General features: G+C 39.9%; 5 protein-coding genes and 1 long non-coding RNA gene across 18 annotated transcripts; 4 read left to right on the plus strand and 2 right to left on the minus strand.

The window, feature by feature from the left end:
* The first annotated feature begins 4,231 nt into the window (after nucleotides 1-4,231).
* LOC121912791 lies at nucleotides 4,232-15,507 on the plus strand. Its single transcript, XR_006100148.1, has 2 exons — nucleotides 4,232-4,543; nucleotides 14,410-15,507. It is a non-coding gene; the product is annotated as an uncharacterized LOC121912791 (long non-coding RNA).
* zgc:91944 (uncharacterized protein LOC436941 homolog) lies at nucleotides 14,368-31,790 on the minus strand. 6 transcript variants are annotated; one of them, XM_042435210.1, is made up of 12 exons: nucleotides 31,559-31,790; nucleotides 29,948-30,059; nucleotides 28,181-28,610; nucleotides 27,814-27,899; nucleotides 24,474-24,584; nucleotides 23,914-23,973; nucleotides 22,895-23,119; nucleotides 21,734-21,890; nucleotides 19,131-19,213; nucleotides 17,786-17,881; nucleotides 17,538-17,653; nucleotides 14,368-16,323 (listed from the first exon to the last, which is right to left on the minus strand). In XM_042435210.1, exons 2-12 carry the CDS (start codon nucleotides 30,027-30,029, stop codon nucleotides 16,177-16,179), a joined length of 1,593 nt encoding a protein of 530 aa, XP_042291144.1. In that variant the 5' UTR covers nucleotides 30,030-30,059; nucleotides 31,559-31,790; the 3' UTR covers nucleotides 14,368-16,176. The 6 variants fall into 6 exon arrangements, with proteins under 6 accessions (XP_042291144.1, XP_042291143.1, XP_042291142.1 ...); XM_042435209.1 differs by having other exon boundaries at nucleotides 17,538-17,656; nucleotides 29,948-30,127; nucleotides 31,559-31,786; XM_042435208.1 differs by having other exon boundaries at nucleotides 17,538-17,656; nucleotides 31,559-31,785.
* LOC121912790 (gap junction beta-4 protein-like) lies at nucleotides 30,947-35,692 on the plus strand. 2 transcript variants are annotated; one of them, XM_042435215.1, is made up of 3 exons: nucleotides 30,947-31,459; nucleotides 34,332-34,775; nucleotides 34,977-35,692. In XM_042435215.1, exons 1-3 carry the CDS (start codon nucleotides 31,440-31,442, stop codon nucleotides 35,269-35,271), a joined length of 759 nt encoding a protein of 252 aa, XP_042291149.1. In that variant the 5' UTR covers nucleotides 30,947-31,439; the 3' UTR covers nucleotides 35,272-35,692. The 2 variants fall into 2 exon arrangements, with proteins under 2 accessions (XP_042291149.1, XP_042291148.1); XM_042435214.1 differs by lacking the exon at nucleotides 30,947-31,459 and having other exon boundaries at nucleotides 32,021-34,775.
* Nucleotides 35,693-37,578: 1,886 nt separating this feature from the next.
* LOC121913326 (gap junction beta-3 protein-like) lies at nucleotides 37,579-38,302 on the plus strand. Its single transcript, XM_042436014.1, has one exon. It carries the CDS (start codon nucleotides 37,579-37,581, stop codon nucleotides 38,299-38,301), a length of 723 nt encoding a protein of 240 aa, XP_042291948.1. The 3' UTR covers nucleotide 38,302.
* Nucleotides 38,303-39,498: 1,196 nt separating this feature from the next.
* tmem54b (transmembrane protein 54b) lies at nucleotides 39,499-48,012 on the plus strand. 2 transcript variants are annotated; one of them, XM_042434483.1, is made up of 6 exons: nucleotides 39,505-39,642; nucleotides 40,940-41,136; nucleotides 42,143-42,202; nucleotides 44,580-44,771; nucleotides 46,633-46,779; nucleotides 46,935-48,012. In XM_042434483.1, the coding sequence occupies exons 1-6, from the start codon at nucleotides 39,630-39,632 to the stop codon at nucleotides 47,283-47,285; spliced, it is 960 nt and encodes a 319-aa protein (XP_042290417.1). In that variant the 5' UTR covers nucleotides 39,505-39,629; the 3' UTR covers nucleotides 47,286-48,012. The 2 variants fall into 2 exon arrangements, with proteins under 2 accessions (XP_042290418.1, XP_042290417.1); XM_042434484.1 differs by lacking the exons at nucleotides 46,633-46,779; nucleotides 46,935-48,012 and adding an exon at nucleotides 44,953-46,626 and having other exon boundaries at nucleotides 39,499-39,642.
* Nucleotides 48,013-51,224: 3,212 nt separating this feature from the next.
* LOC121913669 (hippocalcin-like protein 1) lies at nucleotides 51,225-93,527 on the minus strand. Of its 6 annotated transcripts, XM_042436404.1 has the most exons (6): nucleotides 69,753-69,808; nucleotides 69,102-69,161; nucleotides 60,559-60,727; nucleotides 56,882-57,163; nucleotides 53,111-53,216; nucleotides 51,225-51,885 (listed from the first exon to the last, which is right to left on the minus strand). In XM_042436404.1, the coding sequence occupies exons 3-6, from the start codon at nucleotides 60,652-60,654 to the stop codon at nucleotides 51,788-51,790; spliced, it is 582 nt and encodes a 193-aa protein (XP_042292338.1). In that variant the 5' UTR covers nucleotides 60,655-60,727; nucleotides 69,102-69,161; nucleotides 69,753-69,808; the 3' UTR covers nucleotides 51,225-51,787. The 6 variants fall into 6 exon arrangements, with proteins under 6 accessions (XP_042292338.1, XP_042292337.1, XP_042292342.1 ...); XM_042436403.1 differs by lacking the exons at nucleotides 69,102-69,161; nucleotides 69,753-69,808 and adding an exon at nucleotides 93,123-93,527; XM_042436408.1 differs by lacking the exons at nucleotides 69,102-69,161; nucleotides 69,753-69,808 and adding an exon at nucleotides 76,404-76,431.
* Nucleotides 93,528-133,621: the final 40,094 nt, after the last annotated feature.

Here is a 133,621-nt window from a genome sequence, read left to right on the forward strand (position 1 = left end):
CGGAATATTACAACTACAAATGGCTATATTTTCCTTATATGATTTGGGCTGCAAAATTTTCTGGACATTTTCTGCTCTATCTTCACTCTCATATAAACTATAAGATCTAGTTTGGCCTCACTTATAGTTTAAGATATGGCAACTGCACACACTTCGCCATACCCAATTGACCTCCATGCATATACCTGTCAGAAACACAGCACACTCAATCAAACGATTCAGTGATTCAGTCACCTCTAAACTTAAAGTACTTTTTTCCCCTCTACTATCAGGCTCAACCCTGCAAGTCAAAGCTGTGTGAATTCCATTAAGATATTCCACCCCCACCACTCTCTTCTCGTGGTTTTGATTATGATATGAGCTGAGGAGTTAATAAGCGTATTAATTACCTGTGTAGGAGACAAACCAGCTCCCAGAGCGAGCCCACAAACCCCCTCCCCTCCTCCCACACACCAACCAAGGACCATCACTGTTGTGTTTAAATGAGCCATCATCGCCTGACTGTCTCCAAGGTCAGCCAAGGCTCTGCTGTTAGCGCACTACCTGCTGTAAATCTCTAAAGTCACACAGTAATGAGAAGAATTAGAATAATACAAGGTCAAGCAGGACGACAGAGAAAACGACAGAGGGATATGGAAAGAGAGGGGGAATGGAGAACAGAATAAAGTAGAGAATGAGGAAATTGTAATCCTCCTGGAGACTGGATGAAATCACAGCTAGATACTTAAGTTTCTAATTATCTCTCTTTGTCAGAACATAAAGTTTTCTGTTAGGCATAAGCCCACATACACACACACATTAACAGACGGCACACACAGCATGACAAGTCCGGACGTTTCTGAAAAAAAAGAGTCAAATCTCATAGATTCGCTTGATATGACTGTACAGTATGTCCGTCGCTCTCACCCACATCATCGAACACACTGCACAATAACGCGATATCTTCTGCGAATTTCAATGTGGATGCGTCTGGCGCTTTGGGCATGCCAGGGCATAGGTGCCTTTTCACAGTAAGCTCCAGTGGAAAGAGCCAAAAGCAGAGCCAGAGAAGAAGAGCATCAGCTCAGCGTGTACAGCATGTACAGCCAGAGGTCAGTACAGGTCAGCACACTGGAGTTGCCCACAGCCCAAATAACAAGCAGAACAAACAGCAGGATTTCATTTCTCAGCTGCAGAGTTTCTCCTCTGAATGCTTATAGGATTTGGTATACACCAGTGCTGTCGGGATAGCAGAATTGTAACTTTCATAAGTTGCAACAGTCAATGTTTAACCTTTTTTGTCTATAAAAAGAGAAGTGCATCCATTATATTGTAGTTAAATTAACCTACAACACACAGTAGATTCCCTTCACTTCTCAGGCTGTGCTGAGACAATTAGTTGGTTGACAGAAAAATGTCACTTTTGATAAATGATTAATCATTTAAGTCATTTAGCGAGCAACAATGCCAAATATTCTATGTTTACAGCTCTCAAAAGTTGAAAAGATTTGCTGCTTTTTATTTGCTTTCGACCATTATAAACTGAATATCTTTAAGATTTGTACTGTTGGTCAGATAAAACAAGCAACTTGGAGAGGCCTTTTCTATTTGTTGATTAGTCAATTATGAAAATGATCATTAGATGCGTTCAGCTGTCGCAGTTAAAACATAAGAATATAATCTTTTCATGTCTGACCAGACTGAAAATATGTTTTCTTGTGATTTGAATTTATATTTGTCTTGGGGAGAAAGACTGGACTCATTTGCATTTCTTGCCAGATTTTTTAACTAGGTGAACTTTCTGAACAGTCGCAGGTGATGGTAGAAACAGCCAATGTCGTTTCTGAATCCCTCAACCTTTACTTTACATTTCATTCACCTTCTATCCACATCCATATTCACATATCCGGTGTATTTTTCTCTAAAAGTTGGGTGGTGAAGAGCTTAAATGTTAATTTTATAAAAACATGTAGGCCCCGGATGCAATCAGATTACAGGGGTTAGGGTTAGCTCATGTTTACATTTCTAATGCTCCTCATCTTTTTTAATAGCTGTTGCATTAACTCTCTTTCAGCTGTAGAAAAGAGCTGTAGGTAATCTCCATCTGACTCTTCAGAGGAGAATCTGTATCATCAATAACATGGTGCTTTGGCTCTGAAACATCATCCATCTACATTGCTGTTGTAATACAGAATTAAACACAATGTTTACTGCCTGATGTCTCCTTTTCCCAAATGCCTCATACAGACTCCTGTGGACCACTGCAGGGACAACTACACCTGCATCTCAATCTTCACAGATTTTTTTTTTTTTTTTTCACATACAGAGAATCACACGTCTGCCAACAGGTACAGACATCTCCCAAGAGGTAATGTCAGTCTGAGTTGTCATACACCCACTTAGATGAGAATTTAACCTGATTCTGACCCACTATTTACACTTCACTTTCACCTGACACCTGGTGTATACTCACAGGCATTCAATATGTATAAAACCAATCAATACAAGTCTACAGGTCAAAATGACCCTTAACAGCATCTAAACATGCACAATCTGCACTGTGTCAAAAGGTTACTTATAAGTACAGGGCACCAAACAAGGAAAAGTCATTACATTTCAGGACGTAAAGATGAAGGTAAAAATGTGTTTGTTCAACTCAAAAAGCTCAAATAGGTCAAACTAACCTTCAAAACAATAGGTTTGTTAAAGGAATGGTTTGAAATTTGGGCAAATACACTTATTCACTTTCTTGCCGCGAGTTACATGAAAAGATCGACACCGCTATCATTTCTGAACACTGAATATAAAGCTACAATCAGTCGCCGGGTAGCTTAGCTTAGCATAAAACAGCTAAATTAAAAAAAACAACATATAATGTATCAGTCAGTGAGCTTTAGAGGTTCTGATAGGCAGTTTCTTGAATCCTTTGAACATAGTGAGGCTAGCTATTTCCCCCTGCTTCTGGTCTTTATGCTAAGCTAAGCTAACCGGCTGCTGCCTGTAGCTTTATACTTATATGAGATACTTATCTTCATACAGATATGAGAGCAGTATCAATTTTCTTGTCTAAGTCTTGGCAAGGAAGCTAATAAGCATAAATACACTTATCTTGTAAACCTAAATCACACAGTGAATTAATTTCTGGTGGTCACTGGGTGGGTGCTTCCAAGCTGGATTGTGGCTAAGACGAGTGTGAAGTGTTCTGATAAATACTTTCAAGTAATTACCGGGAAACTAAGTTTTTCAACCCTTTGAAAACACAGATTGCCCAAAACTAGTTGTTATCACTCAAGTGCAAATTTGCCAAAACCCCATAAGATAAACATCATTTTGCACAGAGAATTTGATGTCAGTTGGGTTTTAATATTCCTCACCCCTGTGAGCAAAATACCTCCAGATTCCAGCCTCCTCTCCAGTTTAGTCCATCAGTTTTATTTGGACTGGGATTCAGCTGAGGACATGCTGGACTGTTTGGTGCTGAGTTTATGTTTTCAGTTGTTTGACCCTGACTGCTGCAGTCCTCTGTCAACATCCAGAATGCAGCTCTGTGTATTCCAATCCTCTTCCTCTTCTTTTCCAATTGATCCGTTTATGGCCTCCTGTGACGATGTGGAATTTGCTGCTTGCAGAAAACATTCAGTGCAAACACAGAGAAGCCGATTCAATCCCTTACAACAGCCCAGAACTGCTGAACTACTGTTTTATTTCAACTTCATCAAGCAAACAATAATGTAAGTGTGGAATTAGCGGCGGAAATAAGAATCAGCTCATGTACACCGGCTTTAGCACAGACAGCTACGAGCTCTTATCCTCAGGTTGTTGGTTTTTCGTGCGTCTGCTGTGTGTCTGGATGCTCTCAGTCTCATTTGCATTCATATGACAGAGCAGCGGCCATAAAAGTGACATAGGCGGGAGCGTAATGTAATGGCCTTTTTTAAAGTAATAATGTACTGAGTGGGTATATTTATATGAATGTCACACAAGTGTGTGATGGTAAAAGGGCAGGAATTACAGTGCAAGTGGTGTGTGTGTGTGTGTGTGTGTGTGTGTGTGTGTGTATGTGAGGGGAGGTTTACTTTCCTGCTTCATGTGGTTGCTGCACATCATCAGTGAAGTGAAAGACAGCATTCTGGCATCTTTTACACTCCAATACACAAGAGAATAAATTCCCTCACAAGACCACCCTTCCCTTCTCACACACAGACGCACACACACACACACACACACGCACACACACACAGGCATCGCATCCTTCTAAAAAAAGCATAAACATTAGGCACGAGGAAGTTGCTGAGAAGTGAAAAGCCTTCTAAGCTGTTGATCCTGTTTGCTGCTTTGAAATTTTCCAGGAAATCTTCCTTTTCAATCTTTTTCACTGAGGGATGAGCGCATGGCGTAGGAGGCTGGCGGAGACGGAGTCTTATCTATCGCGGGGCAGAGCAGCACTCTCTGAAGCTCAGCACACTCAGGTGCTTCATCTCGTGTGTCCTCTGCCAGTAAGCCTAAACCCTTATGAAACAGCGGGACGGCTTGAACAGGAGATCATATGGGGAAGTGGTGTCTGGTAAGCCAGTATCCATGGGCAACACACTAACACAATATAAAGTGTCTAAATGGTAAGAGATGTCCAGCGAGTCCTCCAAACCTAAAGGACAAAATAGTAGACAAAATGACCCATGACTGTTACAAAAATTATGAGTGATCATATGAGTGTTTTCTGATCTGGTTTGGCAACTTAAACTACTTGGTCAGGTTTAGAGAAGACTGCTGACTGCAGGTAGGAGACGAAATATGAAAAGCGACCTCCAGTGTCAGAGTCAGTCAAGCAGAAACCATCGTGTTATTGTGTTATTTGCCTTTATTTCACTGCTAGTGTGTTTTCACAAAGAATCATGTTACCAGAGTGCTAAATGGATTTGCCTTAATACATACTAGAGAAAACACAGTAATTGCTGAGTGGATTATGTCCACTGGCACAATTTTCCAGTCCTACTCCTTCTGTACAATCGCTGAAAATAGTCCCCAACAAATACACTATTTACTCCTGTTTGAGTAATGTTTGCTAAAAACTACAGTGCTCAGCTGTTTCAGGACATTGTTTAGCCTTGTATATTGCATGAGCCATTTTTGAAGATTCACTGCTTCAGTTGGAATTGCTTACAATAACCAAATTAAAGGATTTTTCCAGCCTTTTCCTTCAACCAAGTGATTTGCCTAAACATAAACATAAAAATGTTAATCATGCGTTAGTTGCCATAAGCAGATATTGTAGTAAAACAAATGGAATACATTATCAGTGAATGTTTTGCTGAGAATGGAAGTTCAGTATTAACATTTTATGACTTCGCCCCTTTGTTAATTTAAAATGTAATCCAGGCTGCTGCAAATTTTAGGAAACAGGGTTTGGTTTTTCTGTCCGACTTTATTTGATGCAAACAGTTCTGTTACTTTCCTTTCCTTTTCCCTTTTGTCTTTGAATTTTATAAAGTCATACAGCCTCCGGATAAAAGCAGATTTTTAGTGCAAACACATTTTTGCCTCCGTTCATGATGTCTTTGTAGAGATTTTGCATGTAATTACACTGACTCTAAAATTCACTTCATTGTCAGTCTGAACACACCTTAAGAGATTTTTGCAGCGTAAGAATGTTGCACCTTCACCACTTTTCACCTTTGTTTCTCAAAGACAGCAGTAATTCCGCACAGCCGCAAGAAAACGCTTGTCATCACAACTTAAAACTACTGTACATTACATGTTTGAACAGATGACGGTCCTGTCCCAGGTCCCCTTAGTCCCTGACTGAAAGAGAACATTTGGTTTAGGAAAGTGAATGAATAAAAAAAGTCCTGAGGCAAGGTATACCCTGCAGTGGATCTGTTCAGCGGCCAGCAGCTAGTGAAATGAGGATCCCGCTGTGAATATGTGTGACTTTGTGAAAATGAAACAGGGAATTGTTCGCAAAGAGCACACACGCTCAGCAAAAACCCCTTCCCTTGATAAAATAAAGAAGGTTAAAAATATATGTGCAACCGTCGCTTGTGTCTTATGAACATTTGATGGCTGATGGTTCGGTATTTCAGTAACCAGAGGTTGGGTTTCTTTCAACATGAAAAGCTTTTTTTTTTGCAGTCTGCAGCCCTTCTGAGCGGGGATGACGATGGGAAAAGCAAAGTAAAGAGAAAAAGTTAGGGAGGCCAGAGAGAAGAGAGAGGGGGGTAGAGAGAATGAGAAAGAAAACACATATCTAGCTCAGAGGAGAAGCCTCTGAGGAGAGACGAGTTTTGCTCATTTTATTTGAACTTGTTCGTGTTCATTTGAGAAGTTGCTGCTGCTGAGAGATGCTCTGAATTAAGGGAAGAATAAGTTGGCAAGGGGTAAAAAAAAAAAAAAAAAAAAGCATGGTGAGATTGCGACAAGTCCTTTGTGGAAATGCTTATCTGACTAAAGGAAGGGGGGACGAAGGCCCTGACAGATTCAGGGCAAAGCCTGTATGTGTGTGTGTGCGTGTGTGTGTGTGTGTGTGTGTGTGTGTGTATTTCTTCCTCTTATTTGTCCTGCGAAATAGGACATGGTAAAAAGGTTCATGCTCATCTACTCTCGTGTCATTCTTTCAAGGGCAAACAACCTATGTGGCTGGTTCTGATGTCTTATTAAAACACAAATAAAAACACACACACACACACACTGACAGTGTACGTACACATTCTGTAAGAGGAATCAGAGCAAGGGAATAGATGGAATTTTCTCTCGCGCTCGCAGAAAATCCCCAGTATGCTGCCAGTCTGAAGGTAACCTTTCCCTTCCTCCCTTTATCTTCGTCTGTGTAACACCCTCTCCTCACTTCGTTTCTCACCTCCTTTCTCTCATCGCACAAAAGGACACCTCGCTTAAAGGTGAGCCTGCGATGAGATGAAATTTAATCAGACAAGAGGGCACATTCAATAGATCGCCAAAGGGGAGAAATAAACACTTTCTCTGCTTTTAAAAACAGTCCAAGAGACAGCCAGCTCGACAGAAAATGCCCGTAATCAAAACATAACTGTAACTGCCCTCGCTACAAAGTAATAACCACTGACAAATTGAATTGCATACTTTTCATGCCACTTGTGTCATCAAGTGTTTTGTGAGGCAACGAAAATAGCTGGGAAATCGTTTACCAAGGCAGCGGATGGCCTGTGCAGTCAGCAAAAAAGGTGACGGGTCATGAATTCTGTTTTCCACAGGGAAAAAGAGGATGAAAAACACTTCTGAGGGAATGAATGATAGAAGAGCCACGTTGGTCTCAAAGCCTGACGCTGCCAAAACACACCGCTGCGTGCTTGTGTGCAGGTGTGTGTGCGCGAGCAAAGTGCACAGCGCTGCCTCTATGTGTATGTAGGTGTTTGAGTCTGTATGTTTGCGTGCCTGAAAAGGGACTGAATTCATGTTTGTGTGTGTGAACATGTTAAGGTTTGAATGTCAGTTTGTGGGTAGTGTGTGTGTGTGTGTGTGAGAAAGGTCATGGTGCCATTAAATAAAAGAAATATATTCAAAAGTCATACCTTAAAAGAATAGTTAAGCTTTTGTTTCTCAAGAGTTAAAAGAGAAGATTAATAGAGTTGAACAGTGTGAAGGGCCGCTGGTTCCAGATGTGTTTTTTGTGGGTCTGTATCCCATTTCAAAATGTTCCTAGATGTTTCTTAACATAGAAGCTCAGAACTCTCTCGAATAAAAAATGATCCTATAGGATTATGTTATGACCACCGGTTTCAATGAGAAATCATGTTTTGTCTGTCATTTTGGCATGTCGGACGGCTAAAAATATTATAAATCCCCTGGTCACTCAGCCACCGTTGCTATGGAGAAGAAACCAGTCAGGCACGAATCAGAGCGGTAATGAATTCAAAACGCTTCGACGTTGCAGCTGTAAACAAAACGTGGCGCCATAGTTACTGAATTCGCTCAGAGGTGACCCAGAAATAAAAAGGGAACTGATTTGCACTGGGGATTGTAAAAAAATGTTTTCTCACCACTGTGATCTTTAGCTTCCACTCACAGTTAGCAGTGTATGTCACAGAAATTTTAAGCTTGGCAATTGGCTGTTTACACTTTGGGAGTTGTGGTTAACTTCTACCCTGAAATTGTTATGTACAGTCTTTAGAGTCTTGCAAATTAAAAGGGATGATTACTTCTGGAACCAGGGGTACCCAGAATAGTTCCTCTCACTTCCCAACTCTGTTCCCCTCTCATATGTTTCTGTGCAGAGCTGGAGCAGGGTGGTAATAATAATAACTTTATTTGTATAGCACATAAATGAAAATACAATACATAGAATGCATACTTCAGTGGTGGTAATTTGAGACTTAATCAGCAAAAAACTCTAAGCCACTATCATCCCTGTACCTAAAAAGTCTGCGTCTGTGTCTAGTCTAAACGACTACCGCCCTGTGGCACTCACTCCCATTCTGATGAAGTGCTTTGAAAAACTAGTTCTCAAGCACATCAAAGACAACATCCCAGACAGGCTGGACCCTCACCAGTTTGCATACAGAACCAACAGATCAACAGACGATGCCATCTCCACTGTCTTCCACTCAGTCTTCACACAGATTGAAAATAATGACATCTGTATCAGAATGCTGTTTGTTGATTTCAGCTCAGCATTCAATACAGTCTCCCCCATGAAACTTTGTACTCTGGGCTTGAGTACCACACTCTGCAACTGGATATTGGACTTCCTCACAAACAGATCCCAGACAGTCCGGATTGGTGGTCACACTTCCTCCACTCTAAAGTTTAACACTGGAGCCCCCCAGGGTTGTGTGCTCAGCCCCCTCCTATTCACGCTGTACACCCATGACTGCAACCCCCGACATGGAGAAGACTCTGTTGTGAAGTTTGCGGACGACAAAGCCATCATCGTCTGGATTTCAAACAACGAGAGTTCATATTGGGAGGAAATCAACAATCTTGCAGAATGGTGCACAGAGAACAACCTACTGCTCAATGTCAACAAAACCAAGGAGCTGATTGTTGATTTTAGAAAAAAGGAGGTTAAGACACACACCCTTGTACACATCAGTGGAGCTGAGGTGGAGCAGGTGACCAGTTTTAAGTTCCTGGGTATCAGCATCACAGAGAACCTGTCATGGACATCACACATCTCCACCCTAGTAAAAAAAAAAAGCTCAGAAACGACTGTACTTCTTAAGGAAACTTATGAAGGAAAATTCCCATCCCGACTTCTTGTTAACTTTTACAGAGGAGCAATAGGAAGCATTCTGACTGGAAAACATCACAAATTGGCATGAGATGTGCACGGCCCAAGACAGGAAGGCCCTGCAGCCGGTAATTAAAACCGCCCAGAACATCATCAGTACCCATTTACCAAGCATCAGTGATATCGGTGAGGTGAGGTGTCTGCAACAACACCCACCCCAGCCACAGCCTGTTCACCCTGCTGCCGTCTGGCAAGAGATACAGAAGTATCTGCTGTTGTACCACCAGACTACAGAGCTGCTTCTCTCTTCAGGCTGTGAGACTCCTCAATTCATCCTCTGCACTCCAATCTAAAAAATAGTTTTATTTTTATGACTTATTATTTATTAATCCATTTATATAATTTCTGGGTCAACAAACTACATTTCATTATACAATCTTGTGTTGTAGAATAATAATAAATCAATCTTGAATCTGTAAATCGGCACCTAGGTCTCTGAAGCCATAAGCAAACAGAACCTTCCTTTTCTCAACAGACAGACTCACCACCGGCCTTGATTAACCAAAATAAGCCTCTTTCAGCTTACCCCTGAGCATCTTCCCACAGGTTGAACCTCACTGTGGGTCTTATCTGTGTCAGGCACAACCTAAAGCTGCCCCGGAAAGAAACCAACCTCAGTGATGCTTTGGGAGTTAAAAATACACATCACAGTCTTTTCTCAAACTTACCAACCACTGACCTCAGCAACTATGTAACATAAGATGTAAAATGAAACCCACTTGGTAATAATAATAAAAATAAAATAAAATAAAGTGAACATACAATACATAGAATGTGTACTTCAGTGGTGGTAGTTTGAGACTTAATAAGCAAAAACTCAAAGTATTTCGCCACGTGTACACAATCTGTAAATCGGCGCCTAGGTCTCTGAAGCCATAAGCATAACAGAACCTCCCTTTTCCCAACAGACACACACTCACCACTGGTCCTGACTGGTAGTTAGCCCAGCTCGGCTAGCTAGCATAAGACTGGAGGTAGGAGGAAACAGCTAGCCCTCGACATCTCCAAAGTTCAAAAATACACCTGCGAGCACCTTTAAAGCCGTTAATTAGCAACCCACTGTGACCCACTGCTTTTGTTTGTGTGCAAATAGTTTCAGCACGTTAACTCCACTTAAAACCCCAAATTGTTGTTGTACATTTCTATTTGTGTACAGACATACAATGTGTTTGTAACTTTATGATGGTAAGTTACACTTCTCACTTTTTCCATAACCAGGCTCATTGTTTTCCCATTTCCATGCTACGCTAGGCTAATTGCCTCTTGGCTCCAGCTCTGTCCTTAAACGCACAGACATGTTCTCCCCTAACTCTAAGAAATAAAGTGAATGAGAGTAGTTCCATAAATGTTAAAACTATTAATTTGAACAAAATCAGTTAGTTGACTTCTGTCATAAATTATTAATTTAGACTGATTTCATTTGCTTTCAGTTATTACACTTCTCAGTTCTAACATTACAATTGATACCTCAACTACCTTCAACTGCTGTAACTGTTTCAATTTGAATTGCAACTCCCATACAATATTTCCCAAGGAAAAATACCAACATTTGAGGATATCTTAACTTCTTCCGAGCTTCAAATAAACTCTGGAATCAGAACTTATCAAGCCCCACATAGATCTTTACACAAGGCATGACAAGGCAGATCACAACTAATGACAGCTTTAAACCCTCTTGGCCCAACAACAAATTCAAATAAACTTGAGAATCTGGATTTATAGTATGCAGGATGTACTCCCTTTTATCATCAAACTACGCTGTTAAAATTTGGATTCATCTCCCTGCACTGATAAACCGGCTTTCTAATTTAAATGAGATCTTACACAATAATGACACCAAAAAACAAGCTGACATCAACATTTTTACACTACAGAAATTAGCAACCAAAAGCACATTCAAATGCAGTTGGTCTTTAGGATACCAAGTTTGCTTTAGGCTATTAAATGTACCAGATGGTTGGGGTTTTACTGCAACACAGTGATTCATGGAATGCCAGACAACAAGACAAACACAGTGCTGTCCTAATTTGACTTGCAAATATGTGATTGCTGACACCCATCATATTGTCTTATCCAGTAAAGCAGTCCATGTAGAAAAGAAATGAGGACTTCTCTGTAAAAACATTGTCATTGTAGTTTTGTCTTCCTGTGTCAGTTTAAGACATTTGAGAACATAAGCGATGTCAGGTTTTCTTTACAAAATGTGTCTAACAAAGTGAGATTAAAATTAGGAGCATCAGTTCAACACTTTATTTCCAACTAGACACAGCAGGAAGGACTCCACCTGATTCCAATGCTTAACAGTAAACAATGACTCCCTCTTGTGGTTTAGGGAAGGACTAACAAGTGAAGAGAAATACTATATTTCACCCATGTATTTTGCATTCCATAGGGATTCAACCTGTAAAGGGCATGATTAAGCCTGCAAGCATGCATACATATGAACACACACCCATCTCTGCTTAGACACACGCAGACAATCTCACACACTGATAAACTCATTTAATTAATGGATTAAAAACATTTGGAGTAGCTCAAGACTTCAGCCTCAAGGCCAAACTTTCATCACATAACAGCTTTCTGAGGGATTTGGGGCAAATTGTTATCCTGTTGATATTACATTACATCAGTCAATGTGTCTATGGGCAATAAAGCACCAATGTTTTTCTAAATGCCAATTTCCAGACAAGTTAATTTCACCATTTTACATTCTGCCAAGTCCTTTGCTCCATGCACACAGCTCAAATGGAAATCAATTAACAAGTTGGAAAACATGAATATAAGAGTATATAATCATTTTCTGAGTCCATTTCAGTGAATCTTCTCTGTGGGTGTGAGAAATGCTTATGTTACACACTGCATGTATAATACATTAACAAAGGTTATGAAAATTTCACTGTTCAAGCCGTGATCAGAATGTTGTAAAGCTCCTTTTTTAAAATCTGGCATCACACAGATATGAAGTCTAAATTGCCAAACTCCATTAAAATGAATCTTGCTATCTTCTATCACCGTAAGAAATTTATTTTAAAAATTGTCTTAGATAAACATCATTCAGGTTTCATTTTGCAGGAACATCTCTCTAATGGCTTCAGTCTTGATTGATGGGGACAACTTCCTTTATTTCATCTGATGGCTAATGGTTATACAACATAGCCTGGCGGGGAGTCAGCTCTTAACATGTCCTTACTTAACCTGCAGACTTCACTTTTAGAGCACAAGGCAAACAACTTAGTGGCTGACATGCCCGTGAATAGCCCACAAACATCTCACAGGAGGAAATGTGGAGAAGAGCCTAAGACACATAAATCAACATACAGTATTATGTTGAGACATTCTGGTTTGTCATGTAGGGGGAGGGGGAAAAATGGAGAAAAGTTTCTTCCAGAGAATTACATGGCATCATATGGCAAACAATTCTGATATATATTAATCATTTTATTTTCTCATGTTCACATGAAACATATTGAAATAAACTGAAATGACACAAAAGCTTTATTTGATAGAGTGACCTGCCCCTTGACTATCCTGCATTTTGTGGTGTTGCGCCCTGAATTAACATTGAAGTAAGTTAGGGTACTGTATCTAAATGAAAAACATATTAATTCCTTTAAATTACTTCAACCTGTCAAATTAGTCATCCACATGACAGCGTGTGTCAGAGGAGAAACTCTACCATGAAGTCCAGGGAACTGTATAATGAATTCAGTAACAGTTGTGAGGGGCCGGGAATATGTATAACAGTTTCTATAGTCATCAGTCACTGGGAAACAAAATGTCTACCAGCCGTACCCACAGTGTTAAACCACACTGGATGCCTGCAAGAAAAACCTTATTCAGAGAGACACCTGGAACCAAACAAACACTGGCACAACTATAGAGGTCACTGGATATACTGCGTGGTGGTGGAAACCGGGAACAGTTTAGCACTCATCTTACACCACATCACTCAATAAGAGGGGTCAAGTGTCATGTTGGGAGTTACTTTTTGGCAGTAGAAAATGTAAAAAGTGAATACATTTTGAATTCAGGCTGCAACACCAAAGAGGTCAAGGGCTGAATAGCTCCCAGAAGGTACTATTCTTTTCAGGAACATTTCAATTATTTCTATACTTGGTAGTTTCTTAAAGAATATATATACATTTCTGCCTTCAGCAAAGCATCTTTTTAAAATTCAGCCTGGAACACTGCAGGCCTGAATATTACAGTACCTTCTATACACTCGTAGTCAAACAAGCTGAATTCACAGCCTCCATTATAACTTCAGATTTTCAGACTGCATTACCTTATCCTTGCCTTAGCAACCGCATTTCTTTGATTTATAGACGAGTAACAATGGTGCCATCTTGTGGTGAGAAGTAGGACACTACCACTTAGTGAAAATACAGAACTTTAGTTTCAGTATGGCCAAAAATCAATTTTATCCCCTGATTTATGCAATTTTACATATCTTTGATGTTCAAAGACAACTTGCTACAAGTGTAAATGAGTAGTAGTTATGATAGAAAAAAGTAATAGAAAGAGCATATACAGTATAATGAAATAAGACATGACAACATATATATCACATCAGGTAGAAATTAATTACAATGGTCCCTATAAACTGATGGTATTGTGATTAATATCCAATATAACACACACCAATATTGTATTAGTCACTTCACTTTTTATCCAGTCTTTTAGTCTTTAAAAACAGTTTCAATGTGTCAAATTGATTTTAGCTGGAGAAATGTTCCCATACTTCAAAGTTACTGATCTGTTCACTCTGTTGTTTATTTACCTCACAGTTTGCTGCCAGTACCATCAGTGACCCTGAGCTTCAGCTCTACCAGATATGATCACAACACACTGGCACTATTCCCAAGATCAGAAGTGAATGCATTAGTAAACACAAAATTTTTCACTACTAAATAATTATGACAAGGTAATTTAGTATAGCATTAAAATAAATAGGTTCTGATTAATCTTTCAGAAATAATAAAATAACTGAATAATTTAAGTAGTTCTTATTAACATTTGCTGAAAGGGCAAGGCACTGACTTTCATTTTTCAAGCAAGTTTCTTCTTGATACTAGATGAGTGTTCCTATCCCAAACCTTAAAAACACAATAAATGGAGACATATCACAGTCATTGTTAACAATTTTATTGTTATTGTTTTCTCGTTGTCAGATAAAAGCAGATAGGGAGGAGCATAATAATCAGAAACAGCGTGCAGCTTTGGGGTTCCTGTCCAAAGCCGGACGAGAGAACTGTCTGAGGTGAGTATACATTAACAACACAGGGCAAACCCCACTGTCATAAATGCTACATAACACTGTCCGCATCATTAACAGTCACAACAACGGCTGCTGTCAGTTTATATGACAGTTAGCTTGTGACACATTGATGACACAGAGTTATTCTGAGGTAAGCTAGAGTTGGCTAGTGTTGTACTGAGCAAATAAAACATCTATACATACTGTATATCTATAGTGTTGTGACTGAGTCATGTCCTGTCCTGTAAGCACAGTTTAGTCTGTAGCTCATCTCTACCTTGGCATAGCTTTGGCATTAGGAGGTAACATGGTAGCGCCCTGTTAGGGGCCATTTGAAAACAAGCGTCTTTGTTCATTTTATGAACATTAGGGAGTATTTCCCGAGGCCTTGGGCCAGTGAATATAGGGGACTAACTAATACAGAGTTTAAGTCAGCTATTCATATTTCAAGTTTGACAAATAACAGTTTTTTTATATACTGCTAGTGTAATTTGAAGAAAAGCACCCATAGATGTGTATATTTTCTGGGTTATGTACATGTCTAGGCCCAAACGCAGGTACGCTCCCCTCTTTCAATTATAGTGAGATCCACTTTGAAGTGCAGCTTTGCAGTCGTACAAACTTACATGAGCTAAAGCTTTAGCTTATTCCAATACGAGAGAAGGTGCTTGTAGCATGTAGGCCGACGCATTATGGTTTTTCCATCACATTTTGTTTTAGCGTTTTTTCAAACGTTAAAAAAAAAAAAAGAAAACTGAGTAGACTTATTCACTAGTCTAGCTTCACAGGCTGAGTTCAGGTTTGAGACAGACTTTGAAATGAGGGTAGACTACAAAAATGACCAAACAGCAGCATTCAGTTTAACAAAGAAGACGAATGACAAAGATAATTATGATATATTGTCCTAGGCTTGTTCTGCTAATATAAAAAGGTATAAATAACACGTCCTGTTTTGGTTAAACACAGTTAAGATGAAGAAAGTCATTTGAAGATAAAGCAAAAAAAATATATATCAATTCTTCACCGTCTTTATCCACCATTTTTGGGATTACCTGAGATTCCAGTTGTCCCTCAGGGCTTTACGGATTTAATAGCAACAGCACTCGTTGATTGATCGACTGATTTGATCAATCGACTGATTGAGGTTAGAGTCTTACAAACCAGATTGGGTCAAAGACATTCAAGCAAGCAGAGGGCACTCGTATCACCACAAACTAGACCCTTGATACCACACTTTATCCCCACACCAAACTCTCGTTACCCAAAACACACCTGACCTGCAGGCTCAGCACATTCATGTCACCAAGGTCCGTCAAATGACCACTCTGAGAAAGCTAAAAGGCGGCATGTAGCGAAGAAAAGAAGGCTTAGCTTAAAATGGGTGAGGTATCCTTTACATAATTCTCCCTCTAAGGAATTTAGGCTTTTTAATACCATCTTGGAATGCACTATATATTTATATATATTCATATATATACTGTATATTGCCGTTAATATAAGCAGGATAACTTTCGATAAATACAGTTGCCTCCTTACCATCAGAGGCACCTCAGCGAGCTTCAGCACCCTTTCTCCCTTTGATTTATGGGTGTCTTAGGCCCTACATGGGTGCAGGAGACACTTCTTGTTTTTCCTATTTCATCTGATTCAAATGTGATATTCCGAACTCCACCGGCTTTGGTCACTCTTCATCCACAGTCTCCGTTTTTGAATCCTCCTCTTTCTGTTCTAGGACCTGCGGGGTGGGACTCGGCAGGGCCGTGACCTCAGAAGCAGCCAATGCAGAGGGGTCTTGTTGGTCAACAATCCTCTGGGTAGATGACTCTTCCTGTGGAAAAGCGTGGATGTGTGAACACAACATTTGGATTAGCATTTAGATGCACTTGATTAGATGCACCTTTTTTGGTATCCACCTTATTCCTGCTCCATGAATTCATGCAAAAATCGACCTGTCCAACCCTGGTCATAAAGAGAGTTGGCTGACACGGATTGGCCCATACAGATAGACCTCCGCGTCACTGTGTCAGTCTAAATGGGGTATAAGTGATGTGGTTCTATGTCTGCTTTGAGATGACAAGTTTCTCTTCCACCTCTTTAAACAAAACACACCCGACTTTATTACTACGGAAGTACTGATGAGCCTCAGAGCTTTTCAGATTGTTTACTGCTGCAGGCTACTGGTCGCATCAGAATCAATAACTGGTTGTTATACATGGCCACTCCTTCACGTCCTCCTATCGCTCAGTAGTAGAAGGTGGGGGTATGATCATATTATTCCGTTTAAGGCTGTGTTCCCACATGATGTATTTTCCTCAGAAAGAAAATAAAAGACATCTGTAGCATACTGCTAACTCTCAGACACAGCTTCAATGAAAGGAATAACCGGAAGTCACACCCATTATTTTACGCAAGGTATCATGGGACTAGTAGTAAGGTGAATAAAGTTGGCCCCTTCTTGGATGCTTTGAGGTCTCAGAGGGCTCCCTTCAGTCTTTGTAGTCCACACGAGCAGTTTCTGGCCAGTTCTGCTTGTTTAAGTCCTCCAGATCTGCTGTGACCAAATATTGACCATCCCTGTAATATCTCAAAATGTACTCTGGCTCTTACAACCACCTACCTCTGACTTGACTGCAACATAATGTGTGTAGAGAGGCTATGATGCCAGTAACATGTTTGGCAAACAGTTTTCAGTTTTCAGTGTTGCTGCTAACAGAGCTTTCCCATGGTAGACATTCCCACCTATTGAACACAAGCCTAATTAAATTCGTCATGGCTGTGTTCCACTTAGGTTTGCCAGTACTGTGCATGCTGTGTGACGGGCACAGCTACATGGAATTGAGCCATCGTTATTATACCTGTGCTTTTCCTGCAATGACAAATCAAAATTAAATTTCTGTTTGAATTCTAGACACTGGACAAATTGCAGGAGAAGAGTGGTTTCTGAGATACCAAAGCCATCTAAAAGTATATAAACTGAATTAGCTACAACCATCATGAGCCATGAGTCTTATTGATAGTGGTGTGTTTAGAATACTGACTTACTTGCTCTGAGAATCGATGATTCACCTGATCAGCAAACTCTTGCATCTCTCCCTCCTCACCATTTGAATGGCAGCTTGGACTTGGCACCTCAATACCATGGCTTTCCAAAATGGCAGCTTCTGGTTGTGTCAGACATGAAAGCGGAGGTTGTAGAGATATAAATGTGCATGTACTGCACACAGAGACAAAAGCCTCCTCCTGTAATTTCTATAATTACAGATATGAAAAGTTACGCATCATGTTCTTACCTATATTTGCTCTTCTCTTCATCTCCTTCCGACGGTTGGCGAACCAGTTGTACACCTTCAATGCCGTCACACGCTCAAACTCAGACAGCTTACAACCTGAGTGGTGAAACAACAAAACCTTGTATTTGTCATTAAGCCGAAAAAACTAATTAAATTTTACATGGACCTCTGTTAGAAATTTTGCATTATGATTTACACACATTTTACTGCTGCCTGTCACAGTGTCCTTGTGATACGACCACTGGAAACACTGAATATTTCAGATTCTACACATGGTGACTTTAAGATAAGACAATTCAGATAAAATCAAAACAGGACACACAGTACATACACCACTCACTCTACTTAACAAGAATTATGGCTCATGAGCTCCTCTGTAGTGCTTACATTTTTAATTAATGCAATTCCAAAAAAAAACAAACTATCATTCAACAATCAATCATTTTTATGTTTTTGTGTTAAACCTGCTGCACTGGAAACCTGTGACCCCTAAACTACAGTAGTGTACTACTGAGATATATATATGTGTGTGTTTGTGTGTGTGTGTATATTCAATTGTGATCACACTAAATCTCAATAATATTTATATATTAGGGCTTCTAAAACAGCCTGTTTCAGACAGAGGCCAATTAAAGAGCCAGTATAAGATGTACATACATATATACAGTACCAGTCAAAAGTTTCCCATTCACTTGAATCAGACAGTGTGTCCAAACTTTTGCCTGGTACTGTATATTCATTTTGACATGTAAATCATACAAAGATATTCCAGCAGAGCCCCAGAATAAAAAAAAAAAAATATAGACCTGGAAATGTGCATGATATGTCCTCTTTAAACTTCTCTGTGTTCTACATGATAGTAAATTGTATATCTTTGGATTTTGGACTGTTGATCAGATAAAAGTAGACTTTTGAATATATTTCATTGGGTCGTGGGGAATCATGACAGCCATTTTTTTTTTAAACAATTATCTGACATTTCATACACTAAACAATTAATCGAGAAAATAATTAGCAGATTAATCCATAATGAAAATAATCGTTAGTTGTCGCCCTAAAGTAAAGAAAAGCAGTGAAAAATGTAATTTATATGCTGGAAACGGCAAATGTTTTGTATTATCACTTGATAAATGACTGAAATTATTCATCAATTATCAAAACAGTTATACATTAATCATCAATTAATCAAAGTATTTCTCACTGAGCTCATTTTGATCGAGCACGCAGAATGCCTTTTTCATTTAAAGAGGGATGACAGGCTTTATCTGAGCTATTCTGAACAGTTGCCTGAGGACAGTTTTAACAGGAACATGCCTCAGTTCAGCTGGTAACTGCCTTGTAGTACCTGGTTTCTGGATAACTGAGTTGCAGGTGTTGGCAATCTCCTCCCGCTTTGCCTCATCTGGGTACTGGTTCTCCATGAAGAAACTGTGAGAGATAAAAAAAAAACATCCACAGTGTTTGAAAACAGTTAAATTATATTGCTCTGCATTCTTCAGGAGGATGGCAGCGGTCTGAGCAGCGCTGGTTACGCCCTCATTTTACACCTCATCAGCTTTTAGTCTCAGGAAAATATTTATACAGTTAAAGAGCATCTTGACGGGTCCTCGCAGTAAAAGAACAGATTAATGGATGCATTAAGTGGATTCATTTCTGCAATTAAAAGCTTAAATCTCTTCCTAGGCATAGAAAACATTCTTGAGTAAAAGGGAAAAATATGTCCAGGTAAAGATCAACCATTTTTCTCTCCTTACTTTCCCAGTTTTCCTTACTCATGTCTTGGCTTTTTTATATCCCTCTAAGGCTGGAAAAGAATCTCACATTTCAAAACACGTAGGGATCAATTTCTTCTAGCCCTCTCATCCTCTCACCCTCCCGGTTTGCCCTATCCTGTCCACTCTGTCACACACACACACACACACACACACACACACTCCACATCATCTTAACCTCTACTGTATCGTCCTTGGGTCTAAACTAGCTCATAAGGATCAGCACTGCGGTAGTATTGCGTAATCCGGGGCCCACTGCTGGTGAGTGTTGTCTGAGGGCCTGTGTGGTCTTATTACTGTGAGTGCCCTGACTGCACCCTATACTTACAGCAAGCGTGTAAAGAGAGAAATCAATGGCACACAGTGGGTTGGGACTGTAGAGGGATGCCTACTCTTCTTTCTCAGCATCCTTCTGAGAAAGACTGTCTGGGACAAATGTGTTACAGAGAAGCAGAGACACAATACCCCTAATAAAAAAACTGCTTAATACACTGAATGGTAATGCCAAGAGCCAAAAGCAGGATGTCAACGGTGAGCCAGTAAAGGACATTCACCCTGGGAAGGTTATTAAATTCCACATTTATCTCGAGCAATGCTGCATTCACATCATGTGGGAATAACGGTGCATGACTTGATTGCTGAACTTGCGAGTACTGATCTGAAGCCATCAAATACAAAAGATGTCTTCTGCAGACTTAAGTTGTTCATGATTAGCTTTTCATATTGAGACACTGGAGTTTGCCTTTTCCAGCAAACCAAACACTGAGACGCAAAATTAAAAACAAATAAAATCTTGTAATTACAATTTTATCACAAAACGACTCTTTATTTAACATAAAATCTTCACTTGACGTTTAATTAGTGATGATGCTTGAATAAAGAAAGGCAAACCTTGAGTTCCTGAGTAGTGTTTATTACCTCTTCAAATTCGAGTGAGATGGTATTTTCAAGGAAACTCCCATCATTCCTACATGAGATGAACGCAGCTCATACTCCTTTTACATCACGTAAGACCGGTCTAACACAGAGGGTGTCTTCCTTTCTACTAATCGTGCTTCATCCCGTCCTCGCTCCTACGTCCTCTAGCCCATGACCCGGAAGGCTGGATGGCATCGAGGATGCTTCAATCCCTTAAATGTGTCTTGGAAGTGACGAGGAAGGAGGAGGCTGATTAACTGATCTAATGGGTCACTGTGGCTCAGCAGGTGGAGCGGTTCGTCCGCTAATCGGAAGATCGGTGGTTCGGTCCCTGGCTCCTCCAGTCCGCGTGTCAAAGTGTCCTTGGGCAAGATACTGAACCCCAAATTGCTCGTGAAGGCTGTACCATCGGTGTGTGAGTGTGTGTGAATATCCTGATGAGGAGGTTGGCAGCTTGCATGGCAGCTTCTGCCATCAGTATATGAATGTGTGAGTGTTGACATGCAGTGTAAAGCCATATGAGTGATTGGAAGACTAGGAAGGCGCTATATAAATGCAGTCCATTTACCATAAATGAGATTGACATAAATGAAACGGACGGGCTGCTGTGGAATTATTGCATGAATGTAATCCTGTAAATTAAGCAAATGACCCATGGAAACAGCAACAGCAGCTTTAATGTTATTTATGTTTATTCATAAAGTAAACATTTGTAGATGTGTGTATAATCTGAGTCACAATGTTTTCTCCATCAGTCCAAATGCTTTTCTTTTCTTATGATGTGCATCTTAACTTATACAGAAAAAAGGAGGTCCGAATATTATTCCTATACAGCTGCACAATAGTGATTATCACTAGTCCTGTGATATCCAGTCTGAGTCTGAACAACCTTCAGCCTTTGACAAACAACTTACAGACTGTATTTTGAGCGTTTATATCAGATTTTATTGCTCCTGCATGTCCACTCTGTCCTTTCAGTAATAAATTTATTTCTTTTTTAGTGTTACTATCAGTGTTCACACACAGTTATTACTATGAGGCCCTGGTGCTACAGATCAGTATTAGTATTAATAGTTAAAACTGCTACTTGATTATTTGTTGAGATGCTGTGCTTTATGAGTAATTACCATCATCTCTAAATGATGCAGGAATGAGCCAGAGTTTCCCATGAGGTACATACAATCCCACCATCTTTGCATCTTTATTCTCGCATCTCTCTAACTCGTCCCTGTTGGGAGGAGCTGAGACGTTCACTCACCTCTCCATGATTGATTGGCACTCCTTCCTCCAGGTGAACCTGCTTCCTCTACGCAACCTCAGAGGCCCGCTCACTATCCCCGCCCTGTCGCCAGCCATGATCCCCGTCCTCCAGTCAGGTTCCTCCTTCACCAAAGAACGCATTGATAAGGTGGCACCTGAGGAAGAGAGCACATGTGACGATTTAACTGTGGAGAAGTTACATGAAAAGAGAGGATTCCAGCTGCCTGTTGCACCACCTGTATGGAAGTTTGATTAGGATAGCTGAATCACATATAAACATGGTCGTTAATAATAAAACATTAATGAAAGTCTCTGAAAAACTCCCTTCTTGGCAAAAAGTCTACTAAAGTAAACACATCAACGGTTATAATTCCCATCTCCAGTGAAGAGTAACTGTACAACACAATACAGAGTGTTAATGTATGTACATTTTAAGTTATATCTCAAAGGGAAACTTCTGTATTTTTCAACCTGGACCCTATTTCCCAAATTGGTCCAGTAATAAGAGAGCACTTCAACTGGCGACCGCTAAATGGTCTGCAGTGCAATCTGACGGAGCAACAGCACCCCGTCAATGTATGTCCACTAAAAGTACTTGTTTTGCCACTGACAGGCTCAGATTATTATTATTATTATAGGTGTCTGACAACATTATGGACAGGACCATACAGAGAAATAAAATGTTTTCCTTTACCTTTCGCTTGATCCGGTCTGATGCCAGCTGAAGCACTCTCGCTCAATACTGGACCAGTTAAAAAACTGTTGTCCCCATTAATCACTTAGACGCAAAAAGATGGGAAAGTAGGGTCCAGGTTGAAAAATACTGAAGTTTTCCTTTAATTATACGTAGAACTAACTTGACTTACAACGAAGACTTAACTCCATGGCAACGCCAAGTAGCTCAGTTACTAGTTTCAACACATAGGTAGTGCAACAGCCTGCTGGTAGTTTGGCAAAGTCAAGAGAATTTCAATAGTATGGAGCTGCTGCATTATTAGCATTAGGGGTACAATCTGATAATTTATCTCTGCCAAGCAAAGAAAAGCGATTTGAGACAGCTGAAACGCTTCCCCAGACAGCAGAGAGGCTAAGGGGTGAGTGGCATGCAGGCGTCTCCTGTGGCGAGCTGCTGAGGCCAGGGCAGGGAGGACGTGGTTACCTGGCTGGGCCTGGGCGGCTGTGGCGGCAGCAGTGTACCACGGCAGCAAGTGCATCAGCAGCTCTCTCTGCCTGCTCCACACTGGGTTGGGGTTGAGGTTGGTGTTGGGGTTGGGGAGGATGTTGGGGAGGCTGCCACTTGCCCCTGCTAGCGTGCCGTCTCTGTCCCCTCCCCTGGCCCTGGGCATGGGACTCACGCTGTGCTGGCTTTCACTCCACCTCAGCCCTTCAGTCGGGACAAAACCAATGGTCAGGCAGGCCGAGGCCTTAGATTAAGATTAGAGACACCAGTTTGGGCAAACGGAATTGGAGATTGAGAGTTTCAGTATTAATCATGACACTCGTGTAGACCTGCCTGGCAGTTTTCAGTCGTTGTCAATTCAAAAATAAATATCTGCCAATTAGAAGTCAATGTGACTGATGACATCGCTTCTTTTGTGACTCGAGATTGGCAGGTCAATAGAAGCCTAAATCAGAAGCAAAGCATTGTGGCCACTTTGGATTGGAACCATTGCAGAGAGAAGTAGTTCTTGTTAGTTTGTTAGCCATGTAGGAATGAAAACCAGCACCAGAGTACCTCCAGCATCAGGGCTGAGAACTACACAGGAGCTACGGCAAAGCTTGGGTGGGTGGGGGGGAGTAGAAATAAAATATTCAAAAAACAGAAAGATTAAGATGAAGGGGGGCAGCAGATGGTCCGTCAGAGGCTTTGTTCATAACATAGAACTGTTCATGTAAAAATGTGACTTTTTGACATGATGTATTGCATGCTACCTGAAACAAACCAATAAAAAGCTGTGAGCATCTTTAGCCGTACGTATGCTGTCGCCGTTTAAAAATCATACGGATTTTTTTTTTCCCAAGTAGCCCCCATTCCTGTATCCTAGGACATGGAGAGGTCAGCGCCGACCCAAGCTGTTACTCTACCCTGTACAGACAAACCACATTCACCCACTACTGTTTCATTTCCAAACCAGAAGCCTTAACAGTATTGATTAGCATCTCTTGTGACAGGACTACCTTTATCATTTGTCTTTCCTCTGAAATTATAGATTTGTCTCGTGTCCTTCCGGGGCCTCGCTGCCCTCGAGGACCAGGATGGAGTTAGTGATGTGGGGGTTTACCATGCAGGAGGATAAGGGGAGGGGTTGGGGGTGGGGAGGGGTTGGGGTGGAGGTAGATGGAAGGGGAGGGTTAGCAGGCAGCAGCTCACACAACACAAAAAATAAGATCCCTTTTTCATACAAGCCTTAATTCCATCCATAAGTAACACAATGACAGAATGTTTTGGTCATGGGTTTCATGCAGTTTCTGTAATAAAACATCTAAAAGCAAAAATATTATCAGATGGGGGAACCTGGGACAAAATCTATTCAAATGAGGGTCTAATTTGTGTCAGTTTAGGGGTCCTTGATGTGAAAAAGTTAAAGAACAACTGATCTAATCTATTATCATTAACGTTCAGCCGTAGGACCACGATCTGCGCTCAATCTCATAATTAGCCTTTGTGTGCCTGACATCCATCATCCCTGTGATGATCTATAATCCCATCCTCTGCTCCGTAATAGTCCAACCCTCACCTGGGTTATTCCTCTCCAGCAGGTACCAGCGGTAGAAAGCTCTGCGCTTAGAGTCGCTCATCTCCAGGCCTTGCTGCAGCAACCACTGGGAGATGTAACTCTGGCTGATGCCTGTGTGAGAGAAGTAATGTAATGTTGTCTTAACACATAAAAGACATTTGTTTTATCTCGCGGTGTGCATCTGTAGTATCGAGAACGGCTGTGAGCCAGCTCTGAAATGCTCCTGTTAAGCTGATGAAGCCATCCTAATATCAATACTTTCATTAAGAACTTGTGATTGGTGCAATACTTTTCCAGAGGAGGATGGGGAAAAAAAGTTGACTTATGTGAACATGCTGCAGCTTGTGATTGAGAATAATGCAGTAGGTTAATGCTGCAATCTATTAACATACTAAGTAACTCATCTTCAAAAGTCCATTAAAGGCTGTACTATGACTGTAGTCAGCAAAATTCACGTCATTTTTGTTGAAAATATTCAACTTGAGCGAAAAATGTGTATATGGCAGAGCTGGACTGGGGGATTCAGCTGCGGCTTGCTGACAGACAGCTGTTGAGAGCCGGCCAGCTCTGGAGGACAGAACCGGGGAGCATGTTGGTGCTGCTGATGATTTCTGGAGGAATAAACACACACCAGACCACCACACCAGTCACACTGGATTCTGCTCTAATCTGGAGGCATTTAGCAGCAGCAGGAGTTTATTTTTTAAACTTTTGGGATAAAAAAAAAATTGATTTATCTTCACTTTCGCTTCTAACTTAGTCAGAGCTAACACCAGAGTCACACCCCCCCTCTCAGCTGCTGTCATCAGTTTATATAGTTTTAAAGTGATGCTGTATGTAGATATCAACGTGTATAAACATGTTGCTGTGATATTCATGCTGTTATGTTGAGTGTAGACGGAGCAGCTGATGTTTACAGCTCTGATCGATCTGAACTCCACTCAGAAAACAAGCATTTTAAAATTTGTTTGCTGGTTGTCTTGCAGACAGACGGTCGGCATCATAATGTCGTTATTTTGGCATCCTTTTGATTCATTTATTGCAATTAAATCACAGCAAAAATCTGAGTTTATTTTGGGCTCGTAGCACTTTAAAGTCTGTAGTTGCTGTCTGGGAAGTGCAGTAAATCAGCAGAGTTTTGGGGGGAGTGTTGTGAGACAGGTTAAAGCAGTCTATCACAGCAGAACAAACAGAGAGGAGCTGATAATGTATCTCTCAGTGTTTACACATATGTGTCGGTATGACTGTTGTTAGCAGGAAGCCATCATGATGGGAGGGAGGCTGAGATTCAGTAACATCACCGTGATGGCACCTCATTGTCCGGGTGGGGACTGGTCGGTTCCTGCAGATGCTTGCTGGTTGTTTGGGGCGAATAAACACAAATGATCCCGCGGTGGAACTCACGTGAGTAACTGCAAGGTGAAAATTCGGCGGCGCAACATGCAAAAGGGCTGAGTGACGGTGGATATAGATCAGCGGGTGTGGTGATTATTAACATCACTGCTCTCATAGCTGTGAAAACAGTTAGGCTAAACGTGATAACGACAGCTCAACAAATGGAAAGCTTTTCTTTTGCAGCCAAAGTCACATGGAGCAGTTTTTACTATAATGATGATCATAAATAATAAAGAAATTGATTTGGTGAAGCTGTTTATATCATTATATGGGATCAAAGCTATTTCAGCAATAATTCTAATTTATCACATCTTGTACAAAGTCACATAATTTTGTAATTAATGTTACACAACAGCGTTTACAATGCAATGTGTTTCAAGGATAAAACACTACTTTTGCTAAAAAGAAAGTTGGAGAAGAAGCCTTCATCTTCATAAAAAGCAGAATATGGAGTAATAACCAACCAGTGTGATGTGTGTAGAGGTGTGTGTGTGTGTGTTTATACTGTAGCAGCCTGGTGTCATTCAGGTGATTTAATGAAGGTAAACACACACACACAGGTTGAACAGTCGTGCGTAACGGCACTGCGCTCTGGCGCGGCGCTTCTCAGAGGCTGAGGGGTTTATCAATACATCAGTCCTGCTGCATCCAGACGCTGCAGGGATTTAATGAAGTGAAAGAGAAGTTTTTCATACAGTATAAACAGCAGTGGACAATAGATACTGTACTGAGCATTCATTTATAGATCAATGCAGACTGACTTTCCTGCTTTGACCACACTAAACTTCTGTGCTGAGTGTTTAATTGAAACTAATTATATTTCAAGCATTAATCTGTTGTTGCAGAGCGTCTGCGGTGAGTATATAGTTTGAGACACGGGTGGCTGAGATTTTATAAGGATGTTGTATGACTGCAGTGTTCTGCTACAGTCATACATCATAGTTTTGTTTTAGCAACAGCTTTAACAACAACAACAGCAGCTTTGTCAAAAAATATTTGCTGAACAGTGCGGCTGATCAAAATTGTCCGGAAACAGCTCAGAAAAAATATGAAACATCTTAAAAATGCCAAAACACACCAGAGGGGATTTAAAGGAGTCTGGTGACGTGTAGCTTACTGCTCTGTATCATAGAGCCTCATTGTTGTCCAAATGTTATTTAAAAACCCCCATCAATGAGCCCCACTGTCACACTGACATGTTCCTTCATAATGATCAACATGGGTACTGTAGTTTATTTCAAGTTGATCCAACGTTCATCGTCATGGAGCCATAAATATTTGTTAGACCAGCGTATCCGCAGTTGAAAACAGTCCTCCACAAACGCACGACTTATTCCTGTTTAAGTAACGTTTGCTAGAACTACAGCGCCCGCCTGTTTTAGGAAATTATTTAACCTTTTAAAAAAAGAAGAAGAAGAGAGTGTACATTTGTGAGCCATTTTTGAAGATTTACATTTTCAGTAGGTACCAATGGGCTTAGTGTCACAGACAGGAGAAGAAAATGCAGAGTAGTTCAAGGGATTTGTTGACAATATGAAAAATATGAATTATCAACAACCTTTATCCTATTATTATTATTATTATTATTATGTAATATTATAATTATTGTGTATTTTATCACATTTTTTCTATTTAATTAATAAAGGATTGCTGTACCATCTATAATGTCATAATTTAAGCTAAAATTACACCTAATAATTATTTTCATTATCAGTCAATCTACTCATTATTTGGTGAGTCCGATGTGAGCCAACAAACCGCAGAATTTTACAAGTTACAACAATCAAATCCTCACATTTGAGAAGCTGGAACCAGTGATGATTAATTGTCTATCTGTTAATCTACTGGTCATTTCAGCGCTAGTTCTAACTAGCCACTAGAGATATTTGACATGTATCCTTGCAGCTGTCCAGTAAGGTGTTCAGACTTTGTAAAAGCAGAGTACCTGTGACTTGTCCTACGATTGCCTGAGAGATCCTGCGATTGTTGAGGAAAGTTTTGATCTCTTCTTTCACCAGGTTGCTGTCTCTCCTGTAAAAAGCAACAAAAATCCCATCATTACACGGTGGTTAAAAACACCAGCCTTTGCTCTGACTAACCTTATTCACTGAAGCCTCTCTTTTTTCAGCTATCCCCAAACACCTGACCTGAATTAACTCAACTAAATTCTGGAGAAGAAGCCTGCAGCTCCAGGGACAGTAGCTGTCATTATCTGATGTTATAACAGTCTCTCTTTGTCTGTACTATTCTTTTAGTCTTTCCAACTCGTCCTCACCCAGCACTAATTCATCTCTAGCTCTCTCCCCGCTCACCTCATGTACTCCTCCACCTTCTCCTCCAGGTCCCACTCCTCTTCTCCCATCATGTCGTAGCTGAACGACCGCTGGACAGCCACGCTGGGAGGGTAGAGGGGAGGAGGGGAGGCCTCGTAGCTATGGCTGGGGGACAGCGCGGCGCCGTCCAGGCCGGAGGTCTGCGTGGTGGCAGAGGCGAGGGACAGCGAGGAGGAGGAGGATGAAGAAGATGAGGACGGGGCCGGGGCGGCTGTGGTGGGCGTGTTGTTGGATGGGGCCGGGTGAGAGTCACAGTGCGACGGGCGGTGGTCCGGGTCCAGCCTCTCCAGGGACTCCAGAGCGTGGATGATCTGAGGTTTGGTCATACCTGATAGGCGCAGGCGCTGCAGGAGGTCAATCTGTTCGATGGTGTAGCGTGGCTCCACCTCATAACACTCCATTCTGGCATCTGCAAACATAATGTGGGGGGGGGGGGGGGTGTAAGTTTTGTCAAAGTGAATATGAGACTGGCCTTTTGAGTGCTGATTAGAATGAAATACAACACCAATTTTGTAAGTGAATATGAACCAACTGTAGCCCTATTAATACACCAAAGGTTCTGATTGGCTGAGTTGATTTCTCACCAGATAAACAGCACGCCAAGACTTCACAAAGTGTTACCAAGACATATACTGCTATATTTATCTCTATTCAGCTCCTTTTATAGACCTGGAATTTGGATAATACAGTATTTTGACTTTTTCAGAACCCGCACACACACTGATAAATGATGAAAGGATTATTAATAGATTAAAAAACGCAAATAAAAAAGGACATGTAAGGCTGAATTCAAACACTACACTTCCTTTGTCAGGGTGAATACACATTGAATGCAATGTGACAACCGTTTTTGATTGTATCATTACAATAAAAAAAAACAAAAACTTCAGAGCTATGCACGTACCAGAGTGGTTAATAAAACTGAACTTAGGACAAAAACAGACTGCATTCTCTCCTCTCAAGAACCCTTGGGTCATTCAAAATTTTGGCACCCTTTCAAACACTTGGCACAGACTCTTGGGGCTAACCTTGCTCCATTTGTCCAGGGTGGAATTAAAGTAAGATCACCTTGGCATACATAACCTAACTTCAAGTCCAGTCGGCCTAGTCATATCCATCCATCCATCCATTTTCTGTACCTGTCTACCCTGTGCAGGGTTGCGGGGGGGGGGGGGGGGGGGGGTCAGCCCTGATATTCTCTGTTTGTTTTACTGAGGGATCATTCAGAAAAACCTGGCAATTGGACACGACCTTGCTTACTTGAAAAGGTACACATCTGGAACAACATAACTTATAATACAAATGTGTTGAAACCGGTCTTTAGCTCAGCATAGTGTGATTTCATGTTTTTACACACCCACATGTCCACTAAAACAAAGAGCGGTGAGCTACAATAACAGATTCAACTGTCTTTAAAAAGTTGATCTTGTTTTGAGGATGTATGCCGGATTTACCAGAATGATACAAGGATTTAAAAGATGCTTCAGATCCAGTACTGTCACATGTGTATCTTTGTTAATAAGCAAGAAAAAGTTAACTTGCCAGATTTTTTTTTATAAAGATCTCAGTTTCACCTTTGTGTGTTTACAGGTCATATCTTGGCACCTATCAGGGATAACTTGAAGAAACAGTCAGCCAGTTTAATCACATTGGGAGTTCTTTCTGTGCAAAACAAGAAGATTAAGCAACTAAGCAGCAAGCTGGCTTTGACTTAAAAAAAAGTAAACCGGTGTCCCGTCACCTTACCTGATGGAGGGGGCGACACGGACAGGCACCCCGGGAGTGGTTCAGTGCGTGGGGTCGCAGCGGGGACACACCACTGTCGCATGGCTCAGCGGAGCTCGGCTCGGCTGGACCTCTACGGAGACAGGAGACCTGCTGCAGTGGGTTGCGGTTTAAGCTGCCTCTATCAGCATGCTGGCAAACCTACAACAGCAGATGACTCGCTAGCAGGCTATCTTGGCTAAGCTATCACAGTCAACTCTGGTTGGTTCCCCTGAGCACCAGCCTGGATAGCTGCTGGCTGCCATAACGTTGTGTCAAGTCAGACAGTACTACACACACGGAAACAACCTTTATATTCAGAATAAAAGCACGTTTGTGGCATCTTTGTGTAAGCAAGTTTTTGAAAGTTTCTTGAAAGTTTACCAGAAAAACATAATAAACTAGAACAACTATTTCCCTCAAATTATATTCTCAGGAGCTTTCACTTAAAACAAAGAATAAGTAATAAATAAATACATTACCAGTCAAAAGTCTGGCCAAACTTTCCCATTCACCTGAATGACAAAGTCTGTCCTGGCACTGTCAGTTAACATATATATAAGCATGCTATAGGAGCACAAATTAACTATTATTTTCATTACTTTTTAACCTAACATTTATCTAATCACTCTATCTTTACTGTGTAAAATGGATAAAAGTGCAATATCCCATTCAGAAGTTCACAGCATCCCTGGAGGTGCTGTTAAATTGCTTACACCAACTACATGACAATTGAAGGACCAGTGTGTAAGATTTAGTAGCATCTAGCAGTGAGGTTGCAGATTGCAACCAACTGACTAAACCTCCTCTCACCCTCCCCTTTCAAGTGTGTAGGAGAACCTACTTTGGCAGAGAAACTTGGGAAAAATGTGACAGGCCCTCTCTAGAGTCAGAGTTTGGTTTGTCCATTCTAGGCTACTGTAGAAACGTGATGCAACATGGCGGGCTCCATGGAAGAGCGCCCGCTCCCTTTGTAGATATAAAGGGCTCATTTTAAAGTAACAAAAACAAAATGATTCTTGTTTTTAGGTGATTATACAATAGTTAAAACTTACTTATGAATATTGTATTGAATTTCTGCCAATATATCCCCCTAAATCTTACACACTGATCCTTTACCAGTCCACATCCTAAGATGATACAGAACAGAGAAAAGCAGCTTTCACATTTGTCCTTGGTGAATGATTTCAATAGTGAATGATCAAAATTGTAGAAAATGTTTCTATCAATTGACTCATCAGTTATTGGCCATTAAATATGATCAATGAACGAAATGTTTGGGGACAGAAATGACACACTTATTTTGAAGGACACAGGAAGCTCTGCCGTTCGGTCTGACTACGTTGACGCTGTCTATCTTGTATCAGCTAACAACTTAACTAAAACTTGCACCTTGGAGGCTACAGTGACAGTACTTCAAATTGGCCACTATGTACGAAACATATACGGTTATACGTGACTGCAGTTAAACATTATGGATATTTCGTCGAGAAGGTGGGTTACAGCCAGCTGCTTGAGAGTTAGCTCGCTAGCTAGCTTCGTTAGCTGATAGCTAGCAGCGGAGTGTCCCACCGCGGAGCAGCTCTCTCTTACCTCCCGTAGCCGTGGAGAGACAGCTGCAGCCGGCTGGACGGAGAGGAGGGGACCGTAAAAGAACTGTAAAGAAAGTGGGTGTCCGCCAAATCCCGCTACGGAAAGTAACTCCTCGGTCCGGGGCTGGATGCTCACTAACGAGCAAAGGGGGGACGGTGCAGGGTCATATTGTCTTTCAGCTATGCAGTGGGGAAACAGTGTATGCAAATGTGAGGAGTCTGTCTCAATTTATGACCCCTCACCGACACCACTGTCAAGGCGGCAAGAATTATGTTCATGACTTCCGGTTGTGATCCAGCTACTGAAACATTTTTGTCCACCACATGGTGCCAGAATAAAAGAAAAGGCTACATTTTAGTGACATGATTTCGAAATAATAAAAGAATGAAAACAATGCGCATACAGTACATTTACAGTAAACAGACTATTCAGTAGCGTTTTTCTACTTTTCAACAGTTACATTTACCCTTTTATTTTGACTGTTGCTAAAGGAAACATTTGCACTAAATCTGATTGTCTTGACGCAGCACCACCCAACACATATAAACTGGTTTTCTCATCTGCAAGCATTGATTGAGCAAGTAGTTATATGAAAGGGAAGTAAACAACTTCAGTAATATAATAATAATAATAATGCTCATAACAATAATAATAATAATGCATGATAATGATGATAATAACAATATGCCAAAATTCAGTTTAGTCCTAACAACTTTCCAAATCCCATACACACTGGTAAGGATTTATAGGCTATTGCTCAAGGTTTCCTTGCACTTGTCACAAGGAAAAAATATTTAACCTGTCCTGTAATGGATTCAGTCGCTATTTGTATGTAACATAGCCAATCATCACTGATGAAGCCAAGTGAAGGTAACTGTCTAAAACCAGAAATTCTCATCATAAATCATTGAAATATTAGCGGCTGATACCTTGCAGTGTGGAAAGGTTGTTAGTACTGCTAAGAATCAACATTAACAGCTCTGTATTGCTTTCAGCTGCTTTGAACATATTGTTTGGTTCACTTGTCCCATCATACCTTTCCTCGGGGTGAATTTTGCTGATGTAGCTCACACAAACTAGTTTATACTACCTGTGCAGAGCCAATTTGAAGGTTGATGGTGAAGTAGCCAAGTGGCTACACTTTCAAAAAAAGACACAAGAATTGTACATTTTGGAGAAAAACAGCTCACAGCCATTCTTGGCAAGGTTTTTATTTGTACCTTTACCATTTGAACCAAAAGTGCATCTGTGCAACCCAACTTAATCATTTATATTCACCTTTAAACAAAACATTCCTCTTATAACACAGTGCTGCAGTGCACATAGACAGAATTGTGTTTAATAGAGCTGAGCTGAATGCTGCTGGGGCTTGATCCCAGTTACCTCCGATTATTGTAGGGTGTTTTCAAGCAAGGGGTCAGACTGACAGTGCATTTTAGCATCGTGATAATTTGAATTCCAAACAAAAAAGTTTCTGCACTATTATGTACCAGCCCTGAATATTAAGCTCCTGCATTCTGATATCAAGCTGGACAATATCACGGTTGTTTAACCCTCCCTGTTAGCCCTTCAAGGTGAAATAAATTGATTTTGCCACTGAAGTCTTCAGTGAGATAGGCATTCAGCCTCTTTCTAAAAGGTGGGTTCAGTGGTCAACCTGAACTTGTGTTTGCAGCCTTGTGTTTCTGCTAAGTAATGTGGTAGTGCTTGGCTACCACTCCCCTCAGCCCTAGATATGAAGGGGCCTCAGCTGCATCCTTGCATTTTTATACCTTGCTGACAGCCTACGTATTTGCTGGAAAGACTGAATATGAACTGATGAGTAATCTAATAATATATGCTAAATAGTAAATGGACTGCACTTATATAGCGCTTTTCTACCTTAATGGACAAAGTGCTTTACAGTTTTTGCCTCTCATTCATCCATTCAAACACACACTCACACACTGATGGTGGCAGAGCTGCCATGCAAGGTGCTGGCCTGACCACTGGCAGCAACTTCTTGCTCAAAGACACTCCGACACATGGACAGGAAGAGCCAGGGATCAAACCTGCCCGGAAGCTTGAAGATAATGTAATGGTGTTCTGCTTCACCCCATCTTGAAAATGTATTTTCTGATTGCAAAAGCTCTTTTAAATGATTATATTTAACTACTAGTGCATTTTCTGTCCCTTAGGAATTTTCATATTATGAAGCAGTTATTGGTTTTCTTATTAGTTTTTTTTTTTTGGAGATAATTGTATTTGAAGTGGCATTACAACACCCTTAAATGTCTATTTTAATCCTTAAATAACCTGTAGTACCCTGAACAGCAATGGACTTGTGAATTAGTGTTTATAGCAATCTCTCTGCCTCCCTCCCTCCCTCTCTCTCTCTCTCTCTCTCTCTCTCTCTCTCTCCCTTTCCAGCCTGTTAGTCAAGGCGTTTGCTATCATCAAGTCCAACAGTGACTGTAGCAGAAGAATGAGTCTATGTTTGCTTTTCCTGATATTCTTCCCTCCCCTTCAGCCTGTGCCAAAACAGCAGTAGTAATAAGCACTATATTAAAGAACCTTTGTGCTTGACGTGCTCAGTTCACTTTGTGTCCAAGCCATCTGTATTCGAGCACTCAGCAGATTGTGTGCCACATCTTTGGGGTGTTTGGTGCTTGTTTTTTTGCATCCTCTGAAACAGCACCATGAACTGGGCCTTCCTTGAGGGCCTCCTGAATGGGGTGAACAAGTACTCCACAGCGTTTGGTCGCATCTGGCTCGCCATCGTTTTCATTTTCAGGCTCCTGGTCTTCCTGGTGGCCTGTGAGAAGGTCTGGGGTGACGAGCAGAAGAACTTTGACTGCGACACCCGCCAGCCCGGTTGTCAAAATGTCTGCTATGACCACTACTTCCCCATCGCCTACACCCGACTCTGGGCTCTCCAGCTGATCTTTGTCACCTGCCCGTCCCTTCTTGTGACACTCCATGTGGGCTACCGAGAAGAACGGGAGCGCAAACACCAGCTGAAGTACGGCAAGGGTTGCACCCCTCTCTACGATGGAAACACTGGAAAGAAGCGAGGGGGGCTTTGGTGGACCTACTTCCTTAGCTTGATTTTCAAGATAACGGTGGACGCTGTGTTTGTCTTCCTTCTTTTCTACATTTATGAGGCCACCTTCTTCCCACCTTTGGTGAAATGCAGCGAGCTGCCATGTCCCAATGTGGTGAACTGCTACATTGCTAGGTAAGGGTACCTCTTAGTCTTAAATGAAATCTATCTATCTATCTGTCAAAAAACATGTGTCCTCAAGTAAGACTCTAATTTACTTGAGGTCCTCAATGGCTAAACTTGGCCTCTGGCCTGCACTAGCAAACCACATTTTCTAAAGGAATCAATAAATCTTAATAAGGTACTATCTCTCATCTTTGATTATGTGTTCCTCAGGCCCACAGAGAAGAAACTATTCACCATCTTCATGGTGGTGACCAGCTTCGTGTGCATCTTCCTCACCTTCTGCGAGATCCTCTATCTGTGCGGGAAGAGGGTCGTGGAGCGCTGTGGAGGAGGACCCCGTTCCGTGAGAGAAAATTCCTTCATGATGACCAGAACTCCTCTGACTGGGAAGGAGAATTCAGCATACAAGGAGCCTGTCCCGGAGAAGGCCAAGATGATGGACAACAGCAATGGAGACACAGGCAAAGACGGTCCAGCCCCAGTGTACAGCATAGCAGTCTCCTGAGAGACATGATGAGACATGAGAGAACAAAATAAACTCTTTGGTAGCTTTTCTACTGTCAGCCAGAATTATCTGTAAAAGGTTAGCAGTTTAAAGGAAATTTTGTTTACAAAGGTCATTTTTAAAAACAATTTTACATTAAAACCATGTAATGTTTTTATCCCTTAATTTTGTTAAGCTGAACATGTATGTAATGCTTTTTGTAAGCTTCTGATCTGACATGCAATGCCTGATGTGCAGAAGATTATTTGCTGTACTTTGACTATTTATGTTATTATTTGTTACATTTTTTGTTGCCTGTTTCTTGAATATCATAGCCACAAAACAAAATTGTTCGATTTGTGTGAACATAAATCAGACTGGAAATTATGCAGAGCTGTATATGAGCACATATAATGTCCTGAACCTGTCCCATTATCAAAGAGAGATGGAAATTATATTTTCTAAAAGAAAAATAAAACATCCTGTCAAATCTACTTTTGTACATATCTTTCTTTTATTTCCGTAGGAAACATTTTGGAAACCTTACTTATTAATTGATAACCTTTGCATCATTCAGGTGATTTTTCAAATCTGTAAAATGTCTTTTCTGGAACCTGTAGTGACTCTGCAACATGCGGGGCAGATAAAATGGTTGCAAAGGAAATTGAACCAATAGAGATCCAGATTGTGGATTAAAACATGTGCAAAAGAAATCTGAAAAATCACAATGTGATTTAAGAAAACTTGGTTAGATTATGATCTACATGTGGTTGGTGATGGGAGGAGCATTATTGACAAAAGTTGATAAAACCACCACTCCTAAGTTTCAGACCACTTCTTTGACAATTAACCACATCCTTCATTCCTCCATAACAAAACAACAGACAGAGAGTACACATGTGTAGGACGGTATCGTAAAACTGAGTGTACTAATAAGGCAGAGACTGTGGTACATTATCGCCTGAGAAAATGAACAAGCAAACGTTGGCTATATCTGGTTTTGCGATATTGGCTCTCCATATCTCAGGTGTATGTGAGTGCCTGTTCTTCCAGAGTGCTTGCTCAAACAAATGTTAGGTGGTGGCCCTTTTTAATCCTGCTTAATCAAAAGCTACAAAAGGCATATCTTCAAATTCCAGTTGCCTAATGGAACTGATACCAAATCACCTGTTAAGAAACGTGGGGATCAGTCACCATTAGAGTACAGTGACACACCTAAATGGGTTTTACTAAGGTCTGTTTGTTGTGTATTATATGGTATCACCTTAAGTAATTTGCACAAAATCACACTCTGCAACCAAAGTCCTAGTTCGGTCAAACCACTGATGTGTACATTTTGCTGTTTTCTTTGACCAATTTCGGTAAAGGTACCCTGTCCCCAGTGAGTTTAAGGTTCATTGTTCTTGGAGCTCTTGTCTTACCTGAAAGTCAGTTAAATTGATAAATTGATGCTGATGAGGAGCAGGAAAGGGGTACGTCATGAGTTGGATTTTTAAAGGGATGTTCTGGGTGGATGCCAAAAGTGGCCACACCTCCAAACTATGGCCAAGAGTTGATTCTTCAACCCAGTCAATATCAGAGACCCACTGTAGGAGGGAGGTTGCACAAAGCTACCTGTTGAACTTATTACTATAGTCGGTCTATTTCTCAGACAGGGGAACACTATGGACTGTGTAGACAACCTGTACTCTTAAGGTAAGCTATATGAAATTTTAGTATTTATTTTGTAACTGGATATTTTGAGTCAGTTGTATTCAGTTTTAAGACTCATTGCAAAACAAAATACATGAGATTTAAGGGTAGAATTCAGTGTGGACTAATTTATTCAGAGAGAGTGTAAGAGAGCTCTACCGTCGAGCTTCAGCCTAAACTTTCCTATACGTATACAAATATTCCTCTACACTGTGGAGGGTTTTATGTGTTGAACAACCAAGTATTTCATTAATTATTCAAGGAACATTTCTTCAAAGTGCTAAACTTTGTGAGTGAAAGCACTTTTAACTGTGAGAAATGGGAGATGGGATTCAGCTGTCAGAGCTACCAAAAAAAGGTTTGATCAGAAAAGGGAACATTTGTCTAAAATAGGCAATGAAATATTTGGAACAGATAACAGAGTTACAGTATGATATTTTGGCAAATCAAAGATTGATTTTATCTCATTTTGCTCCTTAAGTTTCTTGTAATTCTCTGGATAATTGCGTAACTCTGCCTTTGTGTTTGTCTTTTTATCGTGTTCTAGCTCACTCTTGAAAAAGTTTACTTTCTGCAACATTCGAAGCAGACTTCTAAAGAGACACAAGTCAAAAGAAGTGAATCAAAGCTGAACTCATGGATTGGAAGTTTCTCCAGGGTCTTCTTAGTGGAGTCAACAAGTACTCCACTGCCTTCGGACGCATTTGGCTGTCAGTGGTTTTCGTCTTCAGGGTGTTGGTCTATGTGGTGGCTGCTGAGCGTGTCTGGAGCGATGACCAGGGACACTTTGACTGCAACATCCGCCAACCAGGTTGCACCAACATCTGCTATGATTACTTTTTCCCCATTTCCCACATTCGCTTGTGGGCCCTCCAGCTCATCTTCGTCACTTGCCCTTCCTTCATGGTGGTGCTGCACGTGGCCTACCGAGAAGAGCGGGAACGCAAGTACCGAGCAAAGCACGGTGAGAACGCTCGGCTGTATGACAACCCAGGCCAAAAGCATGGCGGTCTGTGGTGGACTTATCTGATAAGTCTCTTCATGAAGACTGCCTTTGAGATCACGTTCCTCTACTTGCTCCACTACATCTATGACAGCTTCAAGCTGCCCAGGAAGGTCCAATGTGATATCTCGCCCTGTCCCAATTTAGTGGACTGCTATGTATCCCGGCCCACTGAGAAGACCATTTTCACCTACTTCATGGTGGGGGCATCCCTCATGTGTGTGGTGCTCAACATCTGCGAGATTTTCTATCTAATCGCTGCCCGGGTGGTTAATCTCAAACACAGAGGCACCGTTCACACCTCATCTAGAATGGTCCATGCTGACATGGATGGCCGCAAGTCTCTTACATCATAGATGGAGTAACTGTTCAACTATAGGGCCATATTTTTTCTTCATTGAGGGTATTTTAATTTTCAAAGTAATTTTATATACAATTTTATATGATATATAATGATATTATAGTGTAATAAATATTTCTTCACTAGAAGAGATTTGAATGATTTAGTCTACTGTACATCGTGAACCAATTGATCAATGTTAAATGAAGGACTAAAGGAATGTTCATATTTGTGACCATTGTCATTGATGACAATGGCATTATTTGTTTATTGTATTCTCTTACAAAGTTTATCAAAGCACTGAGAATAAAGTTTCTTGAACTTGGAAACCAGAGAAAATGCACATTCATGGGAAAGATCTGTTTTCTTCTTCTTTCATAGCACCATTTCTCCACCTGGTGGCACTAAAGGCCTACTACATTATCATGTGAGGGCTGTGAAGCCTTCAGAAAACAAAATCCCATAGATCAATTGTTTTGTATATAAGTTGCTAAAAAGGCAACTTTGCAATTTCGACAAGATTCATACACTATAGCTTCTGTGGTACTCTTTAGTAACTTAATTAAAAGGAATCTTAATATTCTAAAATGTATCACAGAATAATCAAATGGTAAGGCCATTTGTCATGTTTTTCCAGGCTTTGATCCAGGTGTTGACATCAGAACTAGCATTGAAGGTTAACGCACCACATTTAACCAAAGTGCACTTTAGTGTAAAAAAAACTTGTTGAATAAAGTAAGTTAACTTTAGTGTAGTGTTTTTTTTTTTACCTATCACAAAATAAAGAGGGAGGTGCTAATAGGTGCACCTGCGCTCGTTTGCAATAGGTGTATCTGCGGACTCACTATCTACATGTCATGCCAACTTTGGCTTCAAAATAAAAGCATAAAATGCAACCCGTAAAGGACAATTGAAAGCTGGAGTGAAGGAACATTTTGAAAGATAAAAACGTGTTTAAAGTATTAATTTACCGCAAATTATGTCTTAAACATAACCTTCACATTAGTTAATTTCATTCACTTGCTTAAAAAAATTAAATTGGGCTATATAGTTTTGACTTTTTCGTGTCATTTTCTAACTTTCACACCAAAGCTGCATAAAATATTATTTGTTAGCATATCAAATTCAATCTTCAAAAATCATGCCATGCTCATCACGCTTCATACATACATTCTGAGGTCAAATTTTATTTTGAAATGATTTAGCAGAAGCGTCACTGTCTGCGTGCTTTGCTGAGTGACACTTTGATGTGTGGTGTTTAATTTGAAGAGGGGAAAAGGACACGCTGGTAACATCAACACACGAGACTCACCGTCAATTTTAAGGAATGGTGACCAGGCCGAGATGGCCGGTTCAGGTAAAACATCACCTGTGAAGATGATTTAAATATATGTAAGGTGCAGACAGTGTTTGTTAAAAAAGTTTCGGTGTTTGTTTGGGTGCGGTAGTGGCGTGACACACCAGTCTGGAGATGATGAACTCTGCAGTGTCTCGTGGAAAAAACCTTTGAAATTGTACTATCATACTAATATATTTTATAATTTGTCTAAACCACTTCTAAGAATCTTTTGTGTGTATGATTTCAGCACATTGAAACAATTTTAACAACAATGCTTGCATCAAATAGTGTTGATAATCCTGATATTAACACTAGAAATATAACACCCCTTATACCAAAATGTCATAAAAACTGTTTTGAGCCCACATCCTTTGACGTGTTTTAATGTCAGAGGTTGAACAGTCTTCATGTGAAATGCAAATAGACTCATATGCAGGTGGGTTGTCTCAAACAGTGCAGGGATGTATTTTGTGGAGAAATGGACTTATCTTGTCAAAATAGGAGTTATGATGGAAATATCCAATGTTACACACACACAAACAAATAAATATAGAGGTGTAGGACAACCAAAAATTGTCTTTTTTATTAAGTCTAACTCTAACGGAGCACTTAATATTTGATGTCTAAAGTGAGGCAGTTTTCATTATTCCATATGGAATATTAATCACCTGCAACATTATATGAAAGCATCACCAAATGTAGAATGGGCTGTTGGATGACATGCAAAACTTACAGATCAACTTCATGAACCAAATTTAACAAATTGTTCGGATTTATTACGCATCAGGATAGAAAATGCATCATGTTGTCTTCATTGCTTGGTTTCTATAATTCTAAAAAGTTAGGTCTAGATTTAGTTTAAAATTTGATATTTTCACTCCATGAACAAGCACAGTGTGTCCAACATTGCTTTTCATGTGCACTGTATAAGAACGTACTGGATTTATTTGCTATATTTTCATCTTCACTCCAGCTCTGACTTTTTTCAGTTACTGTAAATGTAATTTTCAGTCCACTCTAATACCCTTGTTAGGGACATGTCAGTCTGTACTGCCTGTACTGTAGTTATGTGCTCAGCAGCTAATCATTAATACAAGTGACATCCCTGCTGTGGTTTTGACCTGGCATTTGTCTCTGATCAATACAACAGGGATTATAGCACTGGGACATTGAACCTGGGCAACATGGATGATGTAACATTATCCAAAACCACTGCAACTCTCTCTGTTTTGTATCACGCGTCTTTGTATTTCACTGCCTGGAGCGTCTCTTCTTCTCTTATCCCCCGTCCTCCTTCCTTCCTTCCTCTCTTCAGGAGTGTGTTGTGCCAGCTTGGAGCAGCCTCAGGCCCTGATGAAGATGGGGTTGAGCATGGTCCTAATTGGTCATGTTAACTTCTTGCTGGGAGCGCTGGTTCACGGTGTGGTGCTCAGACACATCAACCTCCACCAGCAGGCCAGGGCCATGGAGTACGCCATCTCTAATGTGGTGGCTCTCACATCTGGCCTGGTGGTGAGTGCTTATACACAGGCTGCACTGTGGCATTTCTGCAATATCAAGGAGTGAATTCATCTCTGCGGGCATTATGGAGTATAAGGGAACTTGTTTTACACGTTTCCATTTTATTAAAAAAATGCCAACAAACCATATCAGGGCAGTATTTTCAGTTCAGGGCTCACTGCTGAGACTTTGTTATTAAGAGCCATGGGCTTTACCATTAGTGCCTCCCTACAACAGTTACAAATGTGCCTACTCCTTCAAGAAATGTACTAGAATTAATCATAATATACTGTAGAGACCTTCTTAATAAAAAGTTCTTTGGGCTTGTACCATAGAGGATCTTTTTTTTCGCTGCTATAAGGAACCATTTGGTAAAAGTAACCCGAGTGTTTGTTAAAATAGCTTCACATAACTCTTTTAAAATAATGTAGGAAAGTGTTAAATTCTGCAAATGATTTGGATTCTCAGTCAAACAAATCATTGGATCCTTTGATCAGTCATTAGGGTTACTTGTAAAACTACCTCTCTAAACAAAGACCCCTTGAAAAAGCCTCATTTTTTTATGCACATATTCTTGTAATAAATTTAATTTCTACTAAAAAAATGCAGTAAATAGTTGTTTAAAACAGTGGCTGCATTGGTCTTATATGGTTATATGTGATAATTCTAATTGATGAATTTGATGCTAATTGTCTTTTTTTTTTCCGGCCCAACAAAAACAACTTTCAAAACCCACATAGGCACTTAAATACACAGAAGTGCTGAGGTGGTGACAGAAATGACGGTTTGACTTTCCTCATGTTGCTAACTTCAGTAAACAGAGACTGGGATATACTTCCAAATACACTTACATATGTATCTGGAAGTATATCAAAGGAAATCATTTCCTTTTTAGCTCTATGGTAATTTTGGATATCATCCATCGTTGCTGTTCCCTGTCAAAAATGAGTAGTAGCAGAAGATGTTAATTTAAACAAAACGGACATTTTCTTAGATCTTTTCTCTCTTCTCACTGCAGGGGATTGTTGTTGGCATTCTGGCTATTGTCCTGTCCAAAAACAAGAAGAGCAGAAGCCTGGTTAGTATCACTTTTAGTTTCTAATTCAGTTTTTGTTTTATTTAAATGCTCTTGAAAAAAAGATAAACCCATTAAAAATGCAGACAGGAAACTATCTACTGTGCATTCTGGCAATGCTGCTGTCAATCATGACCCCTGATGTTAAGTGATGATTTCTTTCCAGCTTTCTTTTCATTGATCCCTCCTACCACATCAGTATTTTCATGGCGCACTATGTACCAATTTTGATCTCCGTCTCACTGCTCTGCACGTACACTTGCTTTCACTTTTGTATTCTCCTGTTTTCTCATACTTTATTCTCAGCTCTTGTCTCTGTCTAGTCAGGAGGACATAAAAAAAAACCCCTTTTGAGCTCCTACATGCTGCATGTTGCTTCAGGTGTTAAGATCCAGCCCTGCAGAGCTAGCAGACTTTCTGTTCTCCACCTCTGCCTCCAGTCGTGCACAACGGTTTCTCTCTGTTTATTCAATCAGCTGTCGGGCTGCTCAGACGGGACCGACGAGGCAGTGAGTTGAACAGAATGAGTAAACATGGGCAAACCTGCCGTGATAAACCACTCCCAGCTTCCATTGTTAGTCGATGTAACCGTGAACTGGGCAAGGCAGCGCTGACGAGCAGCAGCTCAACTCATCTTATCTTATTCAGTCATCCAGGCATCATAAAGCATGAGTAACATGTAATCTCAACACTCCCTCTTTTCATGTTAACACAGTCCTTTAGTCACATTTTCTGGCTACTGCAACTTCTAATCTCCTGATGAACTGCACTATTTTCTAATGTTCTTATCAAGTTTTGACTGAACAACTCATGTCGTCTTCACAAAGCGATATTAAGTCTCGAGACTTTCTGTACCTACTGTATGTCGCACCTTCTGTAAACTTATTTAAGGTTAGGCCCACTGTTTTAGTATTCAGAACATCATTTATTATCGTGTGTAACTGATAGATTTAGTTTCTAATGCTGCAGCTTCTTACTGGGATTAAAAGATAAGGCCTAGCATTGTTCTATATCTTTCTTATCATCAAGAAATCACTTAGAAACCAGCATAGTGTTTCTCAGTACGTACAACAACCCTACCCTGTCTGTGGCACTGTGTGACCCCAAGCCTGCTGGTTACTTCTGAAGACAAAAATCCTTTAAGACGGGTCACAAAACAGCTGGACACTGTAGTTTCTTACAAAGTTATGTGAAAAGGGGGTCAATTGTGGATTTGTTGTGGACTATTTTCAACAGCAAATGTGGTGCACGAGTGAATATATATATATATATATATATATATATATATATATGGCACCAAGACAGTTAATGTAGATTGACTCAAAATTAGACGAGTTGTGAACATTTCACCCAGTGCAACAGTGAGGCTCATTCACATGTCTTTGATAGTTTTTGTGGAGCTCTATGGTGCAGAGGAATAAGATAAATGGGTGCAATGGAAATACTTGTTAGTATGATCAATACATTGTTGATTTGGGTCTTTTCTTTGGATTTGTCGACAATTAGGAAACCATAGACTATCACCAGGTTTATCTTTTCAACACAGTATGGGTTAATTGTTTAGCCCTTCAAAAGCCATGAAAAATTCTTCAAAAAACTGCAAAGCTCACAGTAAATTCTGACATTTTTAAATATTCCAAAAAATTGTCCCCAAGCATTTTTTTTATTTTGCCTAAATTCTTGGATCCTGTTTGGGTGTAGTCGATAAAATATTCTAACTTTAACCTATAGAAATGTCTACTTCTATATACTGTGTATAATGTTTCGAAGTTCTGACTTTAGACGTTGGCTTTCACACAGACTGTGAACTATGAGTTTTTACAGTCAGGCCTTCCTATGTGTTGTAAGTCAATGTTAAAAAGGGAAGGTTTTCCCTTAAAAACTTTGAGTCTTAAGCCTAAAACCAATATAACCTTTTTCAAACTTTTGAAAGCACCCCTCAGAGCCACAGAAGACATTATACAACAATTTTCACAGGCTGAATAGTCCTCCTTGTGATGAGCAAACTAAAATTCATCTATAAAATCAGTGGAGTGCCCCTTTAAGGCTCCTTTAGACATGTTAAAGCCCAGTGAGAAGCTGCAGAAGAGGAGTGAGTTCCTCAAAAGTGAAGCTTTTGGGGAAGTTATGCGATTATATGATAAATGACAGGAAACAAAATAATGAAGTCTGGACTGATAAACAGTGAACTTAAGGCCAAATCAAAATCATGCTCCAAATAAATACTTCTTGCCTTAAATCTGCTGAATTTGCTCTCTTTTTATGAATGTTTATTCTTTGCTCTGCTCCACTGGGTGCATTAAAGCTTTATTTGATCTTATCAATCATCAAGTTTTTCTTTCCTAATTATATGACTTGTGTGCTTCTGTCCTTTCCCCAGACTTTGGCACTTTTCTCTGTCAGTTTGGTTTCAGCACTCATGGCAGCAGCTTCAGCCATCGGACTCCTTGTATCTGTGGTGAGGGCCATCATTCACGGTGGGCGGAGCCTCCTGACTCACTGCCGCTTCCCTGATGCCATTGGCTACTCCAGCATCACCAACGAGTGTCCTTTTGACCCCACACGCATCTATGTGAGTGTATTAGTGTGTACGACAAACGCTTACATCAAAGCATGAACTCTGACTTTTTCTGCAGCAGCTGGCTCTTTGAACAGCTGCCCATTGTCACTGCGGCACAAACAGAACAGAGCAGTGAGGCTGCGCATCATGGTTACTGTTTCCCTTTTGTGTGTGTGTGTGTGTATGTGTGTAGGGTGTTGGATGCTGGGTGTCTTTTCTGTCACTCAGTCAGTCACACTCTGGAGCCGCTGGGCTGGTGGCAGAAATGCTGACCTGACCCTGTCGGTCCACTTCAGGCTCCAGTCCTGTTCCAGTGTCTTACAGATGGCCTGTCAGGCCTGCTCAGCCTCACAGCTGCATCCACACATCAGTACGACCTGGGCACTTTAGCAAACCCAGTAGTCTACAATTTGTCAGTTAAGTGACCTTTCTCTTGATGTAACTGAATTGTTCAGTTGCACATATTGTCCACTACAGCTGGCAAAAGTACAGTGAACCCCAAGTTGCTTGTAGTGACCTCAGAGTTATAAAATACACATCAGTGCATAACATGCAGCTGATGTAGTTTGGGTTTCTAGGTTAAAGGTACCCTGTAGAGTTTTTGACCACTAGCAACGCTATGGAGCTAGTAGATCCCAGTTTGGTTTGTACCCACATGCATTTCACTGTAGCAAAAGTGTACAAAAATATCATGTTACAGTTTACTCCAGTTAAAGGTGCAGTGTGTAGGATTAAGTGGCATCTAGCGGTGAGGAATACTTAAGATCTGGGGACGTGGGGACATCGCTAAAAAAAAAAGGAGAAAGAAACACGACCAGTCAGACGAGCAAAAAGCTTTTAAACAAACCCCTAGGTTAGCTGCTATAAGCTAACAAACTATTATAGAAGAAAGAATGAAGGTGAATGGTTAAATTATTACCCACACTGGTGTTAACATCCATCAGTTTATAGATTTTGTGGTTCAACTTCAATTTACCGTAGTTGTACATGCACAGAATTTTCCTGTGCAATTAGGGGCTGACATTTCGGAGGCGCTCACATTTGATTTTTATCTCCAAATAAAAGTTGTTTAGATAATCTGGCTAAATTGTTGATTAAACTTGATTAAAACTCATCTTATCATCTAGCTGCTTGTTTCTTCCCCTGCTGGACTGTAATGAAGTGGTGTTGCTGTGTTTTCAGATCTCATTAGTTGATCTGATGAGTACAATCTTATCATAACCAATGAGATAAAAGTTATAATAAACCAAATTTATCCCATAGTCAGAAACTAAGTTTCAACTCTAAATCAGCAGAGAAGTAACCCCCTTCGTTGTTGTCTACTGAGACTGCAAACTGTGGTGTTCAGTCAGAGTTGTCTAATGGCTAGGGACCTCCAGTATGGCTGCCAGAGGGTGGATTACATCACCTGATGTGTTTTGAACTTCTGGTTCTGATAGACATCACTTAGAGGCAGTAATGATGGTTATGCAAGGTTTATTTTTTTGTGCTTTGTGCGTATTTTATCCTGAATTTCAAAGAAATCTCCAAACTTTAAACTTTTATTCTCTTTGTAGTCTGCAAGTCAGCATGCAAAAGGCAGCTCTTTTTCTTTGAATTCCCCCTACACTTTTACTTTGATACATTCTGCTCTGCATATTTTATTCACAATGCTGACTCTCCTGTGCGAACATAAACTCCCAGACTTGCTGCTGTTGTGTTGCAGTGCTCCGCAGCTGCCTGAGAGAAACTGAGTTCTGTACCACATCATTATCCATTATACACTGTATCCCCATTTATGTGAAGGTGCTCTTGCCTAAAATTGTGCTCCGTATGGTCCAGCTGGTGGTTGCCACTAACAGCTGACTGCTCTCCCTTCTCCATCCCTCCCCAGAGTACAACTCTGATCCTGTGGATGCCTCTGATCGTAACTTGTGTTATCCAGCTGGTGTTTTCCTCCCGATGCTTTTCTGTCTGCATTTCATTCCTTGGTCTGCCTTGCTGCCCTCACAGGAAGAGACCCAGAGACTATGGCAGAGCGGTGAGATTTGGACTAAGACACTATAAGCTCAGTTATTCATTGTGCTGTTTCCAAAATTGAGTCCTTTAGACGGTGCATAAGACCATTTTCAATTGAGTAGTATTTTAAAATCAAATTTACAAACCGTCATTAATCATTTCTCTGCATTTGTGTAGATCAATGTGGTAAGGCCAATGGAGGAAGCTGCTCTGTCTTGCTATACTGAACCTCCAAGAAGATACACTGAAACTCCGACACGCTATTCTGAAGCCTCAAGAAGCTCCAGTGAACCTTTGAGACGAAACACTGAACCTCCGAGACAGCAGCGCCAACCTCCTCCTCCACAGCGTCTTCCCAGTCAGCACGGAAGTTTTCCTCACTCGGAGAGGCAGCCTCTTCGCCAGCCACACAGAGAAAGGTCAGACCGAGAAAGGCCGGTATCGAGGGTTGGCAGCCAGCAAAGGGCACCAGAGCAACACCAACTGCTGGAGAGAGGTACGCTGGAAAGATCCAGCTTCTGGATTTAACTGCTGCATTTGAGATGCTGGAGCTGCTTGATGAATGAAAACAAGGTGCCGTGAAGGTATATGCTGTAGTTCTAGCTGTAATATTTTAGATTTGAACATCATACTCACAAACCTCTTTTCCTGTCAGTGTTTCAAAACTGTGGGCTCAGAGGCTGGAAATGTTTTTTAGCAATGGACTTGAGCTAAAACCTGATGTGAATTTTCTACAGTTCCGAGACTGTTTTCATAGTGTGCAGAATCCCAGTTACTGTACAGTATGTGTGTCTGTTCTTGTATTTTTATACTTATGAGGGCAAAATTATTCATGACAGGATAGAAAGATGAGGCAATCTCCAAAGTATGATGCCACTCTTGTAGGAGGAATTAGTTCAGAATTCAAGAAATAGTTCAACATTTTGGAAAATAGGCTTATTCACTCTTGGCTAGAAAGTGAAATGAACAAATTTCTCAAAGTGTCTAACTATTCCTTTAATTTTTGTGTTACACATAGTGGAGGCAGGTACAGTACAGGGAAGTAATCCGGTGTACAGAGAGTGCGTGGGTGTGCCTTCACCTTCTACCTGTTTTTGTTGAGAATGAAGTCCTTGGTATTTGTTGCCTGTTTGAGTAATTTGGAATCAGGTGTGTGTGCATTTTTTCTGCTGTTAGGTCAAGAGAAACCGGTTACATGTGAAACTAGTTCTTCAAGTTTTTGTATTTATTAAGAAAATAAAGTTTTTATTCATAATGTTGCAGCTAGTTTGTGTGTTTTGTGCTTTGTGTCTCTCTAACGGAAAACAATTCATTTTAAATAACTGGTAATGCCAGCAGCTAGTGGTCTGACAGGAATGACTGGTTATAGTCAGACAAACATGTAGACATCCTGACAGGCTGGTACAAACACATCCACCATTCACCTGTGTCAGGGGTGTGTTAATAAGGACCTATGGAGAACATTGACAGGCTGCAACAGTCACAGTAGTTCAGCTGTCATGACCATACATTAGCCTTGTGAAATACGCTTCTCTTTAATGCATTCCTCACATATCCTAAATAACCAGAAATGAAGAAACAGCCCACACATGCAGCTTTGAAACACATAGGTATATTTCGATTTCAGGCCCAACAGAACAAACATGACATCCTCATGTGAGGTTTTCATGCAACAGAAAATTGGGAGGAAGGAAAGGGGGGTTAAGGAGGAAGAAAGAAGGGGGTGTATTTATCCAACACAAGGTACCAGATCATCAGAGGCAGTGAGAATAGAAAAGGATTAAACTGTAGTTCGGGGTCTAGCAACTGTTGTTCCTTATCCTACCAGCAGATGGCAGTGACACTATAGGATCCCAAAGCAGAGGTGCGGCTGGTTAGGAAGCTCCTGTGCAAATGTTTTGTACAAGTTAAATCGGACCTGATGTCATCTGGCTACAGCTGGACCAGCACAGCTCTTATTAGGCTCTCACTGCTAGTTCACTCTGCCACCATTACACAAAGAAATTCAGTTTGTGAGGTAGTGAAACGTCTGATACACTGGGCCTGTATTGGGCTTTAAAAAAATCTGACATATCTGGTATGATTGAGTTTCTTCTCTGACCAGCTACAGCAAAGTTATTTTTATCTCACATGGCAGACAGAGCAATCATCCAAGTGTGATATAAGTGTTCCTCAACTCCCACAGTGTGTAAAGTGAAGCCTGCATGAACCTGCTTTATGGAGCTGCTAACCCACCTGAAGTAATTACATTAGTCTGGGTTTCAATGGAGTGTTTCAAAAGGCCTTTTTAACATCATAAATTTATGGAATAATTATATAATAAAGATCACGAATCCTCATTCCTTTTCACTGAGCAGGGGTAAGATAAGAGCACAGAATGTTGAATATCAGCTTTGATAAATGTGGTGGAAGAAGTACAGAAACTATTTACTTTGGTAAAAGTAGCAATACCATAATATGAATATACTCCATCACAAATAAAGGTGCTGCATTCAAAATTTTACTTAAAATACAGAAGTATTGGCAGCAAAATGTACTTAAAGAATCAAAAGTAGTAGTGCTCATTATTGCAGAATGGCCCAGCTGATGTATTATGGTAATACTGGATGAGTATTAATGCATTAACATATAAGCAGCACTTATATGCAGCAAGTTTTAGTGGAGCTACATTTGAACTGCTTTATGTACTTAGGGGTAGTTTTATCTATAAAAAATTATCATATACTATAAATCGAAGATATGTTTTGCATGTAAAATCTTAACCTGAAAAGTAACTTGTAACTACAGCTGTTAAATAAACGTAGTGGAGTAAATAGTACAACATTTCAAAGTATGAAGTAGCTTAAAATGAAAATACTTTGGTACAAGTACCCTGAAATTGTTACATTCCACCCCTGCTAGATACCAAAAACACAACACCAAAGAAATGCGAGCATAACAATAATAATTTAATGAGAACACAGAGATCCTTAAATGCTTTAAACTTATTAAACTGAAAACTGTGTTTTTGTCCCATACTGTGTCTCCAGTGAGAACACTGAAGAAACGGTTGCTCTCTTGGATGAAGATGCATCTGAGTGTCTGCTTGTTTTTTCCAGTTTGCCCGATGCTTAGCTACTTCACAAACTGAATTTGCTGTGTATTTAACCTGCAGGATGGCAGTAGTGATCTGGCAATGAGGGCCTCGAATGGTTGCATGAGAGTGGTGCTACAACAAGTTGCTATGTTTACATGTGCACAGTATTGCAGATAGAGGCTTGTATTCTGGAGCGTGTTTTATTTAGTGTTTAAAACTCCAATAGCACACAGACTATAAATAGTTTAAAATCTTATATTTCATTTTATTTCAGAGGCTAATTTGATGCTTCGTCTCAAAACGATTCACTTTCTCGGTGTTACAATAATAAATCGCATCAATTAGAATAAATATATGAATTAAGATTTACACCACTGTACATGTAAACACAGCCACTGATTTCTGTCAGGTTACTACATACTGTATGTCCGGAAACCCTAAGAATTCAAATCAGACCAAGTATCTAAACTCGTTCCTTTTCTCATGAGACATATCCCTTCATCTAACTGCTCAGTAAGCAGACTAATCCAGGAGGTTATAAAAGCATTCAGCTAGAGTGATGAACAAGCCCTTAGTGAGTTCTCTGTCTGTCAGAGGAAAAGAGAGAAGGGAGGGTTTGTCCCAAAGCAAGACAAATGTTCAATCATGTCGACGTGTTTCTGGTACAGTGCTGAGGAGGCTGCAGAGCTACAAAAAGATACCGATGTGCGTTACTGTTTTTGTGGATTTTGTCGTTTTTGTTTTTTTTACGCTGTCTGGTCGGTAGGATCATGCAGTATAGTGACAGGTTACGACTATCTTAAGTTTACTGCTCGTTGATAAAATACTTACAAATTAAGAAACAACACAACATGATAATACTGTAAAAGTCAGCCTCGAGCATACAGTGCATATTCACATGCACACACACATACACACACGCATTCAGATCAAATGCACAGCCATACTTTATAAACACATGGCGGCTCAAACGATATGTGCTACTGGTGTCATTGATCAAATGCATTATGGGATTTCCTTATACTTATCAACAATACAATTTGATATTCTCCTACGTTAACAAATCCCAAAGAGATCAACTTTAACTCACATTTTCTCTCTCTCTCTCTCTCTCTTTCTGTCACTGTAAACTAGATTATGGTCATCTTAAACATATCAAAGTGAAAGCACGATAATAAGAATAAAAATGAATAAATAAAACAACATGAAGGAGGAAAACAATATTATGTACAAATGAAACCATTTAAAATGTAAAAATCAACAAAATGCCAGTAGATATCAATAAAAATCCAATGGGATCTTAGGCCTTCTTTTTCTCAGCGAAAGATCATATAGCAGTAAAATCCCAATAATCCCCCAAAACCCGACCCCCACCCACGTCCACCCCAACCCACTTATTCAGATCAGACCAGGAGGCTACGCTACATAATACTGCCTTTCAATGCCAGAGAGTGTGCACCATACATGAAGACAAATGTACTTCATCTTATGATATACATAGACATACAGTATATACATGATATACATGTGTGGTGGAGGAGAAACTGAGCGAGACGCTTCTCAAGATCATCACATCCTGCAAAAAAAAAAACAAAACAAAAAAAACAACAAACATTCACACTTTGTCACCAGCTCCTTGGAAATCCGATGTTCCAGAGAGAGAGAGATATTCAGGAACATTAGCGGACCCCTCTGTCGACTGATCATTAAATGTATGCGTGTCCCTTCGTTTTTCCAAAATATAAAAATGAAAGTAAAATGAAAGTGATGACTCTTCTTAATCCTCCTTAAAATACCTCCATCCTCGCACAAACACACACACAGACACAAAAAAATGAAGATGATATGAGAGACGAGAACCATCATGCATTGATTTGAGTGACTGTTTCGATAGCAACGGAGAGGGTGAGGAAGAAGCAGTCGCGGCGGGGGGGCGGGGTGGGGGGCGGTGGGTTCAGAACTGGGAGGCCGAGCTGGGGTCGCACTGGAGTAGCCGAACAATGGAGGGGTCGCTTTTGGCACCTTTGATAAACTCCTCCAGGGATAATTTGCCTGCAAGGTAGATGGAGAGAGAAAACAAGAAAAGAAGCTATTAGTTCGAAGGACGGTGCATGAAATGTTCTTCCCTTGTTACAGAAATGGGATTTTTTTTTCAGTGATGAGTAGCATAGAGGATTATAATTTGAAATTTTGTAATTACATTACAGTATAACACACGCTAGCTGTTGATGGTCAGTAAATACCTACAAAATGAAGATGCAGCTTGTTGAACCAAAACATCTTAGTAAAGTGATGCAATTACCTTTATTTATGTAACAAATAACATATATATATATTTAAAGTAACATTCCTAGCTCAGTTATTGAAATGGCTAGTTGATATGAAAGAAAGCAGGCTAACCAGAAAGATATTTATTCAGGATAAACAACCCACATATTCTATATATATAAATACATATTTTATATATATATAAAAAGAGTGAAAAGGTTAACATTTATTTATTAAGATCCCTTCCAGATGTGTGTTTTAAGACATATAGAAATACTCTGCTTTGAATAGTAATTAGTGTCTGATATGGTTGTTCCACAAAAAAGTTCAATTACCTCATTACAAAATTCTCCCTCATTGAAAAATCCAGAATCTATCAATATCAATATACTGGACACAAGATGTCTACTACTTCACTATTAAGTCAATTCTCAGTGTTTGTGCACTGGAGGCTTCACTGGAGTTTCCACATCACACTTGTGCACACAAGTTGCATACTGGTCCATGACTGGCTCAAAACTAGTTGTGATGTCACAAATCCTGTTCGTAGGTACATGCCTTAAACTCAGATTTAAGGTGAGCACAGAGAAACTTTCCTCCTTCAGCAGATGAAGTTGAAAACAGTCTTCTAGTGTCAAACTCTGCACAGTGAAGCTCAAACATCACAGTGAAGTAACAATAAGATAAACATATTTTTGGACTTAAGGGGGACTTATGTTGTAAATGATGTTTTCTTTTCTTTTGATTGTGTATATGTGCGACTGGATCATGTGTTTTGATGTTATATAACGGTGTCTTTTCTCTACAGTAAGTGTGATGTGTCAAATGTTTGACCTGACACGGGAATAAAAACTAACATATTCTTTCAAGAAATCTCGTTTCCAACACAAAATGAGCACATTTCAAAGATCATCTTCTATAAACTGTCATATTCATCATCCATTCTTCATCCTCCCCTCCCCTCTCCACAGCGTATTCATCATGCCATTTTACCATTTCCTCCCCTCACCATCATTATTGAGGTCCATTTGTCTGAAGATCTTATCTGTCCTCTTCTCCGGCGTGGATTCATCCTCTGGCATCTTCATCACAGATGACACCATCTTGTAGATGGCCTGAGAGACAGAGCGTGAGAGAGGGAGAGAAAGAAGGAGAGAGACAGGGTTGGTGTTTGGGTGGGGGTGGGGGTAGGAAGGGGGGGAGAAAGACAAGTGAATTCACGCCAGCACTGGGACCCATTAAGAAGACTCAGCAGGAGAGAACTAAACCACAACTGAACTGAAAAATAAAGTCACTGTAGCTTTCAAGATGCTGATAAACACGCTTTCTAAAGTCCACTTGATTCACTCACATTTGTTACTCCCCGATGCCAAGAGCTGCTCCTTGGGCAGCTTTCCCACAAATACCCACGCAGGATCTGTACGGCTGTAGCAGGCCAAACCACCATACTGTACCACAGAGACAGCTTGCATGTGCCAGCAGGGCAGGGGGGCTTACAAGTATAGCTTACTGTATTGATCTGATACATCTTTATCTGTTGACTGATACGACTGCCTCCTGTCCCCTGATAGCATTAAACTAATTTCTGAGCACGGAAAAGCTTGGAGTATCAGCCAGCCTCAGGTACAGATCTACAATTAGCTGAGGTGCCCAATAAATCCTCTCCATAGGGAATATAGGGTGTAAAACAGACTGTACATCAGTGTCACAGCAGCAACCTCAGAAGGGAAGGTAGCTCGTACGAAATAAGCCCGCTGTGTTTTTCGGTACATCGGAGCAGCTTTAAAATTTTATTTCTTGGACTATAAAAGCGAGAGTTAATATTTTCCTCCATAAAAGGGTGATAACTGAATGAACAGTTCTGACTTTCACATTTCCTGGACTTTTTTCCATTTCCGTTTGCATGCGGATTGAACAAACTGAGATACAACATGCTCACTTGAAATCTTGAGTGAACCAGGATAGCTGTTTCCCCATGCAGCCAGTCTTTATGCTAAGCTAGGCTAACCACTTTCTGATTTCAGGTTTGTGTCATGGATGTATTAAGAAAACTGGATACAGCGTCAGAGGCGAGCCCCCGAAGGTTGCTCAGTGGCGCACGAAGACAAAATGCCACTTCCCGCTGTAAAGAAATTACCCGCATGAAAACATACTCTGCTCCTTTTCCCATGATTGTGTGCGGGAAAAATGGGCACCCACAGTTTTGCCACTATGTCAAATTGGCTTCAAACCCCGGTGCTCTTCTGAGGGGCTTGGACTGCATACATGACATACAGACGTGAGATTGAATCTTCTTCCTTGTCAAAACCTGGTGCCTATATTACCCACAATGCAACACGACCACCAACAGTTCCATAAGAGATTCAGGTGTGTTGTGCTAGTAGCGGCTAATGTAGCCTTGAGCAGCAAACCTCAAACAGACATGAGGAGCTATAGATATCTGGTATCCTCACTTCTTTCTAACTCCACAGCCCCCAGATTTTTTGTTTTTTTCATTTTCAAATTTGTAGTCCTCAGCCCCAACCGATGCTGACTCAAGCCTCATCACTTGAAGCAATTTATTAGACTTGCTGCAGCTCCCTCTGGAACCACAAAAGGCTTTATACTACTGTTTTACATTTGCAGTAGTACTCCCCAAGACCTGTAAACAGACTTTGATATGTAAAATCCTGTGAATGTGTAAAAAGATATTTTTTTTTATCAAAGAACACATTTAATTTGAATATCTAACAGTGGGGTATCTTATTGCTCCAATGATTTTGTTATTCATATATATATTTATTAAACATGGCTGGAGTAATACTGCAGCCCTGTCTTACACCTCTGTTTTGGGCCAAATCTCTCAATATTGCCAGTATTTACAGAACATGACAACATATGATTTTACAGATTATTTTAATTATGTCATACATTTCTCTCTCCCTCAACCTTTTTCAATTTTTAAAGAACAGACACATACCAGATTAAGTAAAAAAAACATATCAAGAATCTACAAAGCAGATAGAAGTTATATATCTACTGATCAGGGTGTGAAGGGTGAAGATGGTCTGTTGTTCGATAATTTGGTTTAAAACAAATCTGACTTCCTCTATCATGACAATCTCTCTCTCTCTCTGTCTCTCTCTCAGTATACAATGACACAATGGGCCCCTCCTCTCATCCAGTGGTGCGTAACCTCAATGAGCTTGAGGATAATCCCAGTATTCTGCACACTCAGGGATAAACTCTGGTTAAATTTAACTCGCTAATCCATGACAACCCAGAGGCGCACACACCACACACACACACACACACACACACACACAAACACGCAGAATATACTGCGCTATCCCCAGCCCAATATCTCAGCATATGAGCATCTATATTTTCTTCTCTTCAATAGTGAAAGGATTACAAGCAGCACTAATGTAGTGCTGTACTTAACAGTGTCCATACAAACTGTTGCCTGTGCCAATATTAAGTATGTCTATTAAAGTCTTTACATATTAGCTCAAGCCTCCCTGTATGCAGTTAAACAAATATATTAAGTTACATATTTGAAGAGAGCAATTATCATATCATATCTCTCTGTCTATGCAAAAGTCTATATGATTGACTGGTGCAAGTGAAATGTACAGCAGTGGGATTCTGGGAAATTTGAAGGTGTAATGACAAAGAGATTTATGACATTATTTTGGGGTCTTCTGTCATCACACATATGATTCATGTTCAGTCCCCATGTGACTAATATTTTGGGTTGCTAAAAAACAGAAGGTCTGCATTACAGACTGGGGGCATAGAGTTTGAAAGGCATGAGTAATTACTGTAGAAAGAGAGGCTGACAAACAGATGCTATTAGTTGCATTATGGGAAGTGTAGAATCCAGCATTTTTGGAGCTTGATCGATACTAAACACTAAAAGTCAGTTAACAACTCTTTTATTGGCCACACTAGTGCTGTGGTTCTAGGGAGTGCATTATCATTTGACTGTTCCTAGCACCACCATGACGTTAACAATTTTGGATTTTGGTAAAATGTTTCAACATCTACTGGATGGATTGGCACAAAATTTTGTACTGACACTCAATGGTTCCTATGAAATAAATCCTGTGGTGATCCCCTGACTTTTCCTGTAGTGCCACCATGAGGTTGACATTTGTCACTAACAGATGGGTGTAGTAACATCGGTGATCCCTTAACTTTTCATCTGGCGCCATCATCAGGTCAGAGTGCAATACTTTGGTCTATGACTAAATACCTGTAAAAGTAATGACATTCTCTCACATTATGTTTGGTGCTAATTAACAAGTGATAGCATGCTAACACGCTAAACTAAGATGGTGACCATGGTAAACATTATAACTACTCAATATCAGCACGTTAGGATTGGCACTGTGTGGAAGTTAGCATGCTAATGTTAGCATTTAGGTCAAAGCACCACCGGGCCAAAATACAACCTCACAAAGGTGCTAGCATAGCTGTATACTGTGGTCTTGTTTAAAATCTGTTCCCCACTTTTATGATGGTAGATTACTAAATTGCTGGAGTACATCAATAAAATGTTTCCTAAATGTTTCCATTCAGTAAATGTTTCCACTGCTGTTCCAATGTGAAACAGCTGGTATGGAGTAATTTACAGCACTATATAACAGTACTAAATAACACCTGAGGCCTGAGGATGGCCAGCTACTACAAACAAACAACAAAAAGAAGATTATTTTCAAAATTAAAAACATCATAATTTATATTCCTGCATCCATTGCCCCCAACCAAACTTCACTACCCAGTGTCCTTTGCTCACCTGTACAATCTCCAGCATCTCCTCACGGCTGATGTACCCGTTTCCGTCCAGGTCATACATGCTGAAGGCCCATTTCAGCTTCTGCTCCAGCTTGCCCCGTGATGTCACACTCAAGGCGATGATGAACTCCCGGAAGTCTATCGTCCCGTCACCGTTGGTGTCAAACGTTCGGAAGACGTGCTCAGCGAACTTGGAGGCGTCACCATAGGGGAAGAAATTGGCGTAGATCTTCTTGAACTCCTCCACATTCAGGGTTCCACTGGGGCAATCCTTCAAGAAACCCTGGAGAAGAGAAAAAAGACATCATGAGATAAGATGAGACAAGGGTGGAGTCCTTTTCACTCTCTCTTTCAGTCTCCAGGACAATATGATACATGTCTATGATACATATCGATACATATCATGTTAAGTTACACCCTGTGATACATCCTGTCATAATTGACCCAAATCAAACCTTTTTAAAATCACTTCAGAACAACCAGGAATTGGATCTCTATAACAAAACTTATACCAGTAAATGTTTCATTCATGCAACACTTTATTCTGGACAGAATGAAGAAGTACTTTCTGCCTGGACCAGCCACGGACCAGCCCTATAACCCTGAATGTCTGTCACTGATTGACTGACTGACTGACTCACTGAGTGAAGAAGTTACAACATTGGTCGGCCGGCCCAGTGTTTCCCATTAGACAGTTTCAATTACATCCTCATGGGGCATTTACAGCAAAGACCCTGAGTGAGTGAGTGCAGCCCTGAAATAAGTTTTAAAAAAACACATTACCGACCGAAGCGTCTCACACGGAGGCTCCAACACTGACAGGAACCCCACCCACAATGAGACGCAACGGATCCATGTTACCAGCCTGCACGACGGCTAGCAGCTAGTGAGCATGGCTAGCATTGTTAGCATAGCTGTGCCATGCTGTGTGTAGCCTATAGACTGTATAAAAATAAGGTGTAGCCGTGGTGTTTCTGGTTTAACAGCACCGTGTTGGGCAGATGACAGGTGTGTTTACGGTGTTTGTGTGCACTGAAAGATGTCACGGCGCAGAACAGATATAAAGTCACACAGCTGACAGACTGTTAGCCTAGCATGCTAATCCTACGATGCTTAACCATGTCAGGTAATATGATACTTCAGCACACTTTAACAACAAATATTACTACGACCACTACAGAAAATTGCAGATGAATGCATTTAATATCCAGGAATTGACATTATAGAAAATATCACTGATTGCTCTATAACAAATTGACCACAATTATGCACATTTACCATACACAGTCCAGCCATATAGTCTTGTGGAAGAGAAATTTAGTCTTGGATGGTTGAAGGCAGTTCTATCTACTTTTCAGGGAGTCACAATTGATAAAGCCGCATTGTGCTTGAGAAGAAAAGGTAGGTAAAAGTCATGTCAGTCTTGGTCTTTGTTCAGCAGAAATAAAGCTCTTTTTTTACAAAGGCCTTAAGATAGGGGCAGCGAGGTGGCAAAGTCATTGTTCTGAGTTGAAGGCTGGAATTACTTTTTGATCATCTTATCAAATATTCTCATAAGTGAAGGTGGAAAGTGAACATGGCCCTGCCCCTAATAAAATTTCATTGCCAGTGTCTGACATTGTCTGTGAGAGTGCGTCACTTTTAGAAGAGGCTTGCTGACTCAAAGAAACAGATTTATTGCTGAAAAATACCCCCAAAAAAGTGCTGGATAAATTCAAAGAGACTGCATTCTGTGGAATATAATAACAGTTTATATGACATCTCCAGCATCCAGGAGCTGTTAATCTGCTGAGAGTGAACACCATCATGACCAATGTCAGTGTGAGGGAACCCAGGGTCAGTGAGGCTTAAGTCACAGGTCAGGGAGGTGGCAGTTTAACATGAATAGCTCTTATTCAGGACAGCTCACACAGCTGTTCCATAGGTCTAATCCACACATAAAGCCATATAGCCATTACACAAACACACATTCATGCACACAAGATGAGATAATTCCTGCGGTCAGGTCACTGCGGCACTTCATCATGCCCAGATCTAATCTGGTCTCCCCAGTGGATTAACAGACTGATGGCGGATGGTGCTCGGCCTCAGATGGAGACAAATAGTCAGATTGCGGGCTGCTGTCAGTGTTACTCATTACTGTTGAAACATGACTGTACAGAAGAAGGAAGTATTCTGAAGGATTCATTTTTGTATAGGACCGCTGAACTAAGCTTATTGCTCAAATATGTAACTTCATCTGTTCTAATCGATCTATTGTACTTGGTGTTCATCTGTGTTGACAAGTGCTAACAAGTGTTATTTGTCCTTGTTTGGCAGTGACTGAAGTGTTAAAATACCTCTAATGGATGTACAAGTTAAACAACACTATTATACTGTACTGGTGACTTTTAAACTCAGAGTTAACACACACACTTTGACATTATCCTCTAAACAACAGTTTCCTGTCCTATGAGTGATCAGTGGAATGCAATAGAGCAGATTTTCATCTTAATACAATCAAAGGATTGAGATTTTTTTCCCCTGACATCTCTTAAATAAACCTGAGCAGTGAAGGAAGATAATGACAATTTATTCAGACATTCTGGTTTGGGAGGACTGATGTAATTAAAGTTTTGAAAAAACTCAAATTCGATATGATACTTTCAGAAGGTGAAGATAAAAGAAAAAAATTTAATTGCTGCATTTAATTTCAATTCATGCAGTGCTGTAATAGGTATTCAGATCCCCCCCCTTTTTTTTACTTAACTAAAAGTAGCAATCCAACAATATAAAAGCCCGTGTTCAGAATTGTACTTAAACCTTTTTTTTGGTCACTTGGGGGTAGCAGAAACAAGCTGTGAACACAACATTAGCAAGCATTAATGTTAGCTAATATTTGCTTATTTACACATCCACAGAGCATTCCCATTACCATTCATTTGGAGTCATGCTTTTTGGCCACCTGATAAATCTAAGTCCAATATTCACTCTGTTTTAACTCTGTTTGGTCTCCACCAACTCCTGAGGGAAATATCTGACACTAGCTTCTAAATGCTCCACTATGTTCACCAGCTAAGTTTGCTAACTGCTATCTGCAGACACAATACAACCACTACTGCGTTTCATTCACTCAAGTGCAATTCTAAGTATTTCATTTTTTATTACAACTTCTTTGTCTCCAACCTTTATAGTTACTATGCTATCATGCTTCATTGGTAAATGATAGATGTTCATAATGTATACAGTATTCTATTTTAGTTACATAACTATAATATGCATCTGTTCTTGTACTTCTGATGCTGTGACGCTTGAATTTCCCTGTGTTGTATTAATAAAGTTTATCTTATTAAAATGTAAGCAGCATTTTTATGTTGTAGCTGTTCGATTTGAACTACTTTATAGACTTCTTGTTATTCATAACAGTTCATGTATACATACATGGGATGATTGCATATTTTGTATGTATAATCTTAATATGCAAAGTGACTGTTAACTATAGCTGTCAAATAAATGTAGTGAAGTAAATAGTACAATATTTCCATCTGAAATATTGGGATATGAGGTAGCATAAAAGGGGAAAGACTCAAGTAAAGTACACTACTTAATTCCTTTCCATTTCTGAATTTGTAATACAAGTGGTTTGTACAACAAATTCAAACAAAGTCTGGAAACTCTGTTTGCAGTGTGTCTGTCTACCTTGTACCACTCCTGCAGCTCGTGGTCAGAAAACTCTGTATTCTCCCGGAGGTCCTGCAGCATCTCTGGCCGCAGCTTGCTGTTTTGTTTCCCCATGGCAACGGGACAGGGCTCTGGGTTTCCTTGACAACAGCAGTGACTATAGCACTAGCCAGGCCGCTTTTCACACCTGTCAATCAGAGATAAAGAAACAGAAGGTCAGCAACAATTCAACTGAGAACAGGTTTCATACACCTTTTCTAATAATCCAATTCAAGCACTTTTCAAGCATTTTCAAGGTGCATTTTCAAGATTTTCCAACACCTTACGGCTGTGGTAAAATGATTATTTCACTTCCTTATCACATTAAATCAGATGTTATTGTGCTATAAACAACCAAAATTATATTTAGTGAGAACATGCTACAGAAGAGAGACGAATTAATAAGGAAAACACAGTTTTAAGTTTCAAAACGTGACACCGGCCCAGTGATTTATTATGAAATTGCAATTACAATTTCAAGCAGTGTCAAGCTCTTTATTCAAAATCCAAGCACTTTTCATACCTTGAAAATATCACATTAAAATTCAAGCGTTTTCAAGGATTTCCAGCATCTGTACGAACCCTGAGAGAAGAGAATGAACTCTGGTGACAAACGAGAATCAAAAAGGTTTTGGTAAGCAAACACTGGCACGTCCCTAGAGTCACACCACAATAGAAAAGAACAATTGGAGGGTAGAAATCATAAAGCAACACTAGGCACAACTGACTGTCAGCCACAGTTGGAAGTAGAAGAAAAAGCACTTAAAAACCGAGTTGGTTAAATAGATGGTACCATTACCAGACAGCTGCAATAGACAGAAATTGAGTTCGTGCAAATCTAATCACAAAGCAAACAATAGATAAGTAACATAAAGCAGTTTCCTGCAAGACGTTGACAAATTGACCACATGACTTTGACCAGTCACACAATGACTTTCTGCATTTTCAAATAAAATCAAAGTGAGCCTTGTATTACATACTGTCACAGTATTGTGTCCCAATCCCCTTGACACGGGATGTTATGCAACACAGCAAGTCTTTAAACTGCTGCATCACATTCGCAAAACATTAAATAATCCTGAACGCACCCCTGTGACGTCTAGCCCACTGATCACATTTATGGGTTTATCTGGCCAGCTGTGTGTTTGTGTGTCAAATCAGCTGTGTGGTGTGTGTGTCTGTGTACGTGTGTGTCTGTGTGTGTTCAGATCTCCTAATCTTCATCTCAACTCCACATGCCTACAGTAACAAAACACGATTTCAGTGATGCAACCATGTAGTGCAACCATCATTATGAAACAGAATCCCTTAAGTTATTACTTTAAAATCCTATTCATTTACCCATTACTAATGATGTAATTAGGGTATTTGTGATGGGGTTTAAGGGTATAATTAATGAATGAATTAATGGATTATAATATACTCAGGTATTTTATTGATTCTAGACTTGGTTTACCTTTTTAAATGGACAAAAATCATAAAAGTGTTCCTTTATTTGCATTTATTTGTACTTGAAAAAGTTTCTAATTTTTCAATCAAGGTGAAAATCAGAAATGGTTTTTCTTGAGTTTTGGGGCCAATTTTTAAAATGTTTTTTTTTTTTTTATCCCCCTTAAAACCCTTAAATAGTGCATATAATCCATTAAAAAATCTTACTATGTACTCATCCGCTTATGATTTCCATGTTTGGTGACCCATGAAGTTGCACCTGAATTGAGAAATTAAGGTCTTTTAAAAGGTGCAAATTAAGTAGTACCTGTAATGTTATTTTGTACATTTTAAAGGGTTTTTCTCCTTTAAAAAATGGTGAAGTTTTACTTTTATGATAAAACCAGTGAAATGTTCATCTGTTACATGCCAAATTGTAGTGTAACAAGCAATAAGAGCGCAACCACAAGTAAAGTTTTGATTCAAAAAGTCCACAAACTGACTCATTAATGTTAGTTACACAATAAAATCTAGTTTAAGTTTGCTAACGTTAGCTAACATTAGCCACCATAAGCTACTGGTCATACCAGACCAAGTAAGGTTGTAACAGCAAAACCCAAGTGTACTGAATGGAGTAAGAGTGTTTTATTGCCTTATGACTCAACTTTTACTTTGCAAGAGAAAGAATGTTTGTGTCATTTGTTTTTTTCCAAAATGATATACTCACTTTAATCTGTGCATATAATCCTTTAAAAAAATTTTAATATGTAATAGTCTGTTAATTTACCCATTAATTAACCCTGAATTTGAGGCGAAAATATTTGAATACTGTTTCGAATACAGTCCCCTTAAAATATCATAATTTACATTTGAAAACACTTCAGGCCTTTGTGTAAATTATTTAGGTCTTTGGTGTGTTTTCAGGGTAAATTCAGGATAAATTCTTGGTATTCATAGTGCATGTAGAGAAAACTTGTGCCCTCATTTATTAATTAATGTTACTACTGATATGACACTGTTAATATTCTGTGCAAAAAAAAAGCAACAAACTTGTGCTTGTTAGTTTTCTACCATATACTAGACAATTAATTAGCTTGTGTTCATCCACCATCAAAGTGGTTGCTTGAGTGTAAGTGTGTGTGAATGGTGATATAAATTACAGTATCACCAGGGCTTGAACACATCTGATGTGTCTTGGCCGACCTTTCCGAACTCCAACCTCTCCTCAGTCATGCTGGGTAATTACACCAACAACTTTATGCATGTGTGTGAGAAAGTGAGAAGAAGCACTGTTTGTGTTGTATGAACTTGAGAAAGTCATACTGTATGTGTGATACACATAAGATGGACGGTGTTGGTGTTGCAGGTCTTTATCTCTGCCTGGCAAAACAAAACCCACATACCTGATTGTCTCTTAACTCAGCTAATACAATTAGACTAATATTAAGTCCCTTATCCTGAAGGCATTAGAGTAAATGCTTGTACACTGACAGCAATGTTTGCAGCCAATTCCCGAGCTACTGAAGGGAGAACTATAGCCATCAATTATGATTTCCTTCTCTCTGCTTGGTGAGTAGTGAATACTGCACACTCTGAGGATTAGGAAACCTGGCATAAAAAAAGCTTAGACCTAGACTGTGTCTAGGTATGATTTGCTGAACTGCATTGTTGTTAAAATGCTCAATTGTTCACATCTTTCCAAAAAACACATCAAAAGAAGAACATCTTTCTTTATATTTCTGTCCTATTAAACTGACAGCACACATCTCATTTCATTTGTTGAGTAATTTCATGATCCACATTTGACAGATACAGTGTGTCCTTTTTGTGATTTTTTTCCTTTCTTCTCTAGTGTCTACATGTGAAATGGTGACATATTATCCTAACATTTACAGTTAATGTCACTAATAAGTGGTTTAAGTGAACACATTTTCTCCTTTTTTGCTCTACTGCGCAGCACAGGTCAGTAAGTCCTTAGCCCAATACACAGTCTAAGGACAAAGGCAGCCACAAATGACTTTCTCCTCAAGGAGTAACTGAGTTGTGTCTGCAGCACTGAAAGCTGCGCATATGTGAAATCAGTGGGTCTCACCATAAACCTGTAAATTGTGCGTTTTTGTTGAGCGGGCATAAAAAGGACTGAGAGCACCGAGTGTTTGGAAAACGCACACCTGTCATACACGCATTGACGCACACACTTTTTATTACCTGCAGAAATTAATAATAGCCGCCTACGTGGTCCAATTGTCATCTAGAGAACACAAGCCACAAAACAAACAGTCTGCGCCTTTGTGTGTATGTGTGTGTGGGTGTGTTGGCAGCGTGTTGGGGTAGGGGGGGTTGTATCAAGAGAAAAGCATGGAAGAGAAGAATGCAATTTAATTGGAGAGACAAAGATTCTCTACACCCTCATTACAGCAAGTAATGCTTCCTGATGACACCCAGAGCAAACATTCAGCCTAATTGGCTTGTAGAAAAAGTGAATGAAGTAAGTGAATAAAGATGTAAGTATTGAGTATTTCAACTATGGCCAACGCCATCATAGCAGATTTTACTATTCACAGTATGATTCAGTATGTTCTGACGCAATTCTAAGATATATGGTGAGTGCAATGCAGAACAATGAAATTGTTTAGTAATGTATATTATTTCCATATCATTGTATTGTAACATTACTATAACTATTGGTTTTGGGTTTGTTAACTAGCCCAGCAGGCTAATTTGGCTGACTAACCACTTTTGATGTGAACTAACAACCATTAAAACTTAATTAGCCTGTAGCTACTTAGCCACACACATGCTGTGTCCCAGTTCCATCCTACATACTGTGCTAATTATGTATGTATATGTATGTTATGTACAGTATACTGTACTAATCTTAATAATGTAGTGTTTTTGTTAGTATACTTTAAATCAACAACAGAATGTACAGAAAACTATTCAATACTTGCACTGCAATTTTACAATGCAATGACCAATTAAACTTAAAGTTACAGCAAAATGTTCTTTTTTAATTAAGTTATTTTTTGTTTTCTGAAACACAATTATTAATTTTTTTTTCCTTTGTGAATTGCATTGTGGTAAAATAGTGTCCATTGACAGCATGCTTACACATCAAGGGTTTTTTAGTATGCATACCAACTGCTTTGAGTGTACTCAATTTTTTCATACACTACATACTAAAACCATGCTTTAAATTAGCATGTAGTACAGATCTAGGACACATCCGGTGTTTAGCATGATTAAGACACAAAATTGTTTAGATAAGATCTAGAAAATTCATCAACCCTTGTTCAGTATCACAGAAATTAACCATGCCTGTTAAGTTGAAAGTGCTGTTATTAGAAACACAATTTTGCTTCTTTATCCTATGGGCATCCAACATGGTGGCCACAGTTGTTCGATCATCTGACAGCCCTCTACAGGTTTGAAAAATCCCTTGGAGACCAAATTACAGAAAGTGGCTGAGTGTAAACTGACAGGAAGGCTGTCAGCACTCTTTAACCACACAACAAATCCTATTCTAACACAATGACCTTTTCACTACACTCACTACTCTCTCCCCATCCCTGTAGTTTTTTTTTTCATTCTGTAACCTAGCTGTGACCTGTAAAAGCTCACTGTACGCCTCCCTGTTGGTCTGAGAATTGCAGAATAGTACAATTGCCATGTTTCCATCCTTACCAGCCTCAGTAGTTTTAATCCCCCCGCCGCCCCCAAAACCCAAACCCTACTTGCAATCCGTTCGTACTATCCTTTTATTGTTCATCCCTCCATCCTGAGGCAAAAAGCACTAATCCATCTCTCCAGTCTAAGTGCCCAGTGCTTGTTAGTTGTTGTTCAGCCTCATCTGTGTGTGTGTGTGCGTCTGAGTCGACGCGCATACACACATACGCAGTCTCTGCCCCTTGAACAGCTGTTCCAGAACTACTAAGCGGGTCACCAACCTCTGCGCTGATGATCCTTGCACAGTGGGGGAAGGAGAGAAAGACGGAGAAAGGAGAGAGACAATGCATGCAGAAAAATGATGCAAGACCAGGATCAGAAAGAGAAAGGGAGTCGAGGTGAAAGAAAATCAGGTCCAAGGACAAGAGGTACTGCAAGGCAAAAAGGGTGTTATCAGGTGGTAGAAAGTCTATCAGAGAAAGTAAAGCCAAGACTCTTATATGATGAACATCTTTGCCTGATAACAGAATATCTACTTGGCCCAGTTTTTGCCTCTCATGTATTATCATTAAATGACACAGCTACTGTAAGTAATCATTTTTATAAAAGAGAAATCCCTGGCAATTTTTCATAAACCCAGGTCATTAACAACACTTTTTAAATATATTTTTGGGGAATTTTATGCCTTTATTACAGGGACAGTGCAGATATGACATGAAATGAAGGGAGAGAGAGATGGGAGGTGACATGCAACAAGGGTCCGCTGCCGGATTCGAGCTGCGGACGTTATGTGGCATGCCAGTAACAACACTTTTTTAAAAACCTGTTTCCAAAGTGGCAACTATAACGCAGCGTGTAAGGCATTAGAATTTGAAATTCAGTAATTATATCAGTTTCTAACTGCAATAACGCTACGTTACTACTTCACGATTGGCAACTGTTTGCTGTATTACTGGCAGTTTGATGAAGAGTGATATCAATTCCGTCTCTCTGCGTTCAGTAGATAGACTGGTCCAGTATGTATTAGCTTTGAGCAGTTAACCTCTACAGAAAGAGGAGAAATGCCACTCCCAGTAACTCCAGATTTGTCTCATTTACATGTTGTGTGCTCTTAGCTGCCTTGCTAACATTAGCCTTATGCATTCAGGATTCAACCTGTTTTGTTTGATATTGGAAAGTGCAGTAAAACGGGGCTAAAGTTAAGCTAACGTTAAAGTATAAGTAACATGACTAATTTTATACTAATTCTGTTGTTAAGAAATTAGTAGAGTAATTATTCTTTCAGTGATGACATTTTTAACAACACTGGCTAGCATAACTTTGCTTTTTATGTGACATGAGAAATATACTAGCATGTTTAGATTAAGAAATAGTCAAATTATATTTTTATTGTCATGAAGCAGAAGGAATATTTTCTCCTCCAGATGGACTCTTCGATGGTTAGAGAATATGACATCTTCAAAAATGGGGTAAAAGTTATCTTTCAGAGACGAATACTTAGGTCTGTGACTTGAATGTAACGGTAATACATAAGAGGCACAAACTGGAGCTAAACTGAAAATATAAAGATAAAGCATTTGAAGCAGATTCTGATGTTTATTTTATCGAAGCTGCCAACAGCTGATGAGTCTGTGCCAACAGCATAATTGGATTTTTTTTTTAATATGGCAATTTTATTGACCAGAACCCCTCAGCAGCACCATATAGCACATCAGTGGACACTAAAACTAATTTAATTCCTTGAGTTGGGTTAGCTGCTCCTTAAGGAGGACTGAAGGAGGTTTCATTGCAGGTTTTACAGACTGTTGAGTAAAATCCTCCCACGCCAGACTGAAATGATTTCTCTGGGCAGCCATGTGAAATAAAAAATATTAAAAGCATATTGACTAGCTGTGGTCAGGGAAAAAACCATCATCATCACAGAAGTAGATGGCACCGGCTGGCCAATATCAGGTTTTCAATAAAGGGGCTGTTACAGTGCGTCAGCCTAACTTCAGCTCCGATAAATAGAAGGAGAAAGTGAGCAGTGGAGAGCAGATTGAGATGGAGAGAGGGAAACGGGAGGAGAGGCAGGAGGAATGTGAACTAGAAAAAGAGAAAGTAAGAGAGAGTTAGAGAAGAGATAAGTCCAAAGTCCAATTTAACATTTTAGAGATCCAGTCTTTTTCTCAACTGTTTAATGTGCTTTTAAGACGAGAAAATGCCGCCTTCATATCGCCTGCCAACAGCTCAGTCATTAGAGGAGAGGGATGGAGAGAGAGAGAGAGAAAAGAAAGCAAGAGGACTGGAGAGGGAAGGGAAAATAGACAACAAAGGGGTGGGGGGTTGCTGAAGTGGTATGCAGCACTAGAATAAAGCAGACAGAGCTGGTGCCATGTGAGAAAAGCGACAGATCAAAAAAAACTGACAGGCACCATTGATTTTTTTTTTCTTCTTCACTTTTCTGCCTCCCGTCTCCCGTTGCTTCTTCTCAAAGCGCTGCAATCTGAGAGGCCACCTGAGACGGCGGGCAGCTTACACCTTTCATCCATATTTCTTTTCTTTCTGTTTCTCCCCCTCCTGCTTTTCATGTTTTTTATCCCGCTCGCAATTTCCCATAATTTATGCCTAGTGATTTTGCTTTTCTTTTCATGGAACTTCCATCCTATCTTTTCTCTGTGTCATACTAGAGAGAGAAGTGATAGCCCTGCATTATCTGACTTTCTTTTCTCAAATGGTTCTCGCTGACGGCTCGTAGTCTTATTTCTTCCTCTTTTTGTCACTTTTGATGGTGACTATGAGTTGTAAATGCAGTGTGAGGTGTATTGTGTAGTTGACAAGTTAAAATATAGCAATGTGGTAAATGTGGCAATGATGTTCTGAGAAGTGATGGTTTTGAAAACTCCTCTTTGTTGGTGTATTCAGGGACTAGCAGGAAACTCTGCCATTGTCAACTTGAGTGTCGGCTGAAGAGATCTTTTTAAGGATCGTTATTTGGTCCTCTCGTGTTCATCCTCTACATTCTTCCCTTCTGTGATATCATGGTCCCCCAACACGCACATCCACAGCCTTGGAGTAAAAACCTCTCATTCGAACCACAATACAAATCTCATTACCAAAACTGCCTTTTTCCACTTGAAAGTCACACTCTATCTTGTCTCCAGTCATGTGTCTTCTTCTCTGCTGCTGAAACTCCGATACACGCCTTCATCACATCCAGAGTCGACTACTGCGATAGCGTTTTAACATCCTCCAAAGTCCTCCAACTCCTTCAACTCCAATACAAAACTCTACTGCTCGCCCGCTCACTCACACCCACTCCTGTGATCGCATCACTCCTAAAGGTCCTAAAGCACCTCCGCTGGCTCCCTGTCCCACGGATTCTATTCAAACTTCTTCTCTTTACCCACAAAGCCCTCCATAACCAGGTTCCCTCCTACCTCTCTCACCTTCTGCACCACCACACTTCTTACCGCAGCCTCCGTTACACCAACACCAACCTCTTCTCCCTACCATCCAGGGACCAGGAAAGTTGTTAAAAGTTTAAACTTAAAATCAACCTAAAACTCTGTTTAAAAGCTTGTAAAAGTGTGCTAAAACATGGTTTTAAGATCCCCTTCAGACATGTTTGAAGATGTATATAATATACTCTACATATAATCTAGTATAGTTTTTCTGCAAAAAAGGTCAATGATCTCAATTATTTCAATTATCACTTCTATCGTTAAGATTATATCTCCTCCTTTTCCCTCATTAAAATTCATTAAAATGAATATGCAAATATAGTTCATTTCAAGTTTAACTGCTGACACAAGGTGTCTTCACGAAAAAGTCCATTCTCAGTGTATGTGCACGGGAGGTTTCACGTTTCCACATCACACTTGTATAAGTTGAATACTGGCCCATGATTGGCTCCAAACTAGTTGTGATGTCACAAATCATGCTCATAAGTACACGCCTTAAACTCAGATTTTTGGTGAGCACAGAGAAACTTTCCCCTTTAAGCAGATGAATGTGAAAACAGCCTTCAAGTGTTAAACTCCGCACATACATCATTCTGCACAGTGAAGTCAAGTCAAGTAACAACAAGCAAAACGTACTTTTTGAGTGGAGGGGGACTTTAAACACTACTTTTCCCATAAATCGGATGCTTCCAGACTTCCTTTATAGCCACTGCTAATCTGATAAACACTGCTGATCAATTCATGTAATTGTGGTAAAAATGCTAATGTCTCATAATTCACGTTAACCGTGTTTCCATCTTAAGAGGCAACGAGAAGCACGGGGAGAGGAGGGAGGAGAGATAGAGGAAGGATGAGAACACAGGGAAGTTATTGAAGGAAAAGACGTTAATGGAGTGGTTAAAAATAAGAATGAGGCCTGGTCCTCAGTGTGGAGCTCTCTCCTGCTGCACTCAGAGAGTTTTCAGAGCATGTCCAAATCCAGATAATAACTCTGTGTCAAAAAGAGAGTACATGCATATACGTGCACTCACACATGTATGCACACACACACACCTTATACTGTAGCACGGAATGATCTCAAGTCTCGCTTCTTTTTTATTTTAGAATCACTGCTGTATAAAACATATAGCCGCTGATGATTTGGTGAGGGGTTAAGAGTGAGCAGGAAAGAGGAGCATATGATGAAGGTCAAAGGCAAAGGCTTAAAAAAAAGGCTTAACGTGGTATTCACTTTGGTGAGAGAGGACGGGAGACGGACAGAGAAACAGACAGACAGAGAGGGAGAGTTGGGGTAAATCAGAGATGTCTTTTTTTTTTTTTTTGATGGGACTCATGGTGAAATAACTACTGATGGAAAAATCATATTCTGCAAAAAGGATTTACTCTCTCTTGTTAACCTGAATATGAATTCTCCATGCTGAACACTGGATGCATGCACTCTGTGTCACTCTTTACATGTTGGTCTCATTTATTTTAAGAGGAATGTGAGAAGTTGCAATGCAAGAGATAATTACTTTATATCTTGTAATAAAATGAGGCCAAAACAAAGAGGAGAATCCCATTCCCACCAGTTAAGACTGCAAAGACTTGCACTATTTGTCCACATAAAATAATCTGATTTGGGGTTTGGTTTTGGGTATAAATGTGAAGAATGAATATCAAGACCAAGATACAGTTTGTCTCACGGGAAGCAGCAAGCACTCTGTGTTGAGAAAACTGGAATATTCCATCATAGCTGAACATCTTTGCTACTTCCACCCACCAGCCAGACATTTAACTCACCAACATAAAGGTTCACAATTTTTCAAGTCTGTCTTAAAACAAATGGACATTGAAATAGGTTTTTCTTGCCATAATCATTCCTGTTCATACTGGCCATTGGAATGGCCTTCGTAATGCACTTACAATGTAAGTGATTGGGGCCAAAATCCACAGTCCACAGTGCAAAAATGTATTTAAAAATTTATATGAAGCTTAGTGAATGTTCAGTCAGGAAGACTATCTTTTGCACGCTCGGGTCGTTAGTATTATTTCTCAAACCATCTGTGATTCGCATCCCTAACGCACGCTCACTTATAATTTCCTTGCTGTCATTCCACTGAGTGTCAATTAAAACATCAGCTGTTCACATCAGCTGATCACATCTAACTAACAGCATGGTGACACACCGTCATTTGTCAGCCTATCATAATGCGGCTGTCTTTTTAAATACGTTTTTCCTTCTCTGTTTTTCCGCCATTTTACACACCCCGCCACCTCCCCATCATCGCCCAGTCTTCATCAACCTCATCAGCCTCATCAGCCTCAGCAGAAGTCATCAGCCACCACCACCACCAGTGTCTGGACTCCATGGGGGGATCTATCTTGCTGCTGCAAGTGCCAAAGACTTTTGTCAACACTTAATCTAAAATATCATTTGTATAATAAACAACTCCTGATTGAACTGAAGCTAATATGAAGCTTCAGTCGTCCAAATGAGTCAAACCAAGTAGTGCCGAACTCCCTCTTTTTGTTACTATACTTCTATCGTATTTTAACAGGGAAACACGAAGAGGGAATCTGATGCTAAAAAGACTAAATGTGGCAGATATCCACTTGATATGACTAGCTCAGACTGCTGAAGCTTCATATAAGCTCCAGATAAACTTTTAAATGCATTTTTGCACAAAATGCTTTTGGTCCCCATCACAAGCACATTTGATGGGGATCTTTTAATAGCCAGTATCAACAGGAGGAATGATTTCAGTGAGGAAAACCTCTTTCAGTGTTCATATACACCTGACACCTGACTGTTGTTTTAAGACAGACTTGAATAATTGTGAAGGAAGGAAAGAGTCAGTTTGAGCCATCTGCTGGTTGCTTTCAAATGATGAATGTGAAAAAAATTATTAAATTTCCCTTACATAGGGGATTTTTAATGTCATAGAAATTACTAAAAGCATTACCTTTCAGACATATTTTGCAACACTGGACTGTATATTTGCCACTCTGTGGGATTTCGAGCATGTGTAATGTCTTAATGTCGCTTTAACAAACACTTCATCGTGGAGAAGAAAGAGGGTACACAGTACTAGACCTCTTTTTTTCTTCTCAAGAACTCCATCTTGGAGGAGACTGACCCCATTTATATCATGTCCATTGGAGGGCAATGCTATTTCCATCTGGGTCACAAAGACAAGAAATAATGTCCTCCATCAAGAAGTAACAATCTCGATTACGTGACCGAAAACTTCAAGCAGCAGAGTGCCACCACGTATCCCAAGCAAGTAAATACAGATCAATTCTCTGCCATGAAATCTGGGACTATTTAAGGGCCCTTAAGTCACGTAGGTAAATCTATTCCCAGAAACACCTCAGTGGAGAATAAGGCAGTTTGTGATAATAGCTTTCTTGGCACCGGACAGGGATTTCATTTCCCCGAGACAGAAGCACCTTCGTTCCTGTTCCTGTTAAACAAGGAGCCATGTTTCTTTCTTGCCCAACTGGTAGCTTTAAATCACGAGACATCTCACTTTATCGCTGTTTTCCAATCATCCCCAGCAAACAACTTACTTCTGAGTGTCTTTTTCCATTGATATCCTTCACCACAAAAATCCACTTTGGCTGCTTAATTTTTAATCAGAAAGAAAGAAAAAAATTCAAATATGCACATGAACAAATATGTCAGCATACGGGAATGTACACACAAATATTCTTTACTCTTTTCTTGCAGGGTCAACATATCAACCAGCTGATAACAAGAGGAACAAGAGGTATTTTTATATTCCATTTATATAATATTTTTCAAGGAGTGGGACTCATAGAGAGCCTCCTCTCAGCCGTTCCTTATGAAATATTTACACTGGGAAGCTCATCTCCACAGTCGGCATCACAAAATTCACCGTGTAGCCGGAACACATTTATTAACCAGTTCAGTCTTGTATCTGCTACACTGTTCCCTCTCTACATGTAAGAGACAGTATTGCATATAAATGCTGAATTATACCGGACATTTGCATATAATAAGCAAATGCACACCATGATATGAATGAAATTTGTCCCGCTGAGTCACAGACAAAAGCAATATTCATTCAAGACTTTGTGCTGTAACTATGCAATTTTAATTTTGTACCCTCTTGGGAGGTGAACAATAAACAGAAGCACGCACACACACTGCACAAGCAATCCTTCAAATGCACTTTCTTCTGTTTACGCCATCAATTTTATGCATGCAAATGATTAAAGTACACAGTAATAGAGCAAGGTGAGCATTCACAAAGAGAAAAGTGTGGGCAGTTATTATAGTCTTGTTTTTTTGTTTACAACAGCTTTATGTGTTAAAACACACGGGAAATCAAGCATTTGGTTCGGCGCTGTAAACACTCTGAGCTGTTGCTTTGAGAAAGACTCGTGTTCACCAGCATACGGCTTAGGTCAGCGCTGCATCTGTCTATGCTCGAGCTAGCTTCTTGACTGTAGCGCGCCATGTGTTTGTGGGAATGGGCAGGTTCGGGGAGAAGGCGAGCCGAGTGCCTGCACAGTTGGGACATCAAAGGGAGTCGAGCTTTTGCATTTGTTGATTACACATTATGTAAGACTATAATTCGGGGTATTGGTGTAGTGTATTTAGTAGAGGTGGAGGACCGAGCGAAGTGAGCGTGGAGATAAAGAGAGAAAGGAAAAGGAGAGCAGATCAAAATGAAAAGATTAAAGAAGACAAGAGGAACACTGATGGATAATTAATGCCTCTTTTTCTCTTCCTCCCCCCTCTCCCTCTGTTTTTGTCTCGGTATCTGCTCCATGCAGCGCTTTGACCTTTAACGAGTATGTAATTCTAGCATGGAGCCTAAGCATAATAATATATGAAAATCCATAGAGTCTGCAGCACACTGAGTGAAGTGAAGACTGGAGGCTCGGCTGCTGACAGGCCAAATCGTGGCCCTCCACCCAGACAGCCTATTATTTCAGCAGCAGCCTCGCTCCCGTGGGGCGAGATGTGGCCACAAGTTAGCTCGTCTTCCTCTTGGAAACAACTTGACCTCATCAGTTGAGCTAGTCACACTTCAGGAGACATGGGTACAGTACTTCAAGTGCACACTGATATTTTTAGATGCAATCTAAGACACCTCTACTGTTCTCTCCTCCAAGTTAATCCTACGCATTGTCAGGAATCTTTGGCAGATATTCATGCTTTAATACAAACTAACTTAAAAATCCATGAATCCAGTCAAAGGAGGAAGCTTTTAAAGATAAATGTCTTCCAAAAAGCACTGAAACCTTTAATTATCTTTGTCCTTTGACTGTAGTGAGGAACTAAAGATTGATCACATTGTTTTTCAAAAAAGAACATGTACAAATTGTTGGGCAAAATGCATTGAACAAAGCAAGGACTTCTTCAAAATCTGCCTCTTAAATAAGTACATTTCCAATAGTAAACAATCACACTAAACACACATCCGTCCTTCATTCGAGCCAAACCATTATTTGAACCCTAATGCAAGTTAATTTAGTCTCATGCTAACATCCGTGCTAAGGTATAGCAACAACACATTACAGCTATCAGGGTAATCCTGTGGATAAACTAAGGATTATAGGCAGATTATTGGAGCAGTTCTCACCAATGATATGCATGCACAGACTTTATGCACAAGCACCTTCTGGATATGAAATAGAGGTGGAAATTATGAACCACTTTGCTGGTTCGAATAGGTTTGCTCAGTTAAAAGATTAACAGTCACTGACCATGCGGTTTGTTTTTTCTCATGCTAAGTGATTGTATCATCGTAAACAACTCGTAGATTCTGTTTGAAACCATTTGTATGTTCAGTCTGTTCATTCAGCTCAGTCAAAAGGCCAATTTAAGCTTTGTTTATAACGTTTATAGCTCAGTAATCAAATATCTTCAACAGAGTTATCACATTACGATTGTTTCTGTGAATCTTAAAACTCTTTCAATAGCCAGGAAGAGCTGACGGTAGTGTTTTCTGTCAGCTGTGAGGTAGGCTTCGGTGCTAAATACTACTAAATTGGTAAGTGATACTGATGTGTCAGCAGACTCTTCAGGATTTGATGTTAAAGATTTGGTCATTCACGTACTGAACACCTTTAAGATGAAGTAACAGAGGCCAGAAACTCAAAAATCTCAGAATCAACCTCACAATAGTTTATATTTCCACAACAAAGTCAATGGGGGACAATTCCTAGTTTGAGAAATATCCATTTAGTGTATTCCTAGACCAAAATAATATTCCAAGATTCCCATCGAAGATATAATTGACACTGTCTGTGAAACTGACCCCTACACAAATCTATAGCATCCACACATTCCCCTCAGGGGTCAGAAGTGTAGCTATTCCTGCTGTTGAGGTGAAGGAGAATCCTGATATAGTTCTATCCTTAGCTGCAATCGATCTGCTGACATACAACACTCGTCTTCCCTATCCTCTCATTTAGTCTCTCCTTTTTCTTTTCCTCCCTCCTCCATCCATTTCCCTTCTCCTCTAAACCGTCTCCAATGTCAGTTTGTCGTTTCTTAACAGCCCCTGATCGTTGCTAAATGCCTTGGGCCTAGCTTGCTGCTGCCTGAGCTCCCCTGGTATCGTTGCTCTAGATCTTTCTGTCCTGATCCTGCCAACGCAAACTGGCAAGAGGACCGCTAGAACCCAGCCCTCTGGCCTTTCTCCTCCTTACTAGACTACCGAAAATTGGGTTCAGATGCGCTGTATTGTGCTAGGATTCATTAGCGCTGTCGCAGTGTCCTGGTTTAGCTGCCTGGCTGCTTGGAAAAGACACTAGAGGAGTCATGGAGGCTGAGAACAGTCAGACTCTAAACCTTGTACACCTGACCAGCACTCAGGTTTAATGAGATGGCTCGGTTCTCTGCATGCATGCCCATTCACTACTATGCAATTATTCAAAAAGTTTGTGTAAGTACAAACCTGCATGCATCAGGAGAGAGACTGTATTCTTCTCATGTCCGTCCAGCATACTGAAGCTTGCGGTTAGTTGTAGCTCCAGTGTAAATGATATTGTAAGGGCAAACAGGACACTGAATCAAACCTCTCTCCTTTCAACTTGCCAACAGTATCAAGTTGCCTGGGAAGTGCATTGTCCCACATGCAAAAGCCCTTAAAGGGTTACTGCGCTGCTTTTTGAGCTCTCTACAGGCTCTGAAAAAGGGGACATCCCTCACTGTGAGAGGCCTCCAGGGTGAAGGGCTTTCGAGGCACCGCAGTGTATTTTAGCTCATGTCCCAGAGCAGCATGCTGCACCGGCACAGCAGCAATAGAGCCCAAAAGACACACTTACGGCCACATGCAGGAATCACATGCACTCGTCTGTCACAAAAAGACACACACTGCAGGGACACACACTTCCCCAGATGAAGATGGTAATTATTCTCCCAGCATCAACTTCCTTCCTTTGTAGCTGGAGGCAATTATTCACTTATTCAGGTCAAGGATTGCTCCGGCGTTGAGAAATGAGTAATAAAAAAGATACACCTATTGTTACATGGGCATCAGTTGGGTTTGGCAAGATGTGGCACTTCCCATGGTTTAGCTTAATTGAGTCCAGTTTGATTTCTGTTCATTACAATCAAAAGCATTTGCAGAAACTGTTGGAAATCTGGACCTCAGGGGAACATTGAGGGTGGTTGCACAAGCTGTTTGGAAGTTCACACTTAGCCCAGAGATAATGTGAGTGTTTACTACAGGAGAATAGGCATCACTAAATTAAACTGGGTTACACGACACAAACTAGTTTTTACAAACTGCCAGGTGTAACTGTTGTGTAGCTAACTGAACTAACAAAACTAACGTTAGCCAGTTAGCTTGAAGAGTAAAACGGGTAACATTGGGAAGTACTGAGAAGATTTTAAGTTACATTTAACAAAAATAACACAATATATCTCAAATTCCAAAAGTTGTGCCAATACTTTCTATTAAATGATTGAATAACCTTGGTTAGCTTAGCATAACAAGACTTCCCATGTAGTCAATCTAACACTTGTAACACACATGTATCTGTTTACATAGTTGATTGCTTTTGATTGGACAGCTCTACACTTTGTTTCATAGCCACAATGTACATATTATGAAGGTCTTAATTTTAAATAGTGCAACACAATTCCGTAAATCAATAGTTAGAAGCTATACTTGTTGCTAAAGACCTAAGAAGGACTTTAAACACAAACTGGATTTAAGAATTGATGGTGTGATCCAATCCAGGATGAGTGTACCCTCTAAGCTGTGGTGACGTAGGTTTGATATTTCATCAGACGTAGACCAAATCATATCTCATCATTCATTCCTCTACATTGTTCCCAGAAATTTAGTCAGTGTAAGTGGATTTGGACGATTTTACAGTAAATGTAATTACATGCAGGGACTTTGCCAGAGCTTAATGATCTGACACTGGACAAGTGTCAGATCATTTGGGGTTTTTGAGGCACAACACAAGCCCAGAGAGTGTCAGTAGTGAGGGGGAGCAATGCATAAGACAAGGTGGAAACTGAAAATTCAAATAATACTTGTTTTTTTTTTTGTTGTTGTTTTTTTACAGAGACACAAAGAAGGTGAGTTTATGGTGGAAAAAAGAGGAAGCTCTGATCATGTGGAGTTGAGGAGAGGCGGGAGTGAGAAAGGCAGATGGGGGAGGCAGGAGCATCAGTCTTTTCCAGCTGCTTGCTGGCACACATACTGACGACAAGGTTGTGACCCCTCTGGCTTTCACTTTTTGTCTTCCACTTCATCTTCTAACACCTTCTCTCTCTTTATCTTACTCTTTCCACTTATCACATCTCTCCTAGCGCAGGCACATCTAATGTATGACATTTTCTAATCACCCAGTGAAAGACACCAGCACAGGCCGTTGTCGATCCCATCCCCCCCAATTACTCCTCGGCTGACATTCCCCCTCGCATCCGACACATGCTGATCACATATCGCTGGAAACATATGACTCATATCATACACGGAATGAATTAATCTATAAAAATAACTACAATTTTGTTTGTGTTTACAGACTGTGTGTGTCTATATATATACATATATATGTGTGTGTGTGTGTATGTATAGATGAACTGTGAGTGTTTGCCATATTGCTTCATCTTCACACAGCCACAGAGTAATGAATGTTGAATGAAGATATCTGCTGTTCATGGCGTGTCTTGTGCTGCTCTTCGCGCTCTGTATATCTTATCTTTACATAATGCAAAGTTCTCCAGAGTAGATCTGCAAATGTTACGAAGACAAAATCCCCTTGGTGTGCTACACTTGGCGATTACGTTGATTGGGGCTCTGAAGTGTCTCCCTCTAGTAAGGAGTGGGGGGGGGGAGGCCTGGAAGCTCTTGCCTAAAAGTCATCACATTAATATAAGGCAAAGGACATCGCTCTCTAATATACTTACATAAAGAGGATTTAGCCTCCACTTTTCGTTCTCACAACCATAATCTAACTCTTACTCAGTCTTGTTTATTTCATGCTCCTCACCAACTTCTCTTTATCCAATGATGATTTGATCAAATATAGTTGATTACACATTTCCGCATACGCAGCAGGTTTTTTTTCAAAAAGCAAAATCAAATGCCTTGATAGTATTTTAACAGTGCTAGGAGAATAATACATCAGCAAACTCAATGTCTAGAGCACACATATGTGACTCAAAACGCCCAAACAAGGCAGAGGTATGCAGTGTACGATATGCAGGGAGATGGAGAAAGCTAACCTAAATCTGATGCTGCAGTGAGGGGGGACGACGCCATACCACCTCTCCACATTATAACAGTCTCACTTTACCATTTCCTGCGCTGGTGACAACGAGAGAAAAGGTATCTAAAAATACCAGCAAGCCCCTTCTTTTGTCAGGAAGGCAAACAGCCAACTCAGCGAGAATTTCCCCTTCACAAGAGATCATGTCACACTGATAGAGGCCCGCAAGCTGCGTGATGGAGATATCCCACAATGCAGTGCCGTGACTTGTACAGTACTGGTGTGCAGGGCTCGCTGTGGGCTCAGATGGAAAGATCACACGTTCAGACAACTCCTTGTCTTGCTTGCAGACTCTCTTATGCTGCCGCTCTAGATCCTCCCTCCTCATCTCCCGCAGGCTTGACTGTGAAGTTCACACATCACTCTGCTACTACCGAGAAAAGAATCACATCTAATTCTCATTCTGATTTTTTACCACTCAAGTGTGGATTACAACTGCTGGAAGTGTGGCTCTTTACTACACCTGAGTGATAAGAAAACCTGTCATCACGTGATGAAAATCAACTCTGCTCCTTAAATTAGCGCTGCATATTGAACCTGAAAATGTGTATCAAATCACGCACAAGACATAAAGAGTGTTGGATTCATAAAAACAAGGTGTCATTCAGTTATAATATTTCACAAAGGTAAGCATCATAAACTTCATCTATGTGTTATTGTGCATCACACACTTTTTACAGTGTAGTTTAGGTTTAGGCTACCTGGATTGTGTTCTAATAAATTTGAATATGTATGCATTTTAGTTTTAGTTGTTTGAACTTTTTCTAACAATGACTCATTCACTCTTAAACTGTTTTTAGAAAGGAAATTTTATCCTGGCCTTTGATGATAATGCATGGTAAATTAATCAAATGAGCTCAAAGTCTTTAGGGCATTACTTATGGGATGTGAAAGAGACTGCATCTGTCATCACTTTTTTCAGTTTTATTATTGTGCTTTTCCGTGGACGGGGCTATCCTTGAGTAAACACCGTTTGGCTTTTTAAAAACACATACACCCCAGAAAATGACTATAAATCAAACTCTTGTCCACTTTCAGCCGGAAATGACTAACATGCTTTCTCTCAACCTCTAGTCTAAATGAACAGTTCAGACCCAGACTATACAGCTGCTCAGTTAGATCGAAAGCTAATCTAGATCATTGTTGGCTGGGTTACAATAGTCCAGCTGTGACAAAACCAAAGATTGGACAACCTGCTTTAACGTGCTTGGGATTGAAATGAGTAACACAACAGTGTAAAGTATATCATAGTATAAAAACAGTTTAAATATGTACTATACAGTGAGGCATTTTTTAAAATTTAATATTAAATCCAATATTAAAATATTAAAAACACACAAATTATTCACATTTTTACAAAAATTTTACCTTTGACAACATCACACAACAAGACAACTTTCTTGCACTTCTTTGTATATTTGACTACATTTACAGCTGAGATACAGTTATATTGCAAAGTACAGCTACTGTAAATGACATGAAATAGGATACTTGTAGACCAAAAGTCTATAAGAACCAAGCTGCTGTATAAGCAATCAATAAGCCCAACATTACTGTATTTTCCACAGAAGAGATCAATGACAGTTATTGCTTCAATCTGAGGATATGCACATTCTGTATTTCCAGCTGTAGCTCTCTCACTTACTCTATCCTTCACTCTCTCCCTCTTTCTCACTTTCTTTTCTTTTTGAGACTTTTTCTTCTCCCATCCCCCTTTACATCAAACATATGCCAGCATAGGTTTGAAATAATAATAATAACAATACTGAGAATAACTAACATAAATAATACAAACTTCTCAAAGTAAAACTAAACATGGGTTATATATAAGTTCACTTAACACAGACATACATATTCAGTCCAATATACACAGGAAAATATCCATATTATTTATCAGGGTACCACCTGCAGTCCAATTCCTTATGATCATTCAATTATCAATCCCCATTTTCCCCCATGACCTCCATTAGTGGTGTCCATCTTTCTATGAAAAAATCCCTCTGCAATCTTAGCATATATGTGATTTTTCCCATTGTATAAATACTTCTTAGGATTGTTAACCACTCAGCATTAAGCCATCTTATTGTAATTGCTTTCTTTGCTGCTATTAATAATATTTGTAAGAGATACATCCTTTTCCTACTGTCAATTATATCTGGATTCATCCCAAGAATTGCTATCAGAGGGTCTCTTGCCAATTTAACATCTAATACTTTGTTCACAGTGATAAAAATTGATTTCCAAAAGTTATGTAACAATGGGCATTGCCAAAATATATGCAAATGGAAACCATGGTCTCTCTATGTCCCTCCTTAACTGGTTTGGGTTCATCTTTGCCACAACTTGCAGTGTTCTGAATAATCTGTTATCTATTATCTTCCATTGAAATTCTCTCCACAAATTGGCGTAAGTGACTGTATGGGCCTGAGAACAGATCTTCAGCTAATCTTCCTCCCTTATTTCCTGTTGTAGCTCTCTGTACCACTTTTCTTTCACATGATAAGTATTGTTCTTTGTCATTAAAGCTAAGATTCTATATTAGTAAGTTATTGGCTTATCCCCATGTTTTCCATCCTGAATTTTCCTCTTAGAAATACTGTTCTAAGAGGGAGGGTTCTATCAACATGTTCCAGTTTGGGTGTTTGAATATAGTTTCTTAACTGTAGATATCTTAAAAACAATGTTCTTGATCAATTGAAATCTGCTCTTAATTATTCAAGTGTGTCCAATTTTTAAATCCTGCATCAAGTTTTAAAGGCAAAAGTCTTTAATATTAATAATTGAGCTCAAGATAGAGAGATCACATAGCAACTTAAATATTTGCTGTTCTTCTTTTCAAGCTCCATATGCGGTCTTTGACCATTCTCCCAGGAGATTTCTGATTGAGGAGACTGATTTAATCCCAGTAAAGGGGACCACCGATAGGCATATTAGTACTATAACTTTTTTCCATATTAAGCCATCTTCTACTTGTATCATCTGATAACCACATCATCATTGCTCATATTTGCGACGCTAACCAGTAATGTTTCAGGCTTTGCCAGTTGTTTTACTTTGTATTACTTTGTAATACTTTGTATCTGACCCTGGGCCTTTTACCCTGCCATATAAATCTAGAGATGAGACTATAAGTCTATAAGGTCAAACATAGATTTAAGAGGGGCAATTAGTAAAGTCTGTAAAAGAAAAAGAGGTCTTGGGAGTATATTCATTCTATTAGCCTCTACCCTGCCTATTAAAGTAAGGGGAAGTGCAGGACAGTGACTTAAATGTCTCTTCCTTTTTTTTTTTTTTTACCAATTTTGTATAATTGGTCTGATACAGACTGAGGTCAGGGGGTATTTCCCAAATACCTGTTGCCTTCCCTGGGCTATTAGAATAAGGATTTCAAATGAGGGGAGATCAAACTGTTTATGGGGAGTGCTTCTGTTTTGGTCACATTTATTTTGTAACCTGAGTAAAGTCCAAAAGTCTCAAGACACTTCATTAAATTTGGGATAGACTTTGCAGGGTCAGAGATATATACAATTACATCACCTGCATATAGCCACAGCCTGTGCTCCTCTCCATTCACCTCAATAGCAATTACAAATGTGTTACTCCTTATTAGCTGTGTGACCAGTTCTATACTGAGGGCAAATAGAGGAGACCAAAGAGGATCTCCCTGACTAAAACCCCTCCCCAGATGGAACTTCTGCAAGAAACATTTGCCCATTTGCCCTCACTAAAACCTGTGAGGATGAGCATAAAAGCTGAACCGTTTAACAAAGCCATTCCCTAGACCATATCTCCTCTATATTTTAAAAAGAAAAGGCCTGGAGATACTGTCAAATGACTTTTCGGTGTCCAAAGCCAGCACCATACATGCTATTGGCATTGATTTGGCATGAGACATAACGTTTACTATCCTGCAAATATTATCAGACAGTTGGCGACCAACAGTGAAGCCTGCCTGATCTGGATCTACAAGAGTTGTGATAACTGATTTAAGTTTCTTTGCAAGTATGGTGGTCAATATTTTACAGTCAGAATTTTGGAGTACAATGGGTCTATAACTGCTACACTCCATAGGGTCTTTACCCTCCTTATGTATCACTGAGGTAATCATCTCTATCTATAAAAACCTTATAGAATTCATTAGAATACCCATCGGAAACCGTTTTTCAACCCCTTAATTTCCTCCACTATTTCCTCTCTTGTTATGAGACCATCTATAGCTTGTGATGCCTCATCAGACAACTTTGGTAGTTTTATATTTTCTATATAGCCATCTCATTTTTCAGAGCCTGTGCATCAGTATTTGAGTACAGCTTTTTTATGAAAAACAGCAAAAAGTTCCAATACCTCGTCTGGTCTATAGAGAAAGGGCTTCTAATAATTTTAATAATAAACAGCCTATACAATAATAAAAAATGGGAATTTTTTTTATAAAAGTATAATATTAAATAAAAAAGGCCTCTCATTAACCAAGCAAAATGTTAATAGCTTACCTCCATAGTCAAGTAGTGAGCCATTAGTTATCATTTGCATTCTCTCTCTCTTTCTGGGAGAGAAGAGAGGAACAAACAAAAAATGGGCCATTCATAGCATCGAGAAAGGAAAGTAAAGAGGGGCAATGTTCAGAGCGTACAGTTTGTCTATGACCATCAAATATATCCACCATTTCTTCAGTGTGAGTGCAGTCATGAGTAGCTTTGCTGGGAAAAGAATACGGTGTTTGACGATCCTCTTCTCCCGTAGTTTTTGTTGTGCTGCATAGAATTCTCATTATTGTTTGTATGTTTCAGCCGATAGGTCCAGATGGAACCTGATTTTGTTGTTTTTTGTAGAACAGCTGGCCTTTTGCTCTTAATACTTTCCACAAGCGTTCCTTGTCTTGATAGTTTAAAAATTTCACAATGAAAGTTCGCGGAGAGGGAGAATTGTGCATTTGTCCAGTGATACAATGTGCTCTCTCCAGTACCACTGGGGGTTGCACATTAAGGGTTTCTATAACTATTCTTACATAAAAATACAAGGATCCCCTCTTCCTTCTCTGGTATGCCCATTATTCTCATGTCGTAGCGTCAGCTTCTGTTTTCCAAATCTTCTGTCTTGGTTGCAAAGAACTCTACCTTTCCTTCCAGCACGTCGACTTTTGATTGTAGACCGTTGATTGTGTCCTCAGTGGTGAATACATGATCTTCAGCCTGTGCGATGCGACCATTGCATTCACTCATGTTAGCTTGAATTTCCTTGATAGCTGTTAGTACGCCACTAATTTCTGTATGAAAATCCTACATAAGTCCTTTCTCACTTTCTTGACTTTGTTTCCTTCCTTCCTTCATTTCTCCATCCTTCTTTTTCTCTCCATCTGTTTTTTCTCTTTCTCTGGTTGAGCAACGACACATCTCACATCTCCACCGCAGACAGTCACAGCTTGTACAGCAGCACAGCACCCCAATCAGTGACAGCCTGGTAAGTTGCGAGGCACTGTACATATTCTGCTATATGTATTAAATAGACAGACATGGTTCTATTTATAACTGACAGCCAACCTGCTTATCCCTGCTCTGAGAAACATGAAAACATATTTGGGATCCTCTGAAAATGTATAATGCATAATTATGACACATGCAAACATGTTATCCTATTAAATGCTGGCTTTTGTGGTCTGCGTGAGGGTGGTTTTACATTTTATCATGGTTATTTGGTCCAGAAACCATGTGTTGTCAAAGTCCTCCCACACCAGGGGGAAGAATGAAATTGAACTGTATTCTCTGACTGCAATCATGAAAGAAAGTATTATTTGAAACTGAGTGCATGATAAAAAAGACTTGGAATGTCATTTTATTTGAAAGGACATTGGAGCAAAGTATAAAAAACCCACACGCAGCTAGGATCCAGATTTTTCTGTGCTCTTTTAAGTAGTTTACTTCTTTAAATTCATGCATACATGTAATATGAGAATTCTTATTTGTTTAATCATGGTTACATAGAGACCAGGGGTCTGATTCACCAAATTTGTAACATGCAAGTTGTGATTTGCAACATGAGATTATTTCCTCTTGCATTTATTTTCAGCCCGGTCGCCAGAAAAATGTTGATAAAATGTTGGCATGGTACATTTCTGCAAACCACGGATACGCTGAATCTCTGTTTCAATATGTTTAATGCGTAGCATAACATTTCTATAATACGCATCAAAGGGAGAGTAATGTAGTTCAGATGACATCTATATGAGCTGATGTTCATGTTAGGAGGAGGCGAGTTGGGCGGCTGGCTAGGAGGTTGGTTACATGGCACAAAGTTGCAAAAGCATCAATACAGCAGAGACCACTGCTTGCTTCCTGTTTAAACTGACATAACCAGGTATTTTTAGCAAGATGTTGGGACATTTGCAGCCATTTTTCTGGGGACAAAACCGTGAATTTTAACCCAAACCACAATCTTTACCTGACTCTAACCAAGTGGTTTTTGTGCCTAAACCTAACCAGACCTTAACCACAATGTTGTCACAACATAAAAAATAATTATTCAACTGATAAAGGCCATTTAATGTGATTTTAAATGACACACATGAAACGTAGAGATTAAACATATCTGTGGTGTGCAGAAACATACAATGCCAATGTTTTATTCTGGTGATTGGGTTGTTATTTTAGTTTTGGACCAAAATCATTTCAGTAAGAGAAAGTTCAACTTTGGTGGACTTTGACATATAAATTTGTGTCATTGACCAATTTGTAAATTGTCTCGACAGTGCTGACCTTTGAGGGAATGGACTTTTAAAATAGAAGAAACAATCGTATTAGTTGTGTTTTACCATCCAATTTTTATAAAACCCTGCTTTGCCGAAGTAATCGTCTTGACAGGAAAGATGCAGAATGGTTTTGCAGTAAGTCTTCCAATTTTTGTTTATATTGCTGGTTGGTTGTCATTTAAAGTATTTGATCCTTTGAACCCTGGGGTGTTTTTGCTCATTTTCAATTTCCTTCATTTATAGGCAAAGTCATTATATATGTCACTCAGGACAAGTCCGACTAGTTAGAAATGCCATCATTTAGCATGTGAGTAGCACTATACAGTTCTAGGAGACTTTTTATGGAAAAAAGCTAAAAATGTAAACTGTGTCTCCTATGTCCAGAAGATTCAACACAAATATACATATATGAATAGATAGAGGAGATTTTCAAGGTGGGTACGAATACGTTTTGTGATATCATTGTAATTGAATTGACATCAAGTTGTGATGTCACGTTTTTGGGAAAGAAAACAGTCTTTTTCTTTTTTTTACATTATGGTTAATCTACTCCACGGCTACACAGGAATGATTGACTGGGTTACTTTGACTGGAATTAAATTAATTCAATTGTGCGGTTCTTCTAGACTTGCCAAATGTTATAAGACTGAATGGATCCAATTCTGATAGTCTTTTTGGGCCAGTGTGCATCACGTGATGGACGCGGAAGTTGTAATTACACAGTTTGGCCACTGTGACAAATTGGCTTAAAAGCCTGGCGCTGCTCATGGGGGCTTGGTGAGACTGCTTCATCACTACCATCGTAAGTTCTGCTAGAAATTACAGTCCTCCCTAAAACAGGAATGCTTATATTCAGGGTCAAGCCTTGCCTCCCCTAAATCAGTCAGTCTAATCACTCGTGATTGATTGAAGATGGCAGATGGCAATAGAGCTGTATGCAAATTAAATTTTACACTTTATACAAAATAAATGAAAGTATCTTCATAAACAAAGAACTGCTTGTCAAATAAGACAAAAGGGAGAAAACAGCATTATAGGATCTTATATGTTAAGAGTATCATGCTGCGTCCTGAGAGGCAGACGGCATATTTAATTGAACAGAGTCAACAGAATAATGCTGCTCTTTTGCTCACAGCTCCGCAGAAAAAGGTTGCTATGTGATTGCACCAGCAGCTGGAGAAATGAGTCTGCAGTCATTATGGCTGCTTGTAAATGCATCCAAGCCAGCCGGCGCCAGATCGATTTTTCTATTTCTGATTGGCCCTCTGTTATTGCCCAGAGAGTCCTGCGAGAGGCAGGCGGGTGAAAACGCTGAGTTTAATTGATGCTGTCACGGTATGAAACAGGTTATAATTTTTCAACCAGAACATTGTAATTCACTCTACTCACTGTGGCACTACTGTTCTCCTCTCATAAAAAAAAAAAAAAAATACAGACACAACATCTACCACTCTGTTTATATTTTATATTGTGAAGGTGGAGACACAGCTGGTGATAATTCTTCCATAAAATTCCTGACATTCTGCTCAGGCGTAAAGGAGGCATCTAAATCGAGAGAGAAACCCTCGAGGAGTCAAGAGTCAGGGGAGAGCCACGAGAACAGAAAATATTTTTTTCATTATGCCTACTGTAGAGCTTTTCAGTGTGAAGGGACTAATTAAACTATTTTTGTTTTTCTCAGGGAGCCTTTTGAAATGGACAGAACTTCAAAAAAAATGTACTGAAAGAAGATGAAAGGCAAAACATGGAAAATTAAACCGGGACTAGAGGAGATCTAATGATTGAGTGGGAGAGATGGAGGGAAGAATCGCATCCAAAAACGCAAGGGAGGGAGAGAAATAGTGCTGTGGTCAGGAAGAGAAGTGATGGATGGCAGAAGAGGCAGATAGATAGAGGGAAAGAGGAAGAGGCTGCGTTGAGATATCATCTCAACAGAGGTATTGGAGTGTGCGGCGAGTGTGTGTTCTCCACCACGCCTTATCAGTTGAGAGCTGTTGGCCCTTTTATGCTAAGGAACACACACACACATACTGTACACACTCCCACACTTTTCTCCCTCCCCTGACTTCATTAGCCTAACCACATGCCGAGCTCTGGGAGTAATTGGCTGCCCTTTCAGCCTCCTAATGGCTAGAGGAGAGAACAGGAGGTGAAATAGTAGAATTGCTGTCATTTATTAAAAATCTCCGCTCGAAAACTTATTTTCACGATTGCTTAAATGTGATTTTTTTTATCCTTCATGTGAGCTGCTCTGTTGTTTTAAACCACTGCTTGTATTCCTGCTTGCTCTTTTGTAGCATCTTCTTGTACTTCCCTAATTTGTTTTCATGCTTTTATTAGAAGAGAAGAGGAGGAATCACATACCAGTTCTGTCAAATTATTCCACACAGTGTCTTTTGATTGGATTCACTCGTGGCTGAGCAGCTAGACCTTCCTATAACAAGGGATTTGTGCTCAAGCTTCATGTCTGATTTGCTCATACTACATAGGTGCAGTCAGTCCGGTCCATTCATAAAAGAAAAGCAACAGATCCAAACAATAATAACCACAATTCCCAGGTTAAACCACACACGAAGGACGCCTTAACGTTTACTACAGACTCTGAGCTCTAAGCTATATCCAGTGCCACCCTGGAGCAATTGGAAAATCTTTGGTTTAGGGCCGTACTGTGTTTTCCTTCAAGCCCTTTGCCTCCAGCAGAGCAGCTGCTCTCTCAGTCTCGTTGCAGGCTTTATCAGACTGGATGTCTGACGGGCAGGAGATGCCCCTCCCAGTAGGATCAGAGCAGATTATAGGGCCGGCAGCGCGCATGGGAAACACAGACCTCATGTCAACCCATGCAGGCCACATCCCACTCATCCCATTCCCCTACATATGAAAACAGTCACCCAGAGAGGAATTACAAAGCATGAAAACATGACTCTTCACTTCAGTGAAGGATGTAGCATGCAGCTACTAGCAAACCTTCTCAGGAGGTGTACTGGAGTGCATTATATTGAATGGTGTTCCTAATATTTAGTCCACTCCATTAACATACATGAGGGACGCAAAATATTAGCAACACATTTCAATATAATGCACCTCAGTACACCACCACCACACACTATGACCTCAATAATAAACATAAAGTAGAATTATCATCTTACTGACAATGTCAACAAAAACTGAAAATGTACAAGCTTCGTAAAAGTAGAATTTATGGCAGAGCTGTTGTATTGGATGCGCGTGCATGCGCATGTGTGAAGTTTAATTTTCTTTCTTCTGCACCGCTTCCCAAGTACAATGAATTATGGTTACTGTAGTTCGTTAAAGGAGCACTGCACTGAACATGAAGTTCAGTATATTCGTCATGAGGAGCACTACTCAGCATGTGAAAACAGTTGTGTAATATCCTCTGCAGCTCTGGAGGAGCTCTGCCAAGCTTTAGCAATAACCCTGATGATGTCATAGTGATGTCATCGGGGTTATCTTTGCTTGGTCTTGAGATATAACATTTTTAACAGAAAGCCTGTGTTAAAAACTAGATGTGGGGTTTGAAAGAAGTGGGCATTTAGGAAGCAGGGAGGGTCTAATGAAAGATGCTTTTCAGTTGCATTATGGGAATTGTATGAGTCAGCATTTAAGGGGTTTGACATGTACTAAGGATTAAAAGATAGAATATCTTGGCCTCTGCTGCCTCAATTTTGACCATTCTTTTTTTAATCTGTCACTTGTGAGTCCCCCAACTTTCTGGAAGTGCAATACAAAATCAATTGAGTACCCCTTTAATATGTTTTCAGTTCTTTCCAGTTTCTTGAAAACACTATTAGTCAGGCAGCTTCAAACATTGGTGTAATGCATGGTGTTCAAAATAAATAAAACTACCACTTACACAGGTGGCTGTTGTTTTAGTTGGGCAGAATATAATAATTACATAGGAAATAGTGAAGTAAGTACATTGAGCATATGAGTGTTTTCTGATCTACCACCTCTATCATTAAGTTTAGACAAGTAAAACTATTTAGTTCAGGTCAGGAAAAGATCCTATTCATGGTTAAAGGCCCTGAAAACCTATTTTCTCAACCAGCCTCCAACAATTAGGGGTCCTACATGAACACAAAACTGTCTGCCAAAGTTTGAACGATTTGTGTGCAGAATATAATGGACAGAATATAAAGATGACATAGGAAACAGTGGAGTAAGTACATTTAAATCAAAAAGGCATAGACACCCATACCTGCTTGCACTGTAACAAGTCATCACTCCTAAATGATTAAATTGGTTGTCATTGCCTTCCTAAACAAAACATACTATATGTCCGTTACAAAAAACAAAGTGTGTGTTTTCTGATCTGTCGCCTCTCTTGTTATATTTAGGCTACTAAAATGACTTTGTAACATTCAGGGAAAGTTCATGTTCATGGATAAAAACCCTGACAACCTGGTTTTCTCAATTAACTGCCTATAAACGAGCGATGGGTTCCTTCATGGGTACAAAACTGTCTGCCACAGTTTTTGTTATTTCACATGAGATTTTCCTGTATTTGTGTCTTTAACCTCGCTCGTCTCACTGGTTTGAAGTGGGTGGGGCTCATTTGAAAAAAGGTTATGTCATGCATTTTATCAACATTTAAACCAACATCTGATGGAAGTTGTGGGCCTAATATACAGATTAATTGAGTTTTTTTAATGCTTTAGCTCTTTAACTTTAATTATTGATTATTTTTCCATGAAAGTCTCTATTGTCAAAATCAGAAACTTTCAGCAAAATATCAACATTACACTACTTCCACCTTGGCTTCTGAGTGAGGACTGTCATCTTTTGCGCAACTACAGGTTGCATGTCATAAAAATGTTTAAAAAAAAGGTTATACGTTCAAACAAATGGCCAATGCTGTTGTATTTGTGTTGAGGACAGTCTTTTGTATTGAGTGCCTCAAAACCTAATGGTACTCAACATCATTACAGTAATGGTGATACTGCTGCAAAGTGGCAGCTCAGTACTTGCTAATTACTAAAAAAACACTAAAGACAAAATGTAACATAACTCAGAAAAGGATAAACAGGACCATTTCCTCCCCATTACTGTGCTATACCACCAGACCACAGAGCCATTCTACATGGAGCCTTTATGTCCACCTCATTAAATATTCTCTAAATGATTATGCTCTCTTTTTTTCCATAAAGCCCTTACAGTTGTCCTCCGAGATAATTCCATTGGCCTTCCACATCCATCATGTTGCTGGAAGATGTACAAACAGCAGGCCTCTGTGGGGGGAGTTAAGCTGACCCGCAGCTCAACCAAGGTCTCGGAGCATCAGATTGAAAGCTCTCGCTTGTCTCCTTGGAAGAAAGAGCAACAAGCCACAGAGCTGAGTGTTTGTATCTCATGATCCACTCCTGACCTGCCTTCATGTGATGAGACAGAAACGTTAACTCAAAGTGACTTTCAGGCCTTGTGCTTATGTATTCCATGCATACAAGCAGTCAGGGGCATCTTGTAAAATATTTCTAGCAGCGTCATACAGTATGAAACCAAGGTCACCTACAATATATGAGCAACACTGGATTGTTCCTGTTCCTGTGAAAGCCTGCAGTCTAGAATATAGAAAGAAATGCATTGTACACAGAGGAGGCATGCATGAAATAGCCATTAAAGTAAGAGTAAGAGAAGATATGGAAACCTTTTGCAAAAAGTCCTTCTTGCTTTACCTCTTTCTCTGCACTGCGAATCACCTGCCTCATTGCAAAACACCTTGACTACAACATCCATCATTTGCTAGCTATTGCCTGAGGGTTAAAGCCTCTGCTGATGTGTATATATACAAGTTATGAGCGTGTGTGTGTGTGTGTGTATGCGCGTGTGTTTATGAGCCTGAGTGACTGAGAGAGTAGTGCTCCAGGACACATTTATCTTCTTATGTAACAACTAGACTAGCATTAGCACATGCAAGCTAAGCGCTGCCTCTACCCAAACACACATTAGCAGCAGGCGGGACTCTGCCCATTTCACGACCTAAGCAGATAGAGGTGAGCGGGTTTCCTTAGGGCATGATCCCCAAATACAAATCCATTTGTTAGGGTCGTGCCTCCACTGTGCACCACATTCCTATTAACCTGAGGTCACACCCAATAACAGCCAAATTATCGTACCTCTCATCATTCTTTTCATTATAGGGTCCCTAAATGACAACTAGAGAATGTCTTTCCACCCTATAACTGCCACTCATGTGCGAACGACTCTTTTGAATATTCCTAAATGGATGACAGGTGACTTCCTGCACAAATTCCACATCTTTGTGCCTAATGCCAAGCCTGACAGGAACCAGTTAATTCTGAAAGGATTAGACTGAAGGAATAAAACAACTGGGTGGCATTTAGGAGGAAATGTGGAGGCAAGTGGATCATATCAGTGCATGGCACAGCAAGACCTGAACTCTGGGGAAGGCAGGTGGAAAAGAGGAGCAGAGATCCTAAATATCTATGTGACAGATGATAATTAAAGATGACATATTCAATACCCTGAGGGCCACTGGGCCCCTGTCTCTTATTTCATTTATTTAGTCCCTAACCACTGTCAATCTGCGAGACAGCTTCAATTTTCTATGTCCAATATGGATAAAATGATAAAATTTCCATGATTAGATGCAGAAATCGCCACTTTCACAGGGTGTAGGCTGACTGAGCAGCTCGTAAACTGCTTTATAACCGCACTGGCTGTTATCATCCTGTTACAAAGAAGTGAGACAGCCTCGTTTGCAAAGTCCCCAACCTCAGTCTTACTGAAAAGAAGCTAACACCTTTGATCATTTAACTTATGTTACAGTTATACATTATTTACATTCTAAATTATACAGAAAACCCTGTGTAACAAGATAGAGATATTTAATAAAATCACCATAAACTTACTACTGAAACACAATAGACACAATTCAAACGTCTATAGGAATATTACCATAACAATGTTACTGCGCTGTGTAATTAATTGTGTCACACAATAAGCCTCAACGGGAATATTACAAGTAATTATAAACTGTGTGGAAATTCGCCAGCAGAGAAGATGATGCATTCAGGGAGGTGAGTATGCAGCTCATTGAGGAGAAGAGGTGAGGATCCAGAGCACCACCACGCGCATCCGTCCTCCGCCTCTTGTCCCGCGTTGAGATCATTCATAAATATGGCAGGCCTATATCGCTATCATCCTATTGGCTGAACAAAGTACCCTTTTCATGATTACTGTAGTGAATAGCTCGAAGAACGTACAGTAATACGAAACATCTGTCTGAAAGGAACGAAACGAACTGCAGGGGGTTCACGGGAATGTTTTCAGCCCACACTGGCTATTCTGCTCAATACTCCGCGGTTTATTGTCACCACACATCCGAAATACGCACCGCTTCCACGGGTAAACAAAAGCGGCTGCGTCGCTTTTCCACGAACCTCATTGCAGTGATAACATTACTGCAAACATGCAGGTTTAATATATCTGGAAGACATGTGTAAGGTATACGAATGTCGACTAAATGTTGTCCTTACCCGATAAAGCCGAGGTAGTGTCGGTGGAGGAGGAGGGTGTCCCTGCTCCGATTCAGCGGGGCCGGTGTGCAGGACAGCCGGGGAGAGATGCAGGGATGCTCGGCTCGCTCTGGACGCTTCCCTCCGGAGCTCCTAATGAATAGCGTTGCAGGACCGATCGAGATCTCCGGCTGGTTACTACTACTGCTGCTCCTTACTGTACACTCACACACATCCACACGCACCGAGTGGCTGAGTGATTGACTAAGTGGCCCTTGGCTAAAGCAGCCGAGCCCTGCAAACCATGTCACCGTGCAGGCGAGAGGCAGCAGTGACGGTGCTGCGGTGCGGCGCGGTGCTGCTGGCGTTTCCTCTCCTCCAGGGGCCGGGATGGGACGGGATAGCGGCGGAGGACAGTGTGTTTAAATGGTGTGCGCCGGTGGAGTGGATTTAAACGGGGGGATGGTGTCGTTGAGATTACGTGGCAGGGGTTTAATTAGATAGCGCTGCGCCTATTGGCACCGACGTTGCGCACAGCCCTCCTCCTACTTTCCTCCCCTCTCTATCACCTCCCTCTCTCTTCCAGTAAAACAGATGTGTGTCACAACATAGAATGATGGCGCGCCATGCTGCGTGTTTAATAATATAACTCACTGCTCCACATTTTTATGGTAGTGATTAGAGAAGCTGGGACAAGGTTTCCATAGGGGTCACACACATGCACGTGTACTAATAGCCTATATATCATATACATATCACTGTAATGTGAAAAGAAGAAAAATACTCTCTTCTCTCATGTTGGTTATGTTGTGATATTTCATCCTATAGACTACATTGTCTTTGGTGAAAAATGATTCAGTTATCTTAATTATCTTCTGCCTTCACAAAAGCATTCATTCGCACAGAAGTGGAAAAACATATAGTTCAATAAGACATAAAAGTCTGCTTTTTTGTTTAAATGGAATGTATGCTCTTCATCTTACAGGGCAACCACACACACATACCTCAGAAAATAGAGGCTCCAGACATACATTAGACAGTCAGTGGATATCGGTGTTGATGGGACAGGCCGAACACCAGCCCTGAGGTCCACCATGTGAGCCAGACATCAGCCATACTTTGTCACACCTCACAGAACTTGAGAGAGTGGTGGGACAGTTTTTATTAACTCCAAAGGTTGGGGATGACTCACAGTTGGTGGTCTCTCCGGTCTTCGTTTGGCTGCTCATTGAAGGGACAGCTGGCCTGCGTATCCATTGCTACCCCAACAGAAAAAAATCAAAAACGACACTCTCCTAAAGGGAGCACCTAAGCGCTCAGAGCAGCACCAGTCAACAATTTCTTTCTGAGCCAGTCTATGCCAAGATGGATTTTAGATGAGGAAAGAGGCAGAGGGGTTTCAAGGATGGTCAGCTTCTTAATCACCTGCTGTAACGAGCGATGATCATGTCTCATTAGCCCTCAGTCATTTAGGCAACACATATTGACACGGCCCGTGTGCGCCCTCTCCGCTCACCACATTCACTTCTGCTGTGTGATGAATCCCTCTGGCAGTTAAGCCACAGATTCTTTCCAGTCATAGTTATCATTTCACAATGTGGATCAGAAAATCACAGTCAATTTTCCACCTCTTCAAAGAGTGCAAGAATGACACAAGCTGGAGGCTGCTGCAGATACAAAGTTATGTTTCTGATTAAAAGGAATAATTTATAGATGAATGTAATTGCTAAGATATAATACACACTGGCATATACATCAAGGATAGGAGAAGGAGTCGCAGCAGGGTTGGACAAATCAAACGCAGAATGAGATACAACTGGAGGATGGCAGGAGTGGAATTACAATTTCCGTGCGCAGCATGGGTTTCATAGCGTGCACAGAGGGGAGGTGTAGTCTCCTGCATTCAAACTCTCTGTTCAGATGTCTGTAGGATGATGTTATATTTATGCATGCAGGGGTGTCCAGTGAAAAGACACTGTTGCAAGTATAAATGAAAGACATGGAAAGGTTAAACTTTAGACTGAAACACACTGAGAGAGCATCCTTGAACCTTTTTTGTTTTTTTGCCACTTCTTGCTGACCTTATTTGTGAACAGGAGGTATTTGAAACCACTTTGAAACCTTCAGGTTTCAAGATAGAGTGCTAAAGTGAAACTGGAAATTCTGTGATCTGTTCCAAAATAAGTGAATGTCATTTAAAAATCACACTGACATTTGTAATAATGAAAATTATGAAAAATCCAGCCTGACCATAACTTTACTCATGCAGTTCACTCCCACAAAAACAAACCAGGCTGGCAGACCAAGGGTCAGTTGAGATAAGCTGAATGGTGAGGAGATTTTTTAAACAGCAGAGCTGCAGATAAAAAGCTGAAAAGATAACATTAGAAGAGAAAATTGGATATCATGCATAAGATAATAACAAACATAATATGCACACTGCCAAAAAATGTCATGGGAGCTGTAGTTTTTTGACCGCTAACAAATTCATCATTCTTCAAATCATAAAGGGTTCAAAGTGTAACAGCAAGTGCTTCAGCAGATGCTCATTTATTTTTGCACATGTATAGTAAAGTGTTTTCATTTTTCAGAAAAAATGATTACAAAAGAAATTCCCCATTGAGTTACAGAAATAAGTGAAACAGAGGCTAGACTGGATGTGATGTGAGGACTTCTCTAAGTCTTCAAGACAGTCTTTTCCATGACTTTCCATAAAGAAGCAGCAGGGTTTCCATTATGTAAATATGTTTTTCTTAAATATAATGAAGTATTTTATGTTTTCCCCAAGAATTTCTTAAATGTACTTGTTTTTCTGATGTATTCTGTTTGGAATATACCTCTCTAAATCACATGATTTGATATGACCGACGTAAACCATCAGTATCAGATATGAATCTTCTGACTTGTTGTTTGTGTCTTGGTGAAATCTTAGTGGTGAGACTCCTCTGCATTTATATAAAGCAGCCCAGTATCCTTGGGAATTCTTATCAGATGAATCTGTAATGCATGATTTACATCTGTGTCAATGCAGGAAGTAGTGTTGCCCTTATGTAGCCAAGTGGAAAGTAAAGGTGTGAAGGTAATGTGTATGCCTTTCGTGCATCCTCTCACAGACCTGCAGTCAGTGTTTGCTGTTTTTAACCACAACCACAATCATCCCCTAATCTTAACCATTACTGTACTGTATATATGCACAGATATTGCATAAAGAAGTGTCATTAGACATGCAAAAGTGTTGTGGAATCATTCAATTCTTTCCGTGTTTGTGTTCTTTCTGACCATAGGGTTGATTTGAATCATCAGAGGTCTGTTTGGTGACCATCAGAGTCGCTGGAGGAGTCCAGAGGCCTCACACTGGAGATTAGAGTGGATGGGAAGAGGGATTAGGGTGGATGGGAAGTTACATGGCGGAATTTTTCTCTTGCTTGTACTCACGACCTTTTGACCTGAAGGAATGGAGGAGTTACTGTAGCAAAGCGTGGGCTCTGTCCAGCTTTGCTCCTGGTGTTTCCTCCACCCACACTTTCACTGAAAGCGAGATGGGGACAAATATCTGACTCAGCTTTTGCTTATTTCATTAGTTGTTCATAACTCTCTCTCTCTGTCTCTCTGTCCTGTGAATGAGGACGCTGATGTGATTGAATTACCCCCTCCTCCTCTTGTTCCCTCTCTTTTCCCTCCCGCTCTCCTTTGTCTTTTGTGTACTGTTGGCACTTTCCCTCCTCTGAGCCAGGGTTCAATGCTGTTGTTGCACTTTCTCTGGTCTTGCGTAACCGTGCAGCGGTCGTGTTGCTTTGCATCCTCCATCTCTTCTTCCCCAGGCGGAATGGTCACTGTGGGAAACAGCGGCCCAGAAAGCTGACCTTCATTTCAGTATTCTAGAAAGACTTCCTTCCCTGCGCACTGAGCTCGCCTCCCCAAAGGAGCGCGTCATTAGACCTGTTTGACCTTAGTTGAAGTAGGATAAGGCATAGGGAGATGCTTTAGACAAAGACTCGCACTCTTAAATGACAGAAGACACAATTGGTTTATTTCATGATTTATTGATGGGAATGTTTCAGCTTTCTGCTGTTCTCAATGTCACTCACCACAAGGGACACACAGGTGTTTAAATACAGGTATTCCCATGCAGCATGTTCTCTGCAATTGAAGTAAAAATAAGGAACTCAAGAAAAACAACACAGTAGGGGTTTATTACAACATATAATTTGTAGGAAACAAAGTAAATGAAATGTTCTTTACTCATCAGTAATATGACTGGAACTGAATACATTATAATTTAACTACCTGTAATTTAAAGACCATCAAAAGTTATTTTAAAAAGAAGGAATGGACCATAGTGAATGGTTGTACAGTTAGATTTGTCAGAAAGGCTCTGCTGTTTCAAGGAGTTGTCAAAGAATCCGAGCAGCAACGAGGATTCTGCTGATAGAACAAATCGCTGCCTCAGTAAACACACATGAACATGAAATCTAAGTCAAGTCAACAATACCAAAAATACCACATTTGGAGGTGGTTGGGGGTGGGAGAGGGAGCTGCAGCAAACAGAGTTGGCACAGCAGCAGAGTGATAGTGAAAAGTGTTGGGCTGTAATGGCCACGCTGTACACCTGCATTAACATGATTGGATGTTACTAGTCAGCTGAAAAAGTGTAGGGATCGTGAAGTTTGAATGAAACAGCTGATATCAGTGTGGCAGTCACCCATTCTTGAGACTTGCTGTCATATCCCTGTTCCGAATTTGTGTATATAAATGTTGAAATCCCTCTGAGTTGATTGGAGAGTTATTCGAATCAACTCAGACTTAACTTATTGTGCAGAGTGTGGGGATTGGCTCCCAAATAGTAATTGAAAGCAGCTGGGTACATTTCCCTCTTGGCCAATCAGGGTGTGACAACGCCCTTTGTCTGGGATTTAAAAGAGGAGAGGAACTGCACACCCAGGTCACTCTGATCTTTCCTTGACTTTCTGCAGCCCTCATTTGTTACAGATTGTCAGCCAGAACTCTGGTCTGTTCAGACCATGTTGAGTCTTCTTTGCTGTCTTTTGCACTTCTGATCGAGGGTGACTTTGAGCATTCTGTAGCCCAGGTTGAGGGAATACTGAAAAAATAAACCTTTCAGCCAAGTTACCTGCATTAGGGTAGATCTTAGTTCTATTCGTGCAAGAGGTTTTGCTTGCCTAACGATAGCCTAACGCCTGCAGGCTTTATTTTGTTATTTCGTTTATTGGTTATACATTAATATTGAAGAGGCATTTGTTTATTATCAGAGGCATTTGTTCATTATTATTGAAGGGGCATTTGTTTATTAAGGGGACATATTTCATTGTGCAGAAACTTGTGAGGTTGTTTCTCTGAGTAAATATTATTTTTGTATCTTTTATGTGGTTAGGAACTGGTTCTCAGGCTTCTTTCTGATCAGCTGAGGTCTGGAGAATCAGTACCGCCACACCAGAAACATCAAATCTGCTGGTAAGATGACAGGTATTTTGCAAACAAAATAAGTCATTGAAGAAGGCAAGTCTATAGGACTTAACTAAAGGTAAAACTCAAAAGGTGCATTTTAATAATTTTTTTGCATTAGTGGTAACATGGGAAATTAAAGATAAGAGAGAGTAAGTAAGTAAGAGAGTAAGTAGCATAAATTTTCTAAGGACTGAAGGGTTAAGGTGGTTTTTCTTTGGGTGATATTTCATCACAGTTGATAAGACTGTCCATAACTGGAAATGGGATTGATGTGAGTGTGGGCCATTAAGTGAGCCATTGTAATTTTTAATGGCTTCATTGCCAGTAGGAAGGTGTTTGTCAAACTGTTAAAGTGTGCATGAACTCTTGCTTTTCTTCACTTTTATCAGCCAATCTACAGTTCCTCCTGTCTCCTGGTTTCATTAATATTCTATAGGCATCTCCGCTTGGAGGTGACCTTTAAAAGTTTGACTGGAGCCAAAATACGAATAGTTATTTATTAATATCATTCACCATGTTATCACACGAGGTGAGCAGAGAGGATGAAACTAATTGGTGGGAGAAATTGCTGTAAGAGAAGCTGACCTGTCGGCGCCAAGACGTTAAATCAAATCATCCAGATCATGACTTGTGTAATTATGTCAGCATAAGGAACACCTTACCAAAGATTAAACATACAGTAAAGGTGCCACAGTCAGTTTGATTTAGTTGTAGTGTGTTTTGAGTGTTTTTATAAAGTTTATCTTTTATTTCATGGTTTTTCAAGAGTTTCCAAAAAAATACCCAGATCTTTTTAAAAGGAGCAGATCAATTTAACTGCTTTCACACCTAACCTGCTTGTTGTGATTCAGTCAAGGATGAAGGATCAAAGCAGTCAGTGACTTCTGGTGCAGTTTGTTTGCAGTGTGAATACAAAGTAGACCAACCACAGGATGCAGTAGATATGTGATTTTGAATCAGTTGAATGTGATTGTGTGAAGAAAGTGAAGTATGACAGCACTCTTAGAGCACGTAAGAGTTTAACCAGAGGTGTGTTAAGCTTGCGTCCTACTCTGTATGTAGCAGTTCTCCAATAGAATTCTTTGTGACACCAGAGAATATAAATAAACACATCAGGTTAAGTTTAGTAAGTGACTTGCTATCAGTGTCTCTGAGATTTGATTTCCCCTCATGGATCTATGTAGCACTGATGATGCAGGATGACATCACCAAAACTGATTAGTGAGTGAGTCCATGTGACTTAATATTTACTCATCTTGATTCATTTGCAAAGTAGAGTGGTCATGAACCAGACCAGAACTAAAAGGCAATGATGGATCATTCTTTCCCTCAAAAAAGATCCGCACCAAATGAACGAACCATGCACCCAAAATTTGTTATGTAGTACACTACAGATCACCATAGTTCATAGTAAACAAAGTCCTTTTGTGGTTATGAAAACGGACAAGAAAGATGGTGAGAAATGTCACAGAAGATGCTTATTGGACAGAGTCCAAGTGAAGTAAGTAAAACGAGATGTTTGTGTTTTACATTTTTACCAGATTTTTGTATTACAGATTTTTTCCATCAAATATCAAAAGTAAACAGATATAAACTGATGAATTTTACCAACCTATTCTTACATCAAAATGTGTAATAACTATGTTGGTCCACAGAACAAAATGCATCACCTTTTACAATCTCAGGTTATAAAACGCCTTTTCTTAACAGAGATAGTGGTGTTTGGATTCAGGATGCAGCCAACCGGAAGCAATTTGAAATGGAATGAAGCCCACCAATGGAAGAAACCCAAAACAATAGTCGAACGCATCAAGTCTGCCCACAACATAATGCTCTTCCACTGTCAAAAACTGGCAAGTAAACCTTATTTCTCAGAATCGACGGAGAAATAACTAAAAGTTATGGTCTTAACATTAATCTATCGTCCTGTTGAGTTATCAAGGATACTTTCATGTTTTTGTGTTGAGAAATGTTAAAGAAATCATTAAAAGAAAACCTTAACATGGAGACAGTGAGGAAAATACTTCTGGGCGGGTACTCCAGTCAGCCAATCAAAAAGCTTCAAAATCTGAATTTCAAACTCAGTTCATGCCTGGGGCGCTCAAAAATCTAAGTTTTTATTGAAAGAACATCATCAAACAGTTACATAAAGTAACACAAATAACATAACAGCTCAGATAACTACACAACGCAAAGACACTGATTCAAACAACATGCAACTACGTGGTTTTAGCAGCATTCATAGCAACCACCATAGCGACAATAGAAAGCCTGCAAGAATCTCTGTAATAACTAACAAACTAAACATCATAGCAAATTTCTCACTAGAAATGTTATCAAAATGCATTTTAATGCAAAACAATCTACTATAACTATATTGCATTTTCTACAGAGAATAAAAGGAATGGCAGCCTTTTTTTTGTTGTTGTTGTTTTCACAGACAAACTTGACAGTCACATGATGTGGATGCAACAGAACAGGCCAAAAAACCATAGGCATCTCACAATTTTAGAGCTGTTATTGTGAAAAGTTGATTTTGCTGCCAAACAGAAAACCAAAGTAATGAGACCAGCAGTAGTCCTAATGAAATAAGTAGGTAGTCCAAGGTGAGGAGAAAAAGTAATGTACTGTCAAACTGTAGATGAGCCAGGAGCTAAGGCCACATAACAAAGGCAAAACAATAAAAACAAAACAAACAATAAAAAACTACCAGAAAGTAATATTTTTAATATGCTGTTTAGGTGAGGTTTTGCCAACACAAGAGTCGTATTGCTTTAAACATTATGAGTTGCTTGCGGTGCCAATTCAGAAGATCTGCTAAATTAGCTGAAGGATGTTATTTCCACAAGAGGAGTGAATTTGAGTAATGTGTTGCTGCTTTCTACAGCTCCCTACACTCTCTGCATACATCGTAACAACACTTTAGACTGCAGGTTCATGTCTAGAAGAATTCTACATTTTGTCAAAACAAGATATTTCTCCTGTGAATTACAGCCAGGTTCTTAAGCATTTACATCTTCAGTCCTGCAGGCATCTATCAGAGTAAAGTTTTATTATCAAGCTGAAGTGCTCAGGGTCTGTTTTCCACTTCCCAGAGCGCTGCTGCAGTCAGTAAGCCAGTAAGTCAAATGCCAAACAAACACAGCTATGGTGCGTTTAAAGACCTGCAACCAGTTTACAGATGGTTGCACTGCAATTATGTTGCTAGTAAACAGTTTGGGTTCATGCTTATTCCTGCCAGCTATTCACACAGAAAAACAATGCAACCGGAAATAAACTTGGACCAATTTAGTTTGTTTGTGGTGCAAATTATGAACTTTTGATTTCAAGATGACTTGGCAGCACTGCAACTATTCAAAGTCAAAGTCAAATTTATTTATAAAGCACATTTAAAAACAATAAACATTGACCAAAGTGCTGTACAAACCAGGGGTCTCATTTATAACCGTTGCATATGCACAAAACGGGGCCTGAATGAGACGAGATGTACGCTACACAAAAGTTGTGATCTATAAAAACAAACTTGATGGGAGAATGTGCACGCCTGTACATAAACTCTGACCCAAGCCTATGAATATTTTGGAGACAGCTGAAATTGGCTTAAGTAGTGAGCCATAACTGTTCCATAAGCACCTTTCAATTTGAAAAGATATAAGCCAACTCAAATCTTCAATTGAAGTCCACTCAACAATTCATCAGTGCTGTCTCACCTGGAGTGCAGACAAGAGGGTCAGTTGAGGAGAAGCACAGCAGCAGCTGAAATGAATGATGTCAGGATGTGACAGGGCTCTGGAAAGTCTGGCTTGCCTTTCCCCGATATTAAGCATGAATATACTGATTCCTTTTCACCTCAACCATGTTAACTAACCGATGAAAATATCATCATTGGTTGTAGAAATCCAAGATAACATCAAATAACTTAAACAAAAGTAACTTAAGCAGAACAGAGCGCTAATAGATTTTTAATAATATCTTCTAATACTGTGCATATATCACCAGGTATGATTTCAGTTTCCATTTAGTTTATGTGTGTAAAATTGCTGCAGTGAGCACAAATGGGCTGCCAGGTGTACAGAGTGCATTGGAGACACTGCAGTGGCTGCCACACACTCTGCGTTCTCCAATCACCTCACTGGCGCACCCTCACTAGCTAATCATATATACACTGTGTTAACTAGAGAAGCACCTGTATGCTGGGAGTAAATATAAATGAATATAATGTTTATTGTACTTTAGATATTGAGTGAGTGGTGTGAAAAGTACTGAAAACAGGTTGAGTGGGAAGTGGCCCACTACAGGGTGTCTGGTAAGAACTTAACAAGAAATGTCTGATGTTACGATCCACAGAAATGTTTATTGATCCTCTGTAGCTGCCCCAGTACAAGTGACGAGTGAAAGGGCACCTACAGCTCTCGATACTGATTGGTCAGGCATCTAAAGACAGAGAGTCTGATTGGTATGGCGAAAGAAACACATGTACATAAATATTCATGAATACTTTTGCATCAACCATTTATGGTTGAATGTGGTCGTGTAGAGGGCCGGATATGAGACAGGTCCATGTGTGCACATTTCCAGGTGGACTGTGATTTATAATGGGAAATATACATGAATTTGTGTGTACGCACGGTTTTATAAATCTGATTATTTTTGGCACATGCCATTTTCAACTTTTGTGCACACATACACTTTTAGTATGGATCCTAAGCACTGTTTTATAAATAAGACCCCAGAACAGATAGCTAAAAATACAAATACAAGAAACACCGACATTAACAACAAGGCACAAAGCTCATAGGCACACATGGGCATAGGCACAAGCCAAAAATCAGCCCCATCAGGAGGATTTAAAATTAGCGAATAAAAGTAAGTTTTGAGCCTGGACTTAAAAGAGTCGATGAAGGGTACAGATCTGATAGGGAGGGGAAAGCTGTTTCATAGTCTAGGGGTTGCAACTGCCAAGACTTTTGGTTAATCACTTTGACGCAGTCAGGGGGGCCAAACAGGAAAAAATTAGACTTGCCTTCATTCAGCTGTGCTGAGGTCAAGAAGAATTGGGATGGCACAGTCACTGAAGTTGATAGAGAGGAGCAGGTCATTGTACATTTTGAACAAGGCAGACTCTGTGCTATCATAAGCCTTAAAACCTGACTGAAATCTTTCCAAGATGTTTTGGTGTAGGTAGGGCAGCAATTGACTGAGAATAACCTTTTCGAGAACCTTTGACAGGAATGGAAGTTTAGAAATAGTTCTGTAGTTACTATGCAAGGTAGGGTCTAAGTTGGGTTTTTCAGGAGGCGCTGGACCACTGCATGCTTCAAACAGGTTGGAATGGTACCAGTGGCCAGGGAGCTGTTGATAATAGAGGATGTCAAAGCTATGTCAAAGACATCCCTCAGGAGGGCAGTGGGGACAATGCCAAGGGGGCAAGTTGCAGGTTTCATGATAGAAACAGTCTTTGTAAGGGAGGGTGGCATGATGAGTTGGAAGCGGTCCAATTTAGAGGAACAGATCAGTGAGACAGCTAGGTCACAGGGGGCGGGGAATGTTCATTCTAATGTCCTCAACTTTGCTAATGAAAAAATTTAAAAATTCTTCCTACTTAGCAAAGGACACATCTAAACTGGTACTGGGGGCAAGGCAGATGTCAGAATTTATGGTACTGAATAAGACCTTGGGATTATAAGAGCTGTTGGAAATTAGGTCAGAAAAGTATTTTGCTCTCACGGTCTTAACTGCCTCTTGATATTTGTGAAGATTGTTTCTCAAAATTTCAAAGGAAATTTGAAGCTTATCACTATTCCACTTCCGTTCGGATATTCTGCACTCCCTCCTCAGGGCTCTGGTGGTGTCTTTAAGCCAAAGCAGGCATTTAGGCTTAGGCTTTTTCAATTTAAGGGGAGCAACAGTATTCAGAATAGAAGAGCAGGTGGTATTAAATAAGGAAGTGAGTTCCTCAGTGCTGAGATGGGGGGAAGAAGCCTCAATAGTGCAGTTATTGGGAGAAGCTATGAGAGCCTATTATCTCATGACAGGTGGTGATAGTAAAAAAATCATTAATGGTGCCTGTCAGTGTATTTTTTCCACTGCTTCATTCGACCCAAGCTCCATGACATGTGGAAAATCCATGAATAGAGCTGGACATGTAACTGGATATTTGTCTTTTCAGGATATACAATGGCAGCAGCATTGCCCTGAACCTCACATCTCCAGTGTAGATACTAGCTCTGCGGGGGAGCTCTGCCTCCAAGAATTAAGCATTCAACAAAGAGCAGATATCATTTCAAGAGAGAGATGGTTAGTCACAAATAGCCATACTTCTATGACCCTGTATGCGTTTCTTACTCACCCCGCCACCTGATCTGAACTTCAATCCTAAATCTGTGAATCAAACACTTGCTCAATGTGTTATACAGTAGCTTGACTGGACCAAATATGTTACAATAAGCCCTTCTTTTACATATTCATCATATGCATGTTTTCTCTTTTGGGTCACATATGATCCTTATTGGACCAGGATTGGCTTCAAAACTAGTTGTGATGTCACAAGTCATGCTTGTAGGCCCACCCCTAAAATCTGATTTTCAATGGGCACAGAGAAACTTTCTATCTTCAGCAGACGAATGTTAACACAGCCTTCTAGTGTCAAAATCATACATCATTCTGCACAATGAAGCTCAAACACCCAACTATAGGAACAGGAAGAAAAGCACAATTTTGAGTAGACGGGGACTTTAGATATATTAAAAACCAGCTACAAGGCTGTTCTGAGCAGTGTTTTGAGCACAATGCTAATGTCAACATGCTAGCATGCTCACAATGACAATGTTAACTTGCTGATGTTTACTATGTAATGTTTATGGTCACCATCTTAGTTTAGCACGTAAACATGCTAACATTTGGCACTAAAAACAAAGTACAGCTGAGGCTGATGGGAATGTCATTAGTTTTGGCGATATTTGTTCATAAACTTAAGTATTGAACCTAGAGGAAAAGTCAGGGGATCACTAACATCCATCCTCTGGGGACCATGAATGTCTGTACAGAATTCCATGGCAATCCATCCTAAAGCTGTCGAGATATTTCAGTCTGGACCAAGTGGTAGACCGACCAACTGACTGACCGACATTGCCATCTGTAGAGCCACAAAGCTAGTGTGGCTAAAAAGCTTCCCTTTAGCATCTGAACTTGATGAGACTTTGGTTATTCTGCCTGTTCTGATGAAGCGGCACAAACTTGACTATATATCATGTTTGAGGTCTACAGAATATATTATGTGTTCAGATTTCAAGCAAAAGTTCCAAGGTTTCAAGGTGATCTGGTAAGAAATCACCTCTGCCGAGGTGTATTTCAGATGACACTTTGTTATAGCTGCAGTGTTAATTTAGATCTACAAGACCTTCTGCTGAAGCTCAACTTTGTCCAGTTGGTGTGTTACTTGAAATGTGTCTGGCTTGCTGTATGACACGCTGATGCAACTGCAGAAATAAATCTGTGTGGTTCACTGGGGTTATGGGTGGAGATGTGCAGAGGAGGGTGTCCAGACTGATAGTATGCCAAGAATGAATCCACCTGAAGGTTACTGGCAATATAAATTTAACTCAACTGAAAAAATAGTTTCCTAAAACATACAAACCTGTCAGTACTTATTGTGAGTGGCAGCAGAAAGGTTTGGGGGGAAATAATTACACTAACACTGAAAAATGTAAGATATAAAAAAAACATTTGAATATATGGAATTACTTACATTTTTGGAAATGTAAAAGTGAACATTTACAATTCCATAATAACTCAACTTTTAAGCCAACATGGATAGGAAGACTTTAAAAGAAAAAGATGCAATTTGAACATCTACAATTGACCATTCACTAAGCCCAGCCCCCCTTAGTCATTGTTGCTATGTCTGTCAAGGTTTTTATTCTTGAACATGCAGTTCATGATAGTGGTGGAAGATGTGCGACTCAAAATTTGCAGACCTTTTAAAACAACAGGTCGATTTCACACAGAGGTAACCACAATCAGACCTCTCATTTCTGGCCAACGACTGTGGATTTTGTTGGCTGAAATGGCAGCTGTTGATAGCAGATTTTTTCAGCTGTAGCTGACTTGCTTACTTAAACTTAAACTTGAGGATGAAGAACAGTTCATTAATTTGGCATACACAATGCTACATAATTCAAGTTTAAGTTTGGCTGGAGTTGATGGAATATAAACTTTCCCTAAACAAATAAAGAGCATATTCTGCAATATTTTATTAGATTTTAATATTTTATTTTCAAATTTAGTGGAACATGAACTGTATGTTAATATACTTGATCTTCCTATATTGAAAATACAGTTTTATAAACACATTCAAGATTCCTAAGGTAGTTACAATAATTTGAACATGTGGAGACTAAGTTCAAGTTTGTGAGCTTTAGAGTGGTGGTTTCTTTTTAGTTTGTGTTTTTACCAAAGAATGTGGTTTTAGTAATGACAATGCTGATTTCAAAATTCATGGACCAGATTATTTATCAGGGGGGAGCCAGGTTTCCTTCAACACCTGTCCACTGTGTGACAGTTAATCCTGCAGCAGCTGATATCACCTGTGCTCAGATAGAGGGATTATACCAGAGCTATTTCTGAGAGAGGAAGATGGACTTTCTTTTTGTAATCCCAGTGAAAATCATACCTGGAAACTATTTCACACAACTTGTTTTAAACATGCAACTGTGTTCCATGTTTGAAACAACTTGTTTCAAACATGGAACACATTACCGCTGTAAAAAGAAAAAAAAAACATTACAACCAATTAAGAGAACCAGAGAGTGAGTCAGAATTGTAATCTGTTGCTGTTTCAGTGATGCATTATTCTTCTGGTTTCACAGACTTAAACACTCAGCCAGTCCAGCCAGACAGAGATGGCTAGTTTTAATGCACCTAGCAACTCTCACTAATGCTTTGACTGCACACTGTAATGCTTCCATTTAATCTCATTTGGCTGTGAGTAGAGGATGTTCTCACCTGTAAGATCAACGAAGGAGGACTTAATGAATGTGTAACAGAGGGGAGGGAGCTGTGATTGGACCGATTATGATGAATGACTGTTACAGCTACGCAGATATTAAATTTGTACCTCTAAACATTTGACAGACATGAGATAACTCCACTTCTAATAAACCATTTTGAGATATTTAACCTCAAGAACAGGAGTACATTATCTCAGTCGATTGTGGATCTCCCAGTCACATTTTACAGGTCAATATGCACTGTGCTGAATAAAACTGTGCATATTTTATATTCTGCAGGCTTATTTTCTTCATATTTTTCCAGGAGTTATATTCCTATAGAACAAAGCTACTCCATACACAAGTGTTTTCCATCCCCACAGTACTCTGTGCATCATAACCTAATCATGAAATTGGCAGATGGTCCAAGGGCTTCTAGACCAAGGTGAAAAGATACTCTGTTTTTGCTTTCCGCTAATGAAGCAGAGAAGCAGAGACTTTGGTGCAGAGATGAAGAGTGTCATCTCTCAGATGAAGCCGAGTGACTATGCATAAAGCCGCAAATGAGATAGCAAGTGTTCATTTGCGAGAGCATCGTCCCCATCGTGATGAAAGTTTCCTGTTATAATGAGGCTTTTCACTGTGTATGTCTTTGGCATTCTGGCTTTGAAAGCACTCTCCTCATACTGTAGATGACAACACTTGGCTCATCGTTTCCAGTTCCTCTAGTTTTAATTTCAAATATGGATGACAATAACAGTGTTGAAATAATGAACATACACTGTCCTACTTCACCATGCCTAAATACATGTATGATTTGATGACTACATTTTCAGATATGTATACATAGTTAACGCCCAGTGACACAGCTGAATATTCGGTTGGTTAAACCCTCTTTTAGCCTTTAATCTCCCATGCATTTCCATCCCCTCTCACAGCAATGGCAAGGGGTTGAAGGGCCAGAACAAACAGCATCGGGAAAAGAAGGCACCCTTGATTGATACCCCAATGGAAATGACAATAAAACTGGGGGATGCTTGCCTTTTCTGATAATTAAAGCATTATCCCCTGAATATAAACTTAAGGTACAACTAATAAATAAAAAAGGAGGAGAGTCATATCGGTCCAGAATCTTAAACAGAAAGCTCCACTTCACCTTGTCAAAAGCCTTTTCAGCGTCCAAAGACAGAGCTATAGTAGAACAAGGGCAGACCATTTATAATGTATAATGGCAAACTGTGATGTGATGAGTAGCACTTGATACAACTGTTGCTCACCAGCAAGCTATGACAGTACCACCAATTGTATGAGAGGATTAGACTTGGCTAAATGCCCAGGGCTAGTTAATAGCATCTAGTGGAGAATACACCAAGGCTACACTGTGGTTATGTAACAAATACAGTACACACGCGCGCCTATTTCTAAGCACACAAATTTGTCAAAAGTATTGCATTTGCTGGCTTTGTATCTAAAGAAAAAAAATCCCACAACCCATCGAATCAATACAAACTAGTTGAAGTGATCAATATTACAATAACATCTGACCATTGGACTGTAACTGTGAATAACTGTCATAACTGTCAAGGGGCAGCCTTGAAAAACAAGCCAAGGCCTGAAGCTTGACCTCTCGCCAATTCAAGGATGCATAATGCAGGATCGATGTCCAATAACACCCTAACTGTCAAAGCCAGAGGAGACCAATGAGGTGAGGCTGAGAGTGACCTTTGTGGTTTTTAGAGGAATAAATCCCACAGCACTGAGGATGCTAATTAACAATACAGTACAATGCCAGCATGCACACTAATACTCCTGGTTAGAAATATAAAACTAAAAACATAAGTAATGCAGTTCTGCAATTCTGAAAAATAGATCACAGTACATGTTTTCTGTGATCTTTTCAAGCTAAATCTTGCATTAAAATATCTCACATAACTGGCTTGCATGTGAGCACGCTTTTTTTCACCAGGGATACGTAAGATTGGTACACTGAATCAATGACTCGACAGCAAGGTTTGATCTCCTGCAGCTCCCAGCTCATCACTATGCTCCTTCTAACCTCCTAGACTCTTCTCCGCAGACAGAGGTAAGGCAGGGAGTGAAAACTGAAAAATAAAAGTTAAATTAGTAATGCGGCCTGGGCCCGCTGGCATGAGGAGGGAGGGTTTTGTAATATTGATGAGTTGAGTGCAGCAGGAATGACTCATCTGGAGCTGGGGATGAAGGAGAGCATAAAACCAACAGTACAAGTCATGACTTTATTTTTTTTTACCTCAAATCTCCAAATCATTTCACAGACAAAACACTTTATAAATGTCTGTGGCTTGTCAGAACCTTTTTATACAATTTGCAGTACAGTGTTAAAAGAGTAATTTAACACCAGGCTGAAAAGCAGTGTTTTGCTGCCCTCTCTGGCTGAAAGAACACCCAACAGTGATGTTGTGGCGTCCTTGAGTACACCTGTACATCATTGCAGCAAGTTGATAAGTTAAACCACTTGACCTCAGTAGATACACCAAGAAAAAGACACAGTTTTCAGGTGTTGCTAAATTACTCTTTAAAGTTGAACTAGAATTGGAATTCTCCTTGCTTTTTGTGTAAGGAAATATAAAATATGCTGTTGTGCATATTCCATTTTTCAAGATAAAACTCTGGGCTCTGGGTGGGTGTTACGCTTTGCAGTGGTTGACTGACATTTGACAGCCGGTGTGGTTAGTAGACATACTGTACATTCTGTGGAGCACTACTGACTGCAGACTGCATATCCTAGGAATTCTTATTCAAGCCCTCATGGTGTTGGTTTTGTACCGTCTGTCTCTTTACACAATTCACCACTTGGGAGGACCTGCTGTTAAGTTTGTTACCTGCTTAGAAAGCTAGGCTAGCTAGCTTTCACTTGGAAAATGCAAAGCTAGCCTAGCATGCTAAAAAGAGCACTGATTCCCACTAGATGTTAATTTTCTTTCATGTTATTTCAACACTTGCTGAATCCTCGGCAGCTCTGACACTCAACCAGTTCCCACATACTCAGTGTTGTGCTTGTCCAACATAATACAAAGGAGGGGGGTCAAGCTAGGTTTAGCTTTCTTTCTTTAATGGGTCAAGTTGTAGTGAATGACCAGACTGTCAAAATCACAACATAGAGTAATGTCATGAATGAGCACTGAAATCCCAGCTGGTCAAAGCAACAGTTAACGTTGAAATATTATTTTACCAAACTAAGCTCAACACATGTCTGAGAGCACAAGATTCACAAAGCTATTAACACAATGACGTGGTCATACACATCTAACAGATTGCAGATTTATGCCACTAACTCATAACTCTTATGTACAATATAATGCATGTGTGCAAAATGAGTTTTTGATTATGTTCTTTGAAAATGAACTAGGAAATAGCAAGTTGATTCTTCATGTCCCTTAGAAGAAAACATATTTGCTGAAAAGGGGAAATCCTACTAGCAATAGTCCTCTGCAGAGATCAGGAGACTTAATGGGAAAACTGGTGACCTTAAAATCATCATGTTTAAATTGCTTTTCCAGCAGCTGCAGGCCCTGTTTAACAGTCCTCACAAAAAGGATCAATATCTAAATCTCAAATGAAGATGACAAAAATGTTTGGAGGGTTAGGGTTTTGTGGATGTCAGAAATTAGCATCATACATACTGTATCACTGAGCTAATGAGACTGCCTGTGAGTCATGCTATAAATCTGCTACTGGAACTGTTTGTTAAACTGTCCAAGCCTGGGGAGTTACTAATAGAAAATACTATCACACATAGCTCCAAATTGAGCACTAAACACAAACTGTTGAAGATAATTAATGATGATGTTGCTGCCTTGAGGACATGATTTTGGCCCCCGCTATGACCAGAGAAAAGACTCGATTGGACAGATGACGGGCATTATCTGCTCTGACGTAGTGGCCTCATCACTGTTCTAAATTAATACTCAGACTAATGGTTTCAGCTGTTACTAGGCTACAGCTTCTCCTACAGCATGTTGGAGTAGATAGAGCCAACACAAAGTTTATATCCAAAGGGTGTACTGACCCGAAATATGAAAAAAAATATTTTGATATAATGCAGAGTGGCTATCATAAAATGTTAAAAAGTAATGAACCTCTGTGTTGTGTATTATTTTTCAATAACCACACAGCACACTTAATGCCTATATGACTCACTTGTTTTTCCTGTCAACCCCATCTCCTAAAATATATTTATATACAAATATGTTTATATAATACAACTCTTACTTCTAATGAAACATTTTGGAGAACATGTAATTGCTTCCTGGACTATGTTCACTGTCAACTTTCTTTTTTCCAATTCAATTTCCAATTGCTTTGTGTTCTGTGTCCCACGTGTTGTTGGGTTTAGGCTAAAACACTTGGTTCAGGTTTGGGAAAGATCTTGGTTGAATACTGAAAATGCCAATGCTGACTTGATGACGGGTCATGATGACTTCAGTATTTAACCCAGACCACAATGTTCCCCTAACCTTATCAAACTGTGTTCAGTTGGCTAAGCAGGACCATAAAAAATGTATACTTCTACTTCCTCCCCGTGATAACGTCAGATTGTTTGTGCATGCCTACAAATGGCCATCTGTTCCGTAAGCCTATGTTGCGAAGGTTGTTCCATTGGTTGTTTGCGTTCCCATATTTCAGACTGGATTTGGACTTGAATATAGGCATGTATTTAAGAGGTTTCCATTTCAAGTTAAAAAAAAAATTAATTTTACTAATATTGTCTGTTTATGTAGCCTCTTGGGCTGCCAGAAGTCTGCTTAGGGGCTGCTTCCTGAGAGCTGGCCAATCAGAACAGTGTGGGCTGGTATAAGATAAATAAAGAGTTTTTTGAACCATGCAAAGATATATCAGTAGAGCCCCATAATATATAAATACAGACCTGAAAATTTGCATATTTCCCTTTTAAAGATGGTGCAATAAAACATTTATTTTCCAAGTTCTATTTCTATGGTCAAGTGTCTATTGTTCAGTTATCTCTTATTGGTATGTCATTTATCCAATCAAATGTGATTTGTTGCGACTAGCTAACCCCGCCCCTTAGCACTTGACCATTAGCTTGTGAGTTGTAGTAGTTAGCAAAGCAGTATGGCATTTTTAGTAAAAGTTTCAGTATTTGGCAAAAACATTGTTTACATTTCAAGGAATATGGTTAAAGGGAAACTTCAATACTTTTAAATCTGGACCCTATTTTCCCATCATTTTGGGTCTAAGTGACTAATGGGGACAAAAGATTTTGGAATTGTTCAGTACTGAGCAAGAGTGCTTCAGTTAGCAAACACGAAACAGACTGCCAAGTAATCTGATGGGGGCGATTGTGCCTGTCAAAGTAACTGATGGTTTTCTGACTGCTGGTTTTCATGCAGTCACTGCTGTCCTGAAGAGTGAGGAGGAAAGAGTGGGACCTGTTGCTGCCAGAGTTGGATAATCTAGAAGTGTCCACAGATGAGTAATCCCAGCTGTGTAACTACTAAACATTGATTTACAGCATTTATCAAAATTGTCGTCCTGGAGACTGTTTCATCTCCACAAAATCAACTGGATGAAAAGAGTGAGGCCGGCTGGACCAAACATTCAGCCCCACACGGTAAGAAATATGCGATTTCAACATGCAACTGTGTGAGGAATTACAGTGTGTGAGTCACCCACATATTCATCTGTGCTCGCCGGTCAGTTTACCTTTATGAAGCTGACTTTCACTGTGGTTGGACTGTAAGGAAACTAAAAAAAATTAGTCACAATGCTGCTACAAGCGGCTAGTTCTCGTGTTTACATTAATTGTCAGACACTTATAATAACAATATGAGCCTGTCAGTGGCAAAAATAATCACTTTAAGTGGACATACTTTGACGGGCATGATTGCCCCCAAGGATTACATTGCAGCCCGTTACATGGTTGCAGGCTGACGCGCTCTTGCTCAATACTGAACCAATTTCAAAAATTTTTGTCCCCATTAGTTACTTAGACCCAAAATGATGGGAAAATAAGGTCCAGGTTGAAAAATACACAAGTTTCCCTTTAAGGTCTAAGTCATTTGTATCTGATCCAACAATGTGGGTGTGGCTCTGTATTTGCTAAACCATACTCACTTTTGAGTGAAACAAAGAAATCTGAAGAATTTGATAAAATACCTAATGTAAACCCATACCTTTACTGAATTAACTATTCACATGTGCATATGTGTTAATCTTTGTATACTAGCCTACAATAAGTCTTCATATTCCGTCATTCTATACACATACCTCTCTTCGCAGCCCAAGTTAACGAACTGCAACCTCAGGAGGCCTCAACTATGGATCCTGAAATATTGGATTCTCACCTCATTAGCATGCTACAGCACAGCAGCCATTTTGTAACCCGCCCCAGGACATAAGTGCTGCATGAGAACCAACAGGAAATGACAGAAGACAAATGGATGTTGACAAGTTGGATGTGTGATGGTAATCATCCTAACAATTCTGATTTTATGGTTTGGGCTTTTTCTTCCTCGAGCTGTTTCACTACTTTGCATTAACTTCATACTTGAAATAGACAGACATACTCTCATGAAGGTTACTGTAAGTACTTTGGGCACTAGTGCAAATAAATTAACAGAGAGTAGATGATATTTGAGTTCACTGAAGTAGATCATCCTGATACATTATGATGCATAGATATCACACTATGTGTACGTTTGTATAATTTATAGGAACCCCTTCACACAGAGCGGGTAATGGTCCATTTGTCAAAGGTTTGCAGCACATAAGTCAATGTAGATTTTTTTAACCATGACCACAGTTGTTCCCTAGCTGTGTCATCTTGTGCCACAATTAACTTAAGGCCAATTCATGCTTTCCGCGTCTGCATGGCCACGAGGGTCTGCATTGGTCTGTGTGACGTAAATATCGTGATCTGCCCATATCTGCATGGACTCCTCTGCAGACGTCTGTGTGCAGCCCAAAATTTGTGTTTGTGCGGACTGTACACATTGCAAGTGACCGACACTTTTCATGCCCCTGCAGATGCACAAAGGCTTTCAACTACATCCAATGTAAACCCATTCGCGGCAATATTACATGCTCAGAGCAACTGGTGTGGTCTGTTTAGGTTTAGGCAGAAAAAACAATTGTTTAGGTTTAGGGAAAGATCATGGTTTGGGTTAAAATCTCTTGATATGTCGTCATGGCAGCAGTAAACACCACAACAAAAATCTCCTGGATCGCGGTTGGAAATGTGACACTCACAGTTGGAAGTGGTCTGCAAAAGTCCACTTTTTGCCATCTGACTATCTAGCCATCTGGTCTCATGGCATCTAATTATGGCACAGATGGGTTTACATTGGCGTCTCATACAGAGACGCTAAAGGATGCCTTGTGCGTCTGTATCACCGAGGGGCGTGACAAAGTTAGACACCCTGGGAATGTGAACGGGCTGAAGAAGAGGGTCAACAGTGTCGTCCAGCATCAACTTTTGTTTTCTGCATCATGTCCAGTATGTTCATACATCCATGAATCCATGGATTTTCTCACAGGCAGACCCCAGGCACTATGTGTGGGCAATCACAACTCATCCACCCCAACCATTAATATTGGCTACCCTCAAGGATGTGTCCTGAGTCCCCTGCTGTACTCTCTGTACACAAATACAGAGTCACAACTCCAACACCATATACAATAGCCTGCTCCTGAATGTCAGCAAGATAAAGGAGCTGACTGTAGACTTCACCAGGTAGCAGGACAGGATCTACCACCACATTTGGATCAACAGTGACTCAGTGGAGAGGGTGAAAAGCTGTAAATACTTGCAGCTTCACATCACTGAGCACCTCACTTGCTCGACAACATATATTATTGACACCCCAGTTAAGAAGGCACGCCAGAGATTTGGTTTGGGAGCAGCACAGAGGGTGGTGCAGTCAGAGTGCACCATTGGTGGTGCATTACCCAAACACTGCAGGACGAAAACAAGGCAAATTGTTAGGGACACCAGCCACTCCAACAATGGTCTCTTCTCCTCGCTGCTATCAGGGTGGTGCTGACACAGCCTGAAGACCTGCAAGGGGTTTCTTTCTTAAACATGGACCTTGCTTGATGACTGAATGCTTAGCCAATAATATACCTAATATACCTAATATACCCACATCATATAACTAATATTTTGTAAATTGCTTTGTAGCCTTTCACTACACATTGTTCTTGTATAACAACATATGTGACAAATAAAGACTGATTTGATTTAAATTCCTGTGTGATGGTACTTGATTTGAATCCCACACAGACTTTGCCAGTATTAGTTACATAAAACTACTTCATAGAGAGGGAATTACAAAGCAAATAAACTGAATGACTGTAAAATGCTGACTATTAATATAATCAAAAATGGGATTTGATATACTGCAAATCTTAAGGATTATGACTTTTAAATGTGAAGTGTGTGACCTGTGTGCAGGGGTTAAAAATAGGTAAACCGTGATCCTCAAGACCTAACAGCCACCCCTACCTGCCCTTTAGACATAACTCAACGTATACATTTACAGTTTGTTGGAATTTATAGAGGGTTTTCTGATTGGTAGTGGCAGTAGTTTACTACACATTTGACAAATTTGACAGGTTTTGACTTTGGGTGAGGTTGATTACTGTAGTGCTGATTATTCTACTAAATCATACCTGCCAGCCTAACTGTAATGGAAATAAGGAGAAGCGTGATGATGAAAGCCATGTGTAATCCATATGTGCATTTTGCCCAGTTCTTCATTAAAATGGATGGAGGGCGTTTCTTCAGCACAAGTTTGATCAAATACCGAGTGAGTGATGAGTCCTTGGATTTCAGGGTGGGTGGTTCAAAAAACAGAATGCAGGCAAACCAACCAGAGGCAAGTGATTTTATTAGTGGATGGGCTCAATCCCATGCCCTCCACACACACATTTTTAGTACAGCGCTTATGAGAACCTCATATTGACCACATAATTTTCCAAACTCTAATCCTAACCTTCCCTACAGTGAAACTTAACTCCAAAATAAACCTGATAATATTTCTAATTCCAACCTTAAACCCAAACCAATTTTCTCACCTCACTGCCCTTGAGAGGATATCAGGATCAGCACAAATACACACGCACACACACATTACACACAAACAGATACTCTCAAGCCTATATCATGACACAGTATCTCTCTGTTACTGTTCCCTCTGCCTTTCTCTATCTTAATTTCATGTTTTTACCAACTCAATAAAACTATACCCATATCAGCAACCAACACATCAAGCAATTTTGCCAACAGTAAGAGAGATAAGAGACTAAGGCAATATAGCCAACCTCATCCAGCACAAGAGCAATAACTTTCTAGGTTTGACAAATGCTTCCTGTAATGCAACACAACATGCTAAAATAATTCACTATTGTCATACTCTTGTTTGAAGTGCGTGCATTAGCATAAAGCGACTGTAGCTGCGTCGCATGGCGTCAGGGACGGGTCACCCAGCTGCGTCTTACAATAGCAACTCATTAACCTTGTTGTGGGCAATTGATCACACATCAGACTCTTAAGTGATGTCAGCATGTATGTGTATGTGTGTATTTATGAATGCGCTAGGATGAAGGGATTACTTAGTGTTGTTGTATTAGTGTGTATTTGTGCGTGTGTGCAAATGTACAAGTGCACATCCCTTGATGAGTTTTCCTCATTTAGAAAGTGTGTGTGTTGCTGGGTGGATGCAGTTGTCTGTTGCCTCGACGATGTTTGGCCTCACCCATAAGCCCCTGACAAAGTATGCATGTACTAACAGTGGCAGCCAGCCCAGGCAGTGAAATGGCTTTACTCACACATTCTGGGATTAAATCTTCCTAGAATACTTGGGTTAATATGTGTGTGTGTGTAGTCATTTATATTTATTTCTAGGGTTCTAGGAATCATCACATGGCACAAAGATGACAAGGGGTTAAATTAGGGTCCGAGCCAGGTAATGTTATCAGGCAGAGCTGAACTGTGACTAGCAGCTACAATTTTTACGCGTTAAGTGGAAATTAGGACATTGTACCTGCATTATTTGACCTTAATGATAGACTCACATTTCTTACCCCAACTCATTTATTTTTCAAGCAAAACGCACAGTCAGTCGCCTTCATGTCAGTAAGCATTGTCACTGCATCATTAAAGCTTCAATAGATTTCTTTCATCCCCACACCACTCACTGTTTGGTAGATTGAACTCCACAGGTAGGTTTTTACTTAACTTTAATTAATCTTGGTGAATTTGTTTTTCATTTGCAGTGCACCTGTCAGTGCCTAGAAACACATTTGTTGAGCTCTAGTGATTTCAAATAGTCTTTTGTCTGTGACACTGCAAAAAGAGCAGTTATGAAATTGTGGAAATGGGTGTAAAAATATTAAGTTCAAGTTCTAGACAACGAGATTCTCATTTTATTTGAAATTCATGAACTGGATATATGGAAGCAACAAAGGTACTGTTACTGGGTTTAAACAATAAATCCAGTCACCTTTGGCTTCTGCTTATACTGTATATCAGCTGGACTTTCAAACCTCCTGTCACATTCTGAGTATTCTGTACAAACTCTAAAACACAATGAAGATATATTGAATTGGAAAATTGGAATTGTCACAAACTGGCTCAGGGAAATGTGACAAAGGAAGAGTCCACACAGTAATATATACAGTATTCAACTACCATCACTTACTTAAGCTGAATTTAAATAAAGCAAAAAAAAAGTGTGGAGATCAACAATGTTAGCAATTTATGAATGTACTGTGGAGGTGTGGGATGGAGCAAGATGAAAAGAAGACAGAAAGACAGAAGTAGCTCATGTGCCAGCTTTTATAGCTGAGATCCCAGGTGACAAACCTTCACCATCAGCCAACTGTCTCCTGAAACTGACTAGGACAGCCCACCGTTCTCGACACCTGAACTCAAATAAATGTAATAAATATTCCTAATACTCAAAATGAAACCATCACTTTGTGAGTCTGAAAGGCTGATACAGTAATTACATTGGTATTTAGTGTTAGTCTACGGTAGGCACAGGAAACTTCCTCCTGTCTGAACTGAGGGGTAAACTTCAAAACCAGCTGGGACCCTTTCATCCTTTCTTCTCTCATCTCAGCATTTCCTGCCTGAAATATTTTACATTGCTGTTCACCCAACAGAATATGCAGAAAGTGAGTTTCAAAAGCTAAACTCCTCAGTAAACGTTGATTAATTGGTGTATATGTTCACAGTCAAAAGGGGCTTAACATTTAAAATGGCCAAAATTTGCAATGAGGTTTGGTTAAGAATTAGGATAACATTTATGAATGAGGAAGAGAGAGTTAACGTTGGGAAATAAAGGTGGTGAATGAAGAAATATGGTCATGTCAACATATGTGTCTCTCTTATGTATGTGTGTGTGTGTCTCATTTCAATCTGGAGTGTGTGGCATATCCCTTTACAGTTCTCACAGCCAAGGCTCTGTGTGGTGAACGTGACACATCAATTATAGATAAGCAGTAATGCACACTTTGCTTGAGTGCATACCCGAGTGGCACCATTAAAGATGAAAATATTCTGGGCTGCGCTGACTGCAACATCAATTAATTACTGTGACGTTCCTGGATACCTCTCCTCAAAGTTTCAGTCTCTTCAGTTGCTAGAGTTATAAGGAGTGCTATTAAGAAGACTGACCAGAATATGTTAGTGGGAACATGAGGGCTGAGCTGAAAGCTGGAGAGAGTTTATTGATTATTGATTCCTCTGCTGTCTTCACACTGAGTAACTGCAAGATCTAAGGAGAGAGTGAACACCTGCTTCACCTGTAGCTAATCTGATCGCAGATCCTCTCTGTCCTCATTTCTGATCTCTTTCCTTCCTGCACATAAGCAGGTGTACGAACATGAAAGGGGAATTCCAGTTTATTTCAATCTAATGTATTTCCCATACATGTGGCCATTGTGGCTCCATGTGTCATGCTGTTGTTGCTCTCTCCAGCTCCATTATAGAGATTGAGTTATAAATGCACAAAGCAACGAGCATCGGGGCAAGCTGCTGAGCCTCCTACATTATTTCAAATGAACATGATTTTTACATGAATCGCTTCAAAAGTTTGTTTCTGAGTCTGACAGAGAAACTAGCTGCCTGTAGCAGCCATTATGTTGTATTTAATTTGCAGAAACCATCCTCCTGACAGAGAGTTTGAGCACTGGAGTGACACGCCAGACCATGTGACACATTGTTGAGATTTGGGAGGTGTGTGCATGGGATCCTCTGCAAGCCTTCTCAGTGCAGATCCCCAGATATGTACGTGTATCTTAGCAGAACTGTTAGCAGATTCAGTCTACGGATCCTATAAATGAAGTTATCCAAAACAGCATGCACGCAACATGTTAAAGTCCCCCTCCACTCAAAAATGTGTTTTTTGTCTTGTTCTTACAGTTGGATGTTTGAGCTTCACTGTGCAGAATATTGTATGTGCAGAGTTTGACACTAGAAAGCTGTTTTCACATTCATCTGCTGAAAGTGGAAAGTTTCTCTGAGCTCATTGAAAATCAGATTTTAAGGGGCGGGCCTATAAACAGGATTTGTGACTTGACAATCAGTTTGGAGCTAATTATGGTCCAGTGTGCAACTTGGAAACATGAGGCCTCCACTGCACATACACTGAGAACAGAATTTTCAGTGAAGGAGAAGACATCTTGTGTCCATCAATTCAACTTTTGAAATGAAAAACATTTGCATATTCATAGACTCTGGATTTTTTTTTTTTCTGTATTCTGGAGGGAATAGGAGTAGATGGAATTTTAAGAATTTTAATGAGATGGTTGAACTTTTTCACAAATTATTATGCAAAGCAGAGTGTTTTATATACATAAAACATTTCTGGGGGGGATCTTTAAGCTTCTTAGCATTTTGCTGTTACTGTCAGCAGGCAGCGTGACTCAAAATATTGCTCAGCTACATCACCTTAGCAAGCAATAAAGCATACACTTCTGTCTATAACATCACCAGCTAGTACCATCACCTAAAAACATTCTAGCCAACAACAACAACCAGTCCAGCTAACATGAATATCTATGAAACACACTGACAGGGTGGGAAAAGATGTTTTTTTCCAACCTTAACACTATTTAAAGCTGCCTTAATTCATTTTTTGACCACTTAAGGGTAGTGCAAAAAGCTGTAAACACAACATTTACTTGTTATCACAAGTAGACACGGAGCAACATTATCATTAATTTGGAGCTGTGGCCAAGACTCACTCTCCTTTAGCTCTATATGGTCTCCACCAATTCCTGAGGGAAATATCTGTGTCTTTAACTGCTAACGTCATCTGTTTGGTATTGGACAGGTAGCACAGTGCCTTCATCACAGAGATTAAAAAGAAAAAAACAGGTGCCTGCTGCTGCTGGAAACAAAGTTGATGAAAGCGGTGAAGAGTGAAACAAAACAGTGAACCAAAACCACGAGCTGGAAGACATTGAAAGGCCTCATAGAACGGAGATGAAGTGCAGAGCAGGTTGATTATTCTCTCTGGGTTCGTCATTATGACCAACACCTTTCAGATTACACAGTCATTTGATCCATTGTTAGTGTGACATATTGATTAGAGCAGCTTTAATGAGAAATAAAAGGAGTAAACTGGATGTTAAGGGGTTAAATCATAACACACTCAAGTCTGTGTACAGTAAAATGTTCCTGAATCATATGTGTAAAAGCAGTTTTTTGCTCGCTTCTTCTTTCAGTTCCCAGTGTAGACTTGTAGATAATAATGGGTCGAGGCAGTTCTGCTTTTTAGCTCATCAGCTTTACTCCCTCTAATGCCCCTGCTGAGCCTCCCAGTGCTCCCTCCCTCTTCCTACTCTTCCTCTTCATCCTCCTCCCTCTCTCCAACTTGGTTTGTCTCCTCCCCTCATCATCATCTGGTTCTCCCACTGTCATAAACCACTCAGTTGGACATTTTTCCCCTGTTTTCTCTGTCACGACTCTGTCATATGTCTCTCCCTCACCCTTTCACTCTGGCTATCTCCCCCTTTATTTACATTTCCTCTCTTCCTTTTCAGCTGCTTTTCAAATGCTCTATTAGGCCATTGATTAGCCATAATTAGATTTTTTTCCACCATCCTCTTCCATTCAAGTAAATAGCCTTTTTGCCTACAGCTTCAATTATGTATTCTTCAAATGACTAAAAAAAAAAAATCATAAAGAACATAGACAAGACATATTGTGACTCATATTCTTCTGGTTTTATAGTTGAGCGGATGAATGGTTATGGCGTTCTATATTCTGTGTCTATCCCTTGGTGCATATAGGCATAAAATGGCCTCAGGTAGGCTGCACACACACTTACTCACACACACACACACACACACACACACACACATGCACTATGGCTTAAGGTCACCGCCTGTCTCTATTGTATTCAGTGTGGCTGTGCAGAAGCTCATTTTGCCCTTTAGCTGATTGCTATCTGCTCATTTGGTTCATTTAACATGTAATAAAAGGCTTTCTCAGATGAGCAGCTTAAAAATACACACTCATATGCACACACACGCACGCACAGGATAGGGATCAGACAAAAACCAAAGGATCTCAGCCGTTGAAAGAAGTCAATACTAAGCAGTTTGCTATGGCAACCGTTCTCAACCGAGGCCCCGGCAACAGCCCCTATGGGCTCCACAAGCCTTTAGTTGTGTTTGTCTTACACACATGCACACGCACATCCATACACTGATCACGACAAAGCTTAAGGACCTTGTGGACATCAGTTTTCAAAGACGTCTTAATTGCAGGAAGAAACGGAGAGGATGAATGGTGTCATAAAGTTGAGATGTTCTTTTTGAAGATCGGACATCTTCAGAGGATTTTCTATTTCAAGCACACTTGAGAGGAAATCAGAAGTTGTACAGTAGAAGGCAGCTTTGAATATCTGCTCTACTCAGACAGACATCTCGATATCTCTGGATATTACCTGAGAATAATTCTTCTGTATTTCTCTCAGGAACCTGCTAGGACACCTACCCTTCCATAGATGAGGCCCAGATTTGAAGTGGATACCAGTAGGGAGACATTTTAATGAATTAATATACATTGGCCCAATTAGCCTCTGCACTGCAATAATTATCACCGCCGCACACACATGTGCACACATTTATGCGCTGGAAATCGGGACATCCCATTGCGCAGTTCTAGAAACCCAAAGGATTTTGGGACTTATTTTTAAGCTGGAGGAGGTCAAATGTTTCTGATTTGTTCTCTCTGCACATTAATTAGCTGGAATTCGCTTGCGTTAAGAATATGATGTGACAGATGAGTGGTCTGATATCTAATTCCTCCGATTTCGCCTCCGGGGATGTGGGGGAGGGGACGGCATGTTGTTAGAAAGCAAAACACAGTTTGCTTCGACCATGTGATGATCATAAACAGCTTATATCCATGCTCTGGGTGTCAATTAAGGTTTTTTGTTTTCCTTCTTGAAGTTGTGCTTTAGCTTTTTTTGAACAAGATTGGGGAAAGAATGGAGTGAAGTGAATGTTGCTGTGTGGGACAAAAGGAAAGAAATAAGAGTGCTTCAAGGTGTAAATTGTTTAGATATATATTCTAAGCTAATACTGAATCAATTAAATTAACAGTGGATTAGATGAATTGACAGAAAATCAAAACAAAACTATTCTATAAGCTTCACAAATCGGTGAGAGGGGCCACTCGCAGTGATGAACACATAGAGAATTATTATTTTAGCATCTTTTAGCTAATTTTTTTGGTTTCCTAGCCCTCGAACTTTAATCCCATCAACCATTTTTTAATTTTTTGACAAAAAAACAAACAACATCTTTTTCCTGAAAAGCTTTAATTAATCCACTGAACACTACCTGCTCAGCACCAAATGGCAGACAGACAAAGTTAGCTCCGGAGCATTTAGCAGCTAAAGACACACACTGTTTTTTTTCAAGAGTTGTTGGAGACTTAAACAAAACTAAAAGTAGAGAGAAAGTTGGACTTATATTTGTCATGTAGCTGGAAACATGATTCCAAATAAATGTAGCACTGCATCTGCTGCATGAATAAATACACCATTGTTAGCTTTGCTATAATAACTTTATATGGTTATAAGAAAGATGTAGTTTTTTTTTTTAGCTAGTTTTGCTCTTCCAAAGTGTCAAAAAAAATTTTTTAAATGCAACTTTAGGTCATTTATCAAGCAAAACCTTTTGTTCCACCTTAGCTAATGTGATGATTTGCTGCTTTTCTCTCTATAATAATAACAATAACAATAACATTGTAACTTAAATTGTAACTTTGAAGCTTGGAGAATGTTGGTCAAGCAAAACAAGCATTTTGGACAGTGGTAAAAGAAGTAGGCAATAGTGAATTTTTTTTACTCAGGTAGAAATATTACAATTTTACAATAAAAGCCCCTTATTCAACATTTTATTACATAGTACATGTAAGTATTAGTGGCAAGTACAAGCTGACCTCACATGCAGAATGATGCCTTCCTGAGCATTTTTAAATTATTTATTATTATATTATTGAATATAATGTATGCTATATTATTGTATCACTATTATAAATATTCACATGTAAACAGCCTTTTAATGTTGTATTTGGTCAAAGTGCAGATAATTTAACTATACTTTACATACTATAGTTAATCTTTAAAAAAAATGCATATAATTTGTATACAGTCTTAATCTATAAAGTAACTAGTAACCATGGCTGATGGAGTAAAGGGTGCAATATTAGTTAAAGGAGTTAAAGTGTAAAGTAGCATAAAATTGAAATACTCAAGTATATCAATATTGCAGTGTACAGTAGTTGAGTAAATGTATTTAATTACATTCCTTCCCTAATTTCAAAGACAACACCTTGGGAAGTTGTTATGGATATTTTTCACAAATGTTAGGCTATAATTATTGCAACTTGCCTTTACATATTTTTTCCAAGACACCACAATGTGACATCTTTGTATATATCCTCTCTTTTATTTTATTATTTTATCTGGCAGAGCAGATATAAGGAGAGAGTGCACAAGCATCATCAACTTTGACTTTTTAGCGTTAAGCTGAAGTAAAAATAAAAGAATGTAAAAGTTAGGAAAATGTAACTTTTATTATCCATCTCCATTCCATCATCCATCTTCAGAAGCTTTTATTTGTCGACAACAAATCGACTGCAACAATACCAGCCTGAGTTGTTTTATCTGCAGTAACCTGTGACGGAGGCAGGTACTATTAAAAAATGGATGATTTAGAGAACGGGGGAGGGAGGACATAGAGAAAGTAAACAGTGGGAATACTGTTTACATATACAGGAGGTGGGGATGGAGTGACGGAAGGGAAATGTCTGCATGAGTCAAAGCAAACATGACAGGATAGAGTCAGGGAGGCAACGACTAGACTGGCTGACTGGCCTTTGGCATCTAACACACTTTAATTAAAACAGATTGGAGATAGAGAAAGAGAGAGAGAGAGAGAGAGAGAGAGAGAGAGAGAGAGAGAGAGAGAGAGGTAAAGAGGAGGGGACTGTTACTATGGAAACCAAGTTTGGGTAGATTGAGATCTTAAGTCATGTTAAAGGAGGAGAGGGCTGTACCATACTGCATATTCCACATGCCCTTACTGTTATACATCACTTAAGATCTAATCTAATCTGTTTTATTGAGATATCAGCTTTATTTTTACATTAATATTAATATTTATTCATCAAAAGGAAGTTTTAAAAATTAGAAGTCAGTCTTGATTTTCCACTTAATTTTACAGACTATCTAGCAGAAAGATATGATCTCAATCGCAGAGAATATTATATGTAGAATTCTCTCTGTGTGTACACATTGCATGTGAGTGTGTGAGTGTGTGTGTGTTTACACGCTCACTATGTGCATGTTTCAGATTGTTACATTCACAGCTCTCTGGACCTGTGTGTGTTTGTGTGTGTGTGTGTGTGGGTGCGTGCATCTGATTGCAGACGCTGAGGTGAAGGTTTGTGTAACATACCAGCTGATACAGAGCACAGTGCTGTTTGGCAGAGGCTCCTCAGCCCCCTGTAGAGCCTTGGGGGGGAGGCTGGGAGCAGTTCATCACTCACACAGGATGGGGGTGATTACTTGGCTACTGTATTCTGGGTCCTGGATCTAAATATAGCTGCGCTGTTGCGCTGGGGAAGGGCCGGGCTGCTGGGAGGATGGTGATGAAGGCATGTGGTCATCATTGATTTAACAGCAGGGAAAAGACAGCTTTTTAACATTTATGCAGATAACGCTGTACTTTACATTCACACAGCTACATACATTAATTCAGCGCTGATTAGTAAAACACACTCTTGTGTCTCTCGCTGAGAGGAGGAGGAAATTAAATTTTCATTGTGACTATATTCAGGCTGCAAGCAAATCTTACACAATCACATCAGCCTCCACTTAATAATCATTAACAGAATATTTTGATGTTTTGGGAGATCCACTTTGATGGAAAAAGATCAATACCACTCAGAGCTAAGTACAATATGAAGCTAGAGCCAGGCGGTGCTTAGCTTAGCTTAGCATGAAGACTGGAAACAGCTAGCATGGTTCACCCCAAAGTTAAAAAAAATATGCCTACCTGCAACTCAAAAGTGCACTTGTTAACACATATCGTGTCCTGTTTCCTGTTTAATCTGTACATTTAAGATAAAACATCAAAATGTATGTTTTATTGGGAGTTACAAATTTTTCTTTTACTGTGCCCAGCTGCAGGGTGCCAAGAACTAGTTACAGCATGTAACTCCAAATACATTTCTGTATCGCTTAGTAAAGTAATAAGTGTAATAATTTATGATCAAATCTGAAAAATATGTTTTTCTTCTTGTTCCTTCAGTTGGATGTTTGACACTGGAAGTTTCTCTGTGCACAACTTAAATCTGAATTTAAAACATGTACTGTACATACAAGCATGATATTGTAGCATCACAGCTAGTTTGGAGGCCAATTGTGGTTCAATATACAGTTACAGAAGTATTATGTTGACTTTTGAGGGGACACCTTGTGTACAGCAGTTAAAACTTGGAAACTACAATTTTTTTTGAGTAAAAACCATAACAGACACAACAACAACAAAAACAACATTATCTGAGGAGGATCTTTAAAGAAGCAATGTTTTAGTAATAAATCACGTCTGCTTAAGGAAGATGCAGAAAAGTGCTCATGTCATTAATAATAAATTAATATACATACAGAAAATGATGTCAAAAAACACTTCAGTGAGGTGTGAGTTTATAATGCAAGGGCAGATCTATCCTTCAATCGGGATGTGAATGGTGTTACAGGTTGTACTTCATTAATAGCAGCATCAGACTCTTTCATCCTCACTAAATGTTGAGTGGAGTGTCACTGTCAAAGATAGATTAACAGTTTTTGGACCATCTAACTTTGGAGTAACTCTTTCTTACAGTATTTCTTACATCTTCCAACAAACATATGGGATGTGAGTGTTGTATTTAGACAGACTAGAAAAATCCAAATGACCATACGTAAAAATATATATATGTAACTGAGTAACTGACTCAAAGACTAAGCCATCAATAAATCATAGTCTGCTGCCAGCGAGTGTTTTGAAGAGTGCGTGACAAACAGTAATTTTGAGTGCTGATGTAAGGTGACATTCTGCTTACTGTGTACAGATACAATTGACACAGACATTTCTTTTCGATACCTGACAAAACAAGCTCCTCCAAACAAGCTATGATGGCCACCAATTGTACAGCGAAAAATAATCTCTGGCATGCGGTCGAGAGAGGCACTTCTCTCCGCTTCAAGGGCCATTGAGAGAATCATTCCCACAGGCGGTGGGATGAGCGAGGTTTCCACTGTGGTTGGTGTAATCTGTTGCTAGATTTGCCGCTGGGAGGAGAGGAGCCTGAGTGATCCCGGCTGTTGCCAGGTAGGTTTCAAACAACAGGTCTGATATGTTCTCCTGGGGGACTGTGAGCTTCTCTTGTATGATTAAGGCTTTGTAAACCAAATCTGGACTTTGGTACATGAGTCATCTATGTCTCATTTCCCTCAGTTACCCTAAGTTTTCATTATGGTTTATGGTTCATACATGATTGCATTTCATAAATCAAGCTCAACTGCGTTCAAGTGCTCAAGCCCACTTACACAATTTGGAACAAACCCCTGTTTAACCCGGTCAGACAATCATCATGAAGGGCCATATAATCCATTTTGTTGTCTCTTGAATTTTATTTTGAAATCATTATACACAATCATTACAGTACACACCCCTTATGGAGCCACGACTCATTCACTATGCATGTGTAGCTCTAATCAGACTGATGAACATTTTTACAGCAGTGCTGTGTGTATGTAAAGCTTTTCAGTTGCCCTAAAATAAAAATCCTGCTAGCAGTAAAGGGGACAAAACACATAAATCTACAAATGCCATTAAACAAAATTTTTTCTGTATTGTGGAGAAAGATTAAAGCTCCTAAAAGACTCATATTCCTCTGTCTCGTTACATTCACCTCAGCTCACCGAGAAGTGTTAGAGCATGGAGATATATGCATATTCACAGTGAAGATTTTTGGCAGAGTCCTTCGTGGAAATTGGCACGCGAAGTCAATTTAGTCCGTGCACATCTGGCCGGTGGTGGTGGCTGATTAAATGTGGGGGTGAGGTGGACCGCAAAAGCTGCTTCACAGATTTTCTGTCAAATCAGAGCTTGGAGAGTAGAGTGCAACAGTAATGAATATTGGGACAGATTAAAAGATTACGTTTCAAAAAATTAGGAGTCACTAATGCAATGCAGACTGCAAATGCAGTTTAGCTTGTGACTTTTCAAGAAACAAGAGTCACTTACCCTGAACCTAACCCTAGCCTTAACACACAATGGGCTAAATGACCAGTTTACATCCATATATTTTTTTGCATTGATTTAACTCTGCTGTGAAATTTTGAATGTGTGAGAGTTGTTGCCAAAATCAAGAAAAACTGATTAAATCACTTTGCAGTTTGCCCTTCCACTTAATCAGTTTTCTAATTTGAGTCAAAGTTCATTTCACAAACACCTCATTGCTTCCTCTCACTAATAAACCATCCATTTTCCCTCCTCCACCCTCTCCTTCCTCCTGCCCCCTCTCCACTCCCGCCTCCATGCATACTGTGTACTGATTCTACAAGCCTGTGCATTGCACGCACCACATATTGAACACTCCACTCATCAATGTACACATGGGCCCGGAGTGAGTGCCAGTGATTATCAAGGTGTGCTACAGTGTGTGTTCAACCACCCAGGTGGAATGAGCAGCAGGGCTGGCTAGCTAATGGATACAAGCCAAACACGAACATACACTCATTCCCTGCCTGTCACAAGAGGCGAGGGAGGCACTGCAGTTCATCACTGTCGCATCCTGTTGGATTTCACACAAGGCAACAAGGAGATGGAAGAAATGAGCTTTATGGTGGCCATAGATGCTTCTTATTTTGCAACAGTTTAAATCTTGACAAAAGAATACTCACACTATTCACTCTCTTGTTGGATCTCCAGTGAAATCTAGTTTTTCTGCCTTTGCTGCATGAAGCATTGTTCAACAACTTCATCTCACATACCAGCATGTTGTCATCACTTTTAGTTGTTGTTAATTCTTACCAACACAGATATACACAGAACAACACAGATAGAGATAAATGTAGATACCATTTAAACCTCTATTAATTACATTTATAAACTAGCTAAATTAATTACTTTAACAGCCATATGTTTTTTTTCAGTGCAGGAACTGTGATGTTGTGCATATAGTGCATATAGTCTGACATTTGAATGGATGTTGAAAAGGAGACACACATAGGTGGGGACTAAGAGTCTACAGGCATGCTAGCAACTCTGTGAGGCATGCTAATATCCTGAAGTTATTTTATTTGCATTTTATATATACAATATACTGTTTATACTGTATATACTATATATATATATATGGGAATATATTTTTGCAGGTATTTTGCAGGTATTTATGCCCAAATGCCAAACACTTTTGGCAGATTAAAATTTTGACCTGATAATGGCACTACTTTTGGTACAGATCACAGGTAGTTTGGTGCTCACAATCAATGTGTGTACCAAATTTCATGCCAATCCATCCTGTAGTTGTTGAGATATTTCAGTCAGGACCAAATTGGTGGACAGACATTTGATTTCTGTTGATTTTTGTTCAGTAGTGACTATCACTGCTCATAGCAACTACCCAGTTCTTCTATTTATTCTAAACCTGCAAATTTAAACACATTACATCATGTGTACTCATACATTAACTGAAGTAAACACCAACAAGACAGTGTTCTGAACAGCAAACATAAAATCCTGCCTGAAGGGTGCATCACTGTGGTGATTGGCTTGTGATTGATTGTTACTTTTTGTGCTATGGTTTTGATCTTTCAATAACCTGACAGCAAGTCAAAAGTACATGTTGGAGTCAACACCAAGTATTAGGACTCCTGTGTAAACAATGGAGTGTTTGTAGGAAATTGCAGAATTAAACTGCCTCTACAACCTGAGCACCAGTGCACACCAGCATTTCCAGCTCAACAAACACACATTCTGCCGAGACCCCGCTGACCCCAATAAGGTAGTGAGTGAGTGTGTTTGCGTGTATGTGTGTGTGCTCACAGCACAGCCGTGCATCTGCTCATTTGCTGTGTGTGTTGTCATGTGTGTGACAGGCCATCAGTCATGACTGAATCCCTGTACCGCGGCGGGTGAGAGCGGTCGCTGCCAGGTGGCCCTCTGGGAGAGAAAGACGCACTATGGCAGCGATGGAGTGAAGTGTACTCCTGCTTGTGTGTGTGTGTGTGTGTATGTGTGTACAACTTGTGTGTGAATGTGCATGTAAATGAATGAATGTGCATACTGTAGCTGGTGGGTTGTACTGGTTGTTGTTTGAGTGACAGCTGGCTGCTTCATCTGCTCTGCTGGGATAAAACGCTGCCCGGTTCCACAGGGCAGAGGAAACACAGCTTTAATAATCCACCTCCTCTGCCCTCTTTTATTTTTGGCCTCCTTATCTCTCCAAATCTCTAAACCTCCCCTCTTTTCTGCAAATTTACAGTCTACATCTCTGTGCCCTTCCATTTCCCTCTTTATATCTGTCATCTGTGCTGTGTGTTATCCAGCTGCTCTGTGACTCATACCACTGACTGTGTGTGTGCGTCTGCGTGTGTATGATCTTGTACTTTATCTGTGTGAAGAGCAAATATTTCTTACAGTAATAGTAAAGATTAGGGAAGCACTCCAAAGTGTACACAATCAATTGATCCTTTGAACAAGTATCGCCTGTGTAGCCAAAGCCTGATGTATCTTATTCCTCTGTGCTGTACAGCAACATTGCTGTCCAAAAACAATTAAAAAAACATCAATTAGTTTATTTAGTGTCATTCATGTGCATTGTTTGGAATACTAGTGCACCAAATCAGTTCAATCAAGTACAGTGTTTAACCCGGTTTGACTAACATTTGTAAAAAAAAGCAAAAAAAAACAAAAAAACAAAAAACAAACTACATTTCCCAGCTATTTAAGAAAATTATTTAGCCTTTTCCATAAACTAAAATATAAATTGTAGTTTTAAAGGTTTATGTGAGAGGCTAATTGTTTACTATTTAATAAGGTACCCACAATTTAATTCAGTTAAAAAGTTAACTTGCAATTGCGTTCTTAGTCCTTTATATGCAGGCAATGTTTATCTAGACTGCAGTGTTTATAATTTCGTATTTTATGCAGCATTGATGTTTGTGAATGTGCTGCACAGCTTCCACCACCAGGTGGTGCCTTAGAGGGAGTCAAGCGAGTTTTGAAACAGAAGTAGTAGAAGAAGAGCAACTCTCCTTCTATTACTGTGTATTGCAATTGGTGGTAGAAGCTAGTATTTTTATTTTTAATTTTAAACAGGCTGGTGGACAATATAGCAATCATACACTGGCTTGTTTTCGTTGTAAAGTGCAAGAATAAAGTCACTGCAAATTAAACTACATCCCAGCATCCATTTGACTTTCTCACTACAACATTTACCTCTTCAGTAGAAACAAATGAGAGCGACTGACAGGGTTTTGTCGGTTTTGGTCTTTTCATGGGATCTGTTGATAGTAACACAAGCAGAGAATATTGCAAGCCTTATCCTTCAATATAGTATTACATGTTTAGCACTGAGCATGTCATTTACATAAACAGCTCCAATTGAACAGGTGTTTTCTGACATTGCAACCACTGGCACAACTACAAAGTAGTTCATTTCCAGATGGGGTTTAACAGAATAGCTCCTAGCGTCGCAGTGTCTTTACCCTGCAATGTGCTGTTGTCACATGCAAGAATAATGCAACAATGATCCACAAGCTGGCAAGATTTATCGGCACTGTGGTTGAGCTGGTCCTAGTCTTGGCATCGGTTAGTCTGGACACATCTTATTCTGCAGATTCATGAAAGATTTGTAGAGTACTTTCAGCAGGAGCAGCAGCTGCAGCTGGGTAGGAACACTGTCACTAGCAAATCAAAATCACGCTATTAGTTGCTGTTCTTGTGCATCAGAGGCCATGGTAAATGGTAAATGATCTGCATTTAAAGAGTGTACCTTTTGAGTCTCGGAGTCTGGACAGCCAGTGTCATTAAGTGTGCAGTAGTAAGATTCAATTCACAATGACTGGCATCCTATCTCATCTCCAGTCTTTGAGTCTCTAAAGAAATACAGCAGGTCCAGGATTTAGTTCAGGGATGAAAGGAACAGTCCAACATTTTGGGAAACACTCAAATGTGATGAGTACACAAAAGAAAAGATGAGAAATGCAATGTCAATTTGATCCCTGTGCGCCTAGAGATACTGTAGGTCTGGGATGTGATTTGCCTAGCAAAGCACAAAGATTGGAAGCAGGGGGAAACTGTTAGCAAAGCTTTGAAAAAATGAAAAAATACATTTCTAAGATTTGCACATATGTCCTATTTACAACTTTTATGTCTGGCTTTTCAGTTAACATCTATGTGAGGGAGCTTAGCCAGAGCATCACAGAAGGTGATAGGAGGCAGACTCAGAGACTTGTTGAATGGCTTAAAGAAAAGCGATTTATTCAAACCTGTGTATCCACACAAACACATTTCTCCAAAAAAAAAAAAAGAAAACAAACCAAACTTATCTTAACTCAGGAAAACTCAACAAACGTAGGCGTACTCACATGCATAAAGCCACAGAGAGACATCCCCTTGTTTCTCCTCTCCCAATCTCCCAAACTAACAGCTCTCCCCTTAAATAGGCCCTCCAATCTGTGTAAGCAGAACCATATTTCTCTCATCATCCACAGCATACTCCTCACCATAAGCCAAAATAAGTACAAATTACATAATACTAAATCAAATATTTAACTCAACACAATAAATCCCCTCCATACTTGGTCCAACCCATGACATCACGAGTGACGTCAGCAAGAGCTTAAAAGCAGGAAGTGGCTGGGTGACTCCCCCTTTTATCTACTGGGAAGCATGGTGGATATGGTAAGTAACAGAACAAACTAATATATAACTCAAGAAACTCTGCACATAAAATCAATAAATAACTGAACTTAAACAATACTTGTCTGGAATGTAGATGTACAACAAAACAATACTAAACACTAGTGATTGCCAAACATGGCTTTCCTGAAGCAATGAAGCCTTGCAGCCAGTTGTATCACCAAAAGATTCATTGCTTTAAGTCTCATTTAACAGTGTTCACTAGTGACATCTACTGGTTAAAATTAATTAAGAGCAGCCAAATTATAAATAGTTGTTGCTGCACTTCGTGCTATCCAGTAAGGATTCTTACATCTCTTTATACTTTGTTATTACTTGGTATTACTACTAGAATAGCAGTTTTTGGCTTCATATTTTTCACTATGATGGATGGATGGATGGATGGAATATAAAGTTATGTGTATTTGAATGACTATGTTGTAGGTTTGGGGGACAACAGGAGATTGAAATAGTTAATTTGGGAAAGTGCTTATGTGACTGGGGATTGAGAGTGCTTGTGTAACAAAGAGGAAAGGGAAACTTTCATTGATTTTTATTTAGAAACAGAACATGATGTAAAAAAAC

The sequence above is a fragment of the Thunnus maccoyii genome, chromosome 15, assembly GCF_910596095.1.
Source record: "Thunnus maccoyii chromosome 15, fThuMac1.1, whole genome shotgun sequence".
Classification (NCBI taxonomy): Eukaryota; Metazoa; Chordata; class Actinopteri; order Scombriformes; family Scombridae; genus Thunnus; species Thunnus maccoyii.

Bases quoted from the DNA above. Each gene is read 5' to 3' on its own strand.
- tmem54b (XM_042434483.1), top strand. The intron at 41,137-42,142 runs GTGAGTGCTTAT...TTCTCACTGCAG, and splicing joins CTCTCACATCTGGCCTGGTG to GGGATTGTTGTTGGCATTCT. The intron at 44,772-46,632 runs GTGAGTGTATTA...ATCCCTCCCCAG, and splicing joins TTGACCCCACACGCATCTAT to AGTACAACTCTGATCCTGTG.
- LOC121912790 (XM_042435214.1), top strand. From the start codon at position 34,237: ATGAACTGGGCCTTCCTTGAGGGCCTCCTGAATGGGGTGAACAAGTAC. The intron at 34,776-34,976 runs GTAAGGGTACCT...TGTGTTCCTCAG, and splicing joins GTGAACTGCTACATTGCTAG to GCCCACAGAGAAGAAACTAT.
- LOC121913669 (XM_042436403.1), bottom strand. From the start codon at position 60,654: ATGGGGAAACAAAACAGCAAGCTGCGGCCAGAGATGCTGCAGGACCTC. The intron at 57,164-60,558 runs GTAGACAGACAC...TCTCTTCTCCAG, and splicing joins AGCTGCAGGAGTGGTACAAG to GGTTTCTTGAAGGATTGCCC. The intron at 51,886-53,110 runs GTGAGGGGAGGA...TCTACCTTGCAG, and splicing joins AATGGACCTCAATAATGATG to GCAAATTATCCCTGGAGGAG.
- LOC121913326 (XM_042436014.1), top strand. From the start codon at position 37,579: ATGGATTGGAAGTTTCTCCAGGGTCTTCTTAGTGGAGTCAACAAGTAC.
- zgc:91944 (XM_042435209.1), bottom strand. From the start codon at position 30,029: ATGCGACAGTGGTGTGTCCCCGCTGCGACCCCACGCACTGAACCACTC. The intron at 21,891-22,894 runs GTAACCACGTCC...TCTCTTCCTCAG, and splicing joins AGCCGCCCAGGCCCAGCCAG to GTGCCACCTTATCAATGCGT. The intron at 16,324-17,537 runs GTAAGTCAGTAT...GCTTTTCCACAG, and splicing joins ATCATCGATTCTCAGAGCAA to GAAGAGTCATCTACCCAGAG.